Here is a 117,147-nt window from a genome sequence, read left to right as displayed (position 1 = left end):
CTGAAAAAGGAGAACGACCCGTGAAGGAGATTTGGAGGGCTTTAGAATTAAGAAGAAGGAGATTGAATCTGGAAGGAAGAGAAAGATTTAAACTGAAAGAGGACCTAAAGAGGACTCCAAGGGGGAGAGAAAATAAGAAAAGGTAAGTAAAGATAAATTGATAAGGCAAGGGGTTGGGGGGATTATCAAACTGCTAACAGGAAAAAAAGAGACAGCCTCACATTTGAAAACCCTCATTTGTAGTTTGCCACAGCAATTCTACAGGAAAGCTTCTATCAAGAATGAAAAGAGGGCAGCTGGGTATCTCAGTGGATGGAGAGCCAGGCCTAGAGATGGGAGGTCCTAGGTTCAAATCTGGCCTCAGACACTTCCCAGCTGTGTGACCCTGGGCAAGTCACTTGACCCCCATTGCCTAGCCCTTACTGCTCTTCTGCCTTGGAGCCAATATGCAGTATTGACTCCAAGATGGAAGGTGAGGGTTTAAAAAAAAAAAGAATGAAAAGAGAAGTTGAGGGGAGAAGCCAGCTGGCCCAGTGGAATGAATGCCAGGAATGAAGTGGGGAGGACTTGGGTTCAAATATGGCCTGAGATACTTCCTAGCTGTGTGATCCTGGGCAAGTCACTTAACCTCAGTTGTCTAGCCCGTACCACTCTTCTGCCTTGGAACCAATATTTAGTATTGATTCCAAGACAGAAGATAAGGATTTTTTTTTTGAGAGAGAAGTTGAAGATCTAGCAAAGTATGAAGAACAGGGAAAAATTGGCAGTGACCTGCCAAGAGGGTGACATGATGGATGCAGGATGTGTTTCTACATCTGCCATGGCCACATGGAGCTAACTGGTATCCATGCTCAAAGTGCTGCCTGGCATCCCTCCTAGAAGATGAGGTGCCCTACCTAGAGTGATTGATACCTCTCGGCTCTCCAGATTACCAGAGAGCATTGTGTTCTTTTAAGGAGTAGAAAAAGGTTTCAGGGGTAAAATAAAAGATCTTGGGAAGCTGGAAAGGGGAAGGAGAAATGGAAGAAAGACCACTGAATCCTCTTAGTTATATAAGGGATAAAATGAGGTGCCTTCTCAAGAGGAAGGAGCTAGATGCTGAAAGCTTCCTCTTCCTTCAGGGAAGGATGATGTGGAATCACAGGGGATGGGGAAATCCAGTAAGGGTAAGAGGAAGAAGAGCTCAGGAGTGGGGGTCATGGACTTCTCTGCTGAAGGGGAAGAAGGAAGCTCTTTGTTACACTGATTTAAAAAAAGAAGTCAGCTTTCTTCCTGGAGCATATTTCCAGAAAGTGACAGAGAACCTCCCAAGGCTTATCAAGCTATATGGCTGCTACTTACTTCTTGCGATCCGTGTGTTCACAAATGTTACTGCCAAGAAGGCTCTAGAAAGCATTGCTGCCTTATTAGGAAGCCTTGGGCAAGAAATCAAAGTCACTGCTACTGCTTAAAGGGATAGACTTCAGATCTGGAATGTGAAGAACTGGTTTAAGAAGATAGTTGGGGGGGGTGGGTTGGGGGCGCAGCTGGGTAGCTCAGTGGATTGAGAACCAAGCCTAAGGACGGGAGGTCCTGGGTTCAAATCTGCCCTCAGATACTTCCCAGCTGTGTGACCCTGGGAAAGTCACTTGACCCCCATTGCCTAGCCCTTACCGCTCTTCTGCTATGGAACCACTCCATAGTATTGATTCCAAGACAGAACGTGAGGGTTAAAAAAAAAAAAGAGGATAATATGCAGGGGCAGTTAGGTTCTCCATGAATTGAGAGCTAAGCCCTAGAGATGGGAAATCCTGAGCTCAAATGTGACCTCAGACATTGCCCACTGTATTTAACCCCCCTTTACCATTCATCTGTCTTGGAACCAATATGCAGCATTAATTCTGAGATGAAAGGTAAGGGCGTTTTGTTTTTTTTAAGATATTATCTGAAGATGGCATCTCTTTCTGGATCCTAGAATAAAATATAAGAATGGCATGCCCCTGGTCAGAGACTAAGTGTACCAAGGGCCGGTAAAACTGTTTTTGCCTGCTGTTGTTTACTCATTTCAGTTGTGTCCAATTCTTCATGACCCTGTTTGAGATGTTCTTGGCAGAGATACTGGAGTGGTTTGCCATGTCCTTTTCCAGCTCATTTTATGGGTGAAAAAGAAGAAAATAAGTGACTTGCTTAGGGCCATACAAGATCTCAGGTCTTTCTGACTCCAGGCCCTGAGATCTTTCTACCCCCAAGCTACCTTTGTATTTGCCTAGAGTTGCAAATGAAAGCATGAATGAAGCATTTATTCAGCATTTTCCATGTGCATTGTGGAACACTCCGGAAACAGGAATAGAAATGTAAGACCAGGCCTCAAGGAGATCCCATTCTAACAGGAGAGACAGTACAAATGGAAGATATCAGCTGTAGGTCAGATGGAAAGGTTCCACGAGGCTAACGATACATCAACAAAAGATGTTAATGTCTCTTTATTCCCATTTCTGCTGATAATTTCACCCTGCTTTCTGATGTGAAACCATTTAACAGTGTCAAGAGTTTTGCTGGGGCATCTGGGTAGCTCAGCGGATTGAGAGCCAGGCCTAGAGACGGGAGATCCTGGGTTCGAATGTGACCGCAGACACGTCCTAGCTGTGTGACCCTGGGCAAGTCACTTGACCCCCATTGCCTAGCCCTTATGGCTCTTCTACCTTGGAACCAATACACAGTATTGATTCTAAGATGGAAGGTAAGGGTTAAAAAAAAAAGAGTTTTGGCAGCAAGAACTTTCTTTTGGGGGGCCTTTAGTAGCTCTGGCTGTAGCATCTATGGGAGTAGTTGCTGGGCTGCAGAGGGATTGCTTCCCAAGATGATGGCTGCAGTTACTGGTCTGGAATCAATGCTGTTCCCAAGGCCCTTGGGTTCTGGGTTCTGGGTTGTCTCCATCAGAATCAGAGGGAAGATAAGATGGCAGTCAAGGTGGTGGCAATGGTTTAACTTGTCTGGCACATATAGCCCCATCACTCCCTCAGGGGGCCTTGCTGCTTCAGCCAGGCAAGTCTTAAAAGTGAAAAGGCAGGATAGAGAGGAGGGTGACTACACACACCAAACTCAAGGATGGCTGCTGTGCAGGAAAAAGAAGAGTAGCAGAGACACTCAGAAATTGATGGGAGATGACATTAAAGGAGCCATCATTAAAACACTCAGCTTCAGATGTCTCTAAATGTGAACAAAACAAAACAACACAATTTGGGCAACAAGCAAGGGAGCTAGATCTCTCTGTCTGTCTCTCACTGTCTCCCCCCCACCCCCTGTCTCTCCTCTCCCTCCTTCTCTCTGTCTCTCCTCTCCCCCCTTATCTTCCCTCTCTGTCTCTCCTCTCCCCCCTTCTCTTCTCTCTCTCTCCTCTCCCCCCTTGTCTTCCCTCTCTGTCTCTCCTCTCCCCCCCATTTCTCTCCTCTCCCCCTTCTCTCTCTGTCTCTCCTCTCCTCTCCCCCTTCTCTTCTCTCTCTGTCTCTCCCCACTTCTCTCTCTGTCTCTCCTCTCTCCCCTTCTCTTCCCTGTCTCTCCTCTCCCCCCCCATTTCTCTCCTCTCCCCCTTCTCTTCTCTGTCTCTCCTCTCCTCTCCCCCCTTCTCTTCTCTCTCTGTCTCTCCCCACTTCTCTCTCTGTCTCTCCTCTCCTCTCCCCCCTTCTCTTCTCTCTCTGTCTCTCCTCACTTCTCTCTCTGTCTCTCCTCTCTCCCCTCCTCTTCCCTCTCTGTCTCTCCTCTCCCCCCCATTTCTCTCCTCTCCCCCTTCTCTTCTCTCTCTGTCTCTCCTCTCCTCTCCCCCCTTCTCTTCTCTCTCTGTCTCTCCTCACTTCCCTCTCTGTCTCTCCTCTCTCCCCTTCTCTTCCCTCTCTGTCTCTCCTCTCCCCCTTCTCTTCCCTCTCTGTCTCTCCTCTCCCCCCTTCTCTCTCTGTCTGTCCCCCCTTCTCTTCTCTCTCTGTCTCTCCTCACTTCTCTCTCTGTCTCTCCTCTCTCCCCTTCTCTTCCCTCTCGGTCTCTCCTCTCCCCCTTCTCTTCTCTCTCTGTCTCTCCTCTCCTCTCCCCCCTTCTCTTCTCTCTCTGTCTCTCCCCACTTCCCTCTCTGTCTCTCCTCTCTCCCCTTCTCTTCCCTCTCTGTCTCTCCTCTCCCCCTTCTCTTCCCTCTCTGTCTCTCCTCTCCCCCCTTCTCTCTCTGTCTGTCCCCACTTCTCTTCTCTCTCTGTCTCCTCTCCTCTCCCCCCTTCTCTTCTCTCTCTGTCTCTCCTCACTTCTCTCTCTGTCTCTCCTCTCTCCCCTTCTCTTCCCTCTCTGTCTCTCCTCTCCCCCCATTTCTCTCCTCTCCCCCTTCTCTTCTCTCTCTGTCTCTCCTCTCCTCTCCCCCCTTCTCTTCTCTCTCTGTCTCTCCCCACTTCTCTCTGTCTCTCCTCTCTCCCCTTTTCTTCCCTCTCTGTCTCTCCTCTCCCCCCCATTTCTCTCCTCTCCCCCTTCTCTTCTCTCTCTGTCTCTCCTCTCCTCTCCCCCCTTCTCTTCTCTCTCTGTCTCTCCCCACTTCTCTTCTCTCTCTGTCTCTCCTCACTTCTCTCTGTCTCTCCTCTCTCCCCTTCTCTTCCCTCTCTGTCTCTCCTCTCCCCCCCATTTCTCTCCTCTCCCCCTTCTCTTCTCTTTCTGTCTCTCCTTTCCTCTCCCCCCTTCTCTTCTCTCTCTCTCCTCCCCCCACTTCTCTCTCTGTCTCTCCCCACTTCTCTCTCTGTCTCTCCTCTCCTCTCCCCCTTCTCTTCCCTCTCTGTCTCTCCCCACTTCTCTTCTCTCTCTCCTCTCCCCCTTCTCTTCCCTCTCTGTCTCTCCTCTCCCCCTTCTCTCTCTGTCTCTCCCCACTTCTCTTCTCTCTCTGTCTCTCCTCTCCTCTCCCCCTTCTCTTCTCTCTCTGTCTCTCCTCACTTCCCTCTCTGTCTCTCCTCTCTCCCCTTCTCTTCCCTCTCTGTCTCTCCTCTCCCCCTTCTCTTCCCTCTCTGTCTCTCCTCTCCCCCCTTCTCTCTCTGTCTGTCCCCCCTTCTCTTCTCTCTCTGTCTCTCCTCACTTCTCTCTCTGTCTCTCCTCTCTCCCCTCCTCTTCCCTCTCTGTCTCTCCTCTCCCCCCCATTTCTCTCCTCTCCCCCTTCTCTTCTCTCTCTGTCTCTCCTCTCCTCTTCCCCCTTCTCTTCTCTCTCTGTCTCTCCCCACTTCTCTCTCTGTCTCTCCTCTCTCCCCTTCTCTTCCCTCTCTGTCTCTCCTCTCCCCCCCATTTCTCTCCTCTCCCCCTTCTCTTCTCTCTCTGTCTCTCCTCTCCTCTCCCCCCTTCTCTTCTCTCTCTGTCTCTCCCCACTTCTCTCTCTGTCTCTCCTCTCTCCCCTTCTCTTCCCTCTCTGTCTCTCCTCTCCCCCCCATTTCTCTCCTCTCCCCCTTCTCTTCTCTCTCTGTCTCTCCTTTCCTCTCGCCCCTTCTCTTCTCTCTCTCTCCTCCCCCCACTTCTCTCTCTGTCTCTCCCCACTTCTCTTCTCTCTCTGTCTCTCCTCTCCTCTCCCCCTTCTCTTCCCTCTCTGTCTCTCCCCACTTCTCTTCTCTCTCTCCTCTCCCCCTTCTCTTCCCTCTCTGTCTCTCCTCTCCCCCTTCTCTCTGTCTCTCCCCACTTCTCTTCTCTCTCTGTCTCTCCTCTCCTCTCCCCCCTTCTCTTCTCTCTCTGTCTCTCCTCACTTCCCTCTCTGTCTCTCCTCTCTCCCCTTCTCTTCCCTCTCTGTCTCTCCTCTCCCCCCTTCTCTCTCTGTCTGTCCCCCCTTCTCTTCTCTCTCTGTCTCTCCTCACTTCTCTCTCTGTCTCTCCTCTCTCCCCTTCTCTTCCCTCTCTGTCTCTCCTCTCCCCCTTCTCTTCTCTCTCTGTCTCTCCCCACTTCTCTCTCTGTCTCTCCTCTCTCCCCTTCTCTTCCCTCTCTGTCTCTCCTCTCCCCCCCATTTCTCTCCTCTCCCCCTTCTCTTCTCTCTCTGTCTCTCCTCTCCTCTCCCCCCTTCTCTTCTCTCTCTCTCCTCCCCCCACTTCTCTCTCTGTCTCTCCCCACTTCTCTCTCTGTCTCTGTCTGTCTCTCTACATACATACATGTGTGTGTGTGTGTGTGTGTGTGTGTGTGTGACCCTTAGCCAGGGTCACACAGCTGGAAGTATCTGAGGCCACATTTGAATCCAGGACTGCCCAACTCCAGACCTCGCTATCTATCTACTAAGCAATCTCACTGCCCCACTCCAGAAAGCCAATTTGACCTCACAGGTGTCACTGAGATTTGATGCAACATGGCTCTGAAAGGTAAATATGTACCTTATTTAAAAGGAGAAGGATAGGTAAAGGGTAGGGCCGGATGACAAAGTAGCATTACATATTTTAAGGATTTACCCATGTGTAAAGAAATGCAAGGCAGACAGATGGTGAAGTGGATAGAGCAGCAGGCCTGGAGTCAGGAAGGCTCCTCTTCCTGAATTCAAATCTGACCTCAGACATTTACTAGCTGTGTGACCCTGGGCAAGTCACTTAGCCCTATTTACTTCACTTCATCTTTAAAATGAGCTGGAGAAGAAAATGGCAAACCATCCCAGTATCTTTGCCAAGAAAGTCTCAAAAGTCTGACATGACAGAAATGCCTGAACAGTAACAAAGAAATACAGTGAACCAGAAATATGGTGGATAGATTTGGAAAAAAATAGAAATGCTATTTATTGCCATCTGAGCACCCTCCAGAGTGCCTGAACATTAAGACTGGGTAAAGAATTTGGGAAACGATTCCCAGCCCTGGCAGGCAGACGGAGTATGATTCAGACACCTGCTGATATTCTTTCTCTACCTAAAGCAGATCAATTAATAATTTCTGGACTCTCCTTAGTGAAACAAACGCCACCCTACATCCTAACGGCTCGGCCTCTATGTTTGTCCACACCCCTCAGCTTTCCAGACCTAAGGCAAGGGTCTCACTTGCCTTGCCCTTGTTAAAGCTCTGGAAGGAGCCAGTGAGAGCAACTTCAGTTTCTGATCCAATTCTCAGAAGTGAGGAGGAACTGCCCCCTGGGGAGAAATGATGGCAACAGCGAAAGAAAAGGAGATAAAATCTAGGCACAGGACGAATTCACCTAGAATTTGGGAGAGCAGATTTCAAAGGCTAGGAAAGATCCCGTCACCTAAGATTCTACTGGGGAAGTCAGTCCAGGAAGAAGGGCGAAGAAGGAGGAAGAAAAGAGAGAGTTGTCTTAAGAGATCAGTGTAAGTTCAAGAAGATCTCATTGATTCCTTTCAGTTGTGTGTGTGTGTGTGTGTGTGTGTGTGTGTGTGTGTGTGTGTGTGTGTTTTAAACCCTCACCTTCCATCTTAGAATCAATACTGTGTATTGGCTCCAAGGCAGAAGAGTGGTAAGGGCTGGGCAATGGGAGTTAAGTGACTTGCCCAGGGTCACACAGCTGGGAAGGGTCTGAGGTCAGATTTGAAAATAAGACCTTCTGTCTCTAGGTCTGGCTCTCAATCCACTGAGCCACCCAGCTGTCCCCTTCCCCTTAGGTTTTTGAAGACATATTAAAGTAAGGGGACAGCTGGGTGGCTAATTAGATAGAGCACCAAGCTTAGAGATGGAAAATCCAAATCTAACATCAGACACTTCCTAACTGTGCAACCCCAGGCAAGTCACTTAACCCCAGTTGCTTAGCTATTACCTGTCTTCTAACTTGGAACAACTACCTAGAATCCATTAGATCCACTAGAATCCAAGTAAGAAGGTAAGGATTAAAAAATGATATATGGACCTAAGGGCAGATAACAAGGTAAATATACAAAAGCATGTGGTACATAATACAAAAAACAAAACCAAAATTTGGCTAACAAGAAAGGAAGCTAGATCTCTCTCTCCGTCTCTCTCCCTCTCTCTGTCTCTGTCTCTCCCTCTTTCTCTCCCTCTCTCTGTCTCTCTCTGTCTCTCCCTCTCTCTGTCTCTGTCTCTCCCTCTTTCTCTCCCTCTCTCTGTCTCTCCCTCTCTCTGTCTGTCTCTCCCTCTCTCTGTCTCTCCCTCTTTCTCTCCCTGTCTCTCTGTCTCTCTCTCTGTACCTCTCTCTGTCTCTCCCTCTCTCTCTCTTCCTCTCTCTGTCTCTCCCTTTCTCTCCCTGTCTCTCTGTCTCTCTCTCTGTCTCTCCCTCTCTCTCTCCCTCTTTCTCTCCCTGTCTCTCTGTCTCTCTCTCTGTACCTCTCTCTGTCTCTCCCTCTCTCTCTCCCTCTTTCTCTCCCTGTCTCTCTGTCTCTCTCTCTGTACCTCTCTCTGTCTCTCCCTCTCTCTCCCTCTTTCTCTCCCTCTCTCTGTCTCTCTCTCTTTCTCTCTGTACCTCTGCCTCTGTCTCTCTACCTCTTTCTCTCCCTCTCTCTGTCTCTCCCTCTCTCTGTCTCTCCCTCTCTCTGTCTCTCCCTCTCTCTGTCTCTCTGTACCTCTCTCTGTCTCTCCCTCTCTCTCTCCCTCTTTCTCTCCCTGTCTCTCTCTCTCTCTGTACCTCTCTCTGTCTCTCCCTCTCTCTCCCTCTTTCTCTCCCTGTCTCTCTGTCTCTCTCTCTCTGTACCTCTCTGTCTCTCCCTTTCTCTCTCCCTCTTTCTCTCCCTCTCTCTGTCTCTCTCTTTCTCTCTCTGTACCTCTGTCTCTCTCTCCCTCTCTCTCTCTCTCTGCCTCCATCTCTCTCTCTTTCTCTCCCTCTCTCTCCTCCCCCCTCTCTCTCTCTCTCCCTCTCTCTCTCCTCCCCCCTCTGTCTCTGTCTCCCTCTCTCTGTCTCCCTCTCTCTGTCTCTCCCTCTTTCTCTTCCTGTCTCCCTCTCTCTGTCTCTCCCTGTCTCTTTCTCTGTGCCTCTCTCTGTCTCTGTCTCTCTTTCTCTGTGCCTCTCTCTGTCTCTGTCTCTCTCTCTCTCTCTGTGTTTCTTTCTGTCTCTCTGTCTCTGTCTCTCTCCCTCTGTGTGTGTGTCTCTGTCTCTCTTTCTCTGTGTCTCTGTCTCTCTCTGACTGTGTCAACTAGTCATTAAAAGTTTCTTAAGTCCCTGCTATATGTCAGGCACTACGCTAAAATCTGGTGATTCAAAATGAGGCAAAAGATCATGCCTGCCTCTAAGAGTCCACCATCTAAGCCCAGAATAAGCCGAGTCTGGTAAAAATTGTTTGTGGAACTAGAAGGACGGACCGCCCAATTCTTCGTCACTTTTGTTTTCTGCGCAAAGATGAACTAGAAGGGACTGAACAGAAAATGGGCCTCAGGGAGCTGATGATGTACGAGACAAGTGCGGAGCCTGGGAGCGCCCTGATGAACTGCTTCTGAACGCCGAAAGGCCGGGCAGATGGGAGGGCTGAATCGTTCTGATGATGCGAAGAGCTACTATTTAAATATCACTTTAAGATTTACAAAACACTTTGTATCAGTCTTCTCGCCTCAACCATACTGTGAGGTGGATGTTTTTCTTATCTCCATGTTACAAAGAAGGAAATTGAGCCTGAGAAAGAGGAAGCGACTTACCCAGAGTCAGGCAGCTAGTGAGTGTCTGAGGTAGGATTTGAACCCAAGTCTTCTTGGCTCTAAGTCCAACAGTATACCCCACGCCGTCATCTTGCTGGTCTTTAGTTAATAAGTCAACTATCACAGGACTGGAGAAAGTTGTCTAGATTGTCCAAAAAGGAAACGGAGCCTCCAAGCTCTAGGCTAGCAAGTTCAACTTGAATTCCTGACAAAATTCCAGCATGTGTTCTTAAAGGGAGGGTGAAAGAATGTCTAGAAAAGGAAATGGTGATCGCCAGAGCTCGTATGGCTTCATGAGAGTCATTCCACAATAACCTCCTTTCTTTTTATAGCACGAGATGGGTAGAGCGAGGGATTGCTGTGGCTCTAGTGTAGACCTAGCTTTTAGCCAGTCATTCGAAAAAGGCTTTCATGCTCTTGTAAAAAGGATAGAGCAGAGTTCATCGAGTGGATGCAAAACAGGTCAAAGAGCTACTTGAAAAACAGGCATTAAAGAAAGGTTCACTGTCGGCTTGGGAGATACGGGACTGTTGAACCGTTTGGTTTTTTTTAAACCCTCATCTTCCATCTTAGCAGCAATACTGTGTATTGGTTCCAAGGCAGAAGAGTGGTAAGGGCTAGGCAATGGGGGTCAAGTGACTTGCCCAGGGTCACACAGCTAGGAAGTGTCTGAGGCTAGATTTGAACCCAGGACCTCTCATCTCTAGGCCTGGCTCTCAATTCACTGAGCCACCCAGCTTCCCCCTTGTCAAATATTTTTATTGATTTATTTTAACTTTATTTATTTATTTAGACTATTTCCCCATAATTACATGATTCATATTCTTTCCCTTCCCTCCTCCTTCCTCCCTCAGGTAGCCTATGAGCAATTTGAATTTTATTTTAAACCCTTACCTTCCATCTTGGAATCAATACTGTGTATTGGTTCCAAGGCAGAAGAACCGTAAGGGTTAGGCAATGGGGGTCAAGTGACTTGCCTAGGGTCACACAGCTGGGAAGGGTCTGAGGCCAGATTTGAACCCAGGACCTCTGGGCCTGACTCTCAATCCACTAAGCCACCCAGCTGCCCCCTCAATTTGAATATTTTTAAACAATAATTTGGATCAAGGCAAGGATCGGAGACTCATCAGTTTGGGAGATGACCAAAAGCTGGGCAAGTCATAACTGATGTGTGAGCCAGAATTGGGCCCCAGTAAGGTGTTAGACTAGAACACTGGGCCCAACTTAAGAAGGTGACTTTAATGAATGAAACCTTGTGGCCCTGTGAAGGGGCCCTAGCGGGGAGATGCTGCCAACTAGCACTAGACTCTCTGTAGGGCCAGTGAGAGGGAGCTGGGAAGATGGCGCTGCTCTCCATAGCAACAGGCAAGCTTGGAAGAGGATGATGTTGGCTGGGAGAGGAGCCCATGAGATCTGGTTGGCTTTCAAGAGGACTATGGGACAGCCAGCCGGCAAACCTTAAAGCATTAACTCGTTATTATTATTCTGATGTCCAAGGGGGAGCTGCGCTAGTCAGTGGCTCCATGGAAAGGGAAATGGGGATTTGGGTGCCTGTCAAGTCAACATGAATCAATGGGCGATGGGGCCACCAAGAAAGTTCGTAGGTCTTCGGCTGCATTAAAAGAGGCAACTTTTTATGGCGGTGAGTTATAGAATTGATAGAGAGAATTCCCACCCAAGAGCTTCCTATGTGAATAAAATCACACGGCCAGTTCCTTTCTAGGCCTTTAAGGTCTTGGGAGGGGATGAGCCTGGCTCTTCTGCTCTGGTCAGCGCTGGGTCAGCCACATTTGGGAAGAGGTCATTGAGAAGGTGGAGTGTATCCTGAAAGGGATAGTCAGAAGGGCGAAAGGCCTCGAGATCCTGCCTTATGAACATTGAGTAAAGGATCAGGAAGTTAAGCCTTTAAAAAAGTGCTTGGGAGGGAGGAAGGGGGCAGCTGGGGGGCTCAGTGGATGGAGAGCCAGGCCTAGAGATGGGAGGTCCTGGGTTCAAATGTGGCCTCAGACACTTCCCAGCTGTGTGACCTGTTAAAATAGGAAATAAGACTTAGGACCTGAGTGATTGGCAGGGCATGGGATTAGAATCTTCCCTAGAGCTGGTGGAATAGAATCCCAGAGAAACAGTTAAGCAACTGAGACTCACTCTTTGGACCTGGATGAAGGAGGAGGAGGATTTTCCTGGAGCAGCTTGAGAACCATCATTTAATTATAAGCCTGGGAATATCTTTGACTGTGGAAAAGAAGGCAGTCTTTATTCTTCTGCTGGACAGATAGAACAGACCACCTTTGGATAGTTTTCTTGGGATTTTTGGATTTTGCCCACCAAAAGACTCTGTTCTGAGATTACTAATCCCTAAAGACTTTGCCTTTAATGTCCTTAGAAATAAGATAGTGGTAGTCAGCTTATACTTTAGAGGGTAAAATAATTAAGGTCTCTCCCTTTGCCCTTCTTTCCCTTTTTACCTTCCCCTTCCTTGTTTAATAAAATCAAAATATTTATATGTTCCTTCCCATTTCTTCCATTTTATTGTAATATTTCAGACCCTGGGTAAGTCACTTAACCCCCATTGCCCAGCCCTTACTGCTCTTCTACCTTAGAACCAATACACAGTATGGATTCTAAGATGGAAGGTGAAGGTTTTAAAAAAAATGTTGGGGAAGTGGATGATTTAATAAGCAAGCTTAATGATTTGAAGGGCAGTTACTTTAAGATGTATTGGATTTATTCTGTTTTGCTCCAGAATTTTTACTCCAAATAAATATATAGGAAACAAATGATATACAGGATAAATAGGAAATAGTTAAAAGAGGGAAAGCACTGGAATTGAGGGATTAGAGAAGGTTTCTTTTTAGAAGATAGGATTTTAGTTGGAATTTCAAGGAAGGCAGAGGGGTCAATGGTCAGTGGAGGAGGGAAAGCAGTAGAGGCATGGGAAACAGCCAGAGAAAATGATCTAGGACAAAAGAGGGGAAGTTACAAAGTGGAAAATGTGGGTTCGATGTAAAGGAAAACTTCCTAACAGAATCATCCTGGAGTGGTTCTTTGGAAACTCCTGAGGGGCTTTTGTTGGAAATGCTGTAAAGTATTTACTTGTTAAAGATATTGTAAAGTGCTTCTGTGATCATATTTAAAGTTCCAAGGGACCTTAGAGATGACCCAGGGCAACCCCCACATTTTCAGAGATCCAGAGCAGTTAAGGGAGTTGCTTTGGATCACACAGTTGGTAAATGGCAGGGCCAGGATCCCAGCCCAGAGTCTCAGATTCCAAAGATTTTTTTAAAAAATTAATTAATTAATTAAGAATATTTTTTCCATGGTTCCATGATTCATAATCTTTTCCTCCCCTCTTCTCTTCCCCCTCCTGGAGCCGACAAGCAATTCCACTGGCTTATCCATGTATCATTGTTCAAAACCTATTTCTGTGTTATTCATATTTGCAGTAGTGATCTTTTCACACCAAAACCCCAATCATATCTCCATCAGACTACATGATTAATCACATGTTTTTCTTCAGATTCCAATGATTTTGATACTGTTTATTTATTTATTTATTTTTTAAACCCAAGTGGGTTGTGAACTCTATCATCTCCTTTCCCAGGAAATCCTTGTTGCCGAGGGAAGGTGACTGTAGTTCAGGTAGGGGTGGGTCTGCAAGGCCCCTTCTAGCTCTGAAACTCTGGATTCTAAGCCTTAAAAGAGACAAGAGATGAAAAGCAAGATTATGCTGGGAGGATGAGTAGCTGGGAAAGAAAGGGCTCAGAGGGTCTGCTTGGAGAGAGGGACCAGTGTGGGAGTAAAGGCCTAGTTTAGGTCTCATCACCTAGACTTGCGGACTTTCTGTTTCTCTCCCTGTCCTATCTGTCCTACCTTGGTGCCAAAAATGATATTCCCCAAATACTGTTCTAACCCCACCATCCACCCTTATTGTAAAATCTCCAGGCCTTTATCACTTCTGTGGTCACCTACAGAATCCTCAGTTCGTTCCCACCTCCCTTTTAATTCAAGAAACATTAATTAAGCACCTAGAGTGTGCCAGGCATTGTGCTAAGTGCTGAAGATACAAAAATAGGCCAAAGGGTAGCAGCTGGGTGGCTCAGTGGCTTGAGAGCCGGGCCTAGAGATGGAGGTCCTGGGTTCAAATCTGGCCTCAGACACTTCCCAGCTGTGTGACCCTGGGCAAGTCACTTGACCCCCATTTCCTAGCCATTACTTTTCTTCTGCCTTGGAACAATACCATAGTATTGATGCTAAGGCAGAAGGTAAGGGTTTAAAATTTTTTCTTCTGTCTTGGAATCAATACTGAGTGTATGTTGGTTCCAAGGCAAAGACATGGGATTTCAATTGGGACTTGAAGCCATAGAGGTCAATAGTTTGAGGGAGGGAGGGAGAGCTTTCTAGGCAGAGAAAATATCCAGTGTCTGGTTTGTGGAACAGCCAGGAGGCCAGTGACGCTGGATCAAAAAGTGTGTTCCACTTCGTTATATGGATATAGGATTTGGGGTTTTGATTTTTAAAAGATCACTCTATTACAAAAATGATTATGGAAATAGGTATTGAGTGATAATACATATAAGCAGTGGATTTACTTGTCAGCTCCGAAGAGGGAAGAGGGAAGGGGAAAAAAGTGAACCATGGAAAAATATTTTTTTAAAAAGTGTGTGTCCCTTTTCGTAATGACATGGAGAATACGGAAATTAGTTTTGCTTGACTATGCTTATTTGTCATAAAGGTTTTATATTCCTTTCCTTTTTTCAGTGAGAGAGGACAATAGGAAAGAAAGAAAATAAATGTTTGTTCATTGAAAGAAAAAAAAAGTTTGTGCCCAGGAGTAAGGTCCAAGGCAGGAGGAAGGGCAGGAGGGGGATGGGGAATGAAGGGCTTGGTTCTTCAAGGCTATAGGAAGTCACCGGAGTCGTTTGCACTTTCAGTTCCACTTCTTCTGGCTTGCTAACTGTTCCATCTCCCTTTTCCTTCAAGTGCTTCTCCACGATGGGAATACACCTCACCTGAGAGTCTGAGGATGCTCTGGAGCTTCCTTCCACACTCTGCGAAGAGACCATCTCATCTCTCCAAAGGCCTTTCTTGATCTCCGTCTCCTCCTTTCCCTCTTGTTAGTGCTTTCCCCCTCTATAAATTAATTTACATAACTTCTTGCTCATGGCATTTCTTATAAATCTCCTGGAAGAAAAATAAATAAATAAATAAATAAATATCCTGGAAGAAAAAATAATAATTGTCCACAAAGGGCAGATTGCAGAGGAAATGAGGTATTAATATATTAGTGAAGCTGCATGTACTCCCGGTCTCTGCTTACACAGTGCAGAAATATCCTGGGATTGAATTAGAAGAGATGTTTCGCCCTGGCTGGTCGGAAACTGGCTCTGCGTTAACCCTGACGGTCCCGGGAGGCAGCCGGTGAAGAGAAGCTTTGGGGCAGGACCGGCTTTTCGGAGTGTGCCCTTTCTCTACACTAGAGGGCAGCAAGCCCCGGGGAAGAGGGCGTGTTTCCCTTCCCTTCCCTTCCCTTCCCCCACCCGACATTCAGCTTAGTAGCGGAGTGACTTGCTCGGGAGAAAACACTCCATCCATCAGTTTCGGAGTTTATTTTAAGAGAGTTCAAGGAATAGTTGAGGGAGTTGAGAAACGAGCTCCCGTCAGATAAAGACGCGGAGGCAATGACTCAAGGGAGAGAGCGGTTTCAAGGCATCTGACCAGAAGGCAAAACAGAGAGGCCACCACAAGGGGTGCAAGGTTGACCTAACCTTGTCAGTCAAGAATTGAGCTCCGTGAGCCCTCCCGGAGAGGAAGGCTCTCGAGGCGTTACAGTACTGGAGGCATAAGTCGTCCTGGACGATTAGGTTCACCGCCTCACTACTATGGTACCCTGTGCCCCCTTTCCCGTAGTTTTCTGGTATATTTGTGGAGAGTGAACGCAAGGGCGGAGTTTTGCGCGATTGTTCTTAATATGCTATTGTGGTTACCGGCTGACTGACTGTTCAGGGGAAGTACATCAGTGGGGACTTGTCGGAGTAGGCGTGCAGCATAGAGGACCCCTGAACCTGTATAAGTAGTATCCGCCCTCTGGGGACCCAAGCTGTAAAAGCACTGTTTGTTCTGATATCTATCAATCTACCTTATATGGATGTCTTGGTACAAAATAAATATACTGTAAAAAGTCATTTGAGGAGAGGCACCAGCAGTTAAAGCTCCGGAAAGGTCTCGCGGAAGAAGTAGCATTTGAACTTTGGCTTTAAAGGAAGTTGGGGATTCTAAGAGGTGCCAAAGGGAGGATTGGGAGGGGGGGGGTTCTTTTTGGGTGGGGCTGTGAAGGAGGGGGCCAGGCTAGGTTAAGGGGTAGGAGGGCAAAGATTTCTTTTTTTTTACTTTCTGCCTTCGACCCAGCTTTGCCGCAAAGCAGGTTGGGAAAAGCGTTGACCAGCTCCGCGGAGTTATGCGCATGCTCCAGATCGGCTGCTGCCGCTGGTCTCTACCCCTCCTCTACTTTCTTTTCCTTTCGCCTGCTGGGTCTGTGGTGGGGACTTGGCCCCTGTCGCACTGTTGTCCGCCCCACCCCTCCTGGTTGGGTTTGGATTCTGGGCTGGGTTCCCTGGGACTGCGGTTCACCAGGACTGGGACGGGGGTGGGGGTGGGGGGTTTGTGGGGTGGGAGTGGGAAGAGTTAAGGGTGACCCAGCCCCAGAATGCTAGGCTCTCTTGGATCGTGAGCCTGCTGCCCTCATCTGGCCCCAGCGGGGAAAACAGGTCCCTTTGCCTCCACCTCGTGGCCGAGGCCGTCACTGCAGCCTCCCTGCTCCTCCGATCCTTCCTGCCTTCCTGGTCCTGGGCTCAGAAATGGGTGCCACCTAATCGTTGGTCAGAGGCCGGAAGGGACCCACACACCGTCGATGCCCATACCCTTGATTCCCAGACGCCTGGAAGGGAGCCCCCATCATCCGATTAGTGGCAGGGACACACACTCGTGGAATATACAAAATAGCTTTATTTCTTTTGGGCTCCGCCCTGCGGACTACCCTTAGCCATCTCCCTCCTGGCCAGCACCTGGAAGCCCCAGGTCAGCAAGAGACTGCCCCCCGCCCCCCCTCCCCCACTCTCCCGCTCCCTCACATGTGGGCCGGTTAATAGCTGATACCCTCCTCAAGTTTCCTGTTTTCCCACCTCCTCCTGGTCTTCCTACTGGGTTGAAGCCTCAGGCTCCACAGCTCTGTCCTTTGCAGTCTCCTAGAAGCGGCCGATGCTGCTGTGCTGGGAGGTGCGCAAGGAGCTAGCATCCCAGGCTCCCCTGGGCAGACCCTTGGCTTCATGCCAGGGCGGGAACAGGCGTAGTAGCTGGCGCAACACAGCTTGACGCAGCAGTATGTAGACCCAGGGATCCAAGATCTGATTCCAGGAGGCCAAACGAACTCCTAGGAAGAGGAGGCGCTCCCAGGAAACCGAGCTCCAGCCGCCCATGGCAAGCACCACCAACACCTGGGGAAGAGGCAAGAGAAGGGGGAAGGGGCAAATTATAGTACTTCTATTTCTCCTGGGTTCTGTACACCACCTTAGAGGTAGTGCAAGTATTGTTACTCCCATTTTGCAGATAAGGAAACTGAGGCCCAGTGAATTTAAATGCAGCCTTTAAGAAGCCCAAGCCCAGCACAGACATTGGGCCCAGTCCTTGGGGCAGGAAGGGAAAGACCTAGGTTTGGGATTCTGAGGACCAGGGCATCAGTTGGGATGTTCCTAGGGGCGAGAGGCCCAGGGATCTCCCTTGGAAGGCATTTGGAGCTGTGGTCTGGAAAGGGGAATAGGATGAAATGGTTTAGAAAGGGAACAATGGATCGGCTGGGCTCCTAGGGGTAAACAACCAAGGGTTTCTCCAGGAATATATCCACTCAGAGAGGCAGCTGCTTGCCCCAGGAAGCGGACTTGGGGTGACCCTCAAGAGAGCTGCCAGAAATGTCTGCCCAGGCATACATCCACTCACCAGTAAGGGGCTCCAGCAGATGCAGGATACCACCATGATGCCCACCAGCTGGCCAACCATCTCCACGTCGTGGGCCCGAGCTCGGCGTGGGGCAGGAGAGGAATAGGAAGAGAAGGAAGATGAAGCCGAAGAGGATAAGGAGCCACCACCTCCGCCACGAGCCATCCTGCGGCTGCTCCCCTGGCGGCGGCGCCAGCGTGCCCGGACCAGCGACAGTCCACTGAGCATGTTGCACACCAGGGCAGCCAGGAGAGAGGCCAGGCCAAGGCCGGAGAAGAGCATTGCCAGGATAGTCTCACCCCAGCCCCTAGGCTGAGCCAGCCCAATGAAGCACCAAGTTCCTGGATACTGCCGCTCGTAGCGCCCCACATGCAGGAGGGGAAGGAGAGCAATGCCTAAGGCAATGCCCCAAAGTATCCCAAGTGCCAGGCGGGCTCGGGCAGCCGAGACCAGGCTGGCATGGAGCAGGGGTCGGGTCACTCCCACACAACGCTCAACTGCCATCCCACAGCCCAGCAGCAGTGGACACAGACCAAAAAATACCATACAGGCGCCCATGAATTGGCAGGCAGGGCCGGCAGGAGCCAGGCCTGTGGCATAGAGCCGTAGGACTAGGGCCCCTGGGATCACATGGCCAGCAAAATCTGTGGCCACCAAACCTGTGGCAAAGAGCAGGAAGGGAGCACGAGAACGGCGGCGGCGGAATCGGATAAAGGCCCGGGCAAGGATGACCAAAGCCAGGATATTAGAAACAGCGCCCAGCGTCATGGAGAAGATGGGCATCGCCGGCGAGGAGGCTGGGTGGGGTTCTGAGCTGTTGGTCTCTGGGCATGTTGAGTTCTCCCATTGCCAGCTGAGGTTGTGCAGTGGGCAAGGGGACATGTCAGGTGGTAGTGGATGTCTGAGCAAGAGGAGAAAAAAGGAAGCGAAAGGAGGATAGCCAAATAGGGGGTTGGCATTCTTTTGCTGTCCCCCTCCAAGTCTCTCACCCATCCCTCTCCACCCTGTCATTCCCGCATCGTGTGCCTCTCCTCTGCTCTCCCTGTCTCCATCTCGTCTACCCCACATGGACTCCCCCAAGTCCCACCCCACTCCACTGTCCATCCTTCCCACTGCCCCTACCCTTCCTCTGGGCCCTTCAGTCTTACAGGCTGGGGCAGGCTTGCTCAATCCCCTTCCACAGTGGCATGAGGAGAGGCCTTTGGCTTGGATCTGACCCCAGGAAGGACTGGGAAGGCAGGGTAGAGGGAGCAGGTTCAGAGAGATGTACCAAGAAGTGGGTGGTAGGCACAGGGACCAATCTGGGGTGGGGAGGGGATGGAGACAGAAGAGGTAGGTAGACAGGAGCTGATGGGCAGCTCAGTCAGAAAGGTTGGTAGGACAAACAAGACAAGGGGAGAGGGAAGAGTAAGTGAGGATTGAGGGTAATAGGGGAGGGTCAGACTCAAGCTGGGGCAGGAGGAGGTAGATGACACGCTGGGCTGGGGGGACAAACAGGGAGGGCAGCCAGAGAGGAAACAGAAGGGGTTCTCCCTGCTCGTACTCTTTCCCAGACAGCCCCACCCCAGCCCTCCAAGACACTGCTCCAGATCTCCCAGAAAGGATGAGCTGGGGAGCCCAAACTCCTGGGTCCTGCCCATTCTGGCCACTTTTACCTGTTGCTCCTCTTGTAGCCTTGGGCCCCAGGGACCCATCCCTTCAGGCTCTGCTCCTCAGCAGCGCTCCTTCCCAGCCTCAGCGCCCCGCTGCACTCCCTAAGGCCAGTAGCTCTCTAGGGCCCCGGCTCACTGAGCTCGGGGGGCGGCTCCTTTACTCCCTCCCGCCCCCATCCCGCCTCCAGCAGCCTAGAGCCGCTCCTCCTACACCACCCTAACCCCCTATCACCCCTCATCCCTCCCTCCTAACCTGAATGAGGTTGAGGGAAGGCCTGCCTCCCGGGATCTCCAAACACTGATCCTGACTTAGCAAGCAGATACCCCCTTTCCCTTCGTTATTGAATACGGTACCCTCCACCCCCCAGCTTTCCTCCTGGGTCTCTCAGAGGCAGGTGTGGGGTGGGCCCTGTTGGAAATAGGGACTAGGGCAGGAAGGAGACCCCATCCTCCAGGCTGTCAGCAGCCCCATCTTCTGAGACCTAGGGCTGCCAGCCACTGACTGGGCAGCCTTCCTTCCCTGACAGCATGCAACTCCCCACAGAAGATGCTGAATCTGGTACAACTCAGGTAAGCCAGGGGAGGTACCCAGAAAGGCAGGGAGGGCACGCCCACCCTACCTAGCCCCACTGGCAGGGCTCGGCTGGGTCTCAAAAGAACAATTACCATGACTCCTTGTCCATAACACATCAAGGTTTACCAAATGCTTTCCCCACAACAACCCTGTGAGGTAGGCAATGCAGAGAAGATTCTTCTTTACTGACAGGTAAGGAAATGGAGGCTCAGAGCCTGCTTGGTCTTGGAACTAGTGTCACAGTCAGGATTTGAACTGGCTCCAAGCAATGCCAATCTTCTCCCCACTACACCATGATACAAGACTTCCCTTCCTGTCTTTTAGGCTATTGAGGTGTGACCTCCGGCCCCCTCGACTGAGCCTACGAAGAGAGCCTCAGTCATTGGTTTTAGGGCTGGCAAGGCTCCTAGAGATCACCTAATCCATCCCTTCCCCAATTTAGAGAGGAAACTGAGCTGTCCCCCACCCCCATCCTCCCTAGCTCCTTACCCCCCATTCTTAGGCAGGGCGCCCTCATGCTTTTCTCATTAATAACAATAATAATGCTGAGAAAATCCAAACACTGGAAAATATGAGTGTGTCAGATATTCATTTCTCCCCTCTCCCCACTGCAGCCCTCCCTCTGGTGCTGGGGGCAGCAGGACATCCCAGGTGAGAGAACCCCTTCCCAACTTCCTAGCGTGCCCACAGGCTTTAAAGCCAGGAGGGATGGGGGCGATCTAGGCCTAACCCCCATTTCAGATGAGGAAATTAAGGTCAGAGAAAGAAGTTACGTGAATGATCCAAGGTCACAAAGGAATGGCCTAGGGTAGGGTTCCAATTTGAGTCTCCTCAGCCCAGATCCTGAGCCTTTCCCCAGGTGGGGCTGATCTCTGTCCAGCTCTGAACAAGCGGTTCATAGATGGGCAGGCACACTTTCAAATAGGGCTCTGCTGGGAGAATTGGTCGCTGAGCCTACCCTATCAGGGATGGGGGTGCCAGGCATTGTTTGGTGATGCCAGGGATAGAAGGCATTCGGCCTGGGAGGCATCAGCCCTGAACTGAGCTGGGCTGAGAGAGGCAATGTTCATTCCTGGGGGGAAGGGGTGTTCCGTGGGATGGGGGGAGAAGAGGATGGGTTGGATGGGGTTCTTTTATTTATGTCAGGCTTAGGCTGGAGGCGGTTCCCCAAGAACATGTAATCCCCAAGGATGCTGGAGCTGGGATGAGGACAAAGGGTGGGCTGGGGAGGGGATCCAGGAGCCCTGCCTCCCAAAACCCATCCTCTGCAGTTCTAGACCCCTAAGTTTCATACTCCCCCACAGCCTCATGCCCAGAGACAGCAGAAACCCTAGGCAAGAGGCAGAAGCAGACAATGGGATTGAGATTCATCCAGATACAAAATGGGAGAACCACCCCCCTTCAGACTCCCCATCTGCCCAGACAGTTCCCCACCCTCCCCCCACCTCTCCAATTGAAGTTCACTTTAATGTTCCTACCCAGAATCCTGGGGGTTGAAGCCAGTTTTCCTACCCCACCCCCCAAGCCAGCTGCTACCCATTTTCCTGAGGCCCCCCTCCCTCTCCCAGGGATGAAGAGCTGACTGTCAAAACATTGGTGTCGGGTTTATGTCAGTCTCCCCGCATCTTCCCCCATCAGCTCAGCCAGCCAGAGCCTGTCCTACTCTAGCCCAAGGCTGGAGAGGTCCAACCTCAGGGGCAGGGGAGGGTCCCTACTGTTCATCAGGGTCAGCCATCTATGGTTTCTGGTTGGTGTCTACTTTCAAAATTTAGAATATGTCTGGCCCAAGGAAGAGATGGAGACCCAGAGAGGAAGCTCCCTGGCTAGGGCCATATGCCTAGAGGCAGAACTCATGGCAACTAGAGGCTCTGGATCTGGAAGGGATTAGACTGGTCCAACTGCATCACTTTACAGAAGGGGAAACTGAGGCTGAACAAGTGGAATTTACCTGCTTAGTCACTCATGGCAATATGTTAAAGCTGGAACTTGCCCAAAAGGGCCATCCCTCAGCAGGAAGGGAGAATGGGTCTCTGCCCCTCAGGATTCCAGCCATCCTCTCCCATTGTTTCATTTGGGGGCTACATTTGAAGACTTCTGTTCCCTCTAAGAGTGCTGAATCTGAATCAGCAGAAAGGAATTCAATTCCCTCTGGAGCTCAGTTTCTTTAACCATAAAATGGGAAAGCAATCCTTCCATATTTCCTTAGGGCTTTTTGGAACATACCATAAAAATACATTTTTACCAATTGGGACAAAGTCTCTGCTATGTGACTGGTGTCTAGAGGGACAGGGGCCACCAGAGCCACACACAAATCTTCTTGGCCTCTGGGTGAGGGGAATGTTTAGAGCCCACCACCTCCACTATTTCAGGAAGTGGGAAGCAAATGGTCATAAAAAAGCTCGGAGCTGGAAGGGATCTTGGAGGTTCCCTCAACTTAAACAGGAAAAGAAGGCCCAGAGGGAAAAGTCACCCAGCAAATTAGTGGCAGCCAGAACTTGAACTGAAGTGTCCAAACTTCCCATCCAGTTGAAACATTGAGCTGAAAAATTCTCTTGCTGAGAAGCTGAGAGGTAGGGCCTAAGCACTAATCAGGCAGAACGGTGGGTGGGAGGAGGCAGGGGAAGACTGGGCCAAGGTCTCCTAATTCAATTTGGGCCACAGAGCGGATGAATTTCAGTCTACACATTCTTTCCCAGCTCCAGTTCAGCCCCCCACCCCTCAGGCCACGCAGCTCAGCTCCACTCAAGAGATCTCTTTATGTTAAAGATAACTCAAATAGAAAACCCCTAGTCAAGGCCTGCCCCACCCCCTCAAAGTCAGTGAGGGCAGCTGGGGAATCCAGGGGACCCCTAAGGGAAGTCAATCCTAGCACAGGGGATGGGTTCACAGCAGTCAAGTTCAAATACAGAGGTAAAAAGTCTGGGGAGTCTCCTAGTGGTGATGGTGACCATATTGCAGTTTCTGGGGTGACAGGGGAAAAGTGGCTGCCTGGTTGCCCCTCCTCTTCTCTGCGTCAGAGAAACAGGCAGAGGTCTTAGGCTTCTCCATGAAACAGAGCTGGGTGCCCCAGGGAGGGGAGTGGGGCCAGTTTGGCAGCTAGTGTGGAAAAGTAGAGGAGGAAAGAAGGGGGAGGCTTCTCAGTTCTCTCCCCCCCAATCTAGACACTGAGGTAGGTGGGAAAGGGAGGAGGGGGGCTCCCTGGGGAGCCTGGTCAGGCTGAGGAGGGAGGGACTGTACCGATCAGATAAAGAGCATTGAGGGTCAGGCCATCTCTCCTCCTACTCTGGCTGTATTGGGAATGTTGAATTCCAGTGGTGGTAATGGTGGTGAAGGCCTGGGGGCCTGAATCCTTGGCCCAGCTCTTCTCTCTGACCCCTCCTCCCTCTCTCTCTAAGCCCCCAGACAAAGACCTCTTCAGTGCTCTGTCCTCTAAACAGCAATGATGGTGCTGGGATGGGCCCCAGGTGTCTGTTCTCCCAGACTTTTTGCTTCCAAGGCCTCTCGGCACTGTCTCATGTTAACTCCGTCCCACATTTCCTCGGAGTCATTCCAATTTGAGTCTTAGTATCGCCCAACTTTGGCATCGCCGATTGCTCCCCACACATCGAAGACAAACTCATCAGGGAAGGCAAAGTCACCTAGTCGTTCGTCTAATGCCTCCGCCAATTCGTCTGGGTTTCGCTTATCCCTGCCCAGCTCTACCATGGTGGCTGCTGCTCAAGAAAAAGAGGGGGGGGGGTCAGGATCCCAGATCCCCTACTCTTATTTCCTGCCTGACTCCCTCTTAAGCACCCAGCCCAGTTCCCAACCTTTAACTTCCACACCCCACTCCAAAAATCTCACCCAGCTCTGTGTCCCGGATGCCCATATAACTTTCTAGCAGGTCATCCACCTTCTCAATGGCCTTCTCCTCAAATGCTGAAGGCTGGGGATAGAGAAAAATTCAATTCATTTCAATCCACATTGATCAACTATTATGTATATGATTCATATATACAAGGCACTGTAAAGCAGAACAGGAGAGCTGGGGCTGACCACTTACCAGTTCTTCCACTGTAGCTGGACCCCGGGAACGGAGGCGAAGGGTCCCCCTGCCAGTGCCAAGTTGGGGTCCAGAGCCAGGGCGAGCCCCTGTTGACCTCTGACTGATCATGTCTGAGATAGGCAAAGATGGTGTCAGTATCTGACATTCCCTCTGCCCCTCACACCTTGGGCTCCAAATATCCCCTCTTCCATGGACCTAAGCCTCCTTATAGAGTCTAGAAACTTGATGAGACCCTAGGCATCACCAAGGCCAACACCCCCATTTCAGATGAGGCAACTAAGGGCTATAGTGGTAAAGTCACTCCTCCACGGCCATAAAGCTCCTCAGTTCCAAGGCTTGGATTGAAAGTCAGGTCTTTGGACACCAAACTAGAGCTCTTTCCACTACCCTACCTTGCTCCCCTCTTCTGACCCCCAAGTCTGTCATGCCCCTGAGGATGGGAGTTTCTAGGCCTCAATTCCAAGCAGGGTTGAAGAACTCCATTGGGTCACAGGTCTCAGGATAGAAAGAGACCTTTCATTTGGGGATGGTGGTGTTGGTTCTAGCAAAGGAAGGTAAACAAGCAGCCCAGGCAGGATTCAAACCCAAAACTCTTGACACTAACAGAAGACTCCCAATTGCCTCAACAAACTGTTTTGAAAGGTGTCTTGGCCCCTGATCCTCCCTTTCTTGGAGCCCACTCCTAGGGCTGGGCCATGATCCAGGCATTCCACTGGGGGCCAGAAAAGGCGGGAAGAGGAAGAGGAAGGGTTGGCTGAGGTCAGGGTCTCTGCAGCTGGGAATGGCCTCTGGTTGGAGGGAGGAGGGTTAGGAAATAAAGGCATTTGAGTCTATGACTCGGGTGGGACTAGAAGTGAATCCGGACTCCAACTTATAAAGACCACTTTAGCCCCTTCTGGGTCTCAGTTTTCCTTATTTGTGAAATAAAAAAAAATGTTGGACAGGATGATCCCAATTTAGATCCAAATCTAAATCCTTTGCTCCTGAGAGCTGGGCAGCTGAAAAGGGAATAACTATCATACCTTCAAGGGAGTATCTGGCTCCTTTGGTAGCATTAACCTGCCCAAGAGACTGCCCTGAGGCCAGATCACTGGGCAATGAAGTACAGTGGGGAGCAGCACTTAGGAACAGGCTGCCTAACTTCTCTTTCTCCATTCCAATATGGGAGCAGCCTTCCTGGCCCCTATCCAGTCTCTAACATTTCAGCCTGTGTTGGGGAAGCAGCTGGATAATGCCTGCCCTCTCCCCCTTCCCCCATCTTGGCCCAGGGCTGTGGTCCCATTCCTGAGAGGCAATAGAGCCAAACGCAGGGGGCTGGAGATGGCATCAGTTATGGGCAGCCAGGCATTCCCAACAGGGGCTCCCTGTGGCCTGAAGCCTGGGGGGTTTGGACCTCAAGGGTCTTGGGAAGTCTGAGTATAAGGAAAGATGGAATTTTTGGGGGGTGAAGTAGGACAGGTTGGAGGGATGAGTACTGTGGACAGAACTGGTAATGAGTCTGTGAGAGGAAAGGGGAGTGGCTAGGGGCAGGGAGATTGTGGGCATCAGCCTTAGGGAGACTTTTAGGTCAGGAAGCATGAGGAAATCTAATAGAATTTAACTAGGGGGCCTTGAGGCCAGAGAAGGAAATAAAGTGTGTAGGGGATAGATACAGGGGAGGATATAGAGGGAAAGATAGGTTCGTTTGGGTAAGGGACAAAGCTGAGAATCAAGGGTTAATAGGAAGGTGAGAACAGGATTGCTAGAGATCTCTAGGACAAGAACATGCCAGGGGGTAGCAGGTGCTGCCACCTGAGACCAGAGCTGGGAGGAAGGACCTATGACGCAGAGGCCGGGGGAAAGCTCCCCCTTTACCCCTGAGGGGGTGGGTCACAGGCTGGTGCCTGCAAAGCCTTCAGGAAAGTGAACCCATTAGTCCTGGGCCTCCTCCCTTTTAGTGAGCTCTCCCAGCCCCACAAATTGGCTGAATATGAGGGTGGGGTGACACCTGCTGGCTACCAGGGGCAGGTGAAGGGCACAATAAAAATAAAGGGCACAGGAGAAAGGGATCTGAGCCCGTCATGGTGGAGGTTCCCAGGTTGCCCCATGCCTTCCAAAGTGTCCTTGGACTTCCATATTTGGATTGGATAAAGATTTTTCATCTTCCAAATCTAGGCAGGATGCCTAGGCTACTTCCTCATCCCAGCTCTAAGGTGTAATAGTTCCTTCTTTCCCCAGATTCCACCCACTTCCCAATGCCCACCCTCTTGGGTAGACCCTGTGCCTCCAAGCGCCAGCCCTCACCAAAGGCCTTTCGAGGCTCCGTAAGCTTGAGGGTAAAGGTGCGGCCTCGGGGTAGGTCCTTGAGCATCTTGGCCACCTCATAGTGTCGGCAGCCGAGAAGGTTCTGCCCATTGATGGATTCTATCATGTCGCCCACGTTGATCACTTGGATTCGGTCAATGACACTCCCCTCCTTGATCCTCTGTTGAAGGAGACACACCTAGCTCTTGCACTAAGCTATGGCCCCATAGGGGCTTTCATCACCCTGAGCTCATGATGCCTAGACTAGGACAGCCTAGAGCAGTGATGGAGAACCTTTTAGAGACCAAGAGCCCAAACTGCAACCTCATGCTGCATGCAAGCCCCTACCTCACCCCAGACAGGGGAGGGAAGAAGAGCTCCTACTGTGCTGCTAGGCAGAGGGGTGAGTGATGAGAGAAATGTCTTCAGGCAGTGTGTGAAAAAGGGAAAGGGGGCAGCCCTCTCAGGCACATGTGCCATAAATTCGCCAACATGGGCCTAGGCTGTCCCCATGAGAGAGGGTGTGAGTGAGTGAGTGAGTGAGTGAGTGAGTGTGTGTGTGTGTGTGTGTGTGTGTGTGTGTGTATGTCTGATGTTTTGTCTCTGGGAAGGGATTAGACAGTCACAAATGGGGAATCTCAGAAGTTAAAGGACTGGCACAAGGTCATAGTTAAAAACTGTTAGAAATGGGAATTGAACCAATGTTTTCTAACTGCATTTCCAAATGTTCTTTCTGTTATGTCACATAAGGGGCCATGTAAGAGCTCCCCAACATGTACCTCCTCCCCACCAATCACCAGTACCTTGATAAAGGCATAGCCAGCCCCGTTGTCAGTGATGGTGAGCCCCAGGGCCTCCTCTGACTTGAACACCTCTACTTCCTTGCGTTGGCCTTTGACATGGGCGAAGATGAAGTCCTCCAGCCCTATCTGGCCTCCAAGGAGCTTCTCCATGTCCACTTTATGTGTATTGAGTGTGCAGAACATTACCTGGGAGGAGAAGTTGACTTGCAGACGAGCAAAGGGTTGGACCCAAGCCCAACAGCTCTAACCCCCAAGGCAAACATATCCCTTGTGGGAGCAAGATGTGGGAAGACCCCCCATGGGCAGAGTGCTATGTCTGTCTAAATTTTTATATCCTTTTTTTCTAAATTTCCTAAATTTTTTATATCCTAGGAAGATCCATCTAGATCTTAATCCATGGGAAAGCTGTTCTTTAGTCTTGTAGCCTCTCCCTAGAATGGTTCCCCCCATATCTGGATGTCCAGTCTCAGGAAGCAGACATAAACATCCACCACAACTGCCATCACTATGCCATGATCTCCATGGTGGAGAACACTCTCATGACTAGTCTTTTTTCTAACTCCCCAGTTAGAACATACTATTAACAAGCAGGAAGAAGCAATCACTTGAGTTCTTTCTGGCAGGATTACTGAAGTGGAAATTCAGGGGATTTCTATAGCTCAGTGATGGGGAACTTTTTAGAGATAGAGTGCCAGGCCCCACCCCCACCCAATCCCAAAGACCACATGCTGTGTCCCACCCCCACCCCATCGAGGGCAGGGTGCACCTTCCCCACCCTTACTCCACACAGGAGAGGGAGAAAGCGCTCCCACTGGGCTGCTGGGCAGAGGGGTGGGTGATGTGAAAAAATGGAACAGTAGAGAGGGGGAGGGGAGCATCTCCACCCAAGTCCCTCTGTCTTTCTAGTAACAAACTGGGGGGGTGAGGGTGGGGAGAAAGTCACACGACAATAGAGAGCACTTTTTGCGCCATCTTTGGCACCCATGCCATAGGTTCACCATTCCTGCTACAGATATATTTTACTTGGATTGTAGCAAACTATTTGATGAAATTGTTCATGCTATTCTTGTGGAAAAGATGGGGAAATGTGAGTGAGACAACATTAAAATTAGTTGGATTTGAAACTAACTGAATGGCCAGAACCAAAACATAGCCACAAAGTGTTCAATAGTAGGAGTTTGGTCTGAGCATCTGCACAGCAAAGATTAAGTAGATGGATTATCTATTATGTAGTTTATGACATGTAGTGAAATGGCTTACTTATGGAATATGGCTATCATTTGTATAGCTGGGGTAGAACGTACCAAGAGATGATGAGCTAGTACCAGAATTTAACAAAAGAGCAAGTTGGAATGCCTTCAGAGAACTGCAAATGACCCCAAGCTTCTTTTAGAAATAAAAGGTCCATCTTTTCAATGCCCATATTCTAACAGTGTTATATGGATATAAGATATGGAATACTGTCTCTGAAGAACTGAAAATATCACACAGAAGGTAATAGGAGATGCATGGATGAGGCTGCAATATATAACCAATGATGAACTTCCAAGGACATGGCACCAGGGAAAGTTATGATAGGAGGAAAAGCTAGATTGGCAACATGGTGGGGGCAAGGAATGACAGACATGTGGACAGCCTGTATTTCACTGCTATCTTTTCAATGTCAGAAGAAAATAAGGAAGACCTTTATCTCCCTTGGGATGAATTTATGGGAGGGCAAAGGTATGAACAGCACAGGATGGGATATGATCTGCGGGAACTTTTAAAGTACTGGAAAAGGATGTCTCCAGGAGACTGTCTTATGAATCAGTGCTTGGCTCTGTGATGGTCAGTATTTTGATCAATGATCTGGGGAGAAAGGCAAAGATGATAGATATGTTCTTATCAAATACATAGATGTTATAAAGCTTGGATAGATTGTAAGTACACTAGATGATGGACTCAGGATCCAAAAAGGTCTTGACAAGATAGAAAATTAGAATGACCCAAATAAGATGAAATTTAATAGGGATAAATAGGCACACAAAAAAAAAATCAGGTGCATAAGTACCAGAAAGAAAGGTTATTCTTAAGCTGGAGTTCATCCAAAGGAGAGCCACAAGAAGAATCAAGTACCTTGAATATCAAGATCATTTAAGGTAGGGATGTTCAGCCTAGAGAAGAGAAGTGGGGCTGGGGGGCAGGGGAGACACATGATGTTTGTCTGAAATATATGAAAGGTCTCATTGAGGAGAGAGATGACATTTCTCTCACTTGGTCTCAGGAGGCAGTACTAGAAGCTATGGATAGAAGTTGCAGAGATAAATTTAAATTCGATATAAAGAAAGGTTCCTGACTATGAGTTATTCAAAAGTAACAGGAATGGAGTAGTGGGTTACTCGTTGATGCAAGTCTTCAAGAAGAAGCTGAATGACTATCTGCTGGTACATTGTAGTAGATTCTTTTAGTTATCATTTGTACTAGATGGCTGCTGGGACTCCTTCCAATTCTGAAATTCTGGGATTCTGTGACCTTGGCAACCAGCTTTTCCATGTTCCAATATCAAGATGGGAGGAGGGGAAGGCAGCGGGTACAGTCCCTAGCTTCTGACTCTCCCTCAACCTACTGTTAGAGGCCTATGATCTAGTTCTCTCAGCACCTCTTCCCTGTTACAATTCCATTCCACCTACTCTGTCTTGGGATCAAGATCCCACTCCTGGCAGCCATACCTCAGCAGGGGGAAGGTGGAAGGCCTCAGCAATCTTGCCATACAATTCCTTCACATTTGTGAAGCCTTCAATTCGACCAGTAGGGCTTCCATGGGCCAGCTGGGTGTGGAACACCAGTCGGGGCCGAAGCGATGGGGGTGGGGGAGGTAGGCCCACATGGGACCCCCCTCCCCCACCCCCACCTAGTGGTCCTGACTCCCCCACACCCAGCCCACCCCGCCCAGGTTCTGCCTCCTCATTTTCCACCAGGGGCGGTGCCTTCTTTCTCCGGCCAAGTCCCAGAGGCATGGGAGATGATGGAGGGGGGCCGTTCCCAGGAGATCTGTGAATGGCAAAAAGGTACAATGTCTAAGGTATCCTTTCAAGTCCAGTTAAAGACCAGATAGCTCGATGTTGTAGAATAGGCCATGGGTTCAAAGTTGAGAACCAGGTTTGAACCCGTTCTGCTGCTTATTCCCTTTGTGACCTCAAACAGGCATTGTCACTATCTCTTTGAACTTTAATTTCCTGGTCTATAAAAGGAAGAGGTGGAACTCTGAAGTCTCTAGTATCTCTTCCAGTTCCCAGGCTATGATCTTAGGAGACCTCTGTTCCAAGGTTCCTGTGACTACAGTGACATTGAGGACCAGGGGCCTTAGGATCTTCCCTCTTCCTCTGACCTATCAATCACAAGGGATGTTTCCAATGTTCTAGCCAAAATAGATGCCTATGCCCTCACTTTTCACCTTGTCTTGCCCTTTCTTTAGGCACCTACTCACATTATCCCTCATGAGAGCTCAATTCCATGTACTAAAATTGCTCCCTTCATGACTCTACCACCAAAGCTGCTCCCTGCATGAAGCCTTGACTAACTCCCCAAGCTGAAAGTGATTTCAATGAACTCATATTTCTCCGAACCCTTCCCTGGAGCCCCCATGCCTGAAATAATGCTCTCCTTCCTATCACAATTATTTATGTGCTTTTTAATCAACTATGAGGCAGTGTGATAGAATGAGTACTTGAAATTGCAGGGTGTGAGTTTGAATCTCAAGCCCAACACTTACTACCTGTGAGATCTTGGATAACTTACTTCTTTAGGCTAAATACCCAGGAAGACTATTCTTCAATTCTCTGAGGCTAGATGACCCAGGATTCCTTCTGGCTCTAAATCTTCAATCTCAGGATGATAAATTTGCTGACTCTAGGCTCTGTGTCTTATCTGTCTTTGTATGCACAAGGATTTGTACACAGTAGGAACTTAATGCTGATTCCTTGAATGGATGCTTTAAAATAAATGAAAATGGTTCAATTCAATTCAGCAAATCTATTAAGCGCCTATTTTGTGATGATAACATGATAGGTGCTGCGGGAGCTGCAAAATTTCAATTGGACCTAGCCCTTGCTCTTGTGTTGTTTTTGGTATAGTAGGGAGTTAAAGCACAAAGATTAAGTATAATACACAATTAATATGCATGTGCCAAAGTAAATAAGAGATATGGGAAAACCAAAAAGGGTAGCATGGGAGGTCCAAGAAAGGTTATTTTAGGGATCAGGGAAGTCTTCCTGGAAGATGTAACATTTAGGCTGGGCTTGAATAGGCAGAGGATTCTAGGGTAGGAGGAATGGAAAATAAAAAGTATTTCATAATGCCTATTATGGGCTAGGTGTTCCTGGAAGGGAGTCACATAAGGCTGGAAAGGTAAAGAGGTAGTAGAATCTACATTATACCTTTCCTGGTATCTCTAATACCTGGCACAGTACCTTTTAACATGTGGAAGGCACTTGATAAAATGATTTTTCATTCATTCATTCATCTATCCATCTATTACTGAGATCCCAATGCCTCACACCGATGGGGAGACATTGGACTCAGTACCAGTCATGGCCTTAAGGGAGCTCACTGTACACATGCCTCTTCTAACTAACTTGTGAGTTCTGAGGGGAGTATCAGCACCTGCCACTTCTCTAGTTTCCCTCCACCATGAGTAGCACAGGGCCCAGCATCTCACAAATACTTAGTGATTCAACAATGTTTTGTCTTCTAAACCAGACTATGAACTCTTTAAGGGCAGGCCCACAGCCTTGTTAATCTTCCTTTTTATTCCCCAGTGCTGAATTTATGGTATTGTATTCTGCCAGAACCTTCAGCCTAGACTCCTATGGCCCAGTGGGAATATCTCTCCCTCCTCCTTCTTCCCTCTCCAACCTTCCATATTTCTAAGTTCTTATTTCCCTTTCTCCCAGGCATAGGGAGCCCAGTGGTTAAGGGAGAGAGGAGAAAAATATTTCAGATGTTCAGAGAAGAGCATGAATCTGTTGGAAGAGAGAACTGGGTGGGAATACACTAAGGTTCTTTGTTGGGGATCCTGGGGGATTTAAGACAGTTGAGAGGCAGGAATTCCAGTTTTCCACCCTCTTAGCACTAAGAAGACCTCAAAACTCCATGGAACTTGATTTTTATTGTTTGTGTGCCTATGTAATATCTCTTCATCTTATATGAGCCTCAGTTTCCTCATCTGTAAAATAGTTTTAATAATACCCTCCCACCTCACATGTAAGAAAAAGTAGCACCATGTAAACCTTAAAAGTATGATAAAATGCAAGTTAGAGAGAAAAGGATTTGGGCAGGAGAGTTTCTGTAAGCTACTGGGCAAGGGGGTAGAGGGAAGGGAAAAGAACATTCTGCTCTGGCTCCCCATTTCATCTGGGGCGTTGTTCTGGATGGAATGAGGGCGGGCCAGGCAGCGCTGATTCAGCCAGACAAACCAAACCGGCTACTGGGTGTTTCCTGGGGAGAAAATGCTGGCTAGGTGCCTGCCCTACTCAGCAGAGATGAGACCCAAGTATTTTCAGTGTTCCCCTACCTCTTACCTCTAAGCTATTCTCCCAAGACCTAGGATACTAGGACATTCATGGAACTAGCTTATCCCACTCAGGGTCAGGGTTTAGTTAATACTAAGTCCCATTTCTACAGTGTTTCAAGTTGACAATGCATTTCCTTTCAAACAACCTTGAGGTGGTGCAATTAGTATTGTACCCATTTTACAAATGAAGAAACTAAGGCTCAGAGAAGGAAAGTAACTTCTCACAACTCACAAACAGCAGAGCTGGTTTTCAAATGCAATTCCAAATCCAAGGCCTGTCCAATTATTCTAAATATGGCCTTTGAGGTGGGCTGAGGAGTAGGGAAATCACAGTGGATCCCTTCTCTGGCAACCAGTGCCCAGCAACCTCGCTAAAACAAAAGATTAGGTGGAGATGGTGAAACCTGTAGCAGGTGCCCACCCCACCCAGCAGGGACAAAATGTATATGAGAAAACGATAGGTGTGAGTCACAGGGGGCAGTCATAGGAGATCCAATTGGGCTACCACAGCCACACCTCTCCACACTGGTTTGGGGATACTTTCTCCTTCATAAATACTCCAAAGCAGCCAGTTCTGAGGGGAAATGAGAACAAGATTCTTGTTCCCTGCATCACTAGTCTAGGAAAGATCCTCCATATTTAAGAAAACTTAGTGGGGGGAGGGGAAGGAGGAGAAGGAAGGCTGGATATTGGGGGGTGGGGTGGGGTTCCTCTCCTGATAGTCTAGCAATGTTTCTTTGACCCACTCCCTACAGGCCTGTAAAGCCAGCCTGAACCTCGAGGCTCAAAGTCCCATCATCCCAGCCACAGTCTGGGGCTCCAGACCTCCTTTCCTCAGGAACCTCCTTTTTGGGACCTCCCCTCTTCAGACTAGTCCCCACAACCAGGGTTCCAAGCCCAGTAACCACTGGATGCACGATCTTTGGAAGCGTGTTCCTCGATGCTCCCTAGGCCCAGGGCCCTTTGTGTACATTCCCACAGTGCGTCCACAGTACACGTTGGGACAAACCCATGGCCCCACTGTCCGTCCATCCCTTCCAGGGAATCCCTGGGGGTCATGGTCACTCCAAGTGCAGACTTCTCATGCCGGCTGTACCCTGTGGCCTGGCTCTTCCAGCGCTCAGCGAACTAGATCCCCACCCCCAACCCCTACAATTCTATGTCCGCGGGCCTGTCCCCACTCAAGTCCTCTCTAGTTCCGTGTCCCACTGTGCTAGGGTCAATCTGGGATCCCACTTCATTGGTACCTGTGTCCTGCCCTGACTAGCCCCCTCCTCACGTCCCCTCCTTGAATCTCCGTCTGTGTCCTCGAATCCACGTCGCGGAACCTATTGCTGCCCCGGCCCCTCGAGTACCCCGCGTGTCTGAGACTTCTGGGTCCCCACGCCTGCCAGCCTCGTGAGTATCTGTGAGTGTCCCTGTCCACAGAAGTCCGGGACCCGTGGCCGCGCCCGACCCCCAGTGCAGTTGGTTCCGACTCCCAGGGGGCACTCACCTAGGGCCGCCGCCTCCGCGAGAGGATAGTCCCTCCGAGAACTCCAGCCGGCCGCTGCCGGGGCCTCTCTCTCCCACAGAGGCGCCCAGGAAGCGGGGCGGGGCTGATTCTAGAGACAGACCAATCGCCGGCCATATCTCGAACCTCTGGTCCAATCAACGCTATCACAGAGGCGGGGTGGGGTCGGCGGACACATTCCAGAGGGATCCCTCCGCCTAGTCCTGCCTCTTCTTCATCCACCCCACCCCACACTCCCCCGCTCCCTGTCATAGTGGATCAGCCCTACCTGCCCAAGTAACCATGGACTGTACCACTTAAAAGGATGTCTGGGGGGAGGAAGGTAATTCTCGAGAGCAGAGCCCTAAAACTCTGGACCAATCATAAGAATGGGGAGGAGGCATACCACCAATCAGATCGTGAGGACGCAGAACCACGTGCTGAACCCTGGGTGTCAGTCAAAAAGATTTGTGGGGGCTGGCATCCCAACGGTGGGAATCTAGTGATTGAGGTTGGAGATGAGGGTACCGACCCAGGAAGGAGAAGAGAGCGTCAGGACCGGAAGAGCTGGGGGCCCACATCAGTGGCCCTACGTGACGCCTAAATATAACGACACCTTACATTTCGTGGTATCTTAACTTTTGCGGCTGTTCTAGCAAATGGCCGGATTCCCGTTTTGCCGCTAAAGAAACTGATGCCAGAGAGGTGAAAAAGACATTTGACAAAGGTCGCACAACTGGTAAATGTCAGAGACAAGATTGTGGTATTACTATAGGGAACTCCTAGGGGAGTAAAATCCGTCTATAAACGCAGGTCTGCACTTTCTCTGGCACTTGAGAGTATGAAGGAGCTTGGGGTGGGGGGTGGGGGGCAGGGGGCCCGCGGGAGAGAGCACACGGAGAGTTGCCTACAATCACCCAGCTAGTATGTTGCCACAGTGCTTTCTTGCTACCCTTAACTCATTAAATTCTGGTTACTATTATTTTGTTTCCAAGGTTAGCGCTCTTTCCACTACACCATGAAGTGTTTTTCTAAAAGAATATCTTTACAACTTTCTGCCTGGTGTAAGGAAGATCTAAATTCAAATATGGCCTCAGACACTAGCAGTGTGATCCTGGGCAAGTCACCTAAAAACAAAAACAACAACAACAAAACTTCATCTGCCTCAGTTTCCCCAAAAATAGAATGCAGAACAAAATAGCAACTACTTTACCAGGTTGTTGGGAGGACAAAGAAGGTGATATTTGTGAATCACTTAGCATAGTGCCTGACATCTAGTGGATGTTTAATAAGTGCTGGCTCCATTCTGCCCTGCCTTCCTTTCACTGTGGCATCAATGGAAAATGGGAGGCATTGTTAAGCAGATTCAGTATCCCACAAAATGCCTTTCCCTAAAAAGCCCAATAGAAAACACTTCTGAATAAGAGTTTTAAGTGCAAAAACCCTGGGGAAAATGAGATTTTATGATTCACCCCTGGACACCTGATGGGATGATAGGGCACAAAAGAGAAAACCAGAGATTTGGAATCATGTGCTAGCCTTGGGTAAAACTCCTTTGAGACTTTCTTCCCTTGCAAAATAAGAGATTTGGACTAATTGGTCTCTAATACTTTTTCTGGTTCCCAAAGAATTCTATGATCTATTTTAGAGACCTAGAAGATAACCTCTCAAGACCTAGGTGGAAAAGGAGTGAGCAAAAAATTTCATGGGCATTCTGGGAACTGTAGTTCTCTATTGCTCAGCAGCCTCTCCGGGGAAACCAGCAATGTGGGTGTTGTTTATTCCTTTTTCCCTTTTCACCAGGATAAAATTAATTCCCACAGTTCCCAGAGAGTGGGGATTACAGGAAGCTGCTCCCAGATCAAGTTGCTAGGAACAGACTGATTACTAAGAGATCTATGGGTTATGGCTAGCAAATGGAACAAAGTAGGGCTAAAAACCCAAAAAGAAAAGGCTTCAACTCCTACTCCACCCCCCTAGGTAAAATAGATCAATCTTGTGTATCGGGAAGTCTGGCACAACAGCATTATTGTCCCTTTTCCTTGATGGAGGGGCCAGAAGGGGTGGGTGGGATGTAAGCCTCTGCCATCCCACTAGGGTGACTGGTTGTCATAGTATATGCCAAACAATACTTTGGGGAAGTGAACTCAAAGGAGGCCCTCAATACCCCCAAATTGTCACACCAAAGCAACACTTACAGGATTTAGAAATGGAAGGAACCAAAGAGATCACTGAGACTAATCTTCTCATTTTACAAAAAGAGGAAACTCAGGTTGAGAGAAGAGACTTACTCCAGGTCAGGCATCTAGTAAGAAGCGCTAGAATTCGTTCCAAGCCTAATTGATTCTAAATTCAGGGTTCTTTCCACTATTCTCCAACTGAGTTTGGAAGGGAAGGAGGCAGAAGGTGGGATAGTAGGGACAATAGCAAGAGCCACCTGTTCCTAGGAGCTGAAACAGTTGCCAGGCATTAAGTAGGAAGCAGTAGGAAAGAACTCTGCAATTAGAGTCAGAGGCACACCTATTAGCTGTGGGATTTTAGACAACTTGCTCATCTCTTTGAGTTTTTGCTGTAAAATGTAGATCTAAGACTAATTCCTGTACCAAATTTCCTATCCTATGACCTAGTCCAGTGATGGTGAACCTTTTAGAGACTGAGTAGCTAAACTGCAAACTGTGTGGAGAGGGGGAGAGGAGCAGCCTGGCCCCACATTCCTCTGACTTTTTAGTAATGAACTCTGGCTAACTCTGTGCTGGGGTGAGGAGGGGAGTGGGCAACTCACAGATAGGGCTCTGAATGCCCCCCTCCCCCACATGATATAGGTTTGACAACATAGACCTAATCCAGCCATGTCATTTTGTAGAATAAACCCAAGAGATTAAGTTAACACAACTGAGATTCATACCCAGCTTTTTTTTCCTTCCTTTTCCTAACTATAAATTCAGGGTGTTTTTGCTTTGTTAGATAACCTTTAAGGTTATCTAAAATTCTGGTCCAAAATTCCATCATTTTATGGCCTCTAGATATGCAGCAAGTGATACAACTATGTCACCTGGGGAGAGGCAGGGAGGGACTGATAGGGTGGAGGAAATGAATAAATAAACTCATCTGGAAGGGAGAGAATAAAGAAAATCAAAAGGGGGGGTGCTGGGAAGGGGCCTACAGCTCAGGATAGGACACTAGGATTTAGAGCTGGAAGACATCATCTACACTAACCCCTTATTTCACCAATTGAGATCTGAGAGTAGAAATAACTAGCTCAGGATCAAGTCAATCCCCCACCCCTCCAAGTACATTTTCCCACTATCCCAGGATGCAATTTGTTGATATGCCTGAATGAACCTTATTGCTCATGCTGCCCTTTGTGAGCTTGGAGCAGCCTCTAGCTCACCCAACCAGCCTAACAGGATCGGGTTGGGCTTGGGTATTGCTGGGAAAGGAAACCTGAGGCGGAAAGGCCGGAAGCCGAGGCAGGGATTCAGGACAGATTTTTTTCCTGGTCAAAAAGACTGTCTCCAAAGCCAAAGGGTTACCTAGCAAATCTCAGGAAGCAAGCAAGGGTTGCTTGTAAACTGGGTTAGGGGTAGGGGCTCTTCATATAGCCCTTGGTAATAGATAGGTGAAAGCCTCATTTAGAATCAGTTAGGCTGACTTAGTCTGACATAGTGGTCCAGTGGAAAGAGCCCTGGATTCAGCTCTAAAAGATTTGGCTTCAGATTTCACTCCTGACATTATTTTTACCTATGTGACTCTAAGCAAATCACCTAATCTCTCTGAGCCTCAGTTTACACATCTATAAGGTAAGGGGGAGATTGGACTAGATCAACCAGAATTTATTAGGAACTTACTGTGTACTGGGTCCTGTGCTAAACTATTGGGGCTGTGAAGAAAGGCTTAAGAAATCCTTGCTCTGGAGGAGCAATAGGGGAGACTGCATGTGAATAATTAGGTATATACCACATACATACAGAATAGAGTCAAGAAATGATCCAAGGATGACTATGTGAACAAGTAAGGGGGGCAAGGGAGGAGGAAAGGAGGCAGGAAAGGTCCCCTTTAAGCAGGCTTTTTTTTTTTTTTTAATATTTGGCATTTGAGTTGTCTTAAAGGAAGCCAGGGATCTAAGAGGTAGGAAGAGGGGGAGGTGGTAAGGAAGGCAAGAATTCCAGGAATTAACCATTCTGGAAGGCAATTTGGAACTATGCCCAAAGGGCACTAAAAGACTGTCTGCCCTTTGATCCAGCCAAAGCACTGCTGGGTTTGTACCCCAAAGAGATAATACGGGAAAAGACATGTACAAAAATATTCATAGCTGCGCTCTTTGTGGTAACAAAAAATTGGAAAATGAGGGGATGCCCTTCAATTGGGGAATGGCTGAACTCATTGTGGTATCTGTGGGTGATGGAATACTATTGTGCTCAAAGGAATAATAAAGTGGAGGAATTCCATAGGGACTGGAACAACTTCCAGGAAGTGATGTAGAGTGAGATGAGCAGAACCAGGGGAACATTGTACACAGAGACTGATACACTGTGGTACAATTGAATGTAATGGACTTCTCTACTACTAGCAGCAATGCAATGATCCAGGACAATTCTGAGGGACTTATATGAGAAAGATGCTATCCACATCTATAGAAAGAACTGTGGGAATAGAAACACAGAAGAAAAACAACTGCTTGATCACAAGGGTCAGTGGGGACATGACTGGGGATGTAGACTCTAAATGATCACTTTGGTGCAAATATCAATAATATGGAAATGGGTCTTGATCAATGACACATGTAAAACCCAGAGGAATTGCACATCAGATATGGGAGGGGGCAGGAGGAGGGGAGGAAAAGAAAAAAAGGAGTCTTTTAACCATGGAAAAATATTCTAAATCATCTAATTAAATAAAATTTCCAAAAAAAAAAAAAGAATTCCAGGGATTAGAGATAGCCAATGCAGTCTCGGATCAGGACTCCTATGTTCAAGGTCCAGAGAGTAGGCCAGTATGGCTGGATTGTAGGGAGAATAGAAGGAAGTGAAGACTAGAAATGTAAATTTGGAAATTTCAAATTCAAGCTTTAAATACTAGAACAAGAGGGCCTTAGTTTGTTTCTAGGGTCCCTTCTAGCTCCAAATCTATGATCCTATAAATATTGTATAATGAAGAGAACAATGGTTTGATAAGCAGGAGATTGAAGCCCAAATTTCAGTTGTGCTGCTTCCTACTTGTGTGACCTTAATTCATATTATCATTCCCTGAGTTACAATTTCCATCTATAAAGTGAGGGGACTGGCCCCTTTTAGCAATAAATTCTTCTATCCTCTGACATGGACAAGTCACTTTTCCTTTGATCTGGTTTCTTTCTCTCTTCAAATGAGGGCACTTTTCTAGATGTATGAGAGGCATTGTTTAGAATGGATAGAGTCCTGAAGGAAGACCTGGGTTCAAATCCTCCCTCAGAAATTTAGCAGCTGTTTGATTCCTAACCCAACCCCTAATCTCTTTGAGTTTGTTTTTCATCTATAAAATGAAGATGATTGCACCTGTTTCACAGGGTTGGTACGAGGCTCAAATGAACTAATGTTTTGTAAAACTTTAAAGTGCTCTAGGTGCCTGAGCTGTTATTATTAGAAGTTGTAGGAAGGTGTCTTCCAGCTGACATTCTATGATTCTGGCCCTATCTCTGTAGGAGGTCATCCAGTATGCAATGCAGATCCAGGAGCAAGGGTGGTAAGAGGGTGTGCCTAGAATGATGAAGGCTGCCTCTGGCAAAACCTTTCCCTAGCCTGTGAATCACTGCCAGAGGCCAGGCAAGGAAGAGAGCTCTCTAAGCTGCTGGTTGCCAGGCCAGATCATAGAGGCACAGAAGGGTTAGCTTTAAATTCCAAAGCTCAGCAGAAAAGGGCATTATCACCTTCAGCTGACAGCATAGTCTATGAATTCCTTTCAAAGTCAATCTCCAACCTTATTCCACACTTGAGTGCCAGCTTCCTTCCTCTCTAAAAACTGTCTATGACTCCTAACCTGGCTCTTGTCCTAGATTTCCTACTAAGCCCTGGGAATGAGTTCTCCACCAAGTTCCTTCTTGAACAGGGATCATGGAGGCACAGAAAGGGGAACCTGTGGTATCAATGAACCCAAATCAGCAATAAGATCTAGAGCTCAAAGGACACTGAAATCACTGATTCCAACTCCCCCATGCATAGTAAGGATCACACAAGATTATGAATTGTCCAAAATTGCACCAAGGAGCAGAGCTGGGTTTCAAGCCTATGTCTAGGTTGTTGTTTAGTCATTTTCAGTCATGTCCAACTCTTTGTGACCCCTTTTGGGACAACTGGGCATGTGGCTTTGATACCAAGCTCAGAATTCAGATGGAACAGAGGGAACTATGGGCTTAAAGCGAGAGACATGGGTTTGAATCCTTACCCACTTTACCTGCATCTTATAGGGCTGAATGAGAGTTGTATATTTTGGAAACATGAATTAACGAGAGGGCCTCAAAGCTAGATGTAATAGTACAGCATAGTAGAAAAAGCATGTATTCTGGAGTAGGAAAAGAGATGGGTTTCAATGTTACTTCTGGAGCATCTGGTGGTATAACCACAGGCTGGTAATGGTAACTTCATCCTTCCCAATTTGTTTCCTCATCTGAAATTGAATTTGGTATTGTCTGCCCCTAGAGGTCTGTCATAATTGCTCAAAGAGGCAAATGCATGAAAAGTCCTCTGCCAACCATGCAAGTGGCAATCCTATAGCCTTCAAGGCCTGCCAAGTGCTTTATGAATATTATTTCCTGTGACCCCTGAGTAAGACATAGTAATGAGGCCTTGGTACAGCCCTCATTTTCTTTTTTTAAACCCTCACCTTCTGTCTTAGAATTGACACCAAGTATTGGTTCCAAGGCAGAAGAGCAGTAAGGGATAGGTAATTGAGGTTAAGTAACTTGCCCAGGGTCACACAGCTAGGGTGTCTTGAGGCCAAACTTGAATTCAGGACCTCCCCATCTCTAGACCAGGCTTTCTATCCACAGGTAGGAGTCACCTACGGGCCCTTCCAAGCTCATTTTGTAGGATTTGCCTGAAAGCTCAAGGTGGCACTTGAAATTCCATCTCTCCTGAATTCAGCCATCTTTCCCTTATGCCATGCTCCTCTATGAAAATCACCTCTCACCCTGCTAGAGGATGGAAAAGGTGATTGGAAAGGACCTCAGGCTAAAAGGAAAAGCAAAATCCCTTTCATTTTACACCTCTCAACAGAAAACAGCTTGAAGCTATTTGGCCTTGGTCAAGGAAATCCAAACTCTTTGAATCTGTTATCCAATCTGTAGAATGAGGGGTTGGGCTAAATGACTTTTGAAGGTTAAGGATAGTTCTTTGCCACTGAACATAGCCCTTTCTTTTTGTTTCACTCATTTCAGATGGAGGTTGTTGGGAATGGTTTCTCCAGGGTTTAGTGTGAGAACTCCCTGGATAAGAGTTCCCTTGGGACTGAACTATGCAGTAGTGTTTGTCTTTAGAAACGAGGGGGGGCAGTTTCCTTTTCGTATGCCAGCTCTTTCCTATAGACTTTATTTTCTGTATCCCCATGGTCACAGTACCATATTACTGTACACAGTCCCACAATAGGTATGTAACAAATGCCTATAATATTGATTGGAAATGTTTTAAGCAGAAAGTGGTTGACCATTTCTTAGCACAATTATAGAAGAAATTGCTGGTCAGCTCCAGGATTGTATTAGTTATAGGTAGGGGACCAAAAGAAAAGAATTCTATACTGGATCAGTCCTAGACCAGGAAAACAACAGCTATGTACCATAGTTTCAGATGATAAAAAAAAAAATTACTTTAATAAGCTTTCTGATGAGTTACTCTGGGTAGATTCTTCAGGTAAGACTAAGGGTATATGATAACATTAGAGAACTCAAGTTAACTGTTGGTTCTCAATCTTGCTTGGTTTTTAATGTTTGATTGAATTGTATACCTCCCTCCTAAGAGGGTAGTGGGTAAGGATCATTGTAGAACTAGATAGATGGTTGTCAAAAACCTCAGGAATTTCTGGTCATTTAAAAGGTCTCTGGTGGAGGACTAATTTTTCAGACCCTGAAGGAAAGTTCCTCTGACCCCTTTCTTTCCAGTCCCAGGGGAGTAAACCAGCCCATACCACCCCCTCCAGGTCCCTCCCTCCATATCTGGTATACCCGAAACAAAGTCGTGGGAAGGCTCTCCTGTGGTTTAGCATCAGTCTTTAATCCTGACGTACTGCACAATGACAAGTCATATGCTTTGGTCTCGTGTCTGCAGCAGCAACCTTACAATTAAATCTATAGGCCTGAGCACCAGACCCATTTCCAGGGAAGAGACAAAGTTGTTCCAAAAAAAACAACCCCAAAAATTTCTTTTTAATTCCAATATGGCCCCATACAGAGAGCAGCAGCTGTAATGCATTGGGTTTTTTTTTTTTAAGTGCACACCAAATTTATACAGATTTATACAAAAATTATTTACAGAAGTTCCATGGTGCTCCTGTATCAGAAGCAAAGACCCTTTTATCAAAAGGGATTATAACTAGGGCTGTGCTAAATTCAAAAGGATCGGATCCCTTTGAGAGAGTCCAGAGTCCATTTGTTCAGACTGGGTTAGGGTTACAGTTATGGGATTCACAGGGTTAATGCTAAATCCTGTACATCCCAGAAGGTGGCCAAGAAGAGGGAAAATACAATAATGGACCCTAGAGCCTATGAATGGCTATGACTATAGAGAAACAATTTTAGAATGTCCCATTGGTTGCCCAAGCCAAAACTCTCATTTCCTCCCTTTTGTTGCCTTTTGGACACCAACAAGGCAATTCTGAAGATAAATTATAAGGTTTCATTCTGGGAGAGTAAGAAAGGATGTAGTTATTTTTGGAAGCAAAAACGAGACACGTGAAGATAAAGCTGGAATAAAATACATATCAATAACATCACAAACAGCACTAAGGAGCAGAAATGGTCTTCCAACCAGGACTATACTCCAGGCAGACATCAACTAACAGTAAAAGCCAAAACTGCTAAAGAACAGCAGAGTCCAGTTGTGGGTCTAATGCTTTCCATCTAAAGGAGGGAGTGTGTATTGTGGGGGAAAAGTTGATACAACCCAGGGTCTGAGTTGGAGATGACAGAAAACTTGGATTGTTCCTGGGAAAAGGTGGAGTAGGCTAGTTATACTGGCACCATATAAAGAGGGATAAATTCCTTGGAATGCTTTTGTACTACCCCATCACCTGTGAACCTATTGTTTGAAAAACCACTGAAGCCTAATGCAAGACTTTGAAAGATTGTAATATATTCTCTGGAAACATTCAGCAATACGAAAACCCTCTGTGGTCCCTCCCACCCTGGGGGCCCACAACTGTTGGAGATGGTCCAGAAAACCTTGAGCTTTGGAAATGTCCTTGGTTCAGTCCTTGGGGAGCAGAGGTTGCTATATAGGCAGGATCTGCTCCAGAATGGTTCTTGAAGATTGGGGGAGTCTGTCAGGGAAATTCACTTCAAACTCAATAATGAGGTCCCCACGTTTCTCTGGTGTTTTGGGGAGGGGTAGGCCTTCTCCAGGAACTTTTCGCCTCATTCCAGGCCTGATGACATCCTTGAACACTATGGGTATGGTCCTGCCATCCAGCGTTGGGACATTCACTGTACAGCCACAGAGGGCCTAAAAGCAAAGGCATATGATTAAATATAGGAATAAGCAGGAAGATGAAAACTCTTTTCTAAAGACAGTTTCTAGGGCTTCCAAAGACTTTGAATGGGGAGGGATGAACTGTTACTGAGGAGAGTAACTAACATTTTCCCTTCAAATTGTTTTATATGGACCCCTGTACTGCTTCTAGAAAGTGTGGTTCTGTTTACACAGATTTGTGTGACTAACCACATACAGCAGTCAAAGCATGTGATTCCTCTCTAAATTGTGCTGAGAGATATTTACTTCCTCGGTAAAGAAGCATAGTCTATACAGTCAGTACACTCACTAAGCATCAAATAAAAAAAAAACCCCAAGTTTCATTCCTGATGGTCACGTTCAGGCCACGTGTATGATTCTCCGAGATCCCTAAAGCCCAGAATCCTATGACTGCAAGCCATAGCTGTACAGGTCCTGCCTTACCTCACGGAGACTGATCCTTGCTGGGTAAATCACATCAGATCCGTCTCTCTTAAATATATTGTGTGGTTTGTCCTTTAAAACAAAGACAATGTCAGCTGGAATGTTGGTTGACGTCTGGTCCCCCTCTTTTGGGAAGGTAATCTTGGTCCCCTCTTTCCACCCTCTTTTCACTTCAATGGTCAGGATCTTGTCCTCATTGCGGATGCTCTTTCCATCAGGGTTAAGCCGTTTGTGGGAGATCTTCATCTTTTTGGTACAACCACTATAGATCTCCTCAAGTGAGACCCGAAGGTCATGGGTAACTGGAGGATCCTGTTTTCGGCGGCTGTGTTCTTGGGTGGGACGGGATCGGCCAAAGTTCATATTGGTAAAGCCACCCATGCCCATTGGGAAGGCAGAAAATGGGTCATCAATGTCCATGCCTTCTTCCCCGTTTCGTTGACCAAAAAAGGTGTCAAAAGGATTGCGGCCACCAAAGAATTCGGCAAACATAGCATGAGGGTCCCCATGGAAAGTATAGCTGAAGGAGGCACCATTAGGACCAGTACTGCTACCACTACTAGGGCCACCACCCTTCAGTCCTGAAAAATGAAAAACAAGAATTCAAATTATTGGCCAAACTGAAATCCTTCTTGCTCTAGAATTACTTTCTTCTCCTCTTACCAAGGAGACCAAATCTGGACATCATTATGGAATAAAAAGCATTGTTTTTTTGCCACCCCTTTCTATACACCTGTTTCCCATTTTGGAAACTATGTTATTTCAGGACCTAGAGACAGTATGTTAGTTATAAGTAGGAAGAAGATGCTAGGTTTTTGATTCCTAGCCTTGAACTGCCTAGCCTGTGAGAGAAGTTGCTAGAATATATTTTAGTGCTACTCGGAACAAGAAGGATAGAAAATTTAACAGAATATTAACTTTTCTCCATGCTTGATTTCAGCTGGTAACTTCTTGAGGTCAAGATATAGAGGATATCACCAAAGTTTTAATGCTGTTTTAAACTTTGCTAGTTTAAAATTTCACTAAGACATCTGTTGCACCTTATATAAGAGCATTCTTTCTATATGACAAAACGTAATTTCCATTTGCTGCTGGTTAGTTCTTTTAAAGAATGGATACTATTTGAGGCTGATGCGCTTTCCCATGACCAGCACATCAGCACTTTAAAGTCTTTTCCTCCTTCCTTTTAGGTCTTCAAGAAGCTTGGGGGTAGGGGCGAGGAGAACCTAGCTCCTTTCCTTTTTTCAAAGCACATCACTAGTCAGAGCCACCTTCAGTTCTGTAACTCCAGACCACGATGTTTTACATCCCAAACATCTACTTCTACTGGATGGGATAAGGTAGAGAAAAGTCCTCAGTTTTAACTATTGGATTCGGGTGTTAGCTTAAGCTATCATTGATATTCGAATCTGAAAGCATATTAGGTGCATTTCCAATATATATCCTCCAGGGGAACCGAGCTAGGAGAAGTCATCATACAAGTTTGCTAAGGAGAAGGGTGGAAGAAAGCAGACCCCACCTAATGTACTTGTAGATTCTCTGCCCACACCCAGTCTGGGGAAGGCCACAGTAAAACCTGACAGTCTCCCTGCCTCTGGTTTAACCTCTCAGGGAATGACGAACAAACATGCTAGAAGCTTCTACAGACATGACAGCCAGCTGATGCGCCAGCCAAGTCTCCACCTCTCATCGAAAGGCTGCCAATCGGAATGGAGAGCAGCACAGCCAATGGGCATGGGGGCCAGGGGCCAGCGGCCCCGCCGGGAAGAGGAGGGAAAAGTAACTCTTGTTTATTGCAAAACCCACAACAGGGCCTGGAGGCGGGTAGGGGGCGAGTAAACGTCAGGGGCGCCCCATTCTCAGGGAGGGAGGTGGCGGGCTGGCGGCAAGTAGCGCAGGAGCCCGGCCTCGCCGCGAGCGCCGTCCCCGGGGCCGGCGGCTCCAAGATCAAGGAGGCGCCTAGGCTTACTGTGGCGGCGTCTTGCAGCGCTGTCCTAGGCGCTCCCAGCTGACCCCGCTCCCGCGGGTCCCCGACTCACCCTCCTCCCCGAAGCGGTCGAAGATGTCCCTCTTGCGCGGGTCGCTAAGCACGTCGTAGGCCTCGGCGATCTCCTTGAACTTCTCCTCGGCGCCGGGCTCCTTGTTCTTGTCCGGGTGGTAGCGCAGCGCTTGCCGGCGGTAGGCTCGCTTGATCTCTTCGTCCGAAGCGCCCCGGGCCAGGCCCAGCGTCTGGTAGTAATCCTTGCCCATGGCCCCCACCCTCCCGCCGCCGTCCCTACGGCTCCGCCGCCGCCCCGGCCCGGACGCTATATACCCGCCCGGCGGAAGCTTCCAGAGCCCGCCAGCCCTCTCCAGAACCTTCCGCTCCGCCCCTCGCGCCACACCACCCAATCCCGGGCGCCTAAATTGTAACACGTGATCCTGGGGGCGGGGTAGCCTCGCCAACGGTTGCGGGCGCGAGACGCATTCCTCCGCCCTCTTTGCTCCTCCCTTTTGCAACGCCCCCGCCCCCCTCGGGGCGTGAGTCAGTTCTCTTGTGGGCCCTCTGGGACCCCACCTAGTTCTATGAGCTCTATCCCTCCGGGTCCCGGCCCGGCCCCTCTAGAATTTCTATCTTCCCAGCGGCGGGAGACGCGGTCTTTAATCCCTATACGCACCTAGGGTTTAGAGCAAGCCCCCGCCCCCTAGGCCCAGGCAGTCCCGCCCCTTTGCCTGGGTCTCAATTATATAGATCCCGGGCTGAAAGTGACTGGAGATCTGGTTCCATCTTTTTGTACAGATGAAGAGACCGAGTTCTGGATAAGGGGAGGCACTTAATCTGGAGCTGTTTCCTCTGCCTGACCTAGCAAGCTTTTAATAGATGTTTGCTATCCTGAGGCGGCTAATAAGTGTTAGAAGGAAGAAGAATCTGCCTTTTTCGACTCCAAATTTGTTGCTTTTCCTTATAGGATTCGACTTAGCTCCATATTTCTCTTCTCTAACACTGCCACCCTCTGGTGCAGGCCTTTATCACCTATTCTTGGACTATTGCACTAGCTTGCTGGTGGGGGTCTGTCGGGTCTCTCCCTACTCCAGTCCATCCTCCACTCAGCTCAGCTGACAAGGGGACCTTCCTAAAGCACAAATCTGACCACGCCACATGCTCAGTGGCTATCACTTCCAGGATCAAATATAAAATGCTTTGGCATTCAAGGTCTTTCATAACCTACTCTCCTCCTCATTTTTGTTACACTTTGTCTCTGAAGCCTCCAACCATATACTCTTTGATCCAGGGACACTGGCAGCTTTGTTTCACAAACAAGACACTATCTCTCAAGCCCAGGCCTGGAATGCTTTCCCTCCTGGCTTCATTGGCTTCTTTCAAGTACGACCCTACTTCTACAAGGAGCCTTTCTCCATTCCCATTCCCCTTAATATTAGTCTTTCCCCACCTATTGATCATGTACAATTTATCTTGTATATAGCTTTTTGTATATTGTTGATTGTAGGTTGTCTCTTCTTTGAGAGCAAGGCCTGTCTTTGTATCTCTGCAGCTTAGTAGTGCCTGGCATGTAGCAGGCATTTAATATGCTTGTTGACTTATTAAGTGCTTACTGTGTGCCAGATATAGACAAAAAACAATCCCTGCCCTCTAGGGGCTTGCATTCTATTAAAGGGTTGGGGAAGAGAATAAGCTAGATGGAAGTAAATAAAAAATAAAAATAAATTGGGGGGGCATTAATTGGGCATCAGAAAAGTGTTTTGTTTTTTTTTAAGTTTATGGGAAGAGGCACTTGAGCCTTAGCAGAGGGGAGGAAGGATAGAATTTCTTGCTTGGAAAGCAGCTGGTATAAAAGTAGGAAAGAAGACATATCCTATAAGGAAAATAGTTCCATTTGACTAGACTGTAAAGTAATAGAAAATCAATATAGAAATATAGGTTGGAGCCAGACTTGAAGAGTAAAAGTATTTTATTCTATAGCAGTAGGGAAGTATTGGATCTTCTTGTGTAGGGAAGGGACATGGTCAAACATTCTTTATTAGGAATAGTAGTTTGGCAATAGTGTGGAAGAAGATTTGGAAAGAGGAAAAAACTAGAGGCAAGGAGAACAATGAATAGATACTGAAGTAGGCTAGGCATGTGGTAATGAAGGACTAAACTAGAGTGAATAGTTTATATGAATACAAAGGATAGGTATGATTCAAGATAGGATGTGGTCATAGAATCCATACTGCAACTCACTGCATATGGGGGATGAAAGAGGAGAAAGAATTGAGGATGACTCTAAGAGAACGTGGGTGACTTGGAAGGACTACATTATAATTCCAATTCAACAAACATCTGAATGAGATCATCATGACCCTCTTAATCATAGCACTCAGTTCCACTTCTACACATTTGACTTTTTCTCTTCAGAGAGGTAAAATAATTTGGCCTATTTCATCCAACTGGAAAACATCTGAGCTGCACTCAAACCCAGAGTCCTGACTCCATATTTAATGTGCTTTGTTCCACATGCTGTTTTTTCTGAATTTGTTGAAGAATCATGAGGTTTATAATGCTTAGTTCATCTAGTCCTCCCTCTCATTCTATAGATGAAGAAACTGAGGCCTAGAGAGGATGAGTTACTTGCTCAAGATCATAAAGTAATGAGTAAAAAAAACAAAACAAAAAAAACCCCTAAGATCTCTCTAAACTCTAATCTAGAAGTCTCATCCTCTTTAAATGAAAGGAAGAATAACAATAGTAAGCAAATATTTATAAATTGCTTTAAGGCACCAAAATGTTTTACAGATATTATCTCATTTGAACCTCAAAATAAATCTCTGAAGTAGATGCTATGATTATCTTCATTTTACAGATGAGGAACTGGGGCAGAGGTTAGGTGACTTGTCCAGAGTCACATAGCCACTAAGTATGAGGTCATATTTGAGTTCAAGTCTTCCTGATTCCAGGCCCAGTGCTCTTACCACTGTGCTACCTTTAGATTCTTGCTTGTGCTTTTCATATTAAGGTCTTAACTCTAGAAAATGTTAGCTCTTGTCCCTTTATACGATACATAGAGAATGATTTCTTCTAGATCATACACCCAGGCTACATATTTGGGTTTGGACTCTAAAAGAGAGTTTGAAGAGCTAGAGAGAGGTTGGATTGCTGAGATAAAATGGACACACATTCAGTTTTCTAAAGTGCAGCCTTTGAAACCATGTAGTCCTTTATGGGAAACCTGCTTTCTGGGAAACCTTGCAACCATAGGGAAATGGATTGATGAGGAAGCCTGTCATGTGGAGAAGTTGAGGAGTTCCTGGATAATAATTCCTGGACCAACTCCTGGATTCAGAACAGAGGTTTGGCAAGGGACAAATCTATGATGTGAATTTTGCCCTTCGATGATACTGTGAGTTATGTGGACTGTGCAGGTTTGGGTAAAGAAGTCAGTGCCCTAATAACACTAAGCACTTCCTAGGAGGTTCTCAACATTAGGGTAGTACTATAACTTTGGAGGACTGTATGCATCTTTAAGAGGGATAGAACATAGAGGAGTGGGAAGGATGATGGTCTTGAATATATATGATCTAGTATACAGATCCACTAATTTCTGTAGGGTTAAATAAAGTTTGTCGTATATAAGTTTTGTTAGCCTGAGTACTTTAGGGGGGCTATATATCTCTCTTTTTTGGGGGAGGGGGGAAGAGTGTTAGACAAGAACCAAATCCCAACGTTTCCATGTGAAATCTTTAAGTAGATTCAGGAATCAAAGAGACCTAAGAGACATTCCAAATATTGAAGCCAGTCCAATAAACACAGAGTTTTAGGTCTGAGCCACAAGTTACAAAATTATTAGACATCTTGGTATAAAAACATTTAAGCTTTCTAGTCCTGGCTTTGCTTCTTCTGAGAAACATAATACTGGGTAAGTAATTTTATCTCTTTTTCTCATTTGTAAAATAAAGATAATACTTGCCATACTTATTGAATAGGGTTGCTGCAATAAAATAACATATTGTTATATATACATAAAGATATAAATAACATATTTGAAATTTTTGAAAAAAATCATATTATATGTCTATATATTTTAAACCCATACCCTTCTGCCTTAGAATCAAAATCAATACTGTGTGTTGGTTCCAAGAAAGAAGAGTGGTAAGGGTTAGGCAATGGGGGTCAAGTGACTTGCCCAGGGTCACACAGCTGGGAAGTGTCTGTGAGGTCAGATTTGAACCTAGGACCTCCCATCTCTAGGCCTGACTCTCAATCCACTGAGCCACCTAGCTGCCTAGCTGTTCACCCCCCCCTCCCAATTTCTTCTGATGCTTCAGTCATTCAATAATACCTACTATGTTTAAAGTACTCTTCAAGTATTAGGAGGTACAGCAGCAGCACATGGTTTGCTGCCCTTTTGCCTTTTTTATGTTTTTCTATTCAGAAGATAGATCAGTGCAGTGATAGAGAAGACATGTTCTAGTAAAGGGAAAACCTGCAGCCCTTCTCCATAATAATTGCTATGAATTTGAAGCATGTGGTTGATGTATACTGGCCTACTGCTTTCTGCCCTCTTAGTCTGAGAGTGCCTAGGAGGAATCTTTCTGAGTCTAAGAGAGGCAGCTGACAAAAAAAGTTCACATAGAAGCACTTGACAGAAGTAGACGTACAGTATTCCTGTATCCCAATAGCCTATGTAGAGGAAGGGAAATTTTAAAAAATTTCCTGGGCAATATGATTCTAATTTGGCCTTCTAGTAAGAAAAGGGAGTTTTCTAGTTAGTATGATTCTAGAATCTAGCTCCCCAGTAAGGGAGGAAAAGTTTTGTGACAGTGGCAGTCTTGGGGTTTGTTCACGAGTAAACACAAGTACAAGAATATGGAGATTTGCAAAGGATATGAACAGTCAGTTTTCAGAAGAAATCAAAGCTACCCTAGTCATATGAAAAAGTGCTATAAATCTCTATTATTTAGAGAAGTGCAAATTAAAATAACTTGTAGGGGGGCAGCTGGGTAGCTCAGTGGATTGAGAGCCAGGCCAAGAGACGAGAGTTCTGAGGTTCAAATCTGGCCTCAGCCACTTCCTAGCTGTGTGATCCTGGGCAAGTCACTTGACCCCCATTGCCTAGCCCTTACCACTCTTCTGTCTTGGAGCCAATACACAGTATTGACTCCAAGATGGAAGGTAAGGGTTCTTAAAAAAAATAACTTGTAGGTACTTCATATCTATCAATTAGCTAATATAAAAGGAAGATAAATGTTGGAGGGCATGTGGAAAAATTGGGACACCAATACACTTTTGGTGGAGTTGTGAAATGGTCCAACCATTCTGGAAAGCAATTTGGAACTCTGCCCAAAGTCCATGAAACTCTACATACTTTTTGACCCAGGAATATCACTACTAGGTCTGTATTCCAAAGAGTTAAAAGAAAAAGGATCCATATGTACAGAAATATTTAAAGCAGCTCTTTTTGTGTTGGCAAAGAATTGGAAAATTGAAGCACTATCTATCAATTGAAGAATGGTAGAACAAGTTGGGGTAGATTGTGATGTAATACTATTGTGCTATAAGAAATGCCAAGCAGGATAATTTCAGAAAAACATGTAAAGATTTATATGAACCAATACAAAGTGAGTAACATCAACATTTTATGATGATCAACTGTGAAGGAGTTGGCTATTCTTTTTTTTTTTTAAACCCTTACCTTCCATCTTGGAGTCAATACTGTGTATTGGCTCCAAGGCAGAAGAGTGGTAAGGGCTAGGCAATGGGGGTCAAGTGACTTGCCCAGGGTCACACAGCTGGGAAGTGTCTGAGGCCAGATTTGAACCTAGGACCACTCAGCTCTAGGTCCAGCTCTCAATCCACTGAGCCACCTAGCTGCCCCATGAGTTGGCTATTCTGATCAATATAATGATCCAAGATAATTTTGAAGGATCTATGATGAAAAATGCTACCCACCTCCAGAAAGAGAGAGAACTGATGGTTTATTAATAATTATAATTAATTATTAAGGCATAATTGTATTCACTTTTAGCAATTTTATTGCCCTTTTTCCCCCTCCTCCGACATGGCTAATGTGGAAGTATATTTTGCATGATTTCACATGTATAATCGATACCACATTTCTTGCCTTGTCAATGGATGAAGAGGGGTTAGAGGAAATCAGAAATCAAAAAAATTTTTTAAAGAATGTTAAAAATAATACATTTTTTAAAGGGTATGGAGATCTCACCATCTAGAGAAAGGAAGTTCCTTTTTAGAGAACGAAGAGTTGCTTATGTGGTTCCTGCAGTCAAAAAAGGCTTAGAGGCAAATCATAGGAGGAGGGGTAGGTGGTAAGGGAGGCAAAGAAACTTTGCTACCTTTTAGTTTTTATAATGATCTATTTGTATAGTGTGGGTACAATGGGACAACAGGAAAGTGTTCAGCAGCTCCAAAGCCTGTTTATTTTCTAGGGGAAGCTCAAACCATAGGGTGATATTATATGTCTTGGGAAAGAACGAAGAACTATAGGATCTATTGAAATGTCAAGGGTTTAGTTCCTTCAAAGAGAGGTTATTGTGAATGCTTTATATATTTTCAGCATTTTGTGCTGAAATGCTGTGAATCCTGTCATCTGCATTTTTTGAGGGAGAAATAAAGGCCATCTTAATTTGTGTTTTTGTTTGTTTTTTTATCTTGAGGGCTTGTTTGGGGGATGCTAAACACAAGCTATGCCAAAATAATATTTGGAGATTTTCCTGAAATAAATTCTGAATAGAGGCAAAAAATCAAAGAGAAAATATGACCCTCTTGGGTTAGTCCATAAAGACAAAAATGAAGTAATTCCTGCTTTCATGGAGCTTACATTCTACTGAGGGGGGATAGTTATAACATGTACTTATCTTTTTTTCTAAAAAAATCTGCCCTTCCAAATTCTGGAGTGAATGTCAGTCTATGTTTGGCTTTCTTTATCACAAATTCTAAAGTGGGTTGGCATTACTTAAGGTTCTGATATCATTACAACCAGTTCTTCTTTGGGGAAAATAAGATCTAGAATTTTCTGTTCTGTTGTTAGATGTTGTATTTTTTGTTTTATTTTTTTTAGATGTATCTTTTGAAGGATGAATTATTAAGGTAAAGCAAGAAAATAATTAGCTGTTTTGTTTTGGTCAGAGAATAAACTTTAGTAGATGGATTAATGGAAGCCCGCCATCACAGCTATATTTTGAGCACTGCATCTCTTTTCTTCTTCTAGTGAAGTGGTCTCTATCTCTATTATTCTCTTATTCTTTCTGGTCCCAATGCTTTTCACTCAAATGTTCTTTATTATGCTTCTCTCTTCTGGTTCCTAGATTTCCTCATATTTCCTTGGTATTCTGTATTACTTCTTCCTTCCTTCTCTTTTACTTATTTCTTTGGAATATGGTACTCATGGTGTCAGTGGCTCAGATTTAGAGTTCTGAGGCTGATTGAGGCTTCTATTCCTACTGATCTCTGCATATGCAAAAACCATGAGACATGGGTCTCATCTCACCAAGTCTTAGTCATAGTTATGAGGTGGAATTTGTCTCCTTGAACTACAATATTTTATTACTCATGTTTTGTAATTGTGTGACTACAACTGAGGATTTTTTTGCGGTCTCAGTTCTTCGATTTCCTCTGTAGTGAACTTCCTGGCATCTACAATAGCATGAAAAATCTCTGAGAACATTAAAATATGTTTTGTTCTTTAGTCCTGTGCTCAGTACTGAGCACAAGACTTTGCACAGAGTAGGTGCTTAAAGTTGAACTAAATTGAATGATTCAAAATATCTATGGTCAAGAAGATTTGCAACTCCTCTAATGCTGACAATATTCAATGCTTCAAAAATGTCAAAACCTGGTAGAACTAATATTCTCTACATTTAGCCAGGTTAATCTTCAGATATAATTTATTATATAATGGTAATAGAAGCCTTTTCTCCTTGGTAGGACTTGCTAGAGCTTCTGTTCCACTGTAATAATCTTTAAGAACTCAAGGTTACTTCCAAACCTGAAGGAGATCATTGACTTTTAGAGGAGGAAGGGAATTTCTTTGTCTGTCTTTCAGATTAGGAAGGGAAACTTTCTTATTTGACAGACCCAGATAAAGAAGGACTGCTTAAATGATGTGCCAGTGGTCAAATAGGTAGTAAATAGCAGAATCTGGATTTGAACTAATTCTTCCAACTCCAAACCCATTGCTCTTTGTAGAATCACATAATTTTATTATCATGAAGGATGACAGGGGGCAGCTAGGTGGCTCAGTGGATTGAGAGTCAGGTCCAGAGATGGGAGGTCCTGGGGCTCAAATCTGAACTCGGACACTTCCTAGCTGTGTAACCCTGGCCAAGTCACTTAACCCTCATTGCCTAGCCTTTACCACTCTTCTGCCTTGGAACCATAGTATTGATTTTAAGATGGAAAGTAAGGGTTTTAAATTAAAAAAATAAAAACAAAAATAAAGGATGACAGTGGTCAACTCAAGCCTGATTTTTTTTAAAATCAAACATCAAACAAGTAATTGTTCATTTTTGCCTGAAGGTCAAACAAGGGAAGCCATCAGCTCAAAAGCTAACCCCTTCTACCTAGGGAGATCTTTAATTGTTATTTCAAACCTATATTTGCCTCTCTACAACTTCTAAACCATTGTTCCTGGATGCAGCTAATGTTTTGGCCTGTCAAAATCTCTGTATCTTGACTCTGTGATACATCATGTTAGCCTTCCCTTTTATATTTATATCATCTGTAAATTGGAGAAGCAGGCCATCTATGCCAAATCACTGATGAAAATGTGAAACAAACTGTCCATATCTTTGACTTATCAATACTACTATATATCAAAGAAATCAAAGAAAGAATAAAGATGAAAAGAACCCATATGTAACAAAATATTTATGGTAGCTCTTTCATAGTAGCCAAAAAAAAAAAGGAGGGAAATACATAGGTACCTATTTATTTGAGGGAGGGGCAATAATAATTTATAAAAAATAAAAATAAAAAAGATTAAAAATGTTAAAAAGCATTAAAAAGACCAAGAACAGATCCCTGGGCATTTCCACTGAAGACTCCATTCCCAGCTGACAATGAATCAATTATAATTACTGTTTGAATCTACTATAAGTATATTTAACATCACCCTACTAGTTTTAACCTAATTTGGACTTTTCAGTGTATCAAAATTAGGCTATAACTAGCTTTGTGGAGGTGGAGCCATGGTAGAGAGAAGGTATAAGGACTCACTTGGTCTCTACAAAATTACCCTCCAAACAACTTTGATATAATGCCTCAAAACTTTCAGTTCACAAGAATTTAGAAAGTCAGCACAAAAGGTCTGTGGCACTTTTAGTGGTAGTTTTTTATGTTTTAAAAACAAGAAAAAGACTGGAAAATGAGCAAACAACAACAAAAAGAAACTCAACATAGGCCAATTGGTAAAAGAGACACTTAAATCCACTGAAAAGAACTCTTTAAAAAGCAAAATTGTCCAAATGGCATTTGCAATCATGTGAAATATTTTTCCATTTTAATCCTCTTGTAGAAGAAAATTCAGACAAAAATAAGAAAGTTAAATATAGAATGCTTTGGTCTGGAGTGTACATGTAAAAGTTATATCAGATTGCTTACCATCTCAGTGAGAGGGCAGGGCAAAGAGAGAAATCTGGGCTCAAATATTTTTTTAAATGTTAAAAATTGTTTTTATATATAATTGGGGGAAAATGAAATATCAAATTAAAAAAAAAAACTAGCTTTGTGACCTTGAACTTCTCTTTTCTTGGCCTTGGTTTCCCTTACTAAAATGAGGGAACTAGGTCTCTAAGGTCCCTTCTACTTTTCATGATTAGTATAAAGATAAACTTGAAGGGAAACATCATAATAGAGTAGCTATCAGGAGTATGTGGAAATGGGAAGTACAACCCCACACTTTTGCCTTGGTGAATGTATCAGGTAAAGTAAAGCAGTCTTGCATTGTTGGTACCTGGATTTCTAACCTCTCTCCTCATAGCTGTAATAATCAGATAAGTAAATAGGAATGGACTCTGAACCTACGACACTTAGGGTAAGTGAGCCCCTCTTATCTCATAGAGATTTTCCCTGCATTGGGAGTCAGCAAAGTGTTGGGAGCCCTTAGGGTCTGGGTTCTGAACTTATTTGGAAGTAAACACCCTCACATTTTGGTGGCTTGAATTGTTTTCCTCACCAATAGGAGCTCACTAATATATCTGAGGAATTGACTACTCTGGGAATCTCACAGCAGAAAGGAATAATCAGTTATAAGGAATCTTTAGTTGGGAAAATTCCATTGCTACTCCCATGCCAGTTTTCACAGGATTTTGGAAGAAGCCAGGCTGGGCTGGGAAAACACCTATCCACAGATCCTGACACAGCAAGTCCTTCCTCACTAGCCTAGGCCTGTTCCTTGTTAACTCCACCTTCCCTCCACATAGTTCTGAGATTAAGTCTAACTCACATCTTGAAAAATAGCCAAGCCTGGATCTACTTTGTCCATCTAATGGTCTTATTTTAAGTGAGATAACATGAAGAGCTATGCCTTTTCAACTATAGCTTTATAGTTTTCCAAAACTTCAAAAGATCCATGATAGCATTGCTATGAATAGTTTCTTTACCTCATCACTTTACATTTTAGTTGATTAGTGGTCTACTAGTTGTGGCTAAACTCCTGGGAATGAACCTTTCTAAACTGAAGTAGGCTGGTTCTTGAATTAGAGATACAAAGTTTATCACCAGACCATTACCTAAAATCTTTTTGGAATAGTGGGACATTTCATAAATTACACAACATTGGCACCTTCACAACATGATGGAACAAAGAAGTACTACAGTGATGAAAAGGAAAAATGTGACTTCATTATTAGAAGTAGGAACATAGGCCTGGTGAAAAATTGCATCTCTTAAATTAGCTTTCATTTTTACCTTTACAGCATCTCTTATGTCAATTCTCTTCACTCTATTCATACAGCCTCACCCTCCTTCATGTCCTCATCACATCTTGCCTGGACTATTGCAATAATTTCTTAATTGGTCTTCCTACTTCAAGCCTCTCACATATATCACCCAATCCACTTTCCACTCAGCTATCAAAGCGATTTTTGTAAAGTGTAAGCTGTCTGCTCCATTTTCCTGCTCAATAAACGCCAGTGGTTCCTTATTTCCTCTAGGTTCAAATATAAACCATTTAATTTCAAATCTTGACCCTTTTTATCTTTCCAGTATTATTATAGTTCTATTATTTCCTCATATTCCTTATATCCTTCCAGTCTTATTACTTCCCTCTACCCACATCTAATCATATTGACCTAGCTGTTATTCCTCACATGTGATGCTATATCTTCTGCTCCCTGCCTTTGTTCTTCCATATTCTTCCCCTTCTCAGCTTCCTGGAATCCCTGACTTTCTTCAAGACTCAGCCTAACTTCTTTAGGAGGTTGTTCCTTATCTCCTCTAGTTGCATGTATTTTCCCAAAATTTCACTTTTCACCTACACTGTGTCTTATATTTACTTGTTTATGAACGTGTTGTCTCCTACATTAGAATATAAGCTACTTGGGCAAAGAGACTGTTCTAGCTTTTTTTTTTTTTTGTATCTCTGGTATAGAGCAAGCATTCAATAAATACTCATTAACTGAATAAATCTATAATATATTACAAGCAGGAAGGGGAGGGAAACTACGAGAGTTAAGCATTTTGCTAACAATGAGAATAAGAAGAAATAGCCAATAGACAAAATGCAGAAAATATGTAAAAAGCAAGATTCTCCTTTAGTATTTCAAGGATCTGCAAATTGATCTTTGTGGGTTCTGCCTGTGCTAAAACAGATTAAAACCTCTCTACTACTTATCAAACAATCCTTAAGAATAGCTGTGATCAAAAATTTCAAAAACACTTTTTAAAATATTGTCCATTATAAGGACCAGAAAAATGGGCATGATTACTTAAAAAGCATAGCAGTTTGGGGCCATATGATGTTTCTGCAAAAGCCCTATATATCTAAATAAGCTCTGTGACTATCAGTAAAGTATAATAATTTATGTTCATAACCAGATTTTGAGTCATAGAGAAAAGGTTAAATTATGTTTGGTATGTTCTATTTACAAAAACAAAGATCATGTGGTACTTTCCCAAAGATTTTCAACCAAAATGATAAAAATAAAAAAGGTTTCATTGTACTAAATACCACTCTTTTAAATTTAACTTTTACTAAAGACATCCTTTAAACAAGTCATTGTGTCATGGAAATGACTCTGCATTTTATTTTTTATTCTAAACTTAAACATAAAAAAAAGAACAATGAATCTCTATTAGTAGACCTAGCTTGTTTTTCAATATGTTAGTATGTTCAAGTTATAACTTTCAAAGCTATCTTGCTTGATGGTGATTCTTTCTGGCTTTCTTTCTGTTTACTTCTCTCTTTTGAAAAAATGTGTTTGAGAATTCTATGTAGTTAGTCTCCTACTGTTCTCTCTCCACCCAAATCAACTGAGGAAAAAAAAAAGCAAACCCTTTTGAGTAAATATGCATAGTCAAATAAAACAAATGTCCACATTGGCCAAGACTAAAATGGCAAGGTGTCTGCCTCAAAAGGTGTCCCATTCTGCATCTGAAGTCCATCTCCTCTCAAGAAGTGGGTAGCATGCTTTATCACTGGTTCTCTGGTAATGTGGTTTTGATCCTAGATTCTTCAAGACAATGCTAGTGGATTATTATTTCTGTCATATCCTGAGCAACTTGAATGATTATTATTATGGGTCTGGTTTAGAGTAATTTATCAGGCTGGCTACCAAGGGATTATTTTTTTAGTCACAGAAACTTCAAAAACTATATGTTCTAGCAAAGAAAATATTTATACCAAAAAATGTATTGGAAAAGATGTCACTTTCCAGCTTTGATTGTTCTGTGTTTGTTAAAAAACATTTCCCCCCATTACTTTTATGGCCATATGAAGAGGACCTTTCAATCTTCACAGATTTTTCCAAAAATGAGTTATCAAAACTGCCCTGGAGTGATTTATAGCAAAGTTCCATCTTTTTTATATCATATATATCTATCTTTATATATACCCCACCTCATATACATATATGTGTGTGTAAATATAAATATACTATCATATATCTTTTATCTCTAGCAGTCATGGAGACCTAGCTTCCTCTGGAAGATATTGTATTCTTAGCTATCCTTTATAGCACTACTTCTATTTTCTCTTCATATTCCTGATACAGCTATCTTGGAGGGCTATTGAAATGAGACCTGCTTCTAATTGCCACTTCCAGACTCCTTCTCTGCTGCCATCCCTTGGTAACTTCTCCATCTGCTGCTTCATCAAGGATCATTCTATCCAAATATATTACCCAATTCAGATCTGAGAGGTAGTTATCTATCAAGTTCTGGGTCATTCTCTCTCCTTTCCAGAGTTCAGTATCTGTTTTTACTGTATCCTTTTCCACTTCAAGTCCTGCCTTTACATTGAGCTATTTCAACACACACACCAATTTCTCTCAAATACTCTAGCTTCCCAGTTCTTCATCTCAAATCCCAAGATTTATATTGCCACTCCAATTCAGCTACAAATATAGATGGGCTAATCTGGCTATCACCTACAAGTTTTCCACTTTTGCCAGGAGCCATCAAGAATCTAGAAATTCTTTTATCCAAACTTAACTTCCTATTTACTGAGGCATTACTAGGCTTTGTTTTCACCATGATCCCCCAAACCTTCATTTCTCTCAGTATTCATTCAACCCATTACCTTTAGTTGGCTTTACTTTAACCAGTTCAGTATTACACTTTCCTGTATTCTTGAATCCTTTGCCCTTTGTTTGTTATGATTGTTTATGCCTTACTAAACATTTACTTCCAGATTATGCCTCCCACTATCCCCCTCATATGCTGCTGAATGAAATAGGAGAAAGTCATGCAAATGTGTTGACTTGGTCTACTTCAAATTTATTCTATCTAGTTTCAACTAGCCTCTCACTGCAGTATGATCATCCTTTTACTCCTTCCTAATTAATCTCTATCTCACTTCCTTCAATGCCTATTCTAAATCTTTTTTCAAGCTTTCCAGAGTATCACTTTCTTTCTACCCTCTCAGCTACTGACCATTCCCAGTGTTTGCAGGGAGAAGAGTTCTCTCATTATATGATGATCTACTGTGAAGGACTAAACCCATGCATGCCAGAGTGGGGCACTCAGAGCCCTCTCTGTGGATACATCTGCTGTTGTCCTAGCACAAAGTTTGCCAGAATTTGTAATTTGTTACTAGAAAGCCAAAGGGATGCAGGGCAGGGCTGCTCCCTTCCCACTCCCCACACAGTTTGCAGTTTGGGTCTCTAAAAAGTTTGCCTTCACTAGATTAAACCATTATCTGCAAAGCAAGTTTCCAAGATAATAATAAGGGGCTCATGATGAAAAAAGTTATCTTCAGTCAAAAGAAAGAATTATTGGAGTCTGATTGAAGATCAAAGCATACCATCTTCCATTTTATTTCCTTCATGAGTTTCTTATTGTATGTGTGATATGTGTCTTCTATCATGACATAAACAATATGGAAATATGTATTGTATGAAAAGACTGTTTACTGCTTTGGGGAAAGGGGAAAGGAAGGTAGAAAAATCTGAATCCTAAAATGTCAGAAAACAATTGTCAAAAATTGCTTTTATGGGGGCAGCTGGGTAGCTCAGTGGATTGAGAACCAGGCCTAGAGACGGGTGGTCCTAGGTTCAAATCTGACCTCAGACACTTCCCAGCTGTGTGACCCTGGGCAAGTCACTTGACCCCCATTGCCTAGCCCTTACCACTCTTCTGCCTTGGAGCCAATACACAGTACTGACTCCAAGACGGAAGGTAAGAGTTTAAAAAAAATTGCTTTTATATGTAACTGAAAAAAGCAAACAAACAAAAAAGAAGAGCTCTCTCTTCTCATCATTCAACTGAAATTGCTCTCTTCAAATGTAGTAAAAATATCAATTGCCAAATCTGATATCCTTTTCTCATTTATCATCCTTCATGACTTTACAAGCATGGCACTGTTGACTATTTCTCTCTTTCTTTCTAACAGTTATCTTCCTAGATTAGTTCCTCAATCATGTCCAGTATGGACTGTTGCAATAGTCTCCTCACATTAGTTTATCTGCCTTTGGTAATCCTTCTTCCACACACTTGCTAGGGCTGCTATTCCTAAAGTACAGGTCTGCCTATGCTACTTTTTTGTTCTCTCCATTGTTTTTTAGGACAAAATACACACTTCTCTGTTCAGCATTTAAAGGCTTTCACAACTGGCTCAAGTCTCTCTTTCTAGGTTGATAACTCATTACTCTTCTTCCAACCAGAATGGCTTACTTGATGTTCTTCTCAGTGTCTTTGCAGCTTCTTCCTTATGCCAGGAGAGGGACTCTCTTCCTCCTTACTTTCACCTCTTAGAACCCCTTAAAGCCTTAAAAGTGGCTCAGCTTCTTTCCATTCCCACTGTGTATTTATTTGATGTATATCTTGTATGTATTTATTCTGGACTCTTTTGTGTCCTCCTAGCAAATTTTAAGCTACTCGGAGACAGAGATTTTCTCATTTTTGTATTTGTATCCCTAGTAACCAACAGGGTCTGGTACACAGTAAGTGCTTATTAAATGATTATGGAATGAATGGGAGGCACCTGAGGCCAAGAGGAATTCTCAAGTATTGAACAAAAGTAGTCTAAGCTGTGTATGGAAAGCAACTTAGTTGAGAGTTGCTTATTCCACAGGAGCATTATATAAATATTAATTAATTCACATTAAATTAAATATATTTAGATTACCTGTCATTTTACTCATTGAATGCATATCACAGGCAGGGTCCTCTAAAAGGTGGGTAACTTGCTCAATGTCAGTAACAATATGTGTAGAAACAGAACTTGAATGTTGGTTTTTATGACTTTAAGACCTCTTGCAAACCATTCTACTACACTTTCTATTATCATCTTATTTATACTGTTTATATTCTTCAAAGTGCTTTGACGTTTATCTTATTTGATTCTGAAAACATCCCTTTGAATTAGAGATTAGCAAATAATTAACATTTACATGAAGTTTTAAGATTTGAAAAATGCTTTTCCTGAAATTATTTCAATTGGGATCATCAAACTAAACCAAAGAGGCTGTCCCTTTCCCATTGTCATATAGTTGATGATTATAATGATGGTTGTCATTCATTAGTATAAAATCCATGTCAATACAATTAAAAATGATGATACTATGTTAACTTACATATTTAGTGTCATACCAAACTACTAGAGTTTTGTTTTTTTTTAAAACAGCTTTCAGCAGAGATCCCCAGATCTATACAATGATAGTAGGTATTAGAGGCAGGACTCCAGTTTTCATTAAATCCAAGCCTGCATCACAAGCCTTTTGGGTAACTTGAAATGGATATCTACAGTCATTTCAAACTTGACATATAAAAATGTCCCTTTTTTCTGTTATCCTTGCTATTTGATATGTTCTGATGGCTCTTTATTACCTCCAGCATCAAATATAAAGTCCTCTGTTTAGAACTTAAAGTGCTTTTGTAACCTGGTCCCTCACTATCTTTCTAGGCTTCTTGACATCCTTTTACTCTTTCTGTTCCTAGCATAAAACAATTTCTCCCATTTCTGTGCCTTTGCTTTTGTGGTATCTTCTGCCTGAAATGCTCCCTCTCCTCACCTCTTCTTTATAGAATCCCTAGCTTCCTTTCTGACATAGCTCAAGTGCCACCTTTTTCAGACGTTCACAAGCTGCTATTGCCTTTTTCTCTAAGGCTACCTTCAATCTACTCTGTAGATCTTTTTTTGTACCTATTTTCATATTGTTTCTCACACAGAATATGAGCAGTTTGAGGGTAATGATTTTTTTTGCCTATTTTTGAATATGAAATAATTAGCATTCCTAGTATACAGTAAGCCTTAAAAATTGGTTTTTGACTGATTGACAGAAGAACCAGACTATCAAGTGAAACAATGAAGAAAGTAAGAATAGGGGAATAGCTCAACTTCTCTCTTCAAAGTTACTAGCAATCTTTTGATTGCCAAATCTTATGGCCTTTTCTTAATCCTCATTCTCCTTGACCACTCTGTAACCTTCCACACTACCTTCTACATGGTCCTGATCCTTCCTCTAAATTATTTCATTATCATCTTCACTTATGGATTTAATTATCACCCCTATACTGACAATTCTCATATCCACTTATCCAGTCCTAACTTCTATATGACCTCCAGTCTGCCTACTAAACTTCTTTAACTTTAACAGACATCTTAAACTCAACATATACAAAGCAGAACTCATTAACTTTCCCTCCAAACCTTCCCCGTGCCCTAACTTCTCTATTATTTTAAATTTAATATTTTATTTCCTGATTACATGCAAAAACAACCTTCTACATATATTTTCTGAAATTATAATATCCACATTGTCTCCCTCTCTCCCTCCCCTCTTTCCTTGGAAAAAGAAGCAATTTAATCTAGGTTACACATGTATGATCTTGCAAAACATATTTCCATATTGATCATGTTGTGAGAGAATACTCATATAAAATAAAAAATTCAAAAATAAAAACATACCTAAATAAAACTGTGAAAAATAATATGTTGAAATCTCCATTCTGATTCCATCAGTTCTTGCTCTAGAGGTGAATAGCATGCTTTGTCAAAAGTCCTTCAGAACTGTCTTGGATCATTGTATTGTCCAGAATAGCTAAGTCTTTCACAGTTGAGGATACAATATTGCTTTTATTGTGTGCAATCTTCTCCTGGTTCTGCTTACTTCATTCTGCATCTGTTCATGAAGGTCTTTTTGCTTATTGTTGAGGGCATCATTATTCTTCCAGTCACTGGCTAGGAATCATATTCAGCTCCTCATTCTTTCTTTCATCCCCTTATATCCAATTTGTTTCAGAGGTCTGCTGATTTTGCCATCCTAATGTGTCTTGTATATTATCCCCTCCTCTCCTTTGACATTGTCCCCATTTGGTACAGGTTTTTATCACCCTACACCAGAACAATTTCAGTAGCCTGCTGTTTGGTCTCCATGTCTCAAGTCTTTCCTCACTCCAGACCATTTTTACTCAGTTGCCAAAGTACACAAGTCTGACTATATCACTTCTTTATTCAGTAAACTCCAGTGACTCCCAGTCACCTCCAGGATTAAATATAAAATCTTGTTTGGAGTTCAAAGACCTTCATATCCCTCTCCCTTATCCTCTGCTTTAATCTTATTATACTCTCCACCTTCCACATGATTCACTGATACTAGCCTCCTACCACCATCTCCTAACTCCAAGCATTTTTACTGGCTATGCCCCAGGCCTGATATTCTCTCCTTCATGTCTGCCTCTTGGTGTCCTACAAGTTCCAGCTGGAATCATACCTTTTACAGGAAGTCTTTCCCAAACCCTTCCACTCTCTAATTAGCTGCATTTTATCTTGTATACAGTTTATTTCTATATAGTTGTTTGCTCCAAGAAAGCAAGGGCCTTTTTGCCTTTCTTTGTATCACCAGTGTTTAGCACAAAAGTAAGTGCTTGACAAATGTTTATTGACTGAACAATAGACCTCAAATTATATAAAGCACTAACCATAAAAAACTACTTGATTCTGGTTAAAAAAAAAAATCCATTAGTGGAAGGTAAAACAAAGAAGAATAAAAAAACAATTGAACTCAATCTGGTGTTTAATAAACCTAATTTATCTGGAAAATCTCTATTTAACAAGAATTGCTGGGAAAGCTGGAAGAAACTGAAAGAAATTACATTTAGACCAGTATCTTATTCCATATTCCACAACAGATTTAAAATGGATGTGTAACTTGACTGTTAAAGGCTATACTATAAAAAAAAGGAAAGAACCAGATTAAAAACCTTTCACAGGCAGCCGGGTGGCTCAGTGGATTGAGAGCCAGGCTTAGAGTCCTAGGTTAAAATCTGGCCTCAGACACTTCCTAGCTGTGTGACCCTGGGCAAGTCACTTAACCCCCATTGCCTAACCCTTACTGCACTTCTGCCTTGGAGCCAATATTGACTCCAAGACAGAAGGTAAGGGTTTTAAAAGAAAACAAAAAAATCTTTCACAGCAATGGCTACTGAGTTAATTTTAATGAGGTATAGAAACAATCACATGCAAATATAAACATAGTTAATAGTTAAAATATAAAATTATTTTAATGACATAAAATGGAAAAAAATTTCTAATAAAAATTAATGCAAATAGAATAAAAGTGATTGATTGGGGGAAATTTTTATATTAAATATCTCTGAAAAATGTCTGATATCCAAGATAGACAGGCTCATCTGTAACAGTCTTATTGTAGCTTAGTTTAAAACTGAACCAAGAGTTTTGGGATACCTTGTATAGGCAACTAAAATGTATATTTTTAAAAATTTAAATTAAAAAAAATTTAAAAATATTTTTCCATGTTTACATGATTAATTTTCTTTCCCTCTCCTCTTCCCTCCCCCCAGAGGTGACAAGCAATTCCACTGAATTATAAAAATGTTATCACTTGATACCTATTTCCATATTATTCATTTTTGTAATAGAGCAATCTTTTAAAACCAAAACCCCAAATCATATATCTATATAAACAAGCAATAAATCATATATTTGTCTTTTGTATTTCTATTCCCACCTAAAATATCTTTTAAAAAAACCCTGATAAATGGTAGAAAGATATTAACAAATTGTCCTCAAAAGAAGAATTACAAACCACTAATAGCCATATGAAATAATGTTCCAAAGTAGTAATAAGAGAAATGTGAATTAAGCAGCCCTGAAGTTTTATCTCACACCCAGCAATTAGTAAAGATGACATAAGAGGACAAAAAAGTGTTAAAGGGGTTGTTGAAAGAGGGCGGACCATGTTGCACTGCTGGTGGAGGTATGAATAGGTTTAACCAATCTGAAAAGCAATTTTGAATTATGCAAAGAAAGTAACTAGAATGTTGCTTTTTGTTGCTCTAACCCAGAGATTTTGCTGCTAGAAATAATAACAATAACATATTATATATATATGTACTATATGTATACATAGCGCTTATTATATGCCAGGCACTGTGCTAGTTGTTTTATGATGATCTCATTTGATCCTTACAAATTCCTGGGAGGTAGTTGCCATTATTATCTCTATTTTATAGATGAGGAAATAAGGCAAACAAAGATGACTTGCCCAGGGTCACAAAGCAAGAAAGCATCAGAGGCTAGATTTGAACTCTGGTGTTCCTGATTCCAGGCTTAGCAGTCTGTTTATTCATAGCTTCACCTAATGGCTTCCTCTCTCCCTTCCTTCCCCTTCAGGCCAGTAATTCCCTTAAGGCTTTTAAGAGAGAGGTCAATAATAAAAAGAAAGATTCTGTCTATACGAAAATATTTATTGCGGCCCTTTTTGTAGAATGCCTGGGGAATGGTCAAACAAATTATTGTTCTGGAATGTAATGTAATATTATGAGAAATGATGAATACAAAGAAAATTGGAAAGACATCTGAATCGATGCAAAGTAGGCAGAACAGAAAAATCATACACATATTGACTATAACAATATAAAAACAATGAAACCACTGAAAACACTGGGAAATTATATTGCCTAAATGTGGCCCTCAAGGAGAGGGTTGGAAAGCATCTTTGCCCTTCTGTACAGAGATGTGTGACTTTGGAACATTGCATATAATGTTAGATTTTTTTAATATATTAGTTTTGCTCAACTGTTTTTCCTCCTCTTTTAAAGTTTTTGCTCTCTGGAGTTTAGGAGTATTAAGAAATGTAGGTGAACCAAAAATGAAATATATCAGTGAATTTTAAAAAACATTAGTACTTAAAGTTCTTTAAGGCATCTCTGTCATGTAGATAACATATTGTTATTGCCATTGTACAGATGAAGAAAGAAGTTTGGAGAAGTTAAATGACTTGCCAAAAAAATAATGAAGTCAAGGATAGTCAGGTTTTTTCTTTTTTAAACCTTTACTTTCTGTCTTAGTAACAACTCTTAGGCAGAAGGGCAAGGGCAAGGGCTAGGCAAATAGGCAAAAAAACCCCCAACATGTTAAGTTACTTGTCCAGGGTTATACAGCTATGAAGTGTCCGAGTCATATTTGAACCCAGATCCTCTTGACTCCAGGCCTGATGCTTTATCCACTATGCCACCTAGCTGCTCTGATAGGTTTCTTGACTCCAAATCTTGTGCTCTTTCCACTATAATATGAAGGACTTGACTTAACTCCTTTTTACAGATTCAGATTTTCACTAAAATCTACCACTGTCTCATTCTGGGTTCTCAATGCTTCTATCAGGAAGGCCAAACTCTGACAAATCCCTGTTGTATCATTATCACACAAATGGCCTACCTAAGTTCAGAGATCCTAGGCATTTGGTGATAGTTTTTTTTTTTAAAATCATACCAGTTCATTAAGCCAAAGATTAAGACATGGAAGGGTTAAGAGTAAATTTAATTCAAGAAACATTTACTAAATGCCTACTCTGAAACAAACTAAGAGAGGTTAGAATGTTTTGATAAGATAGGTCTTTACCCTTACCAGCATTGGAATTGTATATCTTTTGAAATATTGATGGAAGACACGTGAGAAAACTGAGGCTTAGCAAAATTAATTATATTGCTTTTGATCACTCAATCTAGTGCTTTCTACTTGATAGGAGCAAGGGACTGGACCTGTGATTTCACTGGTATAGGAAATTCCTAGCTGAGGAAACTTTTTCTACCTCTGTAGGGACTGCACCTTCTCCCCAACTTACTGTCTTAGAGGGTTTCCTAGAGCACTAATATGTTAAGTGATTTGTTTAGGTTCTCACATCTAGTAAGTGTCACTGGTAGACTTTGGACTCAGTTCTTCTGGGCTCTAAGGCCAGCTCTCTACAACACTGCACAGCTTTTCCCTCTGTTTGATATTAGTGGCTTTGTGAGACTAGGATATGACCCCAGAAAAGTTATTGGTTCTTTTTTCCCTGGCAAACAAAAAGGTGACAAATTGATATAGGGCAAAAAGTTCCGCAATAAGAACAAACTCAAAGGTAATGGAAAGTCATGGTTTTCAGAAGATTATACTAGGATGATTCACTGTCTTAGAATGTGCCTGAAACCTTTCCTGTTTCCATATAAGTCAGTAGACTACCTTTGCTGGTTCCAGTGTCTGCTTGTAGCTTTAGTCCAGGTCTCAGAAGCTTTTGGTTGGATGCAACAATCTGAACCAGCTACCAGAGGATGACTGGTAGCTGGATACCTGTCATTGGGTAGGCAGAACAAAGGAAAAATAGTGAAAAAGTAGACCCTACCTGGTTAAACCTAGGAGGAAATTGGTGTCACTCTCAGCTCTCCAAGCCCTATACCAGGTTATACAATCTCAGAATCACATTCTGGATTCTGGAAATCACATTCTGGAGCTGACAGCATTTTTAGAGACCCCTCTAATCCTAATCCTAATCCAGCCATTTTTATAGGCAAGGAAATGGAGGCTGAGAGAGATTCTAATAAACAGTGGACATATTATTTGAATTGAAATCTCATGATTCCAAATTAGTGCTCTTTATACTAGATCTTGCCACAATATACTCTGCCAGGAATCAGACTCAATTCTCTGTAGAAGTTAGCTAGTTCCCCTAGGCTTTTGAGAACTAAAAGGGTGAGAAGCCAGTCTAGAATGGGTTGCTAGAATTTAGCACTTAGAAGAGACCTTAAAGATTTAGTGCAACCCCTCCTTCCAATTATAAATGAGAAAGTTTAAGGCCTAGAAAGAGAAAATGACAGATTTAAGATCATGTCACTGATAAGCAGGCTGGAACCCAAGGCTTTTGATTCCCTATTCAGTGTCCTTTCCTTTCTGATTCAACTTTCTTGATGGCTTAAGAACTGCTACAGAGAGACTAGCTATCCTTGCTGGATTGCTTTCTAGCTGGAGACAATTCTTGCTATTATCGCCCAAAGTAGGACTGTCCAGGTAAGGAAGACCCTAGATTTCATTCAATTTCATGCAACAAATATCTTTTTAACAAGCTTCCTCATCTGTAAATTTGTTCCGGTAGTTTTGGATAGTCCAATACCACCCCCCTGGCCTCAAGGGGTTTCCAGTTGTACTGGGGAATACTGAAACAATCGAATAACAATAATGATATATTTTACGTAAATATGTAAACGACGACCGACGGGAGGTCGGGGTCATGCAGCTTCTTCCCCCACTCCCAAGAGATGGGGAGGCCTCAATCGCCCCCTCACCATCCTTCCCTTGCGGCCTAGTGGACGCCACAGCCCGCTTCTTTAAGGCCCTCCAGCCCGCCGGGCCGGGCCATCCCTATCCTGCTGGGGAAGATATCTCAGTCAGGAGAACACCCCCCCCCAGTCGAGGGTTTCGGGGTTGGGAGATGCCCACCTTTTATTCCCGCACCCAGGGTCTCCCACCCCTCCATGTTTGCTCCTCCTTCGACTCCTCCCTCCCTCCTGTCACTCAACCGCTCCTTCCCCCGCCCCCAATAACTGTCGCTACCTCTGGTTTCCATAGGGAAGCGTGGGGGTGGGGCAAGAGTAGAGCTTACTCCCTTTCCTGATTGGCTATGAGGGTTGCCCCTCTCTGGTCCCACCACCTCTCAGCCGCCGCTTGTTCCACAAGCTCATTGGTCCGCTCCGTGGCGCGAGGAGGTAGCCGGCTGGGGTCCAGGGGAGTCTCTCGCCTCGGGGCTAGGTCAAAGGTGGGAGAGCTTTCCTCCTCCACTCTCCCTCCCCCTCCCGCCTCTCCCCGCCCGGCGCTGATTGGTCGGCGGGGCGCGCGCATGAGGTGGGAGGGGGAGGGGCAGGGGGCTGGTGGGCGGGCATCGTTGGTAGCCGGGGCTGGGCGCGAGTCGCGGAGAGAGGCTCTCAGCTTAGGTTGTCGCGAGCTTGGAGGCGGCAGCGACCCGTGGGAGAGAAGGAGCCATGAAGCACTATGAGGTAAGGAGAAACATACCCACCCGGCCGCAGTAGGGCATGAGCCCGGAGAGGGGCGCCGCGGGGACTTCCCTCAGGATTTGAGGAAAAAACTTCGTCCTATATGGCCCCCCGCCCCCTCCCTCGCTCAAACCTCAAACGGCCCCATTACCCCAAACAGTCCCATGCCTTGAAGTGGAAAGAGACACGCAGGCGCAGTTTGTACTCGAACTGCCTTGGGTCACTGCTAGCGCATGTGTAGGAAAGTGTGGGGCGGTATTTATGACCTGGAAGTGGAGCTGTCGGGCGTGGGGTGGGGGCGGCGCAGGTGTCTGTACCCCGCTCAGGGTGATTGTTGCCCTTTGGGGTGCAAGGAGTAGGTTTATAGGCCCCTCTAGTTCTCACTGTGGAAAGGGTCTTTCCTTGTACGGTAGGAAAAACTCGGGCCCAGAGAAGGGAATGACTCACTCTAGGTTACACTGCTAATGAATGGAGAACCTGGGGTTTGGGTCCAGGTGTTCTGAACCCACTTTACCTCGTGTGCCATGCTACTCTGGTTAGCACATCTCATCATTGACCTGTACATGTTGAGCGAGTTTATTCCAGATTAGGAGGAGGCCTGCAGGAACTTTGTACCAGTCTCCAGATCCTGGTTGAGGGGTGGGAAGGGAGAAGTTGCATCAACCTTGCTGCACAAGATTGATTCTCTGCTGTTGCTGAAGGGTTTTTCTTATCAACTTTCACCTGTTTGACCTTTGTTCGTCTTAACTCCCACTCCTGAGCTATGTGTTCACCTTTTAGTAAACTTCCAAGTCCGGGTAAAGGTGGTAACAGAGCCTTTCTAACAGCATCTCCAGTCTTGTCCCAGCTGATCATACAGTTGATAAGCCTTCTTGGGGATCTTAAAATATCAGGATGTCAGCCTGGCCAATCTACCCATTTCGAAATTGGTAAAAAATGTAGCCCATAATGGGAAGTAGTTTGTCTTCTGTTAGTGACAGTCTTATCAGATTGAGGTTTCTCCAGGTGATGCCATCAGAATTTAGACCTTTCCTAGTCCATATGATTATGGGTCTTAAAACAAGAAGGGACCTTAGAGATCATCTAATTCTCTCATTTTAATGGTAAACTGAAGCTCACGTTCACACAGGTAGTAAGTAGCAGAGCTGAAACCAAATCTTCCAGGCTCCTTTTATGAACTACATGCACTGACTGTCTCTTCATTACATAGTCTAGGACTCTACTATATATGCTACCTTTCTATGTCATCATTGGATCATTGATTTGAAGTTGGAAAAGACCTTAGAAATCATCAAATTTAACCCTTTTCATTTTATAGCTAAAGAAAATGAGACAGAAGTAGTTAAGCTACACTACCAGTAAATCTGAGGTAGGATTTTTTTTTTAACCCTTACTTGCTGTCTTGGAATACAGTGTATTGGTTCCAAGGCAGAAGAGCAGTAAGGGCTAGGCAGTGGGGGTTAAGTGAGTTGTCCAGAGTCACACAGCTAGGAAATGTCTGAGGCCAGATTTGAGCCTAGGACCTCCCATTTCTAGGCCTGGCTCTCAAGCCACTCATGCAGGATTTGAATCTGAGTCTTTCTCACTCCAAGTCCAGTATTATACTATATTTTGCCTTGCATTTTTTTTGAAATGTGATGTTTGCTATCCTTCTTTTCCCTTTAAAAGAGTTTTATGATAATTTCGCTTATAGGTCATTAACCATTTTTAAAATTCATTGCTGATTAAAGGGAGTTGGATCAGACCTCAAAGTTCACTTCTAACTTCATGATTCTTTTATCCTCTTAAAATAGTCTCTTTCCTTTTTCTTGTCCTTGTTGTCATAACATTAGTAGAAAAATTAAAGTTTGATTTGACATGTAGAATTCAGCATATTGCTAAATAAAGTTAATTAGGTTGCTTTTGGGTTTTGTTGTATTTAGTACCATTGAAATTAAAAGTTTTCTTTACCCAAGGTCTATCACAAGAAGTCATTGTACTCACCTGCACTCACTTCATTTCTGTTTTCCAACAATGAGAGATCACTTGGTTCCTTTTAAGAAAGAGGTTGTTTTGTATCCATTGTTCAGAGTGACTGAACCTTGGCAGGACCTATGTGGAAAAATATATTAATATTTATTTGTTGATTGTTCAACAGCATCTGCTAATGTGTTCTTGCCTGATGAGAGGGATTTAGCACATTTAGATTCTGTAGTTTATAGATGATCCTTTTGAGTCATCAACCCCTCACGTTGGCAACTCTAGAACCAGAATGTCATCAGTAGGCTTTTCCAGTTAGATTTGGCTGTGGAACAATTCAGGGTCAACTTTTGATTGTAATACATTAATCCAAAGGATCATAATTGATTGGGCATGCAGCTTTTAAAACAGATCATAACTTTTAAAGTTGAATGGAATTTTAGAAGCCTTTCTCCACTTCCCTTTCCCCTTATTTTACAGTTGAAGAAACTGCAGGCTAAAGAGGTTTAAGTAAGTTTCCTAAGGTCACACAGTTAGTAAGAAGCAGAGCTGGGAAGAACACCTTGGTCCTTTGACTTCTCCTCTTTCATTTTGTCTATCATACCTTTATCCCTGGGATAAAGAAGGGATTGAGGATATTTTGGAGCAAAGGAGGGAAAATTAAGCCTATTTTCACACAGAAAAATTGCTATAAAAATAAATCTTTTTTACTCATCTTATATTTCTAGTTTCTAACAGAGCAGGAGCTTAATAAATGCTTGTTGAAGGAGTGACTGTTTATATGAAAGTACTATTATGATGCTTTGAGGTGAATGGAGGCCATACTATGAAAAAATGTTGGAGGAACTAGGGATATTTGTCCTGGAGAAGAGAAGAGCAAACTTAGCCAGGGAACTTCTCTCTTCAAGTTTCGAAGGGCTGTTGAGTGGAAGAGTTATTGGATTTGTTTTGCTTGGTTTCCAGAGGGCAGAAATAGCAGAAATAGGGTGATATTTTTGAGAGTTAGAATTCATCTTTCTGTAAAGAAAACTTTCAAACAGAGAGGTTAAAAAATCATGTGGATATCCTTTGGCAGTAGTGGCTAATGCTTCAGGCAGGAGTTGGGATGACCACTTACCAGGGATGTTATAGAAGAGAATCTTGGTGGAGGAGATGAGGAACTTGCAGATTCCAAGAGGTTCCGATAAGTGTTGGGAATAGTTAATGATTTTGAGTATGCCTCCAGTAATTGTGTAAAAGTGTGTTGTGTGTGGTCTGAGGATCAATGCAGCTAAAAATGGAGAGATTCTACCAGAAAGGGATTAATTCTTTCAGCTAAAGTAATTCACAAAAAGTTACCAAGTAGACATTTTGAAGGGTTCTGATCCATAGTAGAGGAATCTATATATATATATATACACACATATATTTATGTGAATATACTGGTGAAATTATAGATCTTTGATGTAAATGATTTAATATTTAATAATTGACATTGTGGAGAACAAACATTCTCTCACAGATACCCAAGATACATTTATATGGAACACCAAGGTTCTAGAGAGCACAGTCTGGAAAGTTACAACTTAGGTCAACTCTTCATTTTATATATGAAGAAACTGGGGAATGAAGGATGACTTACCTGGGGTCCCATCACTACATATTAGGAGTGCCATAACTGGAAGACAGGTTTTCTTTTTTTTTTCCTAGTTCATGCTATTTGTGGTGGTTATAGTAAGAACTAGTAAGGACACCTATTGTTACCTTAAATGTAGTTGATCATGCAGACCTATACCTATACTGGGCCAAGGAAATTTCATTAATTGTTCAGTATCACAAACCAAATATCAGGGCCAACTTTGTGTGGTAGAAAGAAGTGCATTATTTGGAGTCAGAAGAGCATGTATTCATATTGCCAGTTTTGACATGAGCTATGTGATTCTGGGTACCTGAGTATCCTCTCTCTAAAATGGGGCTAATATTTTCTGCACTGCCTACCTTAAGGTTGTTTTGCGAAAAATGTTTTGTATACCTTGAAGTGCTATATAAGTGTTCTGCTTCTTCTGTTTTTATTATTATTGCATAATAAAATATATGGACTATATTTGGGCATACTTTTTGATCTTTGTGTGTATCTGCTTGAGAGTGAACTCCTTGGAAGTAGAGCTGAGTTTAAGGTCATCTTTGGATAAATATAGAGTAAAATTGTTGAAGGTTCTCATTATGAAAGAAACTAGCTTTAAGAAATTGCTTTTCCTCTCTAAAGATGGAGAAGAAAACTCTTACTAATACTTGGAGAGAAGCTTGCTATATTTTGTAAACGAGACTATCATCATCTAAACAATTTTGGGAACTCAACTCTTCTCTGCTTTCTCTAGCCCAAACTGTGGATCTTTATTCCCTGCTACTTTGTATAGCAGTAGGCTCTATCAACTGAAGTTGAAAAGGTACCATCATGTTTTGGGTTTCCATATATATCCCCTGCCCTTTAATCTTTACTAAACCATAAGGGGTTTTAAAAGTGTTCCTTACATTATTAAAAATTTAGTAGGAGGACCCTGTTTCTGTAATAACCCTATAAGGGTTTGCAGGGAGGAAGCAGAGATTCAACCAGTATTTTCTCTAAATTCCTTATTCATTTTTTTAAGTAAAAGTTTTATTGTTGCTTTTTTGTTTTTACATAAATAATTTCTGAAGGAAAAAACTAGAAACTTGCCATCTACTATCTACCTGACTCTCCTTATCTCACAGTGATTCACCCAATGTCTGTGACATTGTTTTAGTTGAACTTCTTAAAGTTGCACTCCTCTTAAAGAGGCTTTCTTTCTGGAAGTCTTTAGGATTGTTAGTCTTGAAGCTAGCCATTCAGCAAGTTAGCCTCTTAGTGTGTAGGTACTTGGAATTTCACTGTTAGAACAGAATTTAGCATAGGAGGAAACTGAGGCTCAAGGAAGGCAAGTGATGTGTCAGTTCTGTTTTTTTTTTTTTGGCAGATGGCAGAGAAATATTGCTGGGGCAAGAAGAAGGAGGAATCAGGGTCTGTTATTTTCTGAAGTGATTGTGGAGCAAGTCTCTTTACCTCTTAGGCCTCAGCATCCTCTCAAAATAAAATAATTGGTCTGTACAACCTCTAAAATCCTTCTATTTCTAAAATCTTACTGTTTTAGGAAGTGTGTGTAGTGCTAGAGACCCCCTTGGAGTGGGAAGGTTGTGTGTGTTTATCTAGGAACATCTCTAGGGTTGAAAAAGATGGGTTCTGTTGCTTGCAGACAGCTCAGGGGATCTGGTAGAAGTGAAGGTACTGCTTAGAGCAGACACTGAAGGAACACTTGCACCTGTCACTGACTCTGTAAGAAGATATTTGCAGGGATATTAATATTGCAATCTCCAGACTTGCTGTACCAGCAAGCTCAGCAGCCTATCTCAGGAAATAACATTTTCAGTTCCTATCAAAATATCAGAAGTAGAAGAGGGTATTTGATACATGGGTATGTTGTGTTTTCAGGGTTAAGGATTTCAACTCTTGCAGGTTATGTCACAGCATCAAGAATCCTAATACTTTTGCCACATTCATGAAGGCCTTTGTCAGATCATTATCATAGAATGTTAAAATTGGAAAGGAACTTAGAAGTTAAGTTGTCTAGTCCAACTCCCCCTTATTAAATTATATTTGGAGTATAGTATCAGGAACATTTTTCATCAGGTTCTGTTAAAGTCTTTAGCCAGTAAGTGATTCCTTAAGGCAATTTATTCAGGTAGATGGAATACATTGCCTGGAATTGTGCTGGATAAATTAGACAGTTAAAAACATGTTTTTTAATTGAAGTGTAAAGTGTGGAAAAGGTCTTTAGATTTGATTTTAAGGGCACTTTTAACTCATGGCTATGAATCCTATAGCTTTGTGAGGGTCTTGGTTCATTCACAATTTTTTCCCACTTATTAGCTTTGCCACTTTGGGATAGTGATTGTTGTAGTCACTTCTCAGTGCCACATTTTAGGGTGAACACTGGCAAACTGAAGTTTGTACAGAGGAGGGTGACCAGGATGGTGAGAGAATTGGAATTATGCCTTGTAGTATTGATCGAAGGAATCAGGGATATTTAGTCTGGAAAGAAGACTTAAAGAAAACATGCTTGCTTTCTTCAAATATTTAAAATTGTCCCTTGGATTTGTTTTCTGCTTGGCTTCAGAGGGCAAATTTGGAAATTAGCTTATACTTGCAGAAAGGCATTCATCGATATTTCTCCTTGCTGTAAAGGCATCCTAACAATTACAACTATACAGTTATTCACTACTCAGGTTTTTGTAGAGGGCATTTCCTTCTCTGGCCTAGATTGATTTGTGATTCAGTGAACCATTCTTCTGCCTTGCTAGGGATACTTGAATTGATGCAAAGTCCAAAGATAAGGGTTTAAAAAAAGGAAAAGAAAGACTAGGAAAGGGGTCTTGCAGAAGGTGGAATTTTAGATAGGGGAGAATGCCAGGGAAAAGTTGAGATGCCTTGAATGATTATCATCATCATTAATTGGAGCTTTATACTCAATACTTTGATTAAAACTGAATTTGTGAATGAAATCCAGTTTTCTCCCGTCTTTGCTTCTTTAAGGCAATAGAAATTTGGTTCATGGATTATTGAAGTTAAACCTTTTACTTTTCCCTCAGTTATTTCAGTAAAATAATTGACTTCACCCTGAAAGTTTCTCAGATTTAAGACTAGGTTTGCATGAGACTAGCTGTTGATGCTTCTCAGTCCTCTCATTTTTGCCAGCTATATCACTTGGCTTGAAAGCATCTATCTTAAAGATAATTTTTAGCTTTTGATATGGAAACTTTGACTGAGGCAGCTTCCTGTGGCTCTAAAGGAAAAGAGGGATGAGGTGGGTTGGGTTATCAGCTTGGAAAGACACCTTAGCAAGGATCTCTTAGAGGCATGCTTCTCTCCTCAAACTTTCAGACTTTAATTGGATTATTTGTGGATTTAAAATAATTCCTCTTGATGCTGACATGTTTTTCTTACATAGAATTAACTAGTGATAATACCTTGGAGTTGGAAAATGAGCTATCTAAGGTTGAACTGTTGTTAATTTGTGAGGTTTTGGACAGGGTATATAAAGGTCTTATCACTTCTTAGGAGCCATTATGCCATAGGAAGGGGGTGGGTGCTGTAGTTGAAAGGACACTGAACTTGGAGTTAAAATAACTGGTATCGATCTTGACATTTAACATGTACCATTGTGCCAGGCACTGTACCAGGCATTGGGAATACAAAAACAATAATGTTCCTGCCCTTCTATTGGAAGAAAACAATATGCAAATAGAACATTAAGTACAAAATATATACAGAATGCAGTAAGGAGTACATACCTTTCAGGCATGCGGCAGGGAGATAGGAGATGAAATATTATGGATGATAAACAGCAAGCAGACCAGTTTGGCTAGAATGCACTGTATGTGAAGGAAGAAAGTAATGTGCATTAAGCTTAGAAATGTAGGCCAAAGTCAGATTGTGAAGTTTTTTTTTTTTTAACCCTTACCTTCTGTCTTGGAATCAATATCTATCTCTAGGCCTGCCCCTCAATCCACTGAGCCACTCAGCTGCCTCCAGATTGTGAAGGTTTTAAAATTCAGACAGTGAAATTTATATTGTATTTATAAAAAAAGCTAGGTGAGCTTCTTGAGTAGGGTAGTGATATGGTAAGATCTGTGCTTTAAGAATATTACTTTGGCAGCAGTGGGTGGATGGTTTGGAGGTAAGAGAGACTGGAGGCTATTTTAGGTGGGTGCTGATGGAGGGTTCCAACTAGAGTGATGGCTTTGTGAGTACAGAGAAAGGGAATAGATGAGAACTCTATTGTGAAAGTACAATGAACAAGATTTGGCAGCTGTTTGAATGTGAAGAATAAAGGAGAGTAGAGGATCATGACAAGATTGTGAATCTAGGCGACTGGAAAGATGGTGGTGCCCTCAGTAGAAATAGGGAAATAAGGAAGAGAAGGCTTTGTTAGGAAAAATTAATGAGTAGCTTTGATCATGTTAAGTTTGAAATATCAAACCACCATTACCACTGCTCTTACTCCCACCTCTTTTTGGACAAGGGCCAGGATACAGAGCTTAAGAACCATGGAAATGCCTCCCACAGCCATTATGAAGGAGAGCAACCCTGTCATCTCTGAATCCATGAGTCCACAAATCCTTATCACTAAGCAACTACCATCTATGGACACTCAAGCCTAAGAACCTAGGGAATAGTAGTCCTTTTCCAACCACTCACCATATTTTACCAGATTGACCCCGACAGCCATTATTCAGAGAAACAATTCTTTTGGAGTTGAGTTCTGTCAGCTGCCATAGATGTTGAACAAAAGAAAATTCTAGCCATAAAAGTACTTGACTCTTTGAGATGGCTTAGCATCAGAAATTGATCAATGGGAACCAAGTGAAAGAGATGCCATTATTAACTGCTTTGCCACTTCACCTAAAGACTGCTGGTTTTTCCAGATGATTTATACCTAAAATCTAAAATGTTGTTTCCTTCTATGAGAATGTGAACTCTGAGAAGAGGAATTTCCTTTTCAGTTTGTATAGCACATATCTCCAGTTTTTTGTACATAGTAAGTGCTTAATAAAATGTTTTTTTTTTATGTTTTCATTCATTCTTTTGAGATGCCAATAGAATATTCAGATAGAGATATCTAATAGATACTTGTAAATGTGTACCTCAAGTTTAGGGGAAAAAACTAAGATTGGATATAAAGATCTAGGTGTTGTCTACATAGAGATGATTGAATTAATGGAAACTAATGAAATGAATTAGCAAATGTGTGCAAGATTTGTGGGATACACCCAGACCTAAGGGGGTGGGACAAAGATGATAATCTTAGCAAAGGAGATTAAGGAGGAAATAGATATGTAGAAGGAGAACCAGGAGAGTGTTGTAGAAGGAGAGAATGGCCAACACTTTCAAATGCTGCAGAGGTCAAGAAGGATAAGGATTAAAAAAAAAAAGACATTGGGTATGGCAATTAAGAGATGATTAATAACCTTGAAGAGAGTCAATGTAATTGAGTGATGAGGTCAGAAACCAAATTGCAAAGAGCTGAGAAGTGAGTTTGAGGTAAAAAATAGTAGAGGTAATTTTTATAGGCAATTTTCTAAATGATTATCTATGAAAAGGAGGAGAAGAGATGGCATGATCATGTTACTTAAAATAGTTTAGTGACCAAGGGCAAATCACTTTACTTCTCTGAGCTTTAATTTCTTCTGTAAAATGGGGAAGTTGTGAAAAAAATTCTTTGTAAATGTGAAAATTCTATAGAAACATAGATTAATAATAGTGCTGTCAGTAGAAGTCCTATTATATATTTTCTCATGGATGATTTCTAATTATTTTGAACCTTCAATCATTTGTATAATTTGATAATATGGAACTCTGAAAATCTCTATTGCTGTAGTGTAGTGGTTTGAGTACTGGATTGGAGTAAGAAGATTTGAATTTTACTTATTGTGTTTTTACTATTTGTGTGACCTTGGGAAAGTAACTACCCAACTTTGAAATTAATTTTCCTTAACTGTTCATTTCAGAATAGGATGAGGATTGGACTACATTAGACATTTTTAACATTTTTTGTGTGTTGTAGACATACCCCTTTTCAGTCTGAAAAACCATGGACCCCTTTAAAACATAATATTTTAGGGGGTAGCTGGGTGGTTCAGTGGCTTGAGAGCCAGGCCTAGAGATGAGAGGTCCTAGGTTCAAATGTGGCCTCAGACACTTCCAAGTTGTATGACTCTGGGCAAGTCACTTGACCCCCATTGTCTAGCCCTTACCACTCTTCTTTCTTGGAACTAATACACAGTATTGATTCTAAGACAGAAGGTAAGGGTTTAAAAAAAAATAAACTTAAATTTGTATACTTTCCTTATATATTTCGGATATTAAGTCTTTGTCAAAGAAACTTAAAGCAAATTTTTTTTCCCACTTGCTTGCTTCTAACTTTAGCTACATTGATTTTTTTTCAAAACTTTAAAAATTTTATGTAATCAAAGTTATCCTTTTTATTTTCTATTATTTTCTCAAACCTTTACTTGGTCATTAACTCTTTGCCCTATCATAGTTATGAAAAGCATTTTCTTCCTCCTTTGTGATTGAGCTTTTAAATATATAAATCATGTATTTTTTTTTTTTAAACCCTTACCTTCAGTCTTAGAACCAATATAGGGATTGATTCTAAAACAGAAGAGCAGTAAGGGCTAGGCAATGGGCATTGTGACTTCCCCAGGGTCACACAACTAGGAAGTATCTGAGGCCACTTTTGAACCCAGGACCTCTTGTCTCTAGGCCTAGCTTTCAATCCAGAGCCACCCAGCTGCCCTCCATGTATCTATTTTTAGTGAATCGTGGCAAATGGTGTGAATTGTTGATCAAAACCCAATATCTTCCAAGCTGCATTAAATTTTTTCCTAGAAGTTTTTTTTTTTGGTCAGATATAGACTTTGTCTTAGGAATTTGAGTCTTTGGATTTATTAAATGCCATGAAGCATAGATTTAGAGGTCACCGAATCACAGGGAAAATTGCAGTCTCTTAGTGGATTCTGCAGTGGTCTTTTAGTGGCCATTTACCCTAACTCATATTTGCAAAAGAATCTTCACAATAACATATCTGATAACTGGTCATTCAGACTTTTGATTGAAGCCTTTTGATGAGAGGCAATGTACTTACCTTTTGAGGCATTCTCTAGATAGCTCTAAAGATTAAGAAGTTCTTCCTGAGGTCAAAGTTAACTTTGTTTCTTTGCACCTTTTTTCTGTTGTTCCTGATCCTGCCCCCTCAGGCCTAATAGAACAAATTTAGTCTATTCATATGAAATATAGGTACTAAAAAACAGGTAAAGACTTAGTCTTCTATTCTTTAGGCCAACCATCCCCAAGTTCTTCAGTCAATCCTTGTATAACATGACCTAAGAGCTCTTGAACATGCTGGTTGAGACCTCCCTGGATCTTCTCTTGCTTATTAATGTCTTTCATAAACTATGGCACCCAGATCTTAAAACACAGTACTCTAGATGAGGGCTAACTAGTTATTCCTGTCTGACTGTTCTTTCTTAATCTGCTTTGCTGGGTATTCATTTATCTGATACCTGGCCCATGATATTCCATTTCCCATCTCTGTGCCTTTGTACTTGCTCTCCTTCATGTCTGGAATGCTCTCCTTTCTCCTTGGCCTTTAGAATCACTGAATTCCTTTAACATTTTGCTTAATTTCTATCTTCTGAGGGAGCTTATTCTTCTTGTCTCTTCCCCCATCTCACTAGTGAGTCGTCCTCTAAGGTTACCTTATATCTACTACTCTATAGTTTTTATATATGTATACACACATATATATATTTACTACTCTATAGTTATATTGATATATATGTTTTATACATATACACATACATGTATATTTTATATAGTCTACTCCATTAGATGTGAACTCCTTGAAGGCAAGAATTGTTCTCAAATTTCTTTGAAACTTTAGGACTTCGTGTAGTGTGTGACATTTAGTAAGCTGTTAAAAATGCTTGTTGGGTGATAGTTGACTAAAATCCCCAGCTCTTAACATGCTATTGTCTAATAATGTCTTTTTCTTCTTATATTTGTAAAGTTGATTTCTTGAACTCAAGTGTAAGATTTTGCATTTATCTCTACTGATTTTAATTTAATCTTAGATTGGCCAAATGTTTCAGCTTATTAAGATCTTTTTGGATCTTTTAGTTATTAATTTTCTCTTCAACCTGTGTCATCTGCAGATGTGATACAAATACTAGATATGCTAAAGATTCAAGGCATTGATAAAAAATGTTAAAATACTACCTAACCCTTTCATTTTAGTTAGGGAAATTGAGCTCCAGGATTGGACAGCTAGTTATTGGCAGAGGAGGCACATTAAACCAAGCCTCTTGAGGTCCAAGTCTAGTGTTTTTTCCATTGCACTTTTAATCTATACCCAGTTTACTGAAAAGGTCTGGGATTTTTTTGTTGTGGCTTACTGGAGAGGCAATATGGCATAGTGGATAAAGAACTGGCCTTAGGAGCCCAAAAACTGAGTTGCTGTGCTCAGAAATGCTCTTTCTAGTAGCCAGTCTTCTGGAGTTGAATGTAAGGTATATAGTCCTGTTGGGCCCATCCTCAACCTTTAATTTGGTAGGACCTGTCAGAGCTTGTGCTTTACTAGAATTAGGGATCTCAGAATGGGACTTTAGTGTGGAGGAAGTATCACTTGCTGTGACTATGAACTGTACTTAATTGACAAGTCTTAGATGGAAGATAACTTTTCTAAAAATCAGAGATCTCTAGTAGGAAAACAAACCCAAAACTGATGGGTCTTGCTGTACTGTAGTTGGAATTTTGCTGTAATTTTTGTGGATCAGTGATCCAGGCCTGGATTATACCCCTGCATTGTGAATTAGTGTTTGAATCCATTAACCTACATTTTCACGGTCATATACAAGAATAGACGTGCCCAAATTCTGGGAATGGGAGTGTTTGGTGTGGGTGGTTAGAGACTTTTCCTAAACCCTTTCCTCTAGCCATTATAACACTCAGTTCCCAGTAGAGCACCTCTGTAATTCTGTTGCAACTGTTTGAGAAATCAAGTCTTTCAGGAAAAGTGTTGAGGGCAGTGTTTCTCAGTAAGCAGGTGTTCTCATTTCTTTGGTGTCTCTGGAAGGTTCCAAGGCAGAGAAGGAACTAATGATTGGAAAGGGGAGCAGCTTAAAGACTAATTCTGTATTCTAACTCCTGGCAAAGTTGGGCCTTATCAAAGTTGTTAACACAGAAGAAACACCATGTGTAACTGGATAGCTCTGAGGCTGAGATGTTTGGCCTTTTTTTTCCCCCTTTTTTTAAACATGGAGCTGATTTTTGTTCTTTGGAATTGGAGAGGTTTTTGTTGCTTCTGCTGACCAAGCACATAACCCTGGTGGGAGATCCTTGAAGAATCATATTGTGGAAAGGATTCATAGAGGATCATAGGATTAGCTGGAAGGGACTTTAGAGGTTATCTGATCCAGCTCCTTCATTTTATGGATGAGGAAACTGAAGCCAGAAAGGGTGACTTGCCCAACATCACATGGATACTATGTCTCAGAGAAGGATGGAAAGCCAAGATTTCTGACCCCACAGCTAGTATTCTTTCTCATGTACCACACTACCATTCCTAACTATAGCTGTTGGGGTAACTCCTAGGTTTTGAAACTGGGTGTCAGGAAGCTTTGGTGACTATTGATAGAAACATATTGGGGATGGAGGGGAGGGGTAGGTTTATGGGAAAAGGTAATGAATTTTGTTTTGAACATGTTGGACTTGTTGGAGCTCAGAGTTAATGTGGTTTGCTCTTGTATATACTTGGCCAATATCTTTTTTTTTTTTAAGGTAAATAAGGTTAAGTGATTTGTCCAGGGTCACAGCTGAAGTTAGATTTGAACTCAGGTTTTCCTGATTCCAGTTCTGGCATTCTATCCACAGCACCACCTAGCTGCCCCTCTAGTTAATATCTTGATTGAAGGTGTTTTGACTATAGGTCTACAGACAGTTGTTTTTGATTCACTGTACACACTAAGCAAGAATCCCTTCCACAACATGGTTAACTGACAGCCTTCTGTGATAGGGTTCCCACCACCTCAAGCTTTATTTAGGACCAGGTTTTGGATTCTTTCCCATTCTTTTTTTTTTTTAATTGGTGGTACACTCATTTCTAAATATTTGCGCCCCTGAAAGCCAACACTTGTAACAAACATTAAAAATGAAAGAAAAAAAATTCGTAAAAGCAAAACAACTTGCTGATCATGTCTAATTGCATATGCTTTATGTGTTCCATACCTATAATTCCCTACTTCCAGTAAAGATTAAGAGGTCCATTTTCTCAGCCTTTTCCAATGCCAAGCTTTATCATATAATAAACACGTAAGTTATTGGCTTTGACACTCATGACCCCAGCTAATTATGCTCCTTTTTCTTTAGTATGAACCTGAATTTCTGCTTTGCCCTTCATTGTAACCTAGAGTGCCTCAACTTCACTGGAGCAGTTTGCTTGGAGCCAGAAAGATAACTGGATGTGGCAGTCCTTTGGTAGGGAGCAGGCTCTGGAGTTTTACCTTCCAGGGCCCTCAGTTGGTATCTTCAAGTCAATCACTCAGAGCACAGTTACTTTTTGTTCTTTTGTGAAGCTTGCCCCTATCCTTGGGTGAAATTTTCACCTTGGCTTATGTGAATTAGAGCCAACTTTTGGGGACTACCTAGAGGAAATGGTGTACTTTATTTAGTGTTTCCTCAGCACTTAGCAAAATTTTTCTAACTTCCTGAGTTGAGGCAGTCTGGTTTGCACTACCTCTCTTGTTTCAAGGTTGGTTAGAGAAAGATACATGCAAAGACAGATTTTTTTTTTTAATTGTCAGCTGGCTATTTGCAATGTAGGTTATTGGCAAAGAACTTTGTATGAGGCATGATGCCCATAGGGAATTCAACATATAGAGTAGATTCACAAACTAGAATTCTATTTGATTGGCAGGGGTGATTACCGTTTGATTTAGGGGTATAGAGGTTATATCAATGCAGAAATTCTACATTTTTGTAGGAAGAATATTAGCCTTAGAGTCAGAATACCTGGATCTCCCCTTCAGCTCTAGGATCTGGGCAAGAAAGGTTTGAAATCTTCATGTAACAACTAATTCTGTATTCATTCACCTGAAAGGTATGGGCATTGTGATATTGTGAGAGCACTGGCCTTGTCTGAAAACCTGGATTCAGGTCTTACCTCTGCTCTACTTGATCTCTGCTCTGTGCTCTTATATACTTAACTGTCTGTATTTTAATTTGCTTATCTATAAGATGAAAGGGCTGGACTAGGTAATGTCTAACTAAGGTCTCACTTTCAAATCCTTCAATTTTTGTATACCTTTGAAGTTCAATATCAAAATGCAGGCTAGGATCCTATGATAAAAAAGAGTTTGGGTTTAGAATAAGATTACCCAGGACTACAGTATTTTTGAGTTGGAAGGGATTTTCTATATCATCTAGTTCAATTACTTTATTCTCAAGGTGAAGAAACTGAGGCCTAGACAGAGGAGGCATTTGGTCATAAATGGCCATAACTCATTAGTAGCAGACCTTGAATTAGAACCCGTCTTTCTTTTTCACCACACTTCTCATTTATTTCATTTGGTGATTATTTTAGAGTAATTATCCTCTGCCTCATCAGGGTATTTGGGATTTTTATCAAATTGGTCATTCCATGGTCTAAGCAGGTTAGGTTTTTATTGTAAATTGTGGCCCTATGGCTTTAGCAGGGTGTGATTGTCCACCAGGGTACTCTCAATAGCCATTTCTAAATACTTCACTTTGCTTTGAGATGCCAGGGTCCAAAGAGACTTTTGGACAAGTCTGACTGCTCAGTCTGCTTTGGTGGGAAGATAAAGATGTGATAGCCTTTTTAACAGATTAGAGGGTCTAATAAGACCTAAGGAAAAGCAGCCTTCTGATACCTGGCCACAGGGTTTGTCCTAGTTAACCTCTTATGCATATGTATTGAGAGGAAAGATCAGTTACCTTTGAAAAAAACCCCCCCAAACTGGTCAGAACTCCTTTTAGTTCTAGATGTTAAAATATTTTGGGATGGACTTTGATAAAATTGAGCAGCTCAAGAGGATGGCAATCAGATTGTGGGAGGACTGTAGATTATGTCATTACAAAGATTGGTTAAAGAGTTAGGCCTTAGATGTCTTCAAGCTTTTCAAGGACTGTTATAGAGAAGAATTAAACTTCTTGTTCTTTGCCTTTGAAAGCAGAACTTGAAACAATAGTTGGTAACTGTGAAGAGGCTCATTTCATCTTGTTATAGAATACCCTATATAATATAGAATATAATATACCCTACCAGGTAGAGGTGGTTCCAAGTAGACCAGACTGCTTCAAGAGATAGTGCATTTTTGCCACTAGAAATGCAGATCTGACTATGTAACCCCTCTACTCAATAACTACATTGTCTCCCCATTATCCCTAGCATCAAGTACAAATCCATTTCTAACTTTAAAAGCCTTTTATATCCTACTACCTCCCCCTAGTCTTGTCCAGTCTTCTTCCTTACTCCCTGTCACTTTGGTCCAGTGATTCTGGCTTCCTTGCTATTCCTTGAAAATGACTCTCCAAGCATTTTTTTTTGGCCATTCTCTATGCCTAAAATGCTCTCTCCTCATCTCTGACTCCTAACTTTTCTGGCATCCTTCAAGTCCCAACTAAAATCTCATCTTCTATTAGAACTCTTTCCTAACCCTTCTTAGTTCTAATAAACTTCCCTCTGTTAATTATTTACTATTTATCCTGTACTTAACTTGTTTGTATGTATTTGTTTCCTTGAGGTTTTTCTCCCTCATTAGCTTGTTGAGGGCAGGGACTATTCTTTGCCTTTTTTTGTATCCCCAGTGCATGGCAGAATACCAAGTAGGTATGTAGGTGCTTGATGTTCAAATCTTCATCTGAAAGCTGGATAACCACTTGACAAGGAGAGATTGTGGTGGGATTTTGGACTGTAGTGTGGATTCAATTAAATGACCTTTGAGGCCCCATTCAGTTCAATGTTTTGTATTTGCTTGTGTTTTAATAGCTACAATAAACCTAGAGGTGTTGGGAAGGAGTTTCCTGAGCTATTTGCTTTGCAGTCATTGTGACTGTCTTATATATAATTTTATATATATAATATATATATAAATATATATAAAATTGAGATGGCATCTCTTGACTTGTAATCTCATTTGTTGTTGTTATTTTTTAGATGTGTTCAACTGTAAAAATGGAGATTTTAAAACCAAGGACTTGTGGGGATTGAAGTCTAGGGTTCAAAATCTCCATTAATGGGCTAATCAGCCACGAGCACGTGGTTTTTATTTTGTATCCTTGATTTCTAATAATCCTTAATAAACCTCATTAAATATAATATTTTTATTATTAGAGATATAATTTAATTTTTACACAACTCCTCATGACCCCATTTTGAGAGATTTTCTTGGCAAATATACAGGAGTAGTTTGCCATTTTCTTCTCTAGCTCATATGAGGAAATTGAGGCAAACAAGGTTAAGTGATTTTCCCATGGTCACACAGCTTCTAAGTATCTGAGACCAGACTTGAGGTCAGGAACATAATCCTTCCTTGTTCCAGGCCTGGCACTGTATCTCGACTGTGCCATCTAACTGCCCCTCCATTCCCCCACCCCCTCCCTCCTCCCCTCTTTTGGTAGTTTGAAAACCCGACTGTGCCTAATTCTCATTGGCTTTACTCTTGTCTTTACTTCCTTAAAAGGGTGTATAACCTAGTTCAGAACTGTAGATGGCAGCAGAGGGAAAGAGAGTAAATTGTCCCTTGGTGACATAGATTACCTTTGGCCTTCAGAGAGGAATCATTGCTAACTTGAGGCAGCCTGTGGGTTTGGGAAGTTGTCATCACCCTCAGATCAGCTGTTTCGAGCTTTATCCCTTTCCCTGACCTGGTCTATTTTCCCTTGTATTGTGTCACTCCAGAGTCTAGGGAGAAGGTCCTGGGGAGGATTGTATGAACATCTTGCCAAGGATCACAGGGTAACTTGAGTTAGGTATTCATCCCTGCCAGGACCTTCTTGGAGTGCTACAGTTGTTATCAGTCATGAATTGCAAGATGACCACACCTCTTTGCCCTGCCACACTCTGCTATTTTTCCTTCCTCACCCTCTAGCTCTTTTGGGGTATGGAGCCGACCAAGGCATAGCTCTGAGATCCAGGTATATTCAGCCATGACTAGAAGTTACTGTTGTTAATGAAACATTGTGGGAGGTGGGGTTAGTGATAGAGATGTGAATTTTTGACTTTAATAAGCTTATGGGCACAGAAAGTTCTATCATAGAGATGATTTTTTTTTGCCTGGGGTTCATACAGGAGATCAGCTGCTAGCAGTCCCATAAATTTAAATACTGCCTGGAGTTCTGTGCTAGCACGAGTTCGTTTTGGCTACACATTGGAATGTCAGACTTTTCAAGTGAGAATTCCTCTAAGACTACTGGAACTGTCATCGAGTAGACACTCCTTACCCTCTGGCCAAGATTCTTGCAGGACTGTCCTTGTCCCTTCTTTCTCCATCTCATCCAGCAAAGGGCTGGCTGATACACCATACAGGACCCAAAAGGAAGAGAGATTGTATCTCTCAGCCTTCTTTCCCTACTGGGTCTTGCCCATGAATATCCTTTTGTCAGTTTGCCTTCATTCTGGTCATTTCTCTCTTCTAAACCCTAGTTGTGTCTGATAGATCATTCTTCTATACAGAACTCATTGGTGGCCTTAGTTTGATAGCATTTTGAAATTCTAGCTTATTCCTTATTTATCTGCAGTCAGTCACCTCTCCCCCTTCAGGTCTTTCATAGGAAGACAAAGTCTTTTTTTATTTTTTAGGAAGACAAAGTCTTAAGCTACACAGTAACAGATTACTAAAGCTGGAAGGGACTTTAGGAACTCTCTAGACCAAACCCCTTAGGCTTAAACAGGGAAGGTGTCATATTAATGATAGACTAAAACCAGTTATTTCCTTTCTGGGTTTGTTTTGTGATAGCATGCTTTCTCTCATTCTTTTGCTTTGTGTTTCTTCACTTTGACTGCTTAGCTAATTGAGGGATGCTGAGATATATGAATTTTCTACTGGGTTGACCCTGTCTCAGTCCCTTGGGAGTCTGAGAGGTACTTTTATCCTATAATAGGCACACTGAGGCCTTCAGAGCAGCGAAGGGGCTATCTGTAGACATTCTCACATTTTTTTCTGGGACATAGTGGGTCTGTCTCTTCCAGAAATCCCAAAGATTCTCTTTATTTTTTTCCTTTTCTAGAATGTCATTATATGATACACTGTTCTGTTTGCTGTACTTGGACTATTGTGGGGTCAAGTGGGTGGGATTGTAGCAGTGCTTTGTACTCTCATTGTTAAATGGGCTTGGTGGGGTGGGGAGCATCTTTTTACATCTTGCCTCTAAGTCATGGAGTCTTTCTATCTTCCCCGGAGAGAAAGCATTTATTTGAGAATGAGAATTTGGACATGGAAAATGAGGGATCTTTAGGAGTAACCCTCCCCCATCACTGCCCAAAGATAAGCAACAGCCATGTTATTTCCATCCCTGAGTGGGAATATAACTGAATGGAGATGCCTCCAGGAGGTTTGTAGCAGCCAAATCACTAGGACATCAGGCAGAAGTGTCATAGGGACTTAGAATCATAGGACTTTATAAATGGAAAGGCAACTACTTGCTAGCTCTGTGATTTTGGAAGAGTCTCTTCTCTCTGGCCCTCAGTTTCTTTATCTGACAAATGGATAGACCATGTTGGATTATGAAAGGGTTAGACTAGCTGATCTCTAAGGTTCTTTCTAACTCTAAATCTTAAAATTTTATGATCTCTTCTTAGAGGTTATCTAGTTCAACCCCTTCATCTTAGAGAATAAACAGAGGCCCAGAAAGATTGTGTTTTGTCTAAAGTCATATCAATTAATCAAGAAATATTTATTATGAATAATGAGTAGCTGAATTATATGAGTAGTAAGTATCTAAGCCAGGATTTGAACCCAGGTTTTCTGACTCCAAATTCAATATTTTCCACCATGCCATGATGTCTTCCTTACCTCATGTTGTCATTGAGCTGTTCTGCTGCCCTCAGGGTTCTTGATGTCCTTTTCTGTGAGCTGGGGCTTCCTACAGGACTGCTCCCTCCCTGCTGGATGGTAGAAACTATGAGTGAGTGGTCTAGCAAGCTCTGTTTCCTGTGTGCTGCGCTCCTCCTTACAAGCCTGGGTTTTGGCTGTCCTATGATCTCCCACCTGGCGCCAGGGTACCATGCCAAGGGCATGGGTTGAATTTCACCCCAGCAGCTGGCTGGGCAGAGGGTCTGATTGTATTTTAAGCCATTGAGTGTCTCAGCAGGAACTCAGAGCCCTCTTTCTGGGGAGAGGTTGTTGTGTCCTGTGGTCACAGCCCCCCCAGGAGTCCAGGAACTATTAATATATCTCCTGGTTAAGTCTGCCCTTTTTGTTGAAAGGAGCTGTAAGGGATTTGCACATATGCTAAATCTTGTGTGAAGAAACCTTGACTGACCAGGCAGGGCTTTCCCCTATGAGAAGAGGAACACAATAGACCCTCCTTTATAGAGTGGCAACAATATGAGGGTACCACATATTTTGTTGTGGTGAAGGTGGGAAGGAGAGGAGGAGGGAAAACAGAATTTCTCCTTTATTTGGCCAAAGGATGTAATATGGCAGAACAAGCACTGACTTTGGCGTCTAAAGACTTGGGTTTAAGTCTTGGTTTTGCTGCTTATTTACATATGTGAATTACCCTTTCTGTTTCTTGTTTTCCATATTTGGAAAATGAGGGGAGGTTAAACTTAGATGATATCTTTAATAGCTTTTAATCCTATGATTTTTTATTAAATGAGTGGATGGTACAGATAGCTAGCTTCTGAGATCTTTTCTGACTCAAGATCTTTAATCTGAGGTAGGTAGAAGGGGCAACTTTTTTTGCTTGGGTTCAGAGGGTAGAACAAGTTGCATGCAGTACATGAATATTTCAGAGAGACAGATTTAAGGTTAACATAAAGAAAAATTTCTTAACACCTACAAAATCCCGGTTTGGAAGGGCCACTTTAGATGACTTCTCATCTCTAGTGGTAAGGGCTGAATAATCATTTATTGGGGGTGTTTTAGAAGAAGATTCTTATTAAGATATTAATTGGATTAAAATACCTTTGGAGTTTCTTTCTAATTCCAATATTCTGTGATTCTATAAGTGTGATACTTTTTCCCCAACCCTCCTCCGGAAGTGAATGCCAGGCCTCGTTGTAGGAATGTGTGGTATTCACTGTGCTATTATATATATAGGGCCTTGTTGAAGCTCTCTTTTTCTGCAGGTTTCATAATTCATTGCCTTTTGGGAAAGTGTCAGGTTGTCAATCTAAACTTTCAGGGAGGATCTGTTGTGTCCTCATTTTGAGGGGGAAAAGCCTTACTCATTACTGCATTCAAGGTTTCTTCACACAGGGTTTTATGCAAGTACTTTTGGGGAAGTGTCAGACCCTCAGATAAACCCTCTGCATGAGAACAAACTGTATGAGTTTAGATGATTTTGTTTTGACCCTCCTTTGTCCTAGTTTCTCAGAGTACTGATTAAAAAAAAAAAGGCAATCAGTAATCACCTCTTGGTCATCTTATTTGTACAAGATGGCTGCAAAGTTGTATAAGGCATAGAGCTTTCCACAGTGTTGTGGCTATTAAGACATATACATATGACTACTAGCCATACTAGACCCAAGTTACTAATAATCTCTTAGTTGCCAAATCTGTGACCTTTTTTTCTCAGTCTTCATTCTTCTTGATGTTTTTGAAGCCTTTGACTCCTTTGAACATTCTTTCCTCCTGTATATACTTTTTACTCCAGGCTTTTGGGATACATTTCCAAATCACACCTTTTAACTGTAGCTGTCTCTCAGGATTCTGTCTTGGGTTCTCTTCTTCCTCTATGCTACACTTCATTTGGTGATCTCATCAGCTTCCATGGATTTAATTACTATCTTTATGCTGATGATTCTTTTTTTAATTAAAATTTTTTTTTCTATGCTGATGATTATTAAAGATATCTTTCCTTCCCTGATCTCTCAGGTGACTTCCACGCTCACATCTCCAACTGCCTTCTAGACATCCCAAATTGGATATCTAGTAGATATCTTAAACTCATCAGTATGTCGTATTGTGTGAAAGTACTGATAAAACCTTTATCAGATTATTTACTGTCTCTGGGAGGCCGAGAGAGAATCCCATTTGCAAAATGTTAGAAAACAATTGTAAAAAATTGTTTCTATATGTAATTGTAAAAAAGAAAATTTAATAAAATAAAAAACCTATGAAGGTTAAAAGTAAACTCAGTATGTATAAAGTAGAACTCCTTATCTTTTTCCTAAACTCTTCCCTTTCTCGGTTACTTTTGAAGACAATACCATCTCCAAGTCCCTCAACCTAGGAGTCATTCTGGAGTCCTTTCTGTCTTTTTAGTGCCCTTTCAAAAAAACCTTACACTTTGCTGCCTCCATGCCTTGACCTGCTAGACTCTCCCCTCCATCTCCTTTCAAGCTCAAATCTGTCCTTTTTCAGGGAGACCTTAGATCTTAGTTATTGATCTGTGTCTTATAAATTCCTCCAGCCCTAGATATCATTCTACTCACTAAGAACTTGTTAATCAATTAATAATAAACATTTATATATCCAATATCCAATTTGGCCATCACTCTGGTACTGGGCTTCATCAGCTTCTGCTTGGATTATTGTAATAACCTGCTGGCAGGTCTTCCTGCCTGAAGTTTTTCTCAACTCCAGTTCCTTCCTCCATTCAGCTGCTATAATGATTTTTCTAAAGAGAAAGTCAGATCTTGCTACCCATTCTCTATTTAGTAAAGTCTAAAGACTTTCTTTTGTCTCCAAGATCAAATACAGAATGCTCTATTTTAGCATTCAGAACCCTTTATAACCTAGCTTTCTCCCCACCCTCTTTAGAGTCTTCTTAAATATTACTCCCCAACACATATTCCCCCTCTCCCCTTTTTAACCTTTACCTTCTATCTTAGAATCAATACTGTATATTGGTTCCAAGGCAGAAGAGTGATAAGGGCTGGGCAATGGGGGTTAAGTGACTTGCCCAGAGTCATACAGCTAGGAAGTGTCTGAGACCAAATTTGAACCTAGGACCTCCTGTCTCTAGACCTGGCTCTCAATTCACTGAGCTACCTATCTGCCTTGAAAAATCTGTTTTTTATTGATCCTGAGTTTGGATCAATAATTAAGAGACAGTAGATGTGAAATGGTGTCAAGTCTTGGTGCTTGAATAGAATTAGACCTTTTCCCCCATATGCATTGGTGAGTTGTTAATAGTTTTGGATAAGTGGTCTTTATAGTAATTATAAGCTTACATATGTAGTGTTTTAAGGGTTAACAAAGGGCTAACTACCTAAAGCAATCCTATGAGATTAGGTAGTGCAAAGTTGATGTAATTGCCATTTTTCAGATAAGACAGCCTCAAAGAGGTCAAGTGACTTGACCACAACCCCTCAACTAGTAATGTCAGAAGTGGGATTTAAACTCAGGTGTCTTCTTACAAGATACATTTTGCTAAACTCAGGTTGACTTTGACTTTGGACTTGCTTGGGATGTTTTTAAGGGATGAGATTGATTTTTAGTTAAACCTCCCTGCTAACAGTTGATCTCTATATGATATTTCCTAGTTTTTCCCTATATGTAAAGTGTGTCTCTGACCTGTAATTGCAAGAATCTGTCACCTTCTTGGGAACATAATGCTAAAGTAAAGTAATCCAAAGTGTCTGTTGGATCTCTGAAGGGGAAATGAATGCTGTCATCTCAAAGATTCTCAGAATAGCTGGGATTTCTCAGCAGCTGGGCGAGCCTTGGCTCACGCTGCAACCTCCCACCCCCTGTTTGGGCCTGCAGTATGATTGAGTTTTGATTCCACAAACAGCCATGAAGAGAAGAACCTGGGGTGTGAGGTTGGCAAAGAGTCCTGGGGGTCTAGAGTTGGGAATGTGATAAGTGCTTCAGAGATGATAAAATCATAGATTTAAAGATCTTGTCCAACTCTTCATTTTAGGGAAGCGATTTATTTAGGATATGTAGCTAGGAAGTGTCAGAGGTGGTGGGTCCTACCCCACATATAGTATTCTTTCTACTGACCCAAAGATGTTCTGCTTGTGCTCCTTAACCTTCATTCTCCCATTTAGCTGTACTGTGGTAGCTACTATTGGCAAGGCACGGATAATATTTTCTAAACTCTACTATCTGACATCTCAACCTGAACACAATAGGATCTGCCTTGGCAATCCAAAAAGTAAAAAAATTTATGGCTTATTCAGGTCTGTAGTACACTGTACTTTTTTCCTCCCAACATGTTCCTTCCCCAGGTTCAAAGGCTGCTTACTCTGATGCCATGGAAAACATAAAAACTGTCCCACCATGTGTATCCTTTTGGGGGTTCCCTCAAAAAGAGGTCCCTGGAACTTATTAGGGCTTCATTTTATATTTAGCTGAAAACAGTAATGGTCCATGTCTAAGTGTGATCAGATTACATCTGGGAGGAGAGTTGGCAGTGCTCGGATCAGGGACCAGCTCTCTTCCCAGCACCGTGGCAGAATTTGATCAGACTCTAGGGGCTGGGTCATACAAGAGGCATTTCCGAGCAGGGAAGATTGGTTTGGGGGGCTGATTTGAAAAGCTCATTGGTGTCCGGATTTAGCCACACCTCGATTCCCCCCAATACTTTTGGGAATAGATCTGCCTTAGAGCACTCCCCAGTGGCAGTGAGTGGAGAGGCTTGACAGCATGGATATGAACATGGTGGCCCGAGAGGCCAGTCAGGTGATGGCCCCCAGCATAAACAGTCTGCCCCGACCTGTTCCACCAAAAGCCACTAAGAAACCCAAAAAAGCTGTTCTCTTCTTTGAGGTGGAGATTCTGGATGCCAAGACACGGGAGAAACTGTGTTTCCTGGATAAGGTAAAGACTTTTTTTTTTTCTTGAGTCTTGCTCATTTGGTGGGTGTCTTGGGAATCCTGGTCCAGAAGTCTTGGGAAGTCTGGCCTAGACTTGGCTGCAGCATAGTTCCTCAGCACCTTTTCTTGTTTCACTTACATCATCCCCCTCAGACTACCTTCCCCCACCTCCTACCCAATCCATATTTCAAAATGTGGATTCTTGCAAAGTAAGAGGACAATCTCCAAAGGCAGTGAGTGGGGAAGGGGTAGGGGAGAATACTTTGGGGTGCAATTTAAATAGGAATTTAAATGCATGAGTTCTCAATCTCATTTATAGAAGTCATTCCACAACCCCTAGGTATAGAGAAAGTGGTGCTTCATTGAGGTGTGTGAATGGCCACAAGAAGTGGGGGTGGGGAAATTTAGAAATAGATAAGCCATAGGATCATAGAATTTAAAGCTAGAATCTCATGGACCATCTAGTCCAATCCCTTTATTTTACAGCTGAGGAAATTTAGACAAGTTAAGTGATTTTTCCAAGGTCATAGATATTATATAGCAGAGCCAGAATTTGAATCCTGGTCCTCTGACCCAAAATCCTATATCATCTTTCCAGACTAACTCTCCTTCCTTCTTCTGCTCTAGGTTTTTCATATTGTAGGTACTTACTAAATGTTCATTGACTTCATAGTCTTTCACTAGCGAGTATTTGGTAGGCTTGGCCATTCTCAGTGATGAGTAAATGAGGACCTGCTCAATAGGTTCTCTGTTTCCTATTTAACATCAGAAAATGGGATAGGTCTAAACCTCCTAGGTATGATGGTGTATGACCTGCCCCTGGAGCTCTCTTGAACTCTGGGAAAGAGGTGGATGAGCATGAAAATACAGGTACTCAATTCCATCTTTTCCTTTATTTAAACCTTGAGTGAGGATTTGGTTTGTCTGAGACCCATAGCTTGTCAAGAGGAAGAGGAAATGGTTTGAGTATAGGTTAAAGACTTTTACACAATGATCTACATCTTCTCAAGGAAAACCCAGCTTTTTGAAGGCTTCGTTGTCAGAATCTTAAAGTCCATTTTCTACTTTTCTGTCGGATCAAAGGAGGTTCTGGGTTTCCTGAGGTGTTTAGTCCCCTCTATCAGTCTTTACCCAGAGCTTTCACACCTTTAAATCCCTTTAACAGCTGTAAATTGGACAGATTCTCCCCTACTGGGTTGAAGGGTTTGGAGCTTTTTTGTCAAACTCCTGTCTATGGCAAGTCTGCCACCTGCAGGTGTTTGCCTGGCTACTTAGTCTATTCCTTATATCTTTGAGTGTCTGTGCCCTTGAAGGGTAGATTTTTCTCTTTTTTATTGTAGTAGATATAATAGTGAGCATAACCTCGCCCCAGGCAAGAAAGGCAAAATCTTCCCCCCTATTTCCCTTTCCCTGCCAAACTTTCAGTTTGGGAAGAATAAGATTCTCTGCACTTAGGCTTTTGTGAAAGGAAGCTGATGTGTGAAGTCTCCTTAAGATGACTCCAGAATAAATTTTCTTTGAGGGCCACATACTGTGGGGTTCCCACCTGTCTGCTGACCCTGACTTAGGACTGTTGGTTTCTTATAAACTTCATCTCCTAATAAGTTTTTGTTTTGAGGCTTAAGATTTCCTTCCATTCAGCTTTGGCTTCCTTGATGAGGGTGAGATATTCTTATATTCTGCTGTAGGACAACTTCCTGGTAGCAATTCCTTGGGATGGGCTGGGGTGGTGGTGGTAGTGACTTGAGTCACCCTTCTACCAGGAGATGTTCCCTTTTTCTGGCTCTCTACTTTCATCCTCCTGCATAGAGAAACCCCCTTCCCCCCCACTTTCCTCTACCCCTACCCACAACCTCCAACCTAAGAAGAAGTAAGAGATCCTGGCTCCTAGGACTACCCTCCTGCCAGAGCTAACACTACCCCTGGTACACTTCTTCTCAGGTGGAACCCAATGCCACCATTGCTGAGATCAAGAACCTCTTCACAAAATCACGTATGTATCTTGGCCCTAGTGGGGGGCACTGGGCCTCTCAGGAATCTCACAGAATGTCTCTCAGAGCTGGATGGGACCCATTTTACAGATGAGGAAACTTAAGAGACTACTCCTTCCCTTCTGCTGATGTCTGACTCCAGAGAAGGGGGAATGATGGGAGGCACTGAGTATGAGCTCTCTTGGCCTTTCTCTCCTTTGCTGGTTGTGATGGGCTAAATAATGGCAGCCATTGGGGCATTCAGGCTTATGCTGGGATGGGTAGTCTAACCAAGAGCAAGAGTCAGAATATACTAGTGTCATAGAGAAAGAGCACAGTAAAATGAAAGAAACAACCAAACCAAGTCCTACCTTTGCTGTGAAAATGGATTTTCACTGTTGGTTGATGAGAGCTCCCTCCTGTGTTGTTAGTAATATAGCAGTTATTTTAAAGACAATTCTTGCTTTTATGATAGTCAGTGTAGTGTGGTGGAAGGATATTCATAAAGTAAATATAGAAATTGAATGTAAGAACCCTCAAAATATATAGTGGGTTGTCTTGAAATACTCCACATTTAAGCAAAGGGATAAATTGTTGATGGGGGAAGCACTGGGAACTGCACCAAAAAAAAAAAAGAATAATTTTTTCCCCCTATTAGACAAGGAATGAATGTGTTCCGATATGCTGGTGCCTCTGGAGTTTAAGCAACAGAGGGGAGAGAATTTGACCAGTTGGCTGGGGTGGAATGTGTAATATTATGATGAGTTTTGGTGGGTCATCTTAAGGACATGTTCCCTGAGGTGAGAGATTACAAGGATAGGGTCTTCTATCATCTCTGCTTCTCTCTTCCTAGATCCTCAGTGGTATGCTGCCCGGCAGTCTTTGCGGCTGGATCCTAGTGAGTAAACGCTTTGATAGGGACCCAGAAACTGAGTGCTCTAACTTCTTCACACAGTAACTTTGGGACAGAGGATTCATCTGGTATTTATCTTTGTGGGTTTCTCTCTTTCCTTGTCTTTTCTTCCCCCTTTTCTCACATACAGAGGGCAAGTCCTTGAAGGATGAGGACATTCTGCAGAATCTGCCAGTGGGGACCACAGCTACGCTTTACTTCCGAGATCTGGGAGCCCAAATCAGCTGGGTGACGGTGAGATCCATACTCTTTTTTCCCTAGAGCCCCTGCCCCAGTGTGTGGCCTCCTTTCCTTCCCTCCCTTCACTCACATTCCTCGCCACCCAGGTATTCCTGACAGAGTATGCTGGCCCTCTACTCATTTACCTGCTATTTTATTTCCGAGTACCCTTCATCTACGGTCACAAGTATGACTTCACATCTAGTCGGCATACTGTGGTTCAGTGAGTATGGCCTTTGGGCATAGGAATGGGCAAACTTGGGCATGTTTCCAGGCCTGCCATATTCCCCTTTGTCCCCTGTTTCCCATGCCATCACTGGAGAGCTGCAGGAAAGGGTCTGGATGAGTGTTTGTTAGGGCAGCTGAAGAAAGGGGTTCCTGCTCAGTTAACAGGTTAGTCTGGATGATATAATTGGAGAGGCCATACAGTGAAGTGGATTTGGATTTAGGTTTGAGATCCAATCCCAACTCTCTTACTTAATGCCCCTTTTGGTACTTTGGGCAAGTCCTTTATCAGCACTTTGTCTCCAGTTCATCATCTGTAAAATGAGGGGGTTGGATAAGATAATCTCTCTTGAAATTCTCTTCAGCTCTGATCCAATGATTCTTAGGACTTCAGAACTCCCTTTCAGTTGTGAGATTTCCCTCCCTATTATGATTGGCAGGGACAAGGGGTGGAGTGGGGTGAGGTATAGGAGTCCAGAGTTCTGAACAATTCTTTCTTTCCTTCCTCCCTTAGTCTTGCCTGTATCTGTCACTCATTCCATTACATCAAGCGCTTACTGGAGACACTGTTTGTTCACCGATTCTCTCATGGGACAATGCCCCTACGTAACATTTTCAAGGTTAGCCTTGGGTGGGTAGAGGAAAGAGGGAAGGGGGCAGGTACTGTGCTGTGTCTTGATTTTCTGATGTGAGAGGGCTTCACATTTTTAGGTGGCTAAATGGAGGTCTGTTGGCCTTGCTGCAGGGGACTTTATTAGGGTTCTGCCATATTGGAAGATATACTGTTAACTGGTCTTATTCAATTTGGTGACCCAGTTATTACCCTGAAGCTCCCAGAGATTTCTTGGGATGATGATGATGATCCTGTTCATCAAAGGCTGAGATTTCATGGTAGACCTTGCTATAGAAGTTTCTGGGAAAAGTCTGCTCTCCCCTCCCCAGACCTCAAGTGGTATTGTCTTGCTGATCCCTTGGATCCTATTGTTGGAGATTGATGAAGCCATTAGTCAGTCTGCCTGCTTCCTTCTCTTCCCACTGCTGTACTGACTTCCCTGGCTCTAGGCTAGCATGGGATTTATTAGAGGGGCAGCATTAATGAAACATAAGGTAGTTGAGTCAAAATATACTTTAAAAAAAAAATCCTTCCTAACAACTCTTAAGACAGGAGGGCAAGGACTAGGCAAATAGAGTTAAGTGACTTGCCCAGGGTCAAGCAGCTAGAAGTGTCTGAGGTCAGATTTGAATCTGAGAGATGTAGTTTTAATCCTGGCTCTGACATATACAAGTTGTGTGAGATCCTCAGGAAGTTTTAGCCTTTTTAGTGCTTGGCTTTCTTATCCATAAAATATCAGTAATACTTGAACTATCCACATCACAGGAGTTTTAAGAGGGAAATGTTTTTAAAATCTTAAAATGTTGCCTAGTTATATTTTCATTTTTTGAGAAAGAAGCAGTCTGGCATAATTTACAAATACAAGATAAGAGGAGGCATGTTTGGGTGAGTCTGTCTGAAAAAGATCAGGGGATTTAGTGGACTATAAGCTCAATATGAGCCAATCCAAGTTTGGCATGGTAGTCAAAAGCTATTGTAATCTTGGATATCTTTTATAGAAGCATAACTTGCAATAATGAGGTGATAGTCCCATTTATACACCCACTGGTCACACCATCTGGAATATTGTGTAGTTTTGGAAGGACATTGACTCCCTTTGGTGTGTGCCAGAACAGTGCAACCAGTATAGCCAAAGGGCTCTGTATATGAAAATGAGTTGAAGAAACTGAGGTTGTTTAGATGGGAGGAGAGAAGACAAGTAGTACATGCTTAACTTTGTCTTCACATATTTGAAGGACTGTCACGTAGAAGAGGAATTAGTTTAGTCTCACAGGGAAGAACTGAGTGATGGGGGAAGTTGTAAAAGGGCTGCTTTGGACGTGATTTCAGAGAGCTTCTGGTTAGGTGGAGTGGGTTGCCTCTGGAGATGTGGGAACATCTTCCCATAAGTAGCCATTTGTGTCTCTGGGAATGGAATCCTTTTTTGTGAATGGGTTGGACTAGCTAAGTGATTTCTGGGTTCAAGGGGAAACTCAGTTACTTAGTAATTGTATGACAATTCAGTTAACTTCTCTAAAGCATATAATTTCCCCACAACAAACACGAGGTAGGTAGTGCAAGAATGATTATTTTTATAGATGAATTGAGATTTATAGGATTGAGATTACAAGTATTCACACCCATTTCTCTGCCTTTTCCTGTTTTCAGAACTGTACCTATTACTGGGGCTTTGCTGCCTGGATGGCCTATTATATCAACCACCCTCTGTATACTCCCCCAAGTGAGTGACCCAGTCTCTGCTCTGCCCTGGGGACCCTTGGGGATTTGCTGGTGCCTTAAGCTGATATTCACCATGTTTCTTCTCTTTTTCCCTCCATAGCATATGGTGGTCAGCAGGTGAAACTAGCACTTGCCATTTTTGCGGTAAGGGGGCCCCTGGGAATGGATAGTAGTCTAGGGTATTGTGTGTGGTGGTTGGGATGGAATTCTTCTGGAGGGGATAGTTTGGAGGCTAAGACCTTGTCTAATTATGGCCCTTTCCCAGCTCTGCCAGCTAGGTAACTTTTCCATTCACATTGCTCTGCGGAATCTGCGCCCAGCAGGTGAGTGATGGGATTCATAGCAAACAGGTATGTGTGTGGGCTTGCTAAGGTCAGATTAGGTTTGTTGGGACTGTAAGCATAGTTAAGAGAGTGTGTGGCATTTGCTATTATCTTTGTGTTCTTGGACAAATCTTATGACCTCTGTGGGCCTCTTTCCCACATCTGTAAAATAAGCCTGACTGGAGTAGATGTTCTCCAAGGACCGTTCAAGTTCTGAGGGTGTAAAATACTGATGTTATTCATCCACTCATTTACAGGTTCCAAGACCCGGAAGATACCTTACCCAACCAAGAACCCCTTCACATGGCTCTTTCTGTTGGTGTCATGTCCCAATTACACATATGAGGTAAGAGCCTCTCCTTTTAGCTTTTTAGTATTTGCTTTCTCTGATTCATTGGATTTAGGGTTATCTTCTGCCCACATTATCCTTACTTTGTGAAGTCCCAGGTCCTGGATAGTAGAATGGGGGGTGGGGTGGGGGATCCTATGGGTCCTAAGAACGAGTAGCTATTTAATTCTAAACCAGGACCAAACAGTATCCATTCCCTTTCTTGCCTTGATCAGGCCAAGATTTCCTGGCCTGCACCAGAAACCAAGAGCTCTTATGTTATTTTATCACCAAGATCAGAAGTTTCAGTTATCTTGGAGGGTAGGCAGATGTAAGGGCCACTGTCATGCTTCAGCCAGCCTATATTTGGAGAAGTTGGTGTTGGCCAGGGATACTAAGCCTTAACTGCACTCTAACCTTTTTCTTCCATAGGTGGGGTCCTGGATTGGGTTTGCTATCATGACCCAGTGCCTCCCAGGTGAGACTTCCAACTTCCTTTCTGTACCTCTTGGATAAACTTAAGCTGGACCTGGGCAACAAAGGAAACCTTAGCATTTAGTCTTTCTTCACCAGCATGGTAGAAAATACTAAATGTAGGAGTCAGAAGCCCTGGGTTTTGAGTCCTGTTACTGCCTTTCTGTCACTGATAGTATTTCTCTTGTCCTGTTTCTTCATCTACAAAATGAAAGGGTAGGGCCAGAATGGAAGAACTAAAAACCCTCCTAATTCTAAATCTTAAGATATCTAAAAGGGCCTTCCTGAAGCACCAAAGGCAGGGATTTCATCCTTTTCTTCTGTTTCTCCACAGTGGCTCTCTTCACCCTCGTGGGCTTCATCCAAATGACCATCTGGGCCAAAGGAAAGCATCGGAGCTACCTGAAAGAGTTCCGGGATTATCCCCCACTACGCTCTCCCATTATCCCCTTTATTCTCTAAACTGATCTCTTGGAGTGGCTTCTCCCCTTGGTGATTATTATTGGGCAGCTTCTCAGCCTCAGCTTTTTGTGCCCCAGGGGTGCCCAGGACCCCTTCTCCTCCCCTCCCCCCTTACTGACCCAGGGGCCAGTTCAGCTATTGCCTGGGCAGAGGGCTTGGTCCTCACCTTTTTCTGACTGAAACATAACATGGGCTCTGTAGGAGGGACACAGGTCTTGTTTTCTGGCGACAGGAATAAAAGACATCCTAATTCCAGCAGTTCTGAGTGATTCTTTGGTGGTATACACTGTGGAAGGGGGTGAATAGGAGGCTAAATAGGAGCCCTAGTGTTGAGGCAGGCATAAGCCCAAACTTATTGTTGACACCAACATGCACCTCATCTTGTGTGAGTACTGTCTATATCTTTACATAAAGTTAACATACAAGCCTCATCCAGTAATTCTTAAAAAAACAACTCTGGTCCTGTTTTATTCTTTCTCAAATAAAGTTTCCCCCGAGGAAGGCCCTTATATCATGGAAAATAAACATGAAGATGCCTATCCAGCTTGAGGAAGTTTAAGAGGAAACATCAATGTTATAAGTATAAACATGGGTACTGGTTGGAGGGCTCTCTAATGGTGCACCTGAAAGCAGAGAAACCTTGTAAAGTTCAGGGGCAGTCATTAGAGAGAGCTCAGGATTTGGGAGCCATTCATACCCAATGTGGTTATCCTCTGAAAAGGTCTCGGGAACCAGAGAGCCTGGTTGGGGTAGAGGCTAGGCAGGGAATACCTGAGGCCCTCACTATATAGATGGGTGGTTCTTATTAATGGCAAACATGGGCCTCTGAGTGGACCTCGAAGGCTAAAACAGTGTTTATTCAGTTGGTACATAGTCATGGGGATAGAGCTGGGGTCTTATGGTTGTGGCTATTGTGATGCTGAAGATTCAATCTTTGCCCGACGCTTCTGTTGTACCAATAAACGCCGTTCTCGCTCAAACTCTTTCATTCGGCCCACATAGCTAGGAGAAAAATGGGAATGCATCAGTTTGGTTATCACTAAGGTAACTCCACCCTCAAGCCCATAAATTGCCAATGTTCCCTACTGATCTGTAACATGCCTTCTCCCACAGGGTAGCTCTCTTTTGGGCCTGTTAAGGTGGCAGCAGCAGCTCTCCCTTGTAAATTAGCCACTCTGGTACGTGGGATAATTCGGGAACCAATCAACTCTCTTGGGGGTGGCAGCAGTGGTGTGGGGAGCTGGTTTTGAAACCAGAAAAGGCTATTAAGGATAAGCATTGTTTTAAGTCCAGCTTACTGCCCCTAGCTCATGGATGAGTATGAGAATCCCTAGGAATTAAAAGCCTAAGGCCCAAAAGTCCAATTTAAAGCAACATCTCCCATGTCTAAGATGACACTCTCATTCTTACTGGGTCTAACCTCACCTCAAGCTTAGCATAGCTGGGACTCCCAAGTGTTGTTCTGGGCTTTCCTTAGTTTGGCAGTGTCTTCCTACTTCTCCCTGGTCATATGTTCTATGTGTTGAGGGAGGGGAATCATGCCACTTGCAAAGCTGGATTTGCTAGGAATTGTGAATGATGGATAGATGCTAGGGGCTATACCATTGTCCCAAGGCTTTCCTAATCTCATCTCTAGCCTTGACTTCCTCATGCTTGGGATTTGCATCTCCTGTTATTTCTTGGATTTCTCCTCTAGAATTCTGCCAGGGCTTCAACTTAGCATGGGCAAAGCTGGGTTCCTCATCTTCTTCCCAACGATAATCAATTAGCAGGTTTCTATTAATGATCCTACCCTAGGACTTGAAGTATTGGTTATTTCAGATTTATTTGTATTCACTAATAATCACCTGTACCACTAACCTCTCTAGCTTGGACTTCATCCCTCTCACCTGGGCTAACAGATAAAGTCTTTATTATAACTGGTTTCCCCACCTCCAGTGCCTCTTCAGCACAGACCACACCAGGCACCTTCCTATAGCACATCTCTGACTACACCACTCGTCTGGGCAGAAAATAGCTCCCATTGGTTCAAAAGATCAAATTCAAACCTATGAGCCCGACAACAGATCCTTTATAGTTTAGTCCCTAATTCCCTTTTCAGCTTCATCTTCTACTTCTGTGCCTGTCAAGTTGATTTCATTGATTCCTTTCTCCCCATAAATATCATATCCTTTCTCAGGAGTAGTGGGGGTTGGGTAGCCAGGGACTTATTCCTGGTGCTCAGTGCAGAATATCAGGGTTTTTTGAGGTGGGGGAGGCAGGGAAAAGAAGTAGGAAGGAGGGATGAGAACTGTGTTTAGTAGGATGGGTGGAAGGAGTCTTTACTCCTGATACTGGGAGTGTGGGAGTGTGAACTGAACCTTTGTTTCAAGTACAGGGTTGGAATGGGTTGGACTGAGAGGGAATCTGTGGAAAGTATATGAATGGGGTGGGCTTGGGGTATAATAGAGATGAAGCTTACTCCTCATGCTGGCAGAGGTCCCAGACGTGCTTCTCATGGCCACAGGCCAGGAAATTGGGAAAGGTGTCCCGCTTACACTTGAGAAGTCGGATGAGATGGTGTGCGCAATAATCCCGATGTTTCAGCATCAGCTGTGCATCATTCATTTCCTGCTGTGTGGCCACCATCTCTGCACCCATTGGAAAACCAAGATAAGGACTATGTATAGGCTGGGGTCTTGCCACAATCTCTCTGCCTTACTCTAGGCCCTCTTCCCTTATTTCCTTTAGGGAGCCTCCCTGACTACCATTTTGTACACTAATCCTCTCTTACTGGGGATAGCAAACTGGAATCTGCACCTCCTGCAAAGAAAATGATCAGGAGAACTGTTATAAACCCAACTGACTAACATGGAGGCGCAGGCTGTGGAAACAGAAATGATGGAAACTTTGTTGAGGAAGTGGCTTCTTTATAATACAATCAGAAAACAGAAAAACCAGAAATAAACATGTTCTCTAGATACTGGAAGAGCATATATATATTTTTAAACCCTTACCTTTCATCTTAGAATTCTAAGGCAGAAGAATGGTAAGGGCTAGGCAATGGGGGTCAAGTGACTTGCCCAGGTCACATAGCTAGGAAGTGTCTGAGGCCAAATTCAAACCTAGGACCTCTCTAGGCCTGACTCTCAATCCACTGAGCCACCCAATTGCCCCCCGGATGAGCATATTTTAAAAGAGATCTGGGGAAGGACAGTATTTCGGTGTAAAAAAATACACAATTCTGAGGGGAGAAGAAAGGAAGAGCTGTCTGAAGAGACCATTATGGACTTAGGATTTGTCTTTTTTCAAAAAAGGCATGTATAATTAAAAACTTGAAAAGACCTACATGAAGTAATGAAGAGTGAAATGAACCAAGAGAATGTTAATACTTGCTTGTGAATGTCTGACTACCTCCAAACAAAGAATTGATAAAAAAGAAACAAAAGATGTAATTTATATATACATTTGTTTTGTCAGGTGATGCCTTCTCTCATTTAGGGAGGGAAAGAAGGAGGGGATGAGATACCTGGGGATTCTAAAAAAGAAAAAAAGATATATAGAAAATAGAACCAAGGACAGGGGATGAATCAAAGAAAATGCTATAATACTCTAAAAGAGTGTCAAAGTGCTAAAACCCAGAATATACTGAGGCTGGTGTTGGATAGTGTAAACCTTAAAATTTCTTAGACTTATAAATGTTGGAAATCACCATTGGGAAATTTCATACTTGGAAAATTTCTTAATGATAGTGTATTGGAATGTGAACCCCATTGGCCTGGGAGGTTCCTTCTCCTCCCTTCTTAAGATTACTTTAGGACAGAAACCTTTTGTTGAACAATGGAAAGGGCTTTGACCTATGCTTAAGCACAGAACAGGAATTTCTTTGAGTCATGATTGATTTTAGAATTGATACAATAGAGATACTTGGAATGACAGAATCAGGTCTTGGAAAATACAATTTCCACCCCACTCAGTCCTAACAGGATTTAGGAAGGGCTGCAGCATAGATCAAAATTTAATTATTTGAGAATATGACCTCCAACAGACATGTGCAAAGCCCAGACCTCTGGGCGGTCCTGGGTTAAGCTAGAGCCACCATTGGCACAGGGAAAATGATGGACAGTGATTGGTAGATGTGAGAACTGAGGGGAGGGAACTTGGATGGTTTCCTTAAAGAGAGAGGGGTCTGAGGTTGGGGGGTTGGAGTGTTTTGGCTCTGAGTGGTTGGAGAGGTGCTCTGAGAAGCTTGCTCTGAAGGAAGCTGAAGGTGGGGGCCTCTGAGACTGTTTCTCCATTTTGGTCACGTGAGTAATAGGGACTGATCTCTTTTCTTTGCCCCAGCTATCTAAGGGCTTGGGCCTTTTGGCCCAGCCTAAGCAAAAGGGGTATTTAAGCCCTATTCCTTTCTCTCCCCTTTCTCTCTCTCTAATTCCTTTCTTCCTCCTGTCTGTAATTAAACTCTATAAAAGGTTGACGGCTGACTTGAGTTTTCATTTAGGAATTACATAGCTGAATTCCTTGGCGATCTTAAATTAATATATATCAGTCTTTTAAAGTGATTTCCTTGTCACAATAGTAAAAATAGCAAAAAAGGGCTTTCAAGAAATTATATCAGTGAAGGGGGCAGCTGGTGGATTGAGTCAGGCCTAGAGATGGGAGGTCCTAGGTTCAAATTTGGCCTCAGACACTTCCCAGCTGTGTGACCCTGGGCAAGTCACTTGACCCCCATTGCCTAGCTCTTACTACTCTTCTGCCATGTAATACACAGGATTGACTCTAAGACAGAAGGTAAGGGTTAAAAAAAACAAAAAAAAAACAAGTTATATCAGTGGAGAAGGAGTATCAAAGAAAGCTCCTAAATTGTGCCTGGCTGATTTTCAGGCTTGGAACAGACCCCAAATGGCTAAAAGGGATTAGAAACACAAGACAGGAGAGCTACTGACTGCTCTCAAGTTCATGACATCAGACATGGCTATCCCCTATACACAAAACTGCTAGCTAAATTTCTGAGCTACTGTTGGTGAAAGATCTTGGAGGATAGGAGAAGTGCTACAGGTGTGAAGAAGAGCAAATATAATTTTCCAAAAAAAGGAAAAAGTATAAAATCTGTAAACTGAGGGTAATGTAAAAAATCTGGAACATGTTATATTAAGGGAAATAATTAAAAATAGGAAGGGCTGGCAAAGCTTTTAATGCAGTCTAATCAGATGCATCTGAGAGCACCTCTGATGCCATCTCTGTGGATGAGATGTTAGGTGGCAGCAGACAAATAGGTCAACTTGGAACTGTATTTAAGGAGTTGATATAAACTTGTAGGGTGGAATGTTCCAAGAAATCTGTCCTCATTCAATGCTTTTTACCAATAAATTGGATGGAGGCATTCATTATTAAATACGTGAATGATAATACAACTAATAGAACTCAGATGTTGGATAACAATATCCAAAAAGATCTTTTCCAGTTAGGCTAGGTTATATCTAGTAAGATAGAATTTAATAATAATAAATGTAAGGGGACAACTAGGTGGCTTGGTGGAGAGATGGGAGGTCCTGGGTTCAGATTTGGCCATAGACACTTCCTAGCTCTGTGACCCTGAGCAAGTCATTTAACCCCCTCTGCCTAGCCATTATTGCTCTTCTGCTTTGGAACCAATACAGACTATGGATTCCAAGATGGAAACTAAAGGTTTAAAAAAAAATGCAAAAGCTTTACACTGAAAGACTGAAAAAAAAAGCCACTACACTTTCATACAACTTGAAGAATAAGTCAGGAGAGAACTGGCTAGATGATATGGGGGAAATATATAGGTTTTAGGGGGTTGCAAAGTCAATACAAATCAGGACTGATAGGAAAGCCAAAAGAACATGTAATATTAGGCTGAGTTAAGAGAAGTATATCACAGTAACACATTTAAATCCTGGTCAGATCACTTCTGGGGTCTGTATTCAGTTCTAGATTTGAAGTCAGGAAGAACCGGGACTGACATTTCTGTCCGGTGTTCTGGAGCAAACCACTTAATTTATAAATCTTAAGTTTCCTCATCTGAAACGAAAACAGTAACAGCCAGTGACTTTTCCACAAGTGTTAGGATAAATGAAATAATTTATGTAAAAGCATCATACATACATATGTATGAATTATGAAAACTATTCTGGGCACACGTTAGGAAAGACGGAAGCTGGAGGGCAACCAAACTAGGTAGTGATTCAGACTAGTAGAAGGAACGGGGGCTGTTTAGCTTGAAAAAGAGAAAGCTCATACGGGATAGCCATTAAATATTTGGCATATTCAGACACTTCCCAGTTATAACCCTGGACAAGTCACTTAACCTCCATTGTCTAGCCCTTACCACTCTTCTGCCTTGGAACCAGTATAGATTACAAGATGGAAGGTAAGGGTTTATTTAAAAAAAAAAATTGGCATACTTGTGATTCTGGATAAATCACATAAACCTCCGGTCTGCTTAGTTTCCTCAACGATAAAAAGGAGCTCACCTCCCAGGGTTGTAAGGCTCATTTAAGATAAGGGTTAAAAATGCTTCATAAGTCTGACACATAGTAGGTGTTAGTCCGGTTCCCTTCCATTCCTGCAGTACCTGGCACATAGTAGGCACTCAGGAAATAGCTGTCATAGGCAAGAAGGGGTGGCCTTATTTTTGAGTCAGAAGCAGCGAGTAGAAGTTAGCAGCCATTAAAACTACGCTCGGGGCTGTCCAAGAAAGGACAGCAGATCGGGACAAAGAGAGGTCTTGGAGGTAATTTGGTCCCAAACCCTCATTTTACAAGAGGGGAGGTAACAGATCACTAAAGAAGTAGTGAGACTTGCCCAAGGTCATAGAGGCAAAACTGGCAGAGCCGGCATTTCACATGCCTTCTAGGCTCCCTCAACTTGGGGAGGGGACCCGGATCCTCCCCTATCAGCCGCTGGCGGCACCAGACCCCCGGCAGGTTCACTCGGGAGGTTTTTTCCCCTCTCCCACCTCGTCCCCGTCCCTCGGTTTCCCCTAGCCTCAGCGAGTGCCCTCACCTCGCTCCTTGCGTTCCGAGAAGCCATATTCCGGGGGAAAGGTGGGCATCTTCAACGGGTCGGGCTCCACCTCCGCGTCCCACAAGTAGCGCCGAGCAAGGTGCGCACCCATTTTTGGCTGCTGCTTCTGAACCCCCGGCCTCGGCCTCGGCTCCCGGGGTCACCTCAGCCTCCCCCTCCTACCCCGGAAGCTCAGAGCCCCGGAGCCCCACCACTTCCGGGACAGTCTACTAAACTTGTTCGCTACAGACTATAGAGGCGTGAGAACTAGAAGATTTTTCGCTTGCGCCCTCTTGCGGAATACTTTAGAAGCATTCAGTTGAAAATTTCGGAAGAGAGGCGGGGCCCAGGATCGGCATTAGGGCAGGCTCATGCATAAACCTAGTTATATAAGAGGTGGGCAGTACGACCTGTTGTAGCGGGGTTGGAGAATATCCCATCCCATCCCATTCCATTCCATTCCACGTCACATCACGTCACATCATATCGCATCTTAATCTTCCTTTCTTCATGGGGATGGACTGAGACAGAGACAGCGAGACCGCTTCCCTACCCATGCATTTCAACCTTAAACAAACATTAAGTGCCAACTGTGTTCATCCCTTTGTGTAAACTGCTGGGGTTGGAAAAAACGGAAACAATTAGTGCTTGTGATCAGCTTGAATGCACACAAGTCAGCAGTAAATCATCAAACATATGAAGGCATACTCTGTATAGCCTGGGCACTATGCTAGGGGTTGAGGATAAAGATAAAAATAAAATCGTTCCTGCCCTCACGGAGCTTACATTCTACCAGGAGAGACAAAATAATGATTATTATCAGGGCTTTTGTAAAGCTCAAATGAGATAATAGATGGCAGACCCTTTGCAAACCTTAAAGCAGTACTATAGAAATGTCACCTATTTTTATTAGCCTCAGTCTGGCCTTGAATTCAATCTCTGAACATTCTACTGCACTCTTGGGGAATGCAAATGATGTTTATAGAATAATATAAAGATGTGCTAGTAAATCTGGGCTCTTTGGTGGGTTGGGGGTGGTGGTGGAGGGAATGTATGCACACACACTTTTAAGTTTAGTTTGAATTATTAATGCTTTTTAAAATCAAGAAATCAACAAAAGAAATAGATCAATTTTTTGGTAGCAATTGATTTAAAAAAATTCTGGCAGTATACTTAAAAAAAGAAAACATTTGTTTTGATTTTTTCAGATACATGTAGAAACACTTTATGACAAATATTTCTGACATTTTAGAATTCAGATTTTCTCCCTCCCCTACCAGGTGTTAAATAGTCTGACATAGGGCTCATGTCATGAAAGACATATATCCCACATATAATAAACATCTCATGAAGAAAATAAAGAGCTTTGATCTTCATTCAGACTCCAACAGTTTCTTCTTTGGCTGTGAATTGCTTTTTCATCATGAGTCCCTTATGATTATCTTGAAGACTTGCTTTGCTAATAATGGTTTAGTCTTTATAATGGCAGATTTCTGAGGCATAAATGCTCACATTGGAAAAATTGTATGAACAAAGAACTGGAAACTGAGAGGATGTCCATCAATTGGGAAATGGCTAAACAAACTGTGGCATATGATTGTGATGTAATAATATTGTGCAGAGAGAAATGATTAAAAAAACATGGAAAGACCTACATAAATTATGAAGAGCAAAACAAACAGAACCAAGAGAACATTATATACAGCAACAGAAATATTATTTGAAGAATAACTTATACATGTCCACTTCAAAAGATAGCACTAATACAAGCAAGACAATTTTATTTATATATGTATATATATATTTTTTTCTTTTGTCAAATCATGCCTTCTTTAGCGTGGGGAAGGGAGGGAGGGAGATACTTGGGAACTTTAATGTAACAAACAAATAAATAAAATTTTTTAAAAAGTAATTCCCATATAGTACAAAGAGAAAAAAAAGGAAAATTTAATATTCCTTTGTGAACCAATTAGAGTTGAATTGCTGGCTATTCTACTGCTAGTATCACAGATATTTAGCCACTTTTCATGGAGTAGTAGGAGTTGGGGAGGGACACAATGTACAAAAGTAGATATTTACAAAATAAATACTATGTACCTAGAATATTGTAGGAAGAAATTTTATATAGATGGTGGCTACGATGCTTGAAAAAAAATAATCTCAAAAAATGGGAAAGACACTAATGACGGAAATGGCCCTGAATTTGGGTTATAGTACTCAGACTGAAATTTGAATCTTAGCTTCAGACTTAGTTATCTTGTTGGACTAGATAATATTTAGCTATCTAGTCCAGGTTTAGCTGAACTAGATAATATTCTAAAATTAGAGATGGATAAATGTTTTTGAGAAAGGCAAGTGAAAAGAATATGAATTCTATGTTCTCTGATTCTTGGCAACATTTGTAGGAAGTGTAAGTAAAGGTTTAGTCAGTGAAATAAATCATGAATCCTCTACATATTGGCTTTCACAAAGAGCCAACATAGTTCATCTAGAACAGGCCATGGCCAACGTAACCTTATTTCCTTTTTTGGCAGCATTACTAGACTGGAATATGCTTTAGGTTTGGTTTACCTGTACCTATATTTTAACAAAGCATTTGACAAAGTCATGCTCTCCCGCTGGAAAAAGTTGAGAGATAATGTTAACCCTACCATTGGAGACACTGAGGTGGCCTTGTCTCTTGAGCTAGGAAGTTCTGAGGTACAGTGGGCTAAAAGCCAATTGGATATATGTCCTGATTAGCACCAATATGGTGAGTTCCTTGGGAACAGTGGGGACATTAGACTGCCTAAGGAGGGGTAAACCAATCGAGGTCAGGAATGGAGCAAACCAAAGCCCATGTGCTGATCAGTAATGCAATAAGGCCTATGAGTGGCTGTTGCTATACTTTTTCTGCTTGGGCAAGATATTGAGATCTAGTCTGAAAAAAAAAAGGAAAAGAAAGAATATGGAGTAGTTACTAGGTCAATTACACATATTTGGAACCAATTGAATGGACAAAAAAATAGTTATTAATGGTTCCATGACAACTTACAGGGAAGTCTATATGGTGCTCCAGGGATATGTTTGGTTCTGTGGTTTAACAATTGTCATTAAAGTCATAATTTCTCTATCCCTTCTTAATTCTGCCCTTGGCTATCTCATCTCCCAGGTCTTAATTTCTTTCCCTTATAGTCTTGGCCCCTTAGTAAATCAGTGCAATTCTATACCAGTCTCTACTCTTGAGTTCTTTGTTCCCTTATGCTAGCTTCCATTCATGCCTTGTCAAACTCTACTTCTGAATTATACTGAATTATATACCTCATCTACTCCTACTCATAACATGAGAAATCATAGTACCTCTTGCTGCCTGAGTCAACAATAAATGGATATTCACCACCCAAGGCAGTCTTTTTACTCTTCTCTAACTGATTATCCAACTACCTACTGTCCTGATTCCAGACCATCTCTTCTCTCCTCAAACCTCTCCACAACATTATTTTCCCTTTATCCCCCACCAGGCAAGATTCATATTTCATCAAATCTTCAACTATATCCCATGGTTCCATAATCTCTCATATGTGAAGTGACACTTTCTACTACTCTCCCACAAAATTTAGATCACTTGTCACAAGCTAGGGCAGCTAGGTGGGGAAGTAGATAGAGGTCAGGACTTGGAGACAAGAAGATCTGAGTTCAAATCAGTTTCGTATACTAGCTATGTGATCCTTGGCAAGTCATTTAACCTCTGTTTGCCTCAGTTGTTTCCTCTGTAAAATGAAAAAAATATCTACTTCACAGGGGTATTGTGAGGATTAAATGAGGGGATTCTCTCTGTCTCTGTCTGTCTGTCTGTTTTTTCCTCCCCCTTATTTTCTGTCTTAGAATAAATACTAAGCATGTTGCAGATAAAAGTGTTTGACTTAAACTTTGACCGCGAAAATATGGTTTCATAATCAAAAATATAGTGGTTGCCATGGGATAATCCCCAAATATTAAATATACCCAAGTAACCTGGGGTTTATGGAGATTTTAATTAATACAAATGAGGAATTAAGGAAAAGAAGAGAGAATAAGAGAAATATAGTAAGAGCCTTAAGAGAGAAAACTAACTCAGTCTTTAATCACTCACCACAAGATCCTTCCAAGCAAACTCTAGTGTTCAGAGAGACCTTCCAGTTTAGCTCCTGAGCTCCACTTCAGCTTCCAAGGCTGAATTCCCTTTCAGCCACAGAGAGAGACTAGCCTCCAATTCAGCTCCATAGCTGAATTAAGTTCAGAGGCCTTCTGAACTCCTTTTAAAGAGAATTTTCTCCTATGTCACCTCCCCTAAGTTTTCATATCTACCAATCACAGTAGACATTTTCACAGGACTGACCATTCTTTAATTCTTCTTCCAGACATGTATCATCAACTTAGAGGGTGCACTGAGGGGATCTTGTCCCCTCCCTTTCCTGAGTATCCTGACCTATCTGCCAACATTTTTCAAATATCACAGGTTTTGTGTCTCTGTATGTCCTGAATGTGAATAAAAGAAAGGGGATAGGGCTTTTCTGGGCCTTTTTGACAAATTCAGGGATAGAGCAGGCAGGTAACAGGGAAGAGAAAGAGACTGGCAGGCTAGAAGACATGTGGTTGGAGGACTTAGAGTAAGAAAGAGATTTTAAACTATGCTGACCTACCTTTCCTATTAATAAAATTTATAAAATTAATAACTGGATAGATGTATTAATTTTCACTTGTAACAAGGGAAATTAAAGGTATCTGAGCAGGTCCCTTGCTGCCTTAGGCATTCAACTATAGAAAACTGGGGGATTAGTTCCCTATGCTGTTTCATCTCAAATATGTCTGCATATGGTAGAGAGAACTGATTTCTTTGAAAATAGAAATTATAGGCTCAAAGTTTAGTTCGATAATCAATTTGATTAATCTCCTTTCCCTGGCTTTCTAAAGGCACCAGCCTCCAAGGAGGCCCTTGATCTTGGAGGAGATCTTATGGCTGGAAGCCGAGTTAGATTTAATCTTCTAGGAAGGCCCCTTGGCTGAGGTCTCTGAACTCCCCCTGGTTCAGACCCGGTCAGAGCAGACCTTCCCCTTTCCCTCATTCCTAATTTCTTCCTTCTATTCTAAATAAACCACCATAAAATTCCATCCTGACTTGAGTATTTCATTAGGATTTAGAATTTAAATCCCTGGCATCCACTAAAATTATATTCAGTCTCAAGGCTAAAAATTTACCCGTATCAGTCCCATGCAAATGAAAAGGGGAGAGGTAGACCCTTACTCACTGATTACTGAACCAGATTATAAATCCCACTCTTTGAGGAATATCTACTGAAGCAATAAGGAGAACCTGGGTGATAAAGAAAAGGTATGTTGTGATTGAGAATTTCCCCAACAGCACATGTAGCTACTGTACTGGTGGTGTGATTATGGTTAGCTTATGTAAGTGGACTAACCCAAACCTAGGATGTGTTGAAGGTGGCCTCTTTTGGAACAGATGGTGATTTTGGATTGCTGGAAAAAAATGCTAAGCATATATGAAAGAGTCTTATGGAATTAGCTCCAGAACTTATTTGGAGAGACAGTTGGACAGAGGAAACTCTAGGGAAATGGAAGAGAACAACTTGAAAATGGCAGACATATATGGGAAGCTGGTCATGGCATATTCCTGGAATTACTTGAAGTTCTAGAGATGTCTAGAATGAATCCTTCTTGAGTTTTCCCAAATTCTTATTACAACACAAATACGGTATTGATGCCTAAACCAAGAAGAGCTGAAACAGAGAAAGAAAATTCTAGACCAATCTCCCTAATGAATATTGAAGCAATATATTTAAATGATACATTACCAAGGATAGTATAGCAGTATATCACAAGGATCATACATCATGATCATGGGTTTTGTACCAAGAATGCAGGGACAGTTCAATATTAGGAAAATCATCAGCATAATTTATTATATAAATAACAAAACCAACAGAAACCATATGATTTTATCAATAAATGCAAAAAAAAGCCTTTGAAAAAAATATAATACCATTTCCTCATAAAAACATTAGAAAACATTGGAATAAAAGGAACATTCCCTAAAGTGATAAAGGGCATCCTCTAAAACCATCAGCAAGTGTTGTGTGTAATGGGAACGAACTAGAATCCTTCCTAATAAGATTGAGGTAAAGCAAGGATGGCTGTTATCACCACTCCTATTTAATATTATAATAGAATATAACCCCAGAGAATAAAAAACCCTAATAGAAACAATGAGCAGCTTTAGCAAAATTGAAAGTTACAAAATAAACTCACTCGAATCATTAGCACTTCTATTTACCATGAACAAAATTCAAAAGCAAGAGATAGAAAAGGAAATTCCATTTAAAATAACTATAGATGGGGCAGCTGTGTGGCTCAGTGGATTGAGAGCCTGGCTTGGGAGGGGGGTCCCTAGGTTAAAATCTGGCCTTAGATACTTCTCAGTTGTGTGACCCTGGGCAAGTCACTTGACCCCCTTTGCCTAGCCCTTACCGCTCTTCTGCCTTGGAGCCAATACACAGTATTGATTCCAAGATGGAAGGCAAGGGTTTAAAAAAATTATAGACAATATAAAATACCTAGGAGTATACTTACCAAAATAAATCCAGCAACTATATAAACACAATTACAAAACACTTTTCACACAAATAAAGTCAGACCTACACAACTGAGAAAATATTAATTGCTCATGGATAGGCTGAGCCAACCTAATGAAAATGATGATCATACCTAAATTAATTTAACTATTTAGTGCCATACCAATCAAACTAATCAGAAATAATTTCCTAGAACTAGAAAAAAGAATAAGAAAATTCATCTGGAAGAACAAAAGATAAAAAATATCAAGAGAATTAATGAAAGGAAGACGAAGAAAGGAGTCCTATCTGTACCAGATCTCAAACAATAATATAAAGTGGCAATCATCAAAACAATCTGGTGTTGGCTTAGAAATAGAGGAATGGATCAGTGGAATAGATTAGGAAATCAATACATAATAATGACCATAGTAACCTGTGTTCAATAAAACCCCCAAATCCCAGCTATTGGGGAAAGAATTCTCTAGTTGACAAAAATTGCTGGGAAAACAATACAGCAGAAACTAGGTATAGACCAAGAAAAAATCAAAATGGATACTTGAGCTAGAAATAAAGGGGAATACCATAAACATATTAGGGGAATAGAATGAATCTTCTTTGGATGAAAGTTCTTTCTTTTCTGATTTGAACTCAAACATGTCACTCTCATTTGGAAAACCAATTAAGTCTTGTTTATTTTCTGGCATATTCTAAATCATTAGAACTTCTCCAATTTTCTTTGCTGTTTTGCCAGGATAAATGGGTTTATGCACTATATGCTGTTTGTGATGATTTTTTGTGTGATTAGTATTTGAATGGAAGTAAGCTGGTGAATTTAAACTAAGGACTACCTATCCATTTGAAGAGAGACCAGGGAAGGGGACAGCTAGATAATATAGAGGATAGTACCATATCTGGAATGAGAATGACCTAGGTTCAAATTTGGCCTCAGACACTTAGCTTTATGACCCTGGGAAAATTACTTAGCTCTCTTTTCCCTTCTGGCTTAGAGTTACTTAAATAGAAAGTAAGGATTAAAAAATTTAACCAAGGAAGTAGATTTTCTTCTGAACCCCTAAACACTATTTTCCTAGACTAGATCAGAACTATTTTAGAGAGATATCTATTTATCTATCTATCTATCTATCTATCTATCTATCTATCTATCTATCTATCTATCTGTCTGTCTGTCTGTCTGAAATAGTGTATATATATATATATATATAGTAAGAATTAAATTAATATTTATACCCAGATATATTTTATGAAGTTTATTAGAAAGGGTAGACAATCAGTTTTAAATCTCATCATTCCTCTAAGTAATCTGACCATGAGTGGCCTAGCCTCTAGTCCCTTCCTCTTTCCCCCTTACCTTCCTGCCCTGGTCCCAGTGTTCCTTCAAAAGCAAAAAGCCTAGAAAATACCTGCCCCCTTCCTTTTATTGATGTTCTCAGACACTGCACTGGCATTTAGGGAATGTGGACAGACAGGAGAATTGGATGACAAAGAAAGAATCTAGAAAGATTTGTAAGGCATGGATGGACATATCTTTTATATGGCCAAAATATGGCCATTTTTACTTCAAAATCTTAAAAGATTTGAAGTTAGCTATTAAAAATAAAGATTCTAATGATTATCAATATTGGCTCTTATGGGCATATCATGTTGATAAATCAACCATTCCCTCCAGTGAGGACACCATTCCTTCTTTGGAACCAGTCTTTTCTAGCTTAATCCCTTCAGTGAAATATAGAAAGAAACACACTCTATCATACCACCTGGCCTGTGAGGAGGTTTCTCCTCAT

General features: G+C 42.8%; 5 protein-coding genes across 13 annotated transcripts; 1 reads left to right on the top strand and 4 right to left on the bottom strand.

Moving 5' to 3' along the window:
• Positions 1 to 13,061: 13,061 nt before the first annotated feature.
• On the bottom strand, positions 13,062 to 19,700 carry PTGER1 (prostaglandin E receptor 1). 3 transcript variants are annotated; one of them, XM_056822588.1, is made up of 4 exons: positions 17,527 to 18,769; positions 15,674 to 17,027; positions 14,547 to 14,718; positions 13,062 to 13,229 (listed from the first exon to the last, which is right to left on the bottom strand). In XM_056822588.1, exons 1-2 carry the CDS (start codon positions 18,628 to 18,630, stop codon positions 16,779 to 16,781), a joined length of 1,353 nt encoding a protein of 450 aa, XP_056678566.1. In that variant the 5' UTR covers positions 18,631 to 18,769; the 3' UTR covers positions 13,062 to 13,229; positions 14,547 to 14,718; positions 15,674 to 16,778. The 3 variants fall into 3 exon arrangements, with proteins under 3 accessions (XP_056678566.1, XP_007489112.1, XP_056678565.1); XM_007489050.3 differs by lacking the exon at positions 13,062 to 13,229 and adding an exon at positions 19,182 to 19,700 and having other exon boundaries at positions 14,255 to 14,718; positions 17,527 to 18,427; XM_056822587.1 differs by lacking the exon at positions 13,062 to 13,229 and having other exon boundaries at positions 14,255 to 14,718.
• Positions 19,701 to 19,853: 153 nt separating this feature from the next.
• On the bottom strand, positions 19,854 to 34,186 carry GIPC1 (GIPC PDZ domain containing family member 1). Of its 2 annotated transcripts, none has more exons than XM_001366280.3 (7): positions 33,930 to 34,186; positions 29,592 to 29,913; positions 26,884 to 27,069; positions 26,081 to 26,261; positions 23,795 to 23,907; positions 23,596 to 23,677; positions 19,854 to 23,465 (listed from the first exon to the last, which is right to left on the bottom strand). In XM_001366280.3, the coding sequence occupies exons 2-7, from the start codon at positions 29,877 to 29,879 to the stop codon at positions 23,314 to 23,316; spliced, it is 1,002 nt and encodes a 333-aa protein (XP_001366317.1). In that variant the 5' UTR covers positions 29,880 to 29,913; positions 33,930 to 34,186; the 3' UTR covers positions 19,854 to 23,313. The 2 variants fall into 2 exon arrangements, with proteins under 2 accessions (XP_001366317.1, XP_056678572.1); XM_056822594.1 differs by lacking the exon at positions 33,930 to 34,186 and adding an exon at positions 33,682 to 33,858.
• Positions 34,187 to 42,145: 7,959 nt separating this feature from the next.
• Positions 42,146 to 89,707, bottom strand: DNAJB1 (DnaJ heat shock protein family (Hsp40) member B1). Of its 6 annotated transcripts, XM_056822590.1 has the most exons (6): positions 89,583 to 89,707; positions 77,283 to 77,363; positions 71,964 to 72,071; positions 68,179 to 68,286; positions 44,063 to 44,643; positions 42,146 to 43,612 (listed from the first exon to the last, which is right to left on the bottom strand). In XM_056822590.1, exons 5-6 carry the CDS (start codon positions 44,552 to 44,554, stop codon positions 43,382 to 43,384), a joined length of 723 nt encoding a protein of 240 aa, XP_056678568.1. In that variant the 5' UTR covers positions 44,555 to 44,643; positions 68,179 to 68,286; positions 71,964 to 72,071; positions 77,283 to 77,363; positions 89,583 to 89,707; the 3' UTR covers positions 42,146 to 43,381. The 6 variants fall into 6 exon arrangements, with proteins under 6 accessions (XP_056678568.1, XP_056678570.1, XP_056678571.1 ...); XM_056822592.1 differs by lacking the exons at positions 71,964 to 72,071; positions 77,283 to 77,363; positions 89,583 to 89,707 and adding an exon at positions 70,000 to 70,171; XM_056822593.1 differs by lacking the exons at positions 71,964 to 72,071; positions 77,283 to 77,363; positions 89,583 to 89,707 and adding an exon at positions 70,004 to 70,165.
• On the top strand, positions 69,850 to 102,002 carry TECR (trans-2,3-enoyl-CoA reductase). The gene is made up of 13 exons (XM_007489048.3): positions 69,850 to 69,983; positions 94,455 to 94,505; positions 96,443 to 96,494; positions 97,325 to 97,369; positions 97,515 to 97,618; positions 97,711 to 97,826; positions 98,343 to 98,448; positions 100,089 to 100,161; positions 100,261 to 100,304; positions 100,426 to 100,483; positions 100,741 to 100,829; positions 101,244 to 101,289; positions 101,620 to 102,002. Exons 1-13 carry the CDS (start codon positions 69,969 to 69,971, stop codon positions 101,745 to 101,747), a joined length of 927 nt encoding a protein of 308 aa, XP_007489110.1. The 5' UTR covers positions 69,850 to 69,968; the 3' UTR covers positions 101,748 to 102,002.
• Positions 102,003 to 102,583: 581 nt separating this feature from the next.
• Positions 102,584 to 109,041, bottom strand: NDUFB7 (NADH:ubiquinone oxidoreductase subunit B7). Its single transcript, XM_001377008.4, has 3 exons — positions 108,756 to 109,041; positions 104,209 to 104,377; positions 102,584 to 102,749 (listed from the first exon to the last, which is right to left on the bottom strand). The coding sequence occupies exons 1-3, from the start codon at positions 108,865 to 108,867 to the stop codon at positions 102,656 to 102,658; spliced, it is 375 nt and encodes a 124-aa protein (XP_001377045.1). The 5' UTR covers positions 108,868 to 109,041; the 3' UTR covers positions 102,584 to 102,655.
• Between the last annotated feature and the right edge of the window lie 8,106 nt (positions 109,042 to 117,147).

The sequence above is a fragment of the Monodelphis domestica genome, chromosome 3 (genome assembly GCF_027887165.1).
Source record: "Monodelphis domestica isolate mMonDom1 chromosome 3, mMonDom1.pri, whole genome shotgun sequence".
NCBI lineage: Eukaryota > Metazoa > Chordata > Mammalia > Didelphimorphia > Didelphidae > Monodelphis > Monodelphis domestica.
The sequence above is the reverse complement of the archived record's forward strand: the minus strand, read 5'-3'. Positions and strand labels throughout refer to the sequence as shown.

Bases quoted from the DNA above. Each gene is read 5' to 3' on its own strand.
- PTGER1 (XM_056822588.1), bottom strand. From the start codon at position 18,630: ATGGACAGTGGAGTGGGGTGGGACTTGGGGGAGTCCATGTGGGGTAGA. The intron at 17,028-17,526 runs GTGAGTGGATGT...CCTCTTCCCCAG, and splicing joins TCTGCTGGAGCCCCTTACTG to GTGTTGGTGGTGCTTGCCAT.
- GIPC1 (XM_001366280.3), bottom strand. From the start codon at position 29,879: ATGCCTCTGGGACTTGGCCGGAGAAAGAAGGCACCGCCCCTGGTGGAA. The intron at 23,908-26,080 runs GTGAGGGCTGGC...TGCCTATCTCAG, and splicing joins GGAGCCTCGAAAGGCCTTTG to ACATGATCAGTCAGAGGTCA. The intron at 23,678-23,794 runs GTAAGTGGTCAG...CTCTATCCCCAG, and splicing joins CAGCTACAGTGGAAGAACTG to CCTTCAGCATTTGAGGAGAA.
- DNAJB1 (XM_001366223.5), bottom strand. From the start codon at position 46,312: ATGGGCAAGGATTACTACCAGACGCTGGGCCTGGCCCGGGGCGCTTCG. The intron at 44,644-46,101 runs GTGAGTCGGGGA...TTCATTTTTCAG, and splicing joins CGACCGCTTCGGGGAGGAGG to GACTGAAGGGTGGTGGCCCT. The intron at 43,613-44,062 runs GTAAGGCAGGAC...CTTTGCTTTTAG, and splicing joins CAAGGATCAGTCTCCGTGAG to GCCCTCTGTGGCTGTACAGT.
- TECR (XM_007489048.3), top strand. The intron at 94,506-96,442 runs GTAAAGACTTTT...ACTTCTTCTCAG, and splicing joins AACTGTGTTTCCTGGATAAG to GTGGAACCCAATGCCACCAT. The intron at 101,290-101,619 runs GTGAGACTTCCA...GTTTCTCCACAG, and splicing joins CATGACCCAGTGCCTCCCAG to TGGCTCTCTTCACCCTCGTG.
- NDUFB7 (XM_001377008.4), bottom strand. From the start codon at position 108,867: ATGGGTGCGCACCTTGCTCGGCGCTACTTGTGGGACGCGGAGGTGGAG. The intron at 104,378-108,755 runs GTGAGGGCACTC...CAATGGGTGCAG, and splicing joins CTCGGAACGCAAGGAGCGAG to AGATGGTGGCCACACAGCAG. The intron at 102,750-104,208 runs GTAAGCTTCATC...TTTTTCTCCTAG, and splicing joins GACCTCTGCCAGCATGAGGA to CTATGTGGGCCGAATGAAAG.